At 35.1% G+C, this 117,727-nt stretch overlaps 1 protein-coding gene and 2 pseudogenes across 1 annotated transcript; all 3 read right to left on the minus strand.

Moving 5' to 3' along the window:
* Window positions 1-254: 254 nt before the first annotated feature.
* Window positions 255-31,754, minus strand: LOC133092199 (UDP-glucuronosyltransferase 2A2-like; annotated as a pseudogene).
* A 7,962-nt stretch (window positions 31,755-39,716) lies between these two features.
* Window positions 39,717-70,682, minus strand: LOC133092200 (UDP-glucuronosyltransferase 2C1-like). The gene is made up of 6 exons (XM_061191433.1): window positions 69,962-70,682; window positions 63,405-63,553; window positions 56,299-56,430; window positions 47,934-48,021; window positions 46,353-46,572; window positions 39,717-39,996 (listed from the first exon to the last, which is right to left on the minus strand). The coding sequence occupies exons 1-6, from the start codon at window positions 70,680-70,682 to the stop codon at window positions 39,717-39,719; spliced, it is 1,590 nt and encodes a 529-aa protein (XP_061047416.1).
* A 19,004-nt stretch (window positions 70,683-89,686) lies between these two features.
* Window positions 89,687-100,856, minus strand: LOC133091808 (zinc finger protein 532-like; annotated as a pseudogene).
* Window positions 100,857-117,727: the final 16,871 nt, after the last annotated feature.

Here is a 117,727-nt window from a genome sequence, read left to right on the forward strand (position 1 = left end):
AAATAAAGCACTGAGACTTTAATGGTAGTAACTTCCATGTGTTTTGTTTATATTCTCTTTTAAAGAACAGATTATTTTAAACCTTAATTCTGAATCATGTGGCTTATTTTTGGGGTGAGTCTTTGATCTGTGACTTGATAAGCTGAGGAATGGACAAGAGCCTGGGGAAGCAGGAGAGGAATCTATTCTAATCAGTGGCTGGGTTAATTCAGATGGATCCTACCAAAGTTTCCAGCCGAACTGTTAAAAAAAAACTACTTTCTCTTTTTCTTCTTTGCAGTTTTACCAAACTTCCAGCAACAAAACAGGCAACATTTAGTGATCAGGAATATAAAAGTTGCCACGCATGCTAGGAGGAACCCAATCACATCCAAAGAATTGTACTGGTACTAGGTGAGGTTGTGGATGGTTGGCCGAAGGTGTTTGGCTCCTTTATGGCGCATCATAAACTCAATCCAGAAGACTGCTCATTCCAGAGGTTTCATAGGCTGATCATGGTGAATTCTTGATAACTTCATAGCATTCTCTTTATAGCTAAAATTGAATATACAGATAGCAACTTGAAAAATTTGTTAAGGACATGATATACCTAAAACTGTTCTATATTATTAAAAGTATATTACATAATTATATAATAAGTTGTGTCATAAATGATATCACCAAGAGTCAGAATGCATATGAAAGTTTGTTTCCTCTTGAGATATTTCTAGATATGGTGGCCTATCAGCTGGAATTTGTTGGATGTTACATAGTCTCAGTAATGATTGGAGGCAGGGGGGAAAAGAATTTCTAACTGGAAATAGCATTTTGAAAGTTCAGAAATAGGAATGTAGAATATGTAGGTTGAGAATAAAGAATTTGGTCTCATTTGCTGAGTGTGGTATTGGGAACATGATAGTGACAAGAAGCAGCAATGAGGGGCAAGTTTATGAAAAAGGAATCCTTCCCCCCACCACTCCACCCTTCCCCAGGTTCTGTCTGGAGTGTTAGTGTTAACAAGGGGCTAGTCTTCAATAGTAATGGGAAATGGTTTCAGTCTGTGATCTTCATGGCCCTGACATTCCAGATGAAACCAATAAGCTTCATGTGACCCTCTGGGCAAGAAGTGGGCCTGAAAGTGAGTAGATGCTGGAATCTTTGCTTCAAGCTACAGAGGGATGCAAGTGCCAGTGTTGAGGTAGAACAATGGCAATAGCTAGAACACTACCCCTGCTAACTTCTGTCAAGGAACAAAAACCAGACCAAGGTGTGGTTTAAGGTTTTGAATGGCTGACTTAGAAAAAGGATTTCCTTGTATCTGTGAAGGAGTTGAAGGAGGAAGGTTATTCTCCTACACTGAAGTGCAGTCATCATTGATGGAGAATATAGAATATTAAATTATAGAAGATAGTGGAAGAGCATGTAGAAAGTTCTGAGGAAGGGAACAGTAAATCAGAAAAAAATCAAATCCTTGTTGCTCTTTGGTTTAAAAAAAAATAGGCCTTTCTTAATACCAAGAATTTAAGGAATAAGTACTTCTGAATATATCTCAAGGAAACAAGGAAATAGCAACAAGAAACCCTCCAAGACACAAAAACAAAATATCTGTCAGATAAAAAATTAATGAAAAAGAAAATCCTCCAGGAATAGAGAGACTGCAATAAACAGAAAGTGCATCATTAAATCCATATAAATACAAAACTAAGGCTAAATGTTATTTGAAATTTTGGTCATGGACAAAATGTGTACGTTGTAAGTTTTGAACATGTTATAATGATAATGCAGCAAACAAAAATCAAGATGTGATGTTTAAGTGACATGAATGGGAAGTTTAAAAGTGACTTCATAGTGAAAAGTCATTCTATATTGACCAAAATTGGAAATATTTAAAAAGTAATTATTCTAAACTCTAATGTAAATATTTGTACATAGAATTATAGGAAAATTTTAGTAAGAATTTATCTAATATTAAAAAACATCTATCCAACCGTGGCAATTCTTTTAATTTTAATATAGCTTATTTTTTCCCAAGAATATATTTGATTTATTTGAAATACACTAAAATGATAAATATAATCACTTGCTGTTGAGAATATTTTTATTTATTTATAATCACAGCTAATCACCATGCACGACAAATATCCCTATAACTTATTCACTTCAAACTAAAAGTTTGTACCCTTTGACCAGCATCTCTTCACTTCCCAAACCCCTAGACTCTAGTTACCACCAATCTGCTTTCAGTTTCTATGAATTTGACTTTTTAGATTACACATATAAGTGATATCATACAGTATTTGACTTTCTCTGCCTGACATTTCACTTAGCAAAATGCCATGTTGCACAAATGGCAAGATTTCCTTCTTTCTTTTTGCTGAATAATATCCCTTTACATACATATACCACATCTTCTTTATCCATTTATCCATTGATGGATACTTAGGTTGTTTTTATATCTTAGTTGTTATGAATAACGCTACAATGAACATAGAAATGCAGGTATCTCTTCCATATTCTGTTGTAATTTCCTTTAGATGTATACCCCAAAGTGGCATTGCTGAATGATGTAGTAGTTCTATTTTAAATTTTTGAAGGAACCTCCATCCTATTTTCCATAGTGGTTACAGCAATTTACATTCCTATCAACACCCTTCTTCACTTCCTCACCAACATTTGTTATACCTTTTCTTTCGATCATGGCCATTCTAATAGATGTGAGGTGATATCTCATTGTGGTTTTGATTTGTATTTCCTGATGCTTACTGATGTCAAGTCCCCTTTCATGTATCTGTTGGCCATTTGTACATCTTCTTTGGAAAAATGTCTATTCAGTAACTCTACTAATTTTTAAATTTTTCTTTACTTGAGTTATATGAGTTTTTATATATTTTGTATTTTAACCTTATCAGATATCTAATTCACAAATATTTTCTCCCATTTTGTACATTTTATTTCATTTTGTAGATCATTTCTTTTGCTGTGCAGGAGCTTTTCAATTTGATGTAGCCCACTTGATTTTTGTATTTGTTCCTTGTGCTGTCGTTGGCATATCCAAAAAATTGTTACAAAGACCCTTGTCAAGGAGCTTTTTTCCTCTATGTTTTCTTCCAGTAGTTGTATGGTTTCAGGTCTTATGTTTAAGTTTTTAATCCATTTCTAGTTAATTTTTGTAAGTGATGTAAGATAGGGGTCCAATTTCATTCTCCTATATGAGATCATCTAGGTTCCCCAGAACCATTTATTGAAGACACTACTGTTTTCTTATTGAGTATTCTTGGCTCTTTTGTCAAATATTTTTTTACCTTATATGTGAGAGTTTACTTTTGGACACTCAATCCTGTCCATTGGTCTATGTGTCTGTTTTTATGCCAGTACCATACTTTTAAAAGAACTGTAGCTTTGTAGTAGCTACAATTTAGGATTTGTGTTTCTATTTCTGTGCCCCAAAAGGCTTTAGAACCTGGTCACTTGACTCACCCTTTCCTGTTGAGAAACTCTTTCTAGCTGGGAAGTTCTCTCTTGGTGTTGAGTAATGCTGGCTTGGAAATGGGATGATACAGGTAGAATGAAACTGTCTTCATTCTGTTTTTTGTGTGATTATTCTCAGGATTTTTTAGTTCCACAGTGTTGCTAAAATTCCTTAAGTGGACTTTAGAGCTCTCCCAGAGATGTTTTTGTTTATGGGTACTGTCATGTCTAATTGTTGATCTTTGTCAAGGGACAGGGAGGCTGGGGTCTTCTATGTCTCCATTTGGATCTCACTGTCTCACACTCTTTACTTCACTGTCTTTCTCTTGTTTTCAATTAAAATATACCAATATAGGATGTTTTTAATTAACAAGTAGAATGATCCTATTTTTATAAAAGTATTTCTATCTTTTTTTTCTAGTTATAAATTAGCACGAGGAAATACCTAAAGTAATATTTCTATACTGATGGTTATAGCTGTATGTGGAGAGTTAAGTGATTTTTCATTTTTATTTCTCTATGCTTTTGTTATATTGTCTAAATTCTTTATAGTGTTAACATCTGCATTTTTAAGAGATAAGCAATAAATATTATTAATAAAAATATTTGTGTCTCTTTAGCAACAGCTTAGTTTCTTTAAATAAATTTAGTATTTCTTTGAGGTTGGAATCTATTACCCAGTAACAGTAGGTGAATCTAAATACTTTCATAGAATTTGAGAAGTGTAAGACAATCATATTTGCTGTTAGTTATGTCCTGGTGATTATGTAAAAGTAATCAATTTAACTGAATGAAACAATTTACTCCTTTTAAAATACCGACGCTTCTCAGAAAAGAATATAGTCTATACTCACGAAGGGTTGTTAATAACTGTGTTCAAAGTGTAAAGGAGATTGGAACTCGTAATTGTGTGCAAGTTTAATTCAACAGCTGCCCCTTTGGCTTTTATACAAGCAATATTATCATGCTGATCACCAAACAGGGGAATTCCCACCATAGGGACCCTGTGGTAAATGCTTCATAGATCCCATTGGTTCCACAGTGAGTAATAAAAGCTCTGGTTTTGGGATGACCTAAAAATAAAATATATATCATTAGTAAGAGTTTCAGATACAGAAAATCATGACACCTTTATAAATCATTAATTCAATTAGGTAGCATCTTCTGCATAATTCTGTGCCATGAGGCCATATATAAATTCCTATAGGCTCTAAAGAAAGCAGCAATTAATTATTCCAGGCTAAGGAGCAATTAGTAATTCCAGCAATTAAGTCATTCCACACCTGTGAAACGTTTGTGCAGAGTTAACCGATGGAGAGTACTTGACATTGGACAAGTTGCTGGGGTGAGAATACTTTAATAGAAAGGAATGGAGGGATTTAAGAAAACAAACGCTTGCTTTAATAGGGAAAGGGAGTTGAGATGTGCAGGGTTTCAATGTGAGAATGTTGGCATAACAGGCTAGAAAGATCGACCTGGGCAAGTTCATGTAGTACTCTGTTTTAAAAATTGGGTTTTGAATTGATTGTAAGTAATTTGGACCATTTATAATACTGTAGATGGTGAAATGGCTTATCAGATTGTTTTTTCAAATAGCTACTGTGGGAAAAGTGAAGAGAGGAGGAAGATAATGGATACACAAAGCCAGGAGGGTGCTGCAATATTCTATACAAAAGATAATGGGAGCCTGATGTAAAGGTACTTTCTTTGGCTCTGATTCTGAGGAGGGAGAGATTGTATCATAAACGGAAGAATTATAGATACCATATTTATGTTAGTGCTTGACAAAGATTCCAGTTTTGACCAAACTCTAGTCAGGCTCCTCTGAACTCTCTTTTCAAATAGACCTTGATTTGGGGGCTTTTTGTTTATCTCTGCATTGCCCAATTTTAGCAACCATCCTTCTAAGTCAGTTTAGCTAGATTCTCCCAGTACTGATACCTGATCACTCTTTTTAGCTGTTGCTTCCTCTTTCACCATCCGCCAAGTGATGGCTGATCACCCTGGCCTGCCGTCAACAAGAATCAGATTAGGTTAGTTTTGCCAGCATCCTCCCTTGACCCTGATGTTTCCTCTTAGTAATTTTCCATCCACTGACCTCCCTCTCTGCACTTTGGTTATAAATTTCCCACTTTTCTTTCTGCATTCAGAGTTTAGTCCAATCTCTCTGTCTTACTGAAAAGTCCATTGCAGTAGTAACTGTACTTATCATGGTGGTCTTGACTAAAGTGTGCCTTACAGTCTTTAACAAGTGTCATGAATAAGTTTTTCTTTAACGAGCTCCAGAAGAAATGTGAAGAAGAAATTACGTTTTTTTTTCTTATTCTGAATACAAATTATCTGTTATTGAGTAATTATTCAGATTATTCCTCATTCATAATTAAGCAAAATTATTTAATTTTGCTTCTCTTTGGTCTTATCAAGACGATCATTCTGTGGAATCCATCCAGATAGCCGGGTATTTGCTCCTAGTGTTTCTGGTTTCTTTTCCTGTGTTATCTCCACAGAACCTGCTAAGACAAGTGCATTTACTCTATTCGAAGATTTTTAGAATCACATCCCATCAGAAGGAGGCAGTTAACTTAGAATTAATCAGGTTTGATGACTCCAGGTAATACACAAGCAAACTGAGGTCCTAGGTGATTAAGTAATGAATGTTTTTAAACCATTGACACCACAACAGTGTTTTCAAATGCTTGCAATAATCCTAGTCGATAGGCTATCATCATCAGGTTAATTCTAACTTGTAGATGAAGATAAAAGACAATCTGTATCTGAAACAAGTGTATATTGGTATTACTAGGCCATTTTGGTAAAGTGGATTTTTGAAATAAAGTTTTCAGAGGCAAAGGGAAGGAATGTCATTTACCTCACTAAGAAATTGTTAGGGCTTTGATCTTTGTTACATACTTGGTAGTAACTTAGAATCAAGTATTGCCTTTTTTTTTTTTTAATTAATTTATTTATTTATGGCTGTGTTGGGTCTTCGTTTCTGTGCGAGGGCTTTCTCTAGTTGTGGCAAGCGGGGGCCACTCTTCACCGCGGTGCGCGGGCCTCTCACGTATCACGGCCTCTCTTGTTGCGGAGCACAGGCTCCAGACGCGCAGGCTCAGTAATTGTGGCTCACGGGCCCAGTTGCTCCGCGGCATGTGGGATCTTCCCAGACCAGGGCTCGAACCCATGTCCCCTGCATTGGCAGGCAGACTCTCAATCACTGCGCCACCAGGGAAGCCCCTGCCTTTTTTATTATAGTAAAATATACATAATGATGTCTATCATTTTAAAGTATTGTAAGTATAGAATTTGGTGGCACTAAATACATCCACAATGATGTGTAACCATAAGCACTATCTATACCCCAACTGTTTTCATCTTCCCTACATAAACTCTGTATCATTAAGCAATAACTCCCTATTCCCCCTTCTCCCTAGCCCCTGGTACCTCTATTCTACTTTCTGTCCCCATGAATTTGTGTAATCTAGGTATCTGATATAAGTGGAATCATACAGTATTTGTCTTCTGACAACATTATTTCACTTAGCATTATGTCTTCAAGGTTCATGTATGTTGTAACATATCAGAATTTCCTTTCTTTTTAAGGCTGAATAATATTCCATTTTGTGTGTATATCACATTTTCTTTATCCATTCATTTTGGTATTGTGAATAATGTTGCTGTGACCATTGTTGTACAAATATCTGTTTGAGTCCCTGATTTCAATTCCTCTTCATAAATAGGATTAGAATTACCGGGTCATATAACAGCTCTATGTTTAACTTAGTGAGGAACAACAAAAATGTTTTTCAGAGCAGATGCATCATTTTGCACTCTTATGAGTATAATAGAGAAGAACAAATTTTACTTTAATCTTTCTGTTCTGTTTCCTGTGTTGGTCATGCTGGCTCTGCACCTTTTGTAAAATAATGTTGCTTACAGACTGAAATGTACAGGATAGCCTATTCTCAAGGCTCTGACCTTTAAGAGTCCATTAATATAGAGATAAAAGTTGCAGAACAGAAAATAATATTTGTCTTGTCGGAGGTTTACAGGAACATCGTGACCTGACCTACTTGGAGAGTGGCAAGAACAAAGTACAGTCCTACACCAAGAAGTTTGCAACAACTAACCACACACCTCTCTTACCTTGCCTTTAAAAGTGCTTTGTTGAAACCCTTTGGAGAGTTCAGGGTTTTCTGGGCACAAGCCACCCACCTCCTTCGTGGACTTGCAGTAAACCTTTCTCTGCTCCAAACTCCTATGTTTTGGTTTGTCTGGACTCACTGTGAATCAGGTATACAAACTTGCATTTGGTAACAGAAGTGTAACACACAAGGTCCTATTTCTCCACATTCTCACCAACCCTTGCTGTTTTCCTTTTATTTATTTTTTATAATAGCTATCTTAATGTGTGAAGTGGTTCTTCGATTTGCATTTCCTTAATGATTGATTTTGAGCATCTTTGCATGTACTTTTTGACCATTTGTGTAGCTTCTTTTGAGAAATATCTATTCAAGTACTTTCCCATTTTTCAATTGGTTTTTTGTTGTTGTTGAGTTATAGGAGTTCTTTATATATTGTGCACATTAGTTCCTTATCAGATACGTGATTTGCAAAGATTGTCTCCCAATCTGTATATTGTATTTCACTTTCTTGATAGTATCTTTTGATGCACAAAAGTTCTGCATTTGATGAAGTCCAATTTATTTACTTTTTCTTTTATTGTTTGTGCTTTTGGTGTCATACCTATGAAACCATAGCAAAATACAGTGTGATGAAGTTTTCCCTTCGGATTTTCTTGTAAAAGTATTATATTTTTACTTCTAGAGTTTGTCTCTGATCCATTTTGAGTTCATTTTTTTAAGGTAAGTGTCCAACTTTATTCCTTTGCATGTGGATATAAAGATTTTACAAGCACTATTTGTTGAGAAGACTGTCCTTTCCCCACTGAATGGTCTTGCATCCTTGTTGAAAATCAATTGCCCATACGTGTGAGGGTTAATTTCTACTTTGTCTTCTATTCCATTGGTTTATATGTCTGCCCTTTTCCCATTACCACACTGTTAATTTACTGTAGGTTTATAGTAAATTTCTAACTTCAGTGTTTGAAAGTGTCAGTCCTTTAACTTTGTTGTTTTTCAGGATTGTTTCGTCTATTTGTGGTTCTTGTAGTTCCATATGAGGTTGAGGATTGGATTTTTTATTTCTACAAAAAGACTGTTAGAGTTTTGATAGGCATTGCATTAAATCTGTAGATTGTTTTGGATAGTGTTGACATCTTAACCATGTTAAGTATTCCTATCATGAACATACATAGGATGAGTTTCCATGTATTTAGGTATTCTTTAATTTCTTGCAGCAATAATGTTTTGTGGGGAATTCCCTGGCGGTCCAGTGGTTAGGGCCCTGAGCTTCCACTGCAGGGGGCACAGGTTCGATCCCTGGTTGGGGAACTAAGATCCTGCATGCCACGCAGCACAGTAATAATAATAATAATAATAATAATGTTTTGTGGTTCTCATCATGCAAATGTTTTACCTCCTTGGTTAGATTTATTCTTAAGTATTTAATTTGTTTTGTTGCTCTAGTAAATGGAATTTTAAAAATTTCACGTTCAGAGTGTTCACTGACCCTGTGTGTATGAACAAAACTGATTTTTGCTGTTAATCTTGTATTATGCACCTTAGTTAAGTTTGATTATTATCCCTAGTAGCTTTTTGTGAATTCTTTGAGATTTTCTATGTATAGTATCATGTCATCTGCAAATACACATTGCTTTACCTCTCTCATTCCAATGTGGATGTATTTTTATTTCTTTTTCCTGTGTCATTCCTATGCTAGAACTTCTGGTATAAGGTTAAATAGCAGCAGTGAAACAATACAACCTTGTATTTTTCCTGATCTTAGGAAGAAAGCTTTCAGTTTACACCACTGAGTGTGATATAAGCTGTGGGTTTTTCAAAAGTACCCTGTATCATATTGAGGACTTCTCCCTCTATTCCTAAGTTTCTTGAGAGTTTTCATCAAAAGAATGTTGGATTTTCTCAACTTCCTTTTCTGTGTAAGTTAAAATGATCATTTGTTTGTTTGTTTGTTTTTCCCTTCATTATATTCATATGCTGTATTACATGGATTGATTTACATTTGCTGAACCACCTTTGCACAAATAGAATAAGTATCATTTTACTATGGTGAATACTCCTTTCAATATTCTAGTGGATTTGATCTGCAAATATTTTCTTGAGTATTTTAATATCCATATTTAGAAATGATCATGGTCCGTAATTTTATTCTTTTGTGGTGTCTTTATCTGGCTGTTGGGAAAACTAGTAAAGTAGTCTTGTTTAGGCTTCAGAGGCAAAAGAAGGCCTCTGACCGACTTGTGACCCTGCCTGGACTGCATGCCTGCTTGCACACCTAACAATTGTTACTAACAAGTCAAGCAGCAAGTACAATAAGAAAGGGAGTGGGTCTTGGAATTTCTTGAGCCCTGGGGACCTGGCTAGTCCCCTGGGGTCTAGAAAATCCTGTGACTCTTATGGTGAAATCAACAGCATTGTTACAGTTGAACCAGAGCTGCATTTTTGCATGCAAACTGATGACATCAGTTTGTGGCCTGGAATTATAAACGGAAGCCCCCAGAACTACAATTTGAAGTTTCACCCCTGAGGTGGACGCACCGCCTGGGACCCTTCCCAGCTGGGACTCCAGATTGCTGTTACTTGGGATTTCCCAGCTGCTGTTTGAATCTGGATGAAGGTGTCGGCCCAATCTGGTGATGTATACTCTGTTATGTCTTTCTAATACTTTTATTCATCCCCTTCTAATGACTGTATATTGAAATTAAGTTAAATCATCTTCTATTAAAGAAATTAATTAAATCTGTTCAGTTGTGTGAGACGAGTGGTTATTTTGCCGGTGAGCCCAACGAACCTTGAAACTGAAAGCAGGTTTCCGCAATACACACGCTTTCATATCAGGTAAATCTAGCCTCACAGCCTTATTTAATGTTTCCTTCTTTTCCCTTTTTTGGAATATTTGAAAAGGATTACTTAATTATTTAATTATATAAATGTTTGATAGAATTTGCCAGTGATGCTATCTCTCCAGGACTTTTCCTTTTTGGTAGGTTTTGATTACTATTTCAGTCTCTTAATTTGATATAGGTCTGTTGAAATACTCTACTTCTTGTTTAGTCAGTGTAAGTAAATTGAGTTTTTCAAGGTATTTATCCACGTCTTCCAGGTTGTTTAATTTTTGATAATATCCTCTTTTTTTTCTTCCAGTTTTGTTGATATATAATTGACATACCGCACTAAGTTTAAGTTATATAGCATTATAATTTTACTTATATACATTATGAAATGATTATCACAATAAGTGATAAGTGAATAAGTGAATATCCATCATCTTATGTAGGTACAAAATTAAAGAAATAGAAAAAAAATTTCTTGACATGAGAACTCAAGATTTACTCTCAACAATTTTCATATATAACATACAGCAGTGTTTATTTATGATGTATATTGCATTCCTAGTACTCATTTATCGTATAACTGGAAGTTTGAAACTTTTAACCACCTTCCTCCAATTGTCCCTTCCCAATCCCCTGCCTCTGGTAACCACAAATCTGATCTGTTTTGCCATGAGGTTGTTTTTTCTTTTCTGTTTTGAAGTATAACTAACCTACAACACTATGTTAGTTCCTGTTACACAATACAGCTATTTGGTAATTCTATACCTCTCAAAATGATCATCACGATAAGTCTAGTTACAACATGTAAAGCTATTGCATAGTTATTGTCTTATTCCCCACACTGTATTTAGCAAAATACATACATATATACGTGAAAATACATGATTATTTTAAGTTGCTGATCTCTTAAGTTCAAGTGCATTTTAACAACCTTGCATTTTTACTTCCCTCACCACACTTACTATTTTTGACATCATACTTTAAACCTTTTAGTTTCATGTATCTCTTAACTACTTATTATGAGTATACATGATTGTATTACTTTTGTGTTTTAACCTTCCTTCTAGCTTTATACCTGGCTGATTTACTAACTTTACTATATATTTGCCTTTACCAATTTTTCCTTTTGTGATTTTCATGTTTCTAGTTGTGACCTTTTCTCTCTCACTTAGAAAAGTCCCCTTAACATTTCTTGTACACCTGGTTTGGTGGTGCTGAACTCTTTAACTTTTGCTTGCTTGTAAAACTTTTGATCTCTCCATCAAACATAAATGAGAGCCTTGCTGGTGAGAGTATTCCTGGTAGTAGGTTTTCCCCTTTCATCATTTTAAATATTATATATTGTGCCACTCCCTTCAGGTCTGCAGTGTTTCTGCTGAAAAGTTAGCCAATAGGCTTATGGGAGTTTCCTTGTAAGTAACTTGTTCCTTTTCCCTTGCTGCTTTTAAAATTTTCTCTTAATTTTTGCCATTTTAATTGCAATGTGTCTTGGTGTGGTCTTCTTTGGGTTGATCCTGTTTGGGATTGTCTCTGCTTCCTACAACTAGATGACTGTTTCCTTTCCCAAGTTAGGGAATTATAGCTATTATGTCTTCAAATGTGTCCTCTGCCCCTTTCTGCCTCTCTTCTCCTTCTGGGAGACCTATAATGCAAATGTTAATGTGCTTGATGTTGTCACAGAAGTCTCTTAAACTGTCTTCCTTTCTTTTTATTCTTTTTTCTGTTCAACTTCAATGATTTCCACTACTTTATCTTTCAGCTCGCTGATCGATGTCTCTGTATCATCTAATCTACTGTTGATTCTTTCTGGTGTATTTATCATTTCAGTTATTGTATTGTTCATCTTTGTTTTGTTCTTATTTATATTTTCTAATTTTTTGCTAAAAACTTCTACCTTCTCACTCTGTTTATTTAATCTTCTCCCCAGTTTTTCTGAACATCTTTACAATCATTACCTTGAACTCTCTATGGGGTAGATTGCTTATGTCCACTTCACTTAGTTCTTTTTCTGGGGTTTTATGTTGTTGCTTCATTTGCAACATATTCCTCTGTTGCCTTATTTCACCCAACTTGCTGTTTTTATTTTTATGTATCTGAAGGTTGGTTACATTTCCTGACCTTGGAAAAGTGGCCTTTTGTATTAGACATCCTATCCATCCAAGCAGTGCACCCTCATCCGGTCACCAGACTTAGATGCTCTAGGGGTACCTGTATTTGGGCTACCTGTGTCCTCTTGTTGTGGCAGATTGATTACTATGAGCCCTTAGCTCTTCTGAAAGTACTCTCCACTGGCCTTTAAGGCCATTGTTTTGGGGGCATGGTTTCCTGGTGCCAGAGCCCTGGTCTGGGGAGCCTAATGTTTGTTGGGCTTGAACTATGCACTCCTTGGGGACAACCTTGGCTAATTTGCTCACTTGGTGGTATGATTCTTGACTATACCACTTCTTCATCCCCCCTATCTGTCTCACTGTGGGAAGAGGTAAGCTGGGGTATTCTTACTCTCCCATCTTGACTACACCTCCTTCATATCCTCTTATAAAATTTTTATCTTTGAAAAGCCATTAGTAATCTCCCTAGATTCATTTCTCATTTTAAAATTATTTGCATCTACTTTTTTTTCTCTCTGGCAGTTTAGCTAAAAGTTTGATAATTTTGCTGACCTTTCCAAAGAACCAGGTTTAGGTATTATTGATTTTCTCTGGGTTTTTTTTTTGTTCATTTTGTTTATCTCTGCTCTAACTCCATTATTTTTTTCCTTCTGTTATCTTTTGGTTTAGTTTGCCTTCTTTTTATAGTTCTTTAAAGTATAATATTAGTTTGTTGATTTTTAGATCTTTCTTCTTATTTAATGTAGGCACTTGCACCTATAAATTCCTCTCTGAGTCCTGCTTCTCCACATCTATTGATTTGGACTGTTGTGTTTTCATTCATTAAAAAAATATTTTCCAATTACTATTTTTTTTCAGATTTTTTTTAAGTTTATGTTTTAGAAGACATTTACATTTACAGAAAAATTGCAGAATTTCCATAAACCCCACACCCAATTTCTGCTATTACTAGCATCTAACATTAGTATGGTACACTTGTTTTCTTTTTTTAAGGTTTTTACTTATTCTTGAATTTTATTTTATTAATTTTTTTATACAGCAGGTTCTTATTAGTTATCTATTTTATACATATTAGTGTATATATGTCAATCCTAATCTCCCAATTCATCCCACCACCCCTTGCCCCCATGTCCATATGTTTGTTCTCTACATCTGTGTCTCTATTTATGCCTTGCAAACCAGATCATCTGTACCATTTTTCTAGATGCACATATATGCGTTAATATATGATATTTGTTTTTCTCTTTCTGACTTACTTCACTTTGTATGACAGTCTCGAGGTCCATCCACGTACCTACATATGACCCAATTTCATTCCTATTTATGGCTGAGTAATATTCCACTGTATATATGTACCACATCTTCTTTATCCATTCGTCTGTCAGTGGGCATTTAGGTTGCTTCCATGACCTGGCTATTGTAAATAGTGCTGCAATGAACATTGGGGTGCATGCGTTTATTTGAATTATGGTTTTCTCTGGGTATATGCCCAGTAGTGGGATTGCTGGGTCGTATGGTACTTCTATTTTTAGTTTTTTAAGGAACCTCCATACTGTTCTCCATAGTGGCTGAATCAATTTACATTCCCACCAACAGTGCAAGAGGGTTCCCTTTTCTCCACACACTCTCCAGCATTTGTTGTTTGTAGATTTTCTGATGATGCCCATTCTAACTGGTGTGAGGTGATACCTCATTGTAGTTTTGATTTGCATTTCTCTAATAATTAGTGATGTTGAGCAGGTTTTCATGTGCCTCTTGGCCATCTGTATGTCTTCTTTGGAGAAATGTCTATTTAGGTCTTCTGCCCATTTTTGGACTGGGTTGTTTGTTTTTTTAATATTGAGCTGCATGAGCTGTTTATATATTTTGGAGATTAATCCTTTGTCCGTTGATTCATTTGCAAATATTTTCTCCCATTCTGAGTGTTGTCTTTTCAGCTTGTTCATAGTTTCCTTTGCTGTGCAAAAGCTTTTAAGTTTCATTAGGTCCAAATGAATTGTTTCATTTATTTATTTTTGTTTTTATTTCCATTACTTTAGGAGGTGTGTCAAAAAAGATCTTGCTGTGATTTATGTCAAGGAACATTCTTCCTATGTTTTCCTTTAAGAGTTTTATAGTGTCCAGTCTTACATTTAGGTCTTTAATCCATTTTGAGTTTATTTTTGTGTATGCTGTTAGGGAGTGTTCTAATTTCATTCTTTTACAAGTACCTGTCTGGTTTTCCCAGCACTGCTTATTGAAGAGACTGTCTTATATACATTGTATATCCTTGCCTCTTTTGTCATAGATTAGTTGACCATAGGTGCATGGGTTTATCTCTAGGCTTTCTATCCTGTTCTATTGATCTATATTTCTGTTTTTGTGCCAGCAACATACTGTCTTGATTACTATAGCTTTGTGGTATAGTCTGAAGTCAGGGAGTCTGATTCCTCCAGCTCCAGTTTTTCCCTCAAGATTGTTTTGGCTATTCAGGGTCTTATGGGTCTCCATACAAATTTTCAGATTTTTGATCTAGTTCTGTAAAAAATGCCATTGGTAATTTGTTAGGGATTGCATTGACTCTGTAGATTGCTTTGAGTAGCATAGTCATTTTCACAATATTGATTCTTCCAATCCGATAACATGGTATATCTCTCTATTTGTTTGTGTTATCTTTGATTTCTTTCAACAGTGTCTTATAGTTTTCTGAGTACAAGTTTTTACCTCCTTAGGTAGATTTATTCCTAGGTATTTTATTCTTTTTGTTGCAATGGTGAATGGGATTGTTTCCCTAATTTCTCTTTCTGATCTTTCATTGTTAGTGTATAGGAATGCAAGAGATTTCTGTGCATTAATTTTGTATCCTGCTACTTTACCAAATTCATTGATTAGCTCTAGTAGTTTTCTGGTGGCATCTTTAGGATTTTCTATGTATATTATCATGTCATCTGCAAACAGTGACAGTTTTACTTCTTCTTTTCCAATTTGGATTCCTTTTATTTCTTTTTCTTCTCTGACTGACATGGCTAGGACTTCCAAAACTATGTTGAAAAGTAGTGGCTAGAGTGGACATCCTTGTCTTGCTCCTGATCTTAGAGGAAATGCTTTCATTTTTTCACCATTGAAAATGATGTTTGCTGTGGGTTTGTCGTATATGGCCTTTATTATGTTGAGGTAGGTTCCCTCTAGGCCCACTTTCTGGAGAGTTTTTGTCATAAATGGGTGTTGAATTTTGTCAGAAGTTTCTTCTGCATCTATTGAGATGATCATAAGGTTTTTATTCTTCAATTTGTTAATATGGTGTATCACATTGATTGATTTGCATATATTAAAGAATCCTTGCATTCCTGGGATAAATCCCACTTGATCATAGTGTATGATCCTTTTAATGTGTTGTGGGATTCTGTTTGCTAGTATTTTGTTGAGGATTTTTGCATCTATATTTATCAGTGATATTAGTTTTTAATTTCTTTTTTTGTAGCATCTTTGTCTGGTTTTGGTATCAGGGTGATGGTGACCTCATAGAATGAGTTTGGGAGTGTTCCTTCCTCTGAAGTTTTTTGGAAGAGCTTGAGAAGGATAGGTGTTAGCTCTTCTCTAAATGTTTGATAGTATTCACCTGTGAGTCCATCTGGTCCTGGACTTTTGTTTGTTGGAAGATTTTTAATCACAGTTTCAATTTCATTACTTGTGATAGGTCTGTTCATATTTTCTATTTCTTCCTGGTTCAGCCTTGGAAGTTTACACCTTTCTAAGAATTTGTCCATTTCTTCCAAGGTTTCCCTTTTATTGACATAGAGCTCCTTGTAGTAGTCTCTTATTATGCTTTCTATTTCTGTGGTGTCCATTGGACTTCTCCTTTTTCATTTCTAATTTTATTGATTTGAGTCCTCTCCCTCTTTTTCTTGATGAGTCTGGTTAAAGGTTTAGCAATTTTGTTTATCTTCTCAAAGAACCAGCTTTTAGTTTTATTGATCTTTGCTATTGTTTCCTTTGTTTCTATTTCATTTATTTCTGATCTGAACTTTATGATTTCTTTCCTTCTACTAGCTTTGGATTTTGTTTGTTCTTCTTTCTCTAGTTCTTTTAGGTGTAAGGTTAGATTGTTTGAGGTTTTTCTTGTTTCTTGAGGTAGGATTGTTTTGCTATAAACTTCCCTCTTAAAACTGCTTTTGCTGCATACCATAGGTTTTGGATAATTGTGTTTTCAATGTCATTTGTCTCTAGGTATTTTTTGATTTCCTCTTTGATTTCTTCAGTGATCTCTTGGTTATTTAGTAACATATTGTTTAGCCACCATGTGTTTGTTTTTTTACATTTTTTCCCTGTAATTTATTTCTAATCTCATTGCATTGTGGTCAGAAAAGATGCTTGATGATTTCAATTTTCTTAAATTTACCGAGGCTTGATTTGTGACCTATGATGTCATCTGTCCTGGAGAAAGTTCCGTGTGCACTTGAGAAGAAAGTGTAATATGCGGTTTTTGGATGGAATGTCTTATAAATATCAGTTTAATCCAACTGGTCTTTTGTGTCATTTAAAGCTTTTGTTTCCTTATTAATTTTCTGTCTGGATGATCTGTCCATTGGTTTAAGTGAGGTGTTAAAGTCCCCCACTATTATTGTGTTACTGTCGATTTCCTCTTTTATAGCTGTTAGCATTTGCCTTATGTATTGAGGTGCTCCTATTTTGGGTGCATATATATTTGTAATTGCTATATCTTCTTCTTGGATTGATCCTTTGATCATTATGTAGTGCCCTTCCTTATCTCTTGTAACATTCTTTATTTTAAAGTCTATTTTATCTGATGTGAGAATTACTACTCCAGCTTTCTTTTGATTTTCATTTGCATGGAATATCTTTTTCCATTCCCTCACTTTCAGTCAGTATGTGTCCCTAGGTCTGAAGTGGGTCTCTTGTAGACAGCATATATATGGGTCTTGTTTCTGTATCCATTCAGCGAGCCTGTGTCTTTTGGTTGGAACATTTAATCCATTCACGTTTAAGGTAATTATCGATATGTATGTTTTTATGACCATTTTCTTAATTGTTTTGGGTTTGTTTTTGTAGGTCCTTTTCTTCTCTTGTGTTTCCCACTTAGAGAAGTTCCTTTAGCATTTGTTGTAGAGCTGGTTTGGTGGTCCTGAATTCTCTTAGCTTTTTCTTGTCTGTAAAGCTTTTGATTTCTCTATCGAATGTGAATGAGATCCTTGCCGTGTAGAGTAATCTTGGTTGTAGGTTCTTCCCTTTCATTGTTTTAAATATATCATGCCACTCCCTTCTGGCTTGCCGAGTTTCTGGTGAGAAATCAGCATTAACCTTATGGGAGTTCCCTTGTATGGTATTTGTCATTTTTCCCTTGTTGCTTTTAATAATTTTTGTCAATTTGATTACTATGTGTCTCGGTGTGTTTCTCCTTGGGTTTATCCTGTCTGGGACTCTCTGTGCTTCCTGGACTTTGGTGGCTATTTCCTTTCCCAAGTTAGGGAAGTTTTTGAGTATAAACTTTTCAAATATTTTCCTGGGTGTTTTGTTTCTCTCTTCTCCTTCTGGAACTCCTATAATGCGAATGTTGGTGCATTTAATGTTGTCCCAGAGGTCTCTTAGGCTGTCTTAATTTTTTTTCATTCTTTTTTCTTTATTCTGTTCCATGGCAGTGATTTGTACAATTCTGACTTCAAGGTCACTTATCCGTTCTTCTGCCTCAGTTATTCTGCTATTGATTCCTTTTAGTGTAGTTTTCATTTTAGTTATTGCATTGTTCATCTCTGTTTGCTTCTTCTTTAATTCTTCTAAATGTTTGTTAAACATTTCTTGCATCTTCTTGATATTTGCTTCCATTCTTTTTCCGAGGTCCTGGATCATCTTCACTATCATTATTCTGAATTCTTTTTCTGGAAGGTTGCCTATCCCTGCTTCATTTAGTTTTTCTTCTGGGGTTTTATCTTGTTCCTTCATCTGGTGTATAGTCTTCTGCATTTTCATTTTGTCTGTCTTTCTGTGAATGTGGTTTTCATTCCACAGGTTACAGGACTGTAGTTCTTCTTGTTTCTGCTGTCTGCTTCTGATGGATGAGGCTGTCTAAGTGGTTTGTGCAAACTTCCTGATGGGAGGGACTGGTGGTGGGTAGAGCTGGGTGTTGCTCTGGTGAGCAGAGCTCAGTAAAACTTTAATCCATTTGTCTCCTGATGCATGGGGCTGAGTTCCCTCCCTGTTAGTTGTTTGGCCTGAGGCCTCTGAGGACTGGATCCTACAGGCTCTTTCGTGGGGCTAATGGCAGACTCTGGCAGGGCTCACGCCAAAGAGTACTTCCCAGAACTTCTGCTGCCAGTTTCCTTGTCCCTGTGGTGAACCACTGCCACCTCCCACCTCTGCAGAATACCCTCCAACACTAGCAGTTAGGTCTGCTTCTGTCTCCTATGGGATCACTGCTCCTTCCCCCTGGGTCCTGATGTGCACACTACTTTGTGTGTGTCCTCCAAGAGTGGAGTCTCTGTTTCCCCCAGTCCTATCAAAGTCCTGTAATCAAATCCCAGTAGCCTTCAAAGTCTGATTCTCTGGGAATTCCTCCTCCCATTGCTGGACCCCCAGGTTGGGAAGCCTGACATGGGGATCTGTACCTTCACTCCAGTGGGTGGACTTCTGTGGTGTAATTGTTCTCCATGTATCTTTTTTGGTGAATTCCAGTGTCTTCCTGTCGATGATTGCTAGTTGTGATTCCGGTGCTCTTGCAAGAGGGAGTGAGCACACATCCTTCTACTCTGCCATCTTGAACAAATCTCTCTCCAATTACTCTTGTGACTTATTCTTTGACCAATTGTTTGTTAACTTCAATAGCAAGAAAAAAGCTGTGCTCTTATATAGACCCATCTATCTCTTTCTTTATTGATGTGATAAATTACATATTTATACATTGTGCTCCTAATTACATAAATTAATAATTGCTTTTTATGAATTTTTATTTTAAATCATTGAGAAATTTTTTAAAAAATTGGGGTTACAACAGTACTGGCTTTTTTAAATTGCCTTTACTGCAATTTTACCTTACTGCTGACCTTTATGTCTTCAAATGGTTTTACCTTACTGTCTAGCAGTGTTTTATTTCCATTAAAAAGACTCCATTTTGCATTTTTACAGGGAAAGTCTACTGTTAATTCTGTCCCTCAGCTTTTGTTTATCTGGGAATATTTTAATTTCTACTTCATTTTTGAAGGAAATTTTGCCTGATATAGCATTCTTGGTTAACAATTTGTCTTTGAGGACTTTGAATTTATCAATCTACTGCCTTTTGGCCTCCAAGGTTTCTGATGAGAAATTGGCTAGTCAGCTTAGTCAAGATACCTTTTAGGTGATGAATTCCTTCTCTCTTGCTGCTTTCAAGATTCACTCATTATCTTCGGCTTTTAACAACCTGGTTATAATATGTCCTGGTTTAGGTCTCTTTGAGTTTATCCTACTTGGTGTTCACTAAACTTCTTGGATTTGTAGATTTATGTGTTTCATTAAATTGGGCTATTTTAGGCCATTATTTCTTTAAATATCCTTTCTGCCTATTTCTCTCTTTCTGGGGCTTCCACAATGTGTATGCTCATTCACTGGATGATGTCCCAGAAGTTTGTTAAGCTTTGTTCATTTTTCTTCATTCGTTTTTCTTTCTGTTCCCCCAACTTGATAAATATCAATTATCCTTTCCTCAAGTTTATTTATAATTTTGCCTGTTCATTTCTGGTTTTGAACTCCTGAGGTGAGCTTTTTATTTCAGTTATTGTAATTTTCATCTCCAGGATTTCTTTTTGGCTCTTTCTTTAGTAATTTCTTTTTCATTATCAATATTTCATTTTGTTCCTACATCATTTTTTTCTCTTTATCATTGTCTCCCTTTAGTTATTAGTGCATCTTTAAGGCAGTGGTTTTAAAGGCTTTTTCTAGCAGCCACAGAATCCAGACTTCCTCAGGAATGGTTTCTCTCAATTTATGTCTTTCCTATGATTGAGCCATATTTTTGTCTATCTTCTTATGCCTTGTGATATTTGTTGAGAACTGTACATTTGATTTATATAATGCTCTAACTCCAGAAATCAGAATTGCCCCTTTGTTAGAGTTTGAATTTTTTTCTTTTTTGATTGTTGAAGTATTTCTCTTTACCAGGAACCAGGCTGAGTTTAAAGTTTTAGGTCTTCTCAGTTCTTTTATGAGCCAGTATCTTTCCCTGGACATGCACATAGCTTTCCAAATTCCACTATGCGAGGTTGTTTTTAATGGCCTAATTCAATGTCTTGCTCCATAATGGACAAAAAAGGAAAAAAAGAAAAAAATAATGCTGATCCTTTAAAACTCCTGGATATTGCTTCTGCTTATGAAGGTTGAAACAACTCTGGCCAACTTCTGTGACTACACCTCAAGGATCAAAGACAGTAATCAGCAAACAGAATGCAGAATCCCAATATCTGGAAAATAAGGTCTTTTTTGCCCACAGTGGCTCCACCAATTTACACCAGAAATGTAGGCATTTTGCCTGACATGGGGCTGAGTGATGGAGGCTTTGAAGTTGCTCTTAGTCTAAAGGGGTGAAATTGACTAAATTAACCACAATTCCCAGTCAAGCTGTCCCCTGTGAGTTGTAAGTGCTCAGATAGACCCCAGAGTTCCAATATAGTTACTTCCTACAGCTTTGGCTAGTACAATTATTTTTTTGGTAGAGAGACAAACAAAATTTGTGCTTCTTATTCTACCCTGATTTCATCCATAAGCATTGTACTTTAATCCAATTGAAAACTCAATAATTTTCAATATTTTTATGAAGATGCTTTTTGGATTAAATACTTAAATGGGTACTACTTACACAAAAATAATTTTAAAGTAACTTCATTATGAATACAAAAATTATTATTATCATTTGTAACTTAAAATTACATTTAATTTTCTATTTTAACTAAAGGTAAGGAGAAAAGGGTGTCCCTGGCAGTTTAAAAGCAACATCACTCAGTTATAATGTAGAATGGTATCACTAAAAAATTGAAATTTATAGGAACATCATAGAGTGAACTGCATAAATCTTTTACTGTATTATTATAGTTTTTAACTGTTTAAATAGAAGAATCACTATTTAGAAGTATTTCAGGAATCTAAGTTGTCAGTTCTGGGCTCAAACAGGGCCTGGTCCACATCCATTTATCATAAGGAAATAGAGTCCCAAGGCATTCTGTAAATCAAAGCTATATTTTTGAATATCTATTCCCTTATTCTCAGTCATGGTAGTTGTAATTTGTGTGTATGCCTCAGATTAAAAAAAAACAATAAATACAACAAAACAAGGTTAGATTACATGGAAGCCTTAAAACCCATATACAAAGCCGACTGAAAATTTGACAGTAGTGAATGATTGTTTTAGCTTATTATTTAAAGAAAATTTTGCAATATGTTTTCCTGTTAGTAACGCCAGGTTTAAAGCAAGACAGCAATCAAATATACTGTTTTAACGGTTAGTACCTTTTTTTTTACAGTTCAGTTAAATTGACACTAACAATACCAATCACATTTCTGACATTTTTAAGCACGCTTTTAAGGAGATATCCATGGAATTTAAAATAGCTGTCCCTGAAAAAATAAGATTATCTGACCTTCTGAGGAATTTGCACAAGGGCTGATGCAATCACATTAGACTTTTCTTCTGTGAGGTTTTTTATCATTGACCCCAGAGTAAACACCACAACTCCATCTTTTTTTTTTTAAACATCTTTATTGGAGTATAATTGCTTTACAATGGTGTGATAGTTTGTGTTGATAACAAAGTGAATCAGTTATACATATACATATGTCCCCATATCTCTTCCCTCTTGCATCTGCCTCCCTCCCACCCTCCCTATCCCACCCCTCTAGGTGGTCACAAAGCACCGAGCTGATCTCCCTGTGCTATGTGGCTGCTTCCCACTAGCTATCTATTTTACGTTTGGTAGTGTATATATATGTCCATGCCACTGTCTCACTTTGTCACAGCTTACCCTTCCCCCTCCCCATATCCTCAAGTCCATTCTCTAGTAAGTCAGTGTCTTTATTCCCGTCTTGCCACTAGGTTCTTCATGACCTTTTTTTTTTTTTCTCTTAGATTCCATATATATGTGTTAGCATACTGTATTTGTTTTTCTCTTTCTGACTTACTTCACTCTGTATGACAGACTCTAACTCCATCCACCTCACTACAAATAACTCAATTTCATTTCTTTTTATGGCTAAGTAATATTCCATTGTATATATTTGCCACATCTTCTTTATCCATTCATATGATGATGGACACTTAGGTTGATTCCATGTCCTGGCTATTGTAAATAGAGCTGCAATGAACATTTTGGTACATGACTCTTTTTGAATTATGGTTTTCTCAGGGTATATGCCCAGTAGTGGGATTGCTGGTTCGTATGGTAGTTCTATTTTTAGTTTTTTAAGGAACCTCCATACTGTTCTCCATAGTGGCTGTATCAATTTACATTCCCACCAACAGTGCAAGAGTGTTCCCTTTTCTCCACACCCTCTCCAGCATTTATTGTTTGTAGATTTTTTGATGATGGCCATTCTGACCGGTGTGAGATCATATCTCATTGTAGTTTTGATTTGCATTTCTCTAATGATTAATGATGTTGAGCATTCTTTCATGTGTTTGTTGGCAATCTGTATATCTTCTTTGGAGAAATGTCTATTTAGGTCTTCTGCCCTTTTTTGGATGGGATTGTTTGTTTTTTTGTTATTGATCTGCATGAGCTGCTTGTAAATATTGGAGATTAATCCTTTGTCAGTTGCTTCATTTGCAAATATTTACTCCCATTCTGAGGGTTGTCTTTTGGTCTTGTTTATGGTTTCCTTTGCTGTGCAAAAGCTTTTAAGTTTCATTAGGTCCTGTTTGTTTATTTGTGTTTTTATTTCCATTTCTCTAGGAGCTGGGTCAAAAAGGATCTTGCTGTGATTTATGTCATAGAGTGTTCGGCCTATGTTTTCCTCTAAGAGTTTGATAGCGTCTGGCCTTCCATTTAGGTCTTTAATCCATTTTGAGTTTATTTTTGTGTATGGTGTTAGGGAGTGTTCTAATTTCATTCTTTTACATATAGCTGTCCAGTTTTCCCAGCACCACTTATTGAAGAGGCTGTCTTTTCTCCACTGTATATTCTTGCCTCCTTTATCAAAGATAAGGTGACCATATGTGCGTGGGCTTATCTCTGGGCTTTCTATCCTGTTCCATTGATCTATATTTCTGTTTTTGTGCCAGTACCATACTGTCTTGATTACTGTAGCTTTGTAGTATAATCTGAAGTCAGGGAGCCTGATTCCTCCAGCTCCGTTTTTCTTTCTCAAGATTGCTTTTGCTATTCGGGGTCTTTTGTGTTTCCAAACAAATTGTGAAATTTTTTGTTCTAGTTCTGTGAAAAATGCCAGTGGTAGTTTGATAGGGATTGCATTGAATCTGTAGATTGCTTTGGGTAGTATAGTCATTTTCACAATGTTGATTCTTCCAATCCAACAACATGGTATATTTCTCCATCTGTTTGTATCATCTTTAATTTCTTTCATCAGTGTCTTATAATTTTCTGCATACAGGTCTTTCGTCTCCTTAGGTAGGTTTATTCCTAGATATTTTATTCTTTTTGTTGCAATGGTAAATGGGAGTGTTTTCTTAATTGCACTTTCAGATTTTTCATCAGTGTATAGCAATGCAAGAGATTTCTGTGCATTAATTTCGTATCCTGCTACTTTACCAAATTCATTGATTAGCTCTAGTAGTTTTCTGTAGCATCTTTAGGATTCTCTATGTGAAAGTATCATGTCATCTGCAAACAGTGACATCTTTACTTCTTCTTTTCTGATTTGGATTCCTTTTATTTCTTTTTCTTCTCTGATTGCTGTGGCTAAAACTTCCAAAACTATGAACAACTCCAGTTTTTCAGAGCTTTGCACAAACTCTTCTAACTCCTGTGAGGGAAACAGTCTTTGTTATATGAAAGTTGATAGTTCCAAGAATAAGTCATACACTTTTCTCAAGGTGTCTGAATTATTAGAACACTTCTGTTTTTTCATATGTTAACCATTTCAGTGTACAAAATATGACCTGAAATCACTGGTTATTAGACAAATTAAAAATGACTTAAATTGGATATTCCCTTCAGCATGATAGAGCAGTGTGTGTGTGTGTGTGTGTGTTTACAAATTATTGACTACATGTTATCTTCTGCCATGTGCAGAGCTCTTTACATGTATCATTTAACTTAGATATATGGGAATCCTAAGAGATATTTATACATTTGCAAATGAGAAAGCTGTCTCAGTAAGGTTAAGTAATTTGTCCAAGTCTACACAGCAGTATCTGGCAGAGCCAAATTTCTAAGTTAAGCTTGTTGATTGTAAAGCCAATGACTATATTCAGTACTCTCTATTGCCTTCCAAAACCCTCTCCACAATGTTCCAAATGAAGAACACTTGATTCCTGCTTTAAGTTAAATAGTTCTGGTGCTTCACTTTATATTTAGTTTTGGATGCTAATAAGATTATCATTCATTTTTCTTCTGAATCACAGTCAGTATAATGACATAATTTTGGTATATTTACTTTATTCTGTTTTCTAAATTTCAGTTTTCTTTTATTTTGGTTACATTTTCTCTTTGTATAAGCTTCCATAAACACATTTAGAAATAAGGTAGCCATATTAATTCCTGACCAGATAAGACATGCAGAAAGAACTATAATGAATACTCTGAGGCTGACAGTAATATAATAGAAATATATGGCTTTCCATTAAAAATAAAAATATCATATTTAATCATTGCTGAAGTAAAAAATGATCTTTTCATCCTATGTTTAACTACTAACAAAACTAAAACTAAGTCAACTAAATAAGAGAAGGAAAAAAATGTGTGAGTCTTGAAAGGGAAAGACAGGGAAGAGATTTATATTAAGGAATTGACTCACATGATTATGGAGTTTGGAAAGTTTAATCTGCAGAATAGGCCATGAGGCTGGAGACTCAGAGAAGAGCCATTGCTCTAGTTCAAGTCTGAAGGCTGTCTACTGGCAGAATTCTTTTTTGCTTGGGAGCATTCAGTCTTTTGTTCTATTCAGGTCTTCAACTAATTGGGTGAGGCTCACCCACATAATGGAGAGCAATTTGTTTACTCAAGGTCCACATATTTAAATGTTAATGTCATCCAAAAATACCCTCACAGAAACTTCCAGAATGATGTTTGGCTAAATAGCTGGGTGCCTGGCCCAGGCAAGTTGACACATAAAATTAAACATCACACTATATTTTACATGGATTGACTTAATATGTAAAGCTATCAATCTCTTTAAATTTCTTTTCATTTATGGCATTTTTCTTGACAAATTGGCAAATATATTAAAATTTATATAAAAATTACATTTTCATGAATAATGAATGAACTTTGAAAAAGAAAAGGAAATACTGGAGACTACTTCATCAGATAATAATGCAGAATACAAAATGAAGGCTAATGAATTGCTAACAGACTAAGTGAACCATAGAATAAGGTAGTTAGGATAGAAAGAGAGCCATGAGTATGTGAAAGCCCCATTTATGCTAAAAATGGTATCACAATTACTGGGACAATCAGTGAGAAAAATTCATACTGAGTGGATTGTTTATCAGGTAGTGGTATAACAATATATTCATTATTCAGACAAAGCAGGGAGGTGAATATTTACCTCCTAGCATGTATTAATAAAAAAATCTGAATGCATTAAATATATCATGTTAAACTATAATATTATACATTTAAAAATAAAATATAAGAGAATGTCTCTTTAACCTCAGAAAAGATACAAATATTTTAAATGAGACTTTGAAAAGTACAAATCATAAGGTATTAAAGGATGGATTTGATTACATCAAATTTGGCAGTTTATGTTTAAAAAGGAAATTAGAGGTAATATTAACAAATATATGAAGTCATAGGAGAAGATATTTGCAATGGCTAGATCAAGGATTAATACCTAGATATTCTATGCTATGGAAAGAATTTGTATTTCTTGCAAAAAAGTTAGAATATCCAAAATAATGTACTAAGTATATGAGTTTCAAAGAGGGAAAATAAGAATAAGTTTCTGAAAAGATGTTCAGCTTTGCTATTACAGAGAATACAAATAAAATTCAGCAATGTAATATCACTTTACCTCTTTGAAACTGACAAATAGAATAGTATCAAGGTGTAGATAAAATGTGGAAGATGTGACCACCTATGCACTCCTGATGAAACAACACATTTGTACAGATATTCAGTGAAATTAAATGTACAACACAATAAAATATGCCAATAACCCATGATACTACAATTTAATCCCACTATTGGATATAAATCTCAAATATATGCCTAACTTTGCAATTTTTCCTCCTAATATTCTTTGTTGTAGGATGGAGATGGGGACACCTAATTACCCTTTGTGAGGAATAAATAAAGTGTGATAAATACATAAACCAAAACTCTGCAACTCTCACAATGAATGAAATGGATTTACAAATAGAAACTTGGATATATTTGAAAAAAATCATAGAGTAATAAGGAAAAGAAAATGTGAATTATAGTATAAAACAATTTACATAATTATAAAACTCAAATCAATACTATATATAGTTTGAAGATCCACAGTATCTGTGTAAATTGAAATGAGATGATAAATATTAAATGCATTTGACTGGGTGCCTACTGGTTACGGGGTAATGAAAAAAAAGAAGATAAAGAAAAAAAATGTAAGAAAATAAATCAAAAGCGATGTCAGCTATGGGCTGATTATCGTATGGCATGAATTGAGAGAATGATTAATACATTCTGAGGCTCTGAAATTAAAAAAAGAAAACCCCAAATTCCATAATTCCACAAACTTACGTTTTGGCGTTCAAAATCAAATTGACATCTTTTTCATGTTGTAGTGGAATCTGAATACATGTATCATATTGAAAATTCTATAATAGATCATGTGACAAATAGTGCTACTGGCATTATTGAGTAATAATCTATTTTGAAGTGATAATTTTAAGGTTTAGATTGTGATTCAATGTCAGTTTGAGATAAGTATTTCTTGTCCTGTGTGAATAAATATTATTGCTGGAATTAGGCTGGTGATAAAAGCATATGCGATGGTTGTTTTACATAGGATGGATATATATTACTTTTGTAAATGCTGGAGTTTATAATTGTAAATGTTATTATAATTGGAATTGTTAATATGAATAGTGTGACTAGTGTGAAGGAGGTAAATAAGTTTATTACTTTTATTTGGAGGGAAATTTTTCACTCCTCTCTCCAACCTTTTCCTACATCTTCCTTACAGGGAAAAGATGAAAGTCTGAGTCTTACTGCAGATTCCTAGTTGGGTCACATTCCTTAGAGGACTGTGCTGAGTGTTATAGGAACACACATACATGATTAACTGTGACTCTCCCTCTACTTCTTCAGTAGATGGGGCTAAAAGTTTAAGAAGAAAAGACCCTGTTCCAAAGATGGGTCTTCAATACTGCTTTTTCCTTTTAATGTTTACATTGATCTCATTAATTTGACATAGCTGCCTGACATTGATAAGATTTTAGCTCAAGGGAAGAAGCAGCTGTGTACACTTTGAGTTTAACCAAATGATCCAGGCTAATTTACCAGAGAGCTCTGCAGAGGGATTAAGGCACAAATGTAGTTAACAAAGGGCTCGCACTTGTATATCATCTGTCATTGTACATACTCTAACTCAGAAACAGAACACAAATGTGGTTATTGTTTGTGGAAAGGTTCAAGTTTTACACTTTCTCCCATCATATTCCTTTCTATTAGAGCCTCAAACCTCACGATTACTTTACTTGTCACTCTATGTGTTACTTTGCACATTCACATCGACTCGTATTTGTATGTAAATGTAGATACAGTGTACTCTAGTATCTGCTTTTTTAAAAAAGATTTATTTATTTAATTTTATTTTTGGTTGCATTAGGTCTTAGTGGCAGCACGCGGGATCTTCATTGAGGCATGCAGGATCTTTCCTTGCGGTGCGCGGGCTCTTCGTAAGGGCATGCGGGCTTCTCTCTAGTTATGGTGTGCGGGTTTTCTCTCTCTAGTTGTGGCACGTGGGCTGCAGAGTGCGTGGGCTCTGTAGTTTGCGGCACGGCAGGCTCTCTAGTTGAGGCACACGAGCTCAGTAGTTGTGGTGCGCAGGTTTAGTTGCCCTGCCGCATGTGGGATCTTAGTTCCCTGACCAGGATCAAACCCGCGTCCCCTGAACCGTTAAGGCGGATTCTTTACTACTGGACCACGAGGGAGGTCCCTAGTATCTGCTTTTTATAGTTAGGGATATTATTGAAAATCTTCTGGAAATATTCTAATACCAAAATTAATCATGTGAATTATTCAAACAATTAAATGTTATGAAAATGCTTGTATATTAAAGAACCCCCTTACAGGTGTCATAAACTTAGGAATCTTTTTTTTTTCATGAGTGTGAGAGCATGTCATTATTGGGCTGCAGAGATGTGATTGTGTTTTTGTAGTGTCCCCAGGGTCCTAGTGTCCTCTGATGGGTGGAGACAGGGGAAATAAGATCCATTGGAAATACTTCAAAGCTCTTACACTTTCTGGACATCCTTAAAATTCATACAAAAAAAAAATCAGTTAGATCCTTGGTGACATATAGTTGGTAAAATAAATAAATGCACAAATTCACACAAACACACATTATATATACATGTATGTGTGTTACTGGGTCAATAATAAGGCAATAGGAGAATTCTGAATATTTTGAATTATTAAATATAGCAAATATACTTATAAGTAAGTCTCACACTATCCCAACAGGGCATAGACCTTTTATCAAAAATTATGAAATAAAATAAAAAAGGCTCAGAATATTTAAGTGATTGCTTTCTGAGCAGAAACAATGGCTTAGAACAATGTAGAATGGATATCCAATATCATTTAACTTGTCAAAATATTAATGTACATATTCATATAACAGGATAAAGTAAAAATTTCTGTTACATGATTTAAAAATTCCCCCAAATTCTCAACCTCTTCAATGAGTATTCCATATATTTCCTGACCTTACCTGAAACTCAGGTCTTGCCCTATAATCCTTTAAAAGTATACTCAATCATTCTACCCTACCTACATCAAACAGGGTCCAGACAGAGTCTTAATGTGTGTCCTGCTTTCTTCTGACTGCCATTTCCAACCGTTTCATTTTCTCTGCTTTTAAAAAATATCCTTATATTTATGTCTTTACTCTATACTGTCAACTACTCATGCTCTCTAATGCCAACTGTCAGGCTGTCAGGAGCAAAACCTGTTCACAAAAGCCTTAGACATTTGGATTATAGTCTCCTGTTCCACCCCAATTTCTTTTTTAATGTTTACAATAAACAGCCAATACAAAGTCATGTCTTCTTATACCTTGACATCCCTAATTTAAAACCACTTCTTATGGAAAAGGCAAAACTATGGAGGAAGTAAAAATAGTGATTTCTAAAGATTTAGGGGCAGGGAAGGATGAAGAAGTGGAGCACAGAGGATTTTTAGGAGAGCGGAGATTCTGTATGAGAGTATAAGGGTAGATAACATGTCATTATACATTTATCAAAAGATGAAATGTACAACACACAGAGTAAACCTTACTGTAAACCATGGACATTTGTTGATATTCATGTGGATGTTGGTTCATAAAGTGTAACAAATGTGCTGCAGGAGTGTGGGATATTGATGGTGAGGGAAGCTGTGCATGGGAGGGGGCTAGAAATAGGTGGGGACCCTCTGTATTTTGTGCTCAGCTTTGCTGTGAATATAAATGCCTCTAAAAATAGTCAATTAATTAAAAAACCCCCACAAATACTGCATAGACCTGTCCTCTGAGATTGAAACAATGTATTTTATAGCTGCTTGCTAGACACTGCATTGTATCTTATTCAGCATGCCCATATATGAAACGATCATTTTCCCTCACAACTGCTCCCATTTACTTCACCTTAGTAAATGACAATATTCACTACTAAATTGCCCATACAAAAAAATAAATAAATAAATAAAGGGCTGACATATACAAAGAAACAAAAGCCAAGGATTAATTCTGGCACTCTCTCCTTTAAACTCCACCTTCCGCCTATCAGACAATCCTATTGACTTTCTTTGTAAATACTTCCTAAATCTCTCCATTTATATTCAAAATTGCTATCATATTGAAGTTTGGATCTTTATAATGACTTTCAGGAACTATTGCAACTGTATCTCAGCCCATTTCCCTGCTTTAAATCTTGCTCCATTCCAAACAATTCAATAGTCAAAATTTACGAAAGGGAACGCTATATCACATTACTGCTTAAAAATTATACGTTGATCCTCATTGACCTCAAATTTGAAGTGACGAATACTTAGCATTGCCCCTTTGTTTTTTCATAACCTATCCTCCGATCATGTCTCCAGTCTAATTTCTCTCCTCTATTCAAATCAAACAGGTCATCATTACTGAATTTCTGCCAGAATTTTACTGGGCCATCTCATTTCTATTGGATCTTTTCTCAGAGTATTACAATTTCCCCACTATTGTCCATGTCTTAGACAAGATTATGCTAAATAACATGCAACTCCAAAATCTCAGTGGTTTAAAACAACAGCTTATTTCTTTCTCATGCCATATGTCCACCTAGTGAGCTGCAACTGCTACATATATTCTTTAACCAGGACTCAGGTTGACAGAGTAGCCACTCTGGAACACAGCCCATTGACATCACAGAAAAGAGAACTCTGGAGTAAGTGCTCCTGACAGTTAAGTGTTGGACCTGGAAGTGATACATGACACTTCAGCTCATACTCATTGCCTGGAGAGTATTGGACAATTGCACTAAACTCAGGGGCTAGGGATTTTATTGTTGTCAAATATCTGGCATATTTGGTGAACATCATTAATGATTACCATGATAATGTTATTAATACTATGGTATTATAATACTCCAAGTGGATAATTCCCATTAATTCCTATGTCCAAATTTTCAGATTGAAGATCAAATACTAAAAATAATAAACTAGAAATCATTCCAAGAGGTAAACATTCAAAGAGGCAATAATAAGTACATTTAATTACCTTTAGCAGGGGCTTTGCAGGCTTGCAGTGCAGTCCTCCAACAAATTCAAAATTAGGTAATAAGGGTGAAGAAATTCAAAATCTCAGTAAGTTCGAATCAACCACCTTTCAGCTTTCCCCATAATCTCACATAATGTGGTAGGTTTTCCTGAATAAAAATAAAGAATGATAGAGGGAAAACAAACTGATATATGAGATGGGAAATGTTTTACCATCAAATTTTCTAAGAAAAATCTTTAAAGAACCAGTATTGGTCCCATGTAACTCCTGCCTTTTCCCCACAAGAGTACACAATAGTGAGATTATGAAGAATCAAACACAGATTTAAGTATGGAACAAAGTCAAAAGCCTGCTGCTTTCTCTCTGCCAACAGACTCTTTCTGCTTGAGCTAAGCCTGAGCCCCACTCCAAGCTCAGAATCAGCACGTGCTCCGAGCAATGAACAAGAAACTCAGCCAGTGATCCCAGCCTACTATGGTAGAGTCTCCTCCTCTTCTGGAATTCCAATTTATCTCACCCTCATTGCTCCAAAAGAATTTGATATCTTTAAAAATCAGCTTTTGTAATTGATCCATCTTTTTTTTTCTTTCTGGTGTTTGGGAGTGTGCCGCCACAACTAACTGTATCCTATCAGGAACTGAAATCTTTTAATAAATATTTAAAAGTGATTATCTCCTTTGCTATCCATAATTATAGTTCTTATTTTAATGTTAAAAAAAAAAAAGAAGTGGAGCCTAGGGACTTCCCTGGTGGTCCAGTGGTAAAGAATCCGCCTTCCAATGCAGGGGACATGGGTTCATTTCCTGGTCGGGGAACTAAGATCCCACATGCCGCGGAGCAATTAAGTCTGTGCGCCACAACTACTGAGCTTGCGCACCTCAGTGAGAGAGCTTGTGTGCCGCAAACTACAGAGCCCATACCACAACTAGAGAAAAGAAAACCCGACCTTCATAACTAGAGAGAAGCCAACGTGCTACAACTAAGACCCGAAGCAGCCAAAAAAAAAAAAAAAAAAGAAGTGGAGCCTAAAGATGTGACTGAATTGCTGCAATCTCATGATAGAACTAATGGGTGAGGAGTTGCTTCTTATGGATTAGTAAAGAAAGTGACTTCTTGAGATGGAAAGTAGTGCTGGTGCAGATGCTATGAAGATTGTTGGAATGAAAACAGATGATTTAGAATATTGCATAAACTTAGTTGATAAAGGGACAGCAAGGTTTGAGAGGATTGACTCCAATCTTGAATGAAGTTCTATTGAGCACAAAATGTTTTCAAATAGCATTGTATGTTACAGAGAAACGAAAGAAAGAGTCAATTGCTGTGCAGACTTCATTGTTGTCTTATTTTAAGAAATTGCCACAGCCACCCTTGTCTTAAGCAACCACCACCCTGATTCATTAACAGTCATCAAAAAGGCAAGACCTCCACCAGCAAAAAGATTATGACCCACTGAAGGTTCAGATGATGATTAACATTGATTAGCAATAAAATATTTTTTAATTAAGGAAGGTACTTTTTTTACACACTTAATAGATTACATTATAGTGTAAACATAACTTTTACATCCACTGAGAAACAAATAAATTTGTGACTCACTTCACTGTGTTTTTTGCTTTGTTGTGGTGGTCTGGAATCCAACCTGCTATACCTCTGATGTATGCCTGTAATTAAGTTAAAGATATCGAGGTAAGTTCATACTGGATTTAAGATGGGCTCTAAATCCAATGACAGATATTCTTATGACAAGAAGGATGGAAGGGGTTTATAGACACACAAAGGAAAAGGTGACGTGAAGAGAGAGACAGCAATTTGAGAGAAACCACAGCCAAGGAACAGCATGCATTGTCAGAAGCCAACAGAATCTTGTAGAGAGCCATGGAATGGATTTTTCAAGAAATCTCAAAAAGTAATGGACCATAACACCCCCTTGATTTCGGACTTCTGGCTTCCATAACTGCGAAAGAATAAATTTCAGTTGTTATAAACTATGAAGTTTGTGATAATTTGTTATAGCAGCCCTAGGAATCTAGTACAGAGTGCTTCTACCCGACCTTTCCCACTATTACACCTTTTATCCCACATGTCAGGGATACGGTTTGGATTTGTGCCACTGACAAAGTATTTCTATCCAACTATATATATGAGGGACTGAAAAAATCATCAGCTGTCCCAGGATGCTGTCATCCTCTTGGGAAAGAATTGAGGAAATTATTAGCATGTACACTTACTGTGATGCTACAGCGTTCTTCCTCTAAAGGACCCAGTCTCTTCATTAGTCAATGGATCAGGTCTAAAAACTCTCAGGTCTAAAAGCTTGGCAAGTGATTATGATTTGAGAGAAGCGATGGTCCTCATCCTTCGGATACTGATCCTCGAGCTCTTCTGGTAGAATAGACAGGACAATGCCCTTTTTGGTGGCCTGTTTATCTCTATCACCATACTGATAGCTTTTCGTGGGTTAAGACTGCCTGGCTGCCACTCTAACCTCACTGTTCACCGTGACCATTGTGACTGCTTGACTTCTGATGATTGAGTACCATCACTAGTCTCTCTTATCTTTGGATTTGATTACAATTAACATCATTGAGCTCAGTTTTGTTACTGCCAACCACCTGGCCCTCAGAATATGGCCACACTGAACAATTTATAACTTCAGTAAACAATCATGTGGTAGATTTTCCAGACTTACAAGCATATAAATCTTAATATACCCACTCTTCTAAGCCTTTGGATTCCTTCTTTCACTGTTTATCATGGCACTTCCAGCGTATCAGTTTTACTTCCTATGGGCCATCACTTTTTCTAAGTTTCTACAGGCATCTTAGTACTCTGTTACCACCATCTCCTGGAGTCTGAACCCAGGTATTAAATCCTATGTCCTGAGAGAGTACTCCAAAATTTTAAATGATGCTTCTTTATACAACTTTATGTTTTACTTTCCTTAATCCTATTCTTCAGCATACAGCTCCATATATAATCTCTCAGTTCCTGCTGGTAAATATTGGATAGGTCCTCCAGTTCTTTTGGGTTATACTATGTTTCCTCCCTTGGTTGATCCTCCTTATACCTGGCTTTATACAGTGTGACTTAACCCTAGTCATTGGCCTGTGGCCAAGAGGGGAGATAAGAGCAGATACTGAGAGGGACGTAAGATGTTCTGTAGGGTAGAGGACCCTATATCATCCTCAAACAATGGAGAAGTGCTACCCCTTCACAGAGAGGGGTGGGCTCAGGGGAATCTAGGAATTCAAGATTTTCACATACATTAACTATTTCTCTGATGTCTTGGCATTCTTTTCTTTCTCAACCAGGGTCCTGCTCTTCAAAAAAGTTCAAACTAGGTTGGGAATTTAAGTAGAACTGGAAATGTTTTATTTTAAAATAAAACTGATTTTTCTTTCTATTTTTTGCCTTCTGCAAGAGATGAGAATCGCTTTATATTCTGACAAGGAGGCTCCTCTGGCTTTCTCACTTAGTCTTAATACGATGGTCTAAAGTTCTCATTCTATCATATTTTCCAAAGCACTAATTCTGCAGAAACAAACATGTACCTTCATTTTCCTCATAATTTCTGCTTTTTCCATATTTATCAAATACATGATGTATCACAAACACTGCTACCTTCTATTGGGTTTTAAAACGGATCATGAGGCAGGACCAAATTCAAGGCTGGAGAAGTAGCTTCACCTCTTGATGGGAGGAGTTACAAAGCAAACGTAACCATTTATATTATACTGCAGTAAGAAACTTCATTAAAATATAAATAAAGTCATGTGGAAGTACATCTTTCAAACATGGTTTTAGTAAAAAATCTACTTTAAACATAAGAAAGTATGACTACTTTATGTAAACTTTATGTTTGTTTGCCTTACAAATCAAACATTTCTATGGGCTCACACCTGATGTTCCTGCAGCTTTCAGAATGATATCTCTGATATCTCTTCTCCAAATTCAAATTTTTCTATTATTGTATCTGTGCTATTTCTCTATTAGGAAGGAAAATTGCTTAGTTATGGATGAGTTGTCTCTGGGCATTATCTGTTATTACTCCTTCCTTCTCAATGGATTAAAATTCATTTGCTAAGGAAAACTAAAACTTTGGGGATTAACATTAGGATTATTATTATCAAGTATCTATTTTCTGATTCTACGATTACTGCCAATAGGCTTTTACAACCAAGTCAGTTCTCCAGCCTAACTTTCCAGATTTTTTATGTCATTCCTTGAACAGGCACCCATCACAGCATTGTTGATTTAGTCTATGGATAGAAACTGACAAAGGAGATATTTTGACCAAGCTATAATATATAAAAGTGCTAATTTTTATCTTTTTAGCTGTTGAATCTCCCTTTTACCCATTCCTGCTTGCTTAGTAATATTTTTCAGTTTTTTTAATACTTATATTTTTTCTTGAAACCAGAGACACAAATTTAGATATGGGAAAACATTTGATAGATTAAATCATGCTATACTTCTTCATGGACTTGTTCTTTCCAGGCAGTTATCAAGCAACCTTTTATTTATATTAAATTGCAATAATCAATACATTTCAGGAAGTTCCAACTTACCTAGGAAGAAAAATATAAATGACATGGAGATGGAGGTGAAAGACATCATTTCATTTAGTGCATCTCATTCATCACTCACCTTACTGATCATGGATTAACCAGGAGTTTAGTCCTGCAATAACCTTTATTCTATAAAATATACATAGAAGGATGAGTCTTTTCTCTATGGAAGGGAAGACTTGTTGATTCCTGGTGAGATCTGCATCATTAGGGAGGGCTCTTAAGCCACTGGGGTTTCTCTGCTTGCCTTTCTTTACAACCCAAAAGGAAATTCACCTTCCTATGTGTAACCTGTTTATTCTCTGGTGGCTGACTAGGTGCAACTGGAGACCAAACTGAGACACATGTGAATGATGCAAATTCTTTATGCTGCACTTCCATACTTAGCATGGAAGAATTTATAATCTTTAGAAATCAATTTCTCATTTAACCATTTATATCGACCTTGGGGCATTTCTTCATTCTCAGTGAGCATGATGAAATAGCAGTGTTATATCAATAAAGGAAGAAAGGTCTAATTTGTTCCAAACTCTCCATGAGTTTTAGGATCATCACTATCGCTACCTGCATGATGAGATTTTATGTCTAGGAGTCCTGGAAAGGAGACAGGATCTAAAATGAAGCATGTTAACCAGGGTAAATGATCTAAGATGTGGGGAGGTTTCCCTCTGTAGAAAAATCATGATTTTACCACCTGACAAATGTTTTAAGGGTGAAAAATAGGTGCCTGCATTTCATGGTATAATGTTGACTTCTGATATCATATAAGAGTGGTTTACATCTGAAGATATAAAAAGGTCATCTCTGTGGGAAATTAATGGAGGAATTGAGAGTGAGACATTAGAGCCAGAATCTAGAACCATGGTAGAATTGGAGTGGGATTCAGAAGCAAAGAACCTGCAGAGGAAATGAAATTGAGAAGCCAAGGGTAGGTAGCGATTCAATGTGCATTGTGGAACTGATGGTTCCTTGTTCCATAGGCAGCAGACTCTTCGAAGTCCCAACTGTATTGCCATTTAAAATATCACCGTTGATATTCCCATAAATTTGGGGAGTATGGTAGATCTGAGACTGTAGGTTAATCATTATTTTTGGTAAAATATGTAGAACATTACAGTAACAAACACTTCCCTCATCAGAAAAGGGAAGCAAGTTTGACAATCACAACATACAACTATATGAATCACTTTTTATTTATAACAGATAGAGCTTGACTTTGTGTTCACACATATGTGCATGTGCACATGTACAAAATACCTGCATATACCTATTATCATTTTCAAATAAGTCATGACACAGAAGATATTTGAGCAAGATTTCCTAACATAGCCACATATAGATAATATGTAGTTTACAAATAGAGTATTTTAAATCATATTGTTTTAACTGACTAGGAAAGCCAGAGGTCATCAAACTCCAGAAAAAAGTCTTCTTATTGAAACTTAAACTGGAAATATATAACATATTAGAAAGGTTTAACCTCTGCATACCTAAAATTATTACCAGATTGTTAATATAGTTAATATAATGATGCATAGATGATATAAATAGGTAAATATTTGTGTTTAAGAAAAGCTTTGGTCTCTATAAATAGAATATATTCATTTATTTGTTGGAGTAGTTCTTTTGAATAAACAGAAATTGCTAACAAGGTATCCAAATCTTGAGTTTAAACTCCTTTATAACAAATCATTTTATAAGAATGAAAAAGTGAAGAAATATCTTGACATTAAGATTAAACTATGATTTTAAAGATTATTATTGGAAAGGACATTATCTTATTGCCAGAATAAATGATTTAGAAGTATGGTAAGTTATTGATTTGATTACATGAATTAGATCTTAAAACAAACAGCATTAGTGCTTACATTTTTTAAACTTTATACCTTAAAGTATAATAATTATTTAATTATTTCAAATCTCATAAAATTAAGAAAGTACGTTTTTTCTGCTATATTTCTTTATAGTTAATTTGTCATTTAAGAATAAATTTGTATTTACATTGTACTTATTTGTGTCACTATTCCTGTTTAAAAAGCAGATAAATGCCCAAATAATTTTCATGTGTCCTAAGATAATTTTATATTATTTTCTAAAATAATTTTATATTTGATAGACTTATGTTTGTTCTATGATAGTAACGTTCAGTCTATTTTGCTTGGGTTAAATATCAAAGTCTATAGTAAATTATTACTGAACTTGGTTGATATGTATTATATTGAATAATTTTTTGACCTCATGGGCAAATTATTGGCAAGCATACTGAAGATAAGCTTTTTGGAAAAGAAAGAAAGATACTTTTTTTTTAAAATGGAGAATTTGGTAGAATTTCAAAATAAAATCATTGTCAGAACTCCCCCAAATTGACCCTGTATGGTTAGAGAAGAAGGAGAGGGAATACTCTTTTTTTTGAGACATCTTTCTGTTAAAATTCAACATGTTGTCTTCATGTTTACTGCAGATTTCAGGCTGACACTAGTTAATAAGAAGCCGAAGTACTTGTGCTTGGTATAGTGATCACAATACAGTTTATGAGAAGACCAGGGGAAGTTACGGAGTAAAAGAAAAGGAAGAAATGAGAAAACTCACCGAGTTTCTGATTATATGTAGAAATCATCCTCATAGCAGATAGTATTTCAGAGAAATGCATTTTTCCCCCAAAGAATCTGCAGTGTAGTCTAAGAAGTTTGCTTATTTCCAAATGTGTTTATTGTAAGTAAAATTAACGTAGGAAAGAATTTTTTAAAAAATTAAGTTACTTTTAAAAAGTGGGTGTTAAATCCCAATCATTAACTTTTGCTCCATCATACTATTAACCATGCTAACATATGATAATTAGCTAGTTCTCCGAAGCCACGAAGTGTTACAATACAAATGAAGTACTATCATTATTAATATCCAAATAAAAGACAATCTTCAAATCAAAGACAAAAAATAGTGTTTTGTATTCTAAGAGGGACAAAGTCCAGTGTGTCATATGAAAGGAAAGTGATGGTGTAAAACGTGCTTAATAGCATAGTTGAAACCTAACAGTCTCCTGACCTTCCTGATTGGAAGGGAAGCTCTGACTAGAGAGAGTATGCTCTACACTACTTCTTGTCTAGTTCCTTTAGATAATATGAAATAATTCTTACATACTGGACCCAAAATGATGTTAGATATTTAGGAAATATTCAGTATGATCAGTACTGAAAATAGAATTAATCATTATGTTCCTAAGGCCTCAAACAGCATCTCAATTTGTTGAGCTGAAAGCAATGAATGAAGTAAAGCACTAAGTCTTTAATGGTAGCAACTTCCATGTGTTTATTTGTTTATCCTCTCTTTTTAAAGAATAGATTAGTTTAAACCTTAATTCTAAATCATGTGGCACATTTTTGGTGTGAGTCTTTGATCTGTGACTTGATAAGCTGAGGAATGGATAAGAACCCAGGAGAGTAGGAGAGGAATCTGTTCAAATCAGTGGCTGTGTTAATTCAGATGGACCTTATCAAGGTTTCCAGCCCAACTGTTAAAAAAACAAAAAAACAAAAAAAACTACTCTTTCTTTTTCTTCTTTGCAGTTTTACCAAACTTCCAGTAACAAAACAGGCAACATTTAGTGACCAGGAATATAAAAGTTGCCACGCATGCTAGCAGGAACCCAATCACATCCAAAGAATTGTACTGGTACCAGGTGAGGTTATGGATGGCTGGCCGAAGGTGTTTGGCTCCTTTGTGGCGCATGATAAACTCAATCCAGAAGACTGCTCGGTCCAGGGGCTTCATAGGCTGATCGTGGTGAATTCTTGATAACTTCATAGCATTCTCTTTATAGCTAAGGATTGAATAAATATATAGATACTCACTTGAAAAATTTGTTAAGGACATGAAATACCTAAAATTGTTATATATTATTAAAGGTATATTACATAATTATTAATACATTATTTCATAAATATATCACTAAGGGCACAGAATGCACATGAAAGTTTGTTTCCTCTTGAGATATTTCTAGATAAGGTGGTCTATCAGCTGGAATTCATTGGATGTTTCATAGTCTTAGTAATGATTGGAGGTAGGGGAGAAAATAATTTCTAATTGGAAGTAGAATTTTTCTTTTTTTAAAAATAAATTTATTTATTTATTTATTTTATTTTCGGCTGTGTTGGGTCCTCGTTCCTCTGCGAGGGCTTTCTCTAGTTGCGGCGAGTGGGGGCCACTTTTCATCGCGGTGCGCAGGCCTCTCACTATCGCGGCCTCTCTTGTTGCGGAGCACAGGCTCCAGACGCGCAGGCTCAGCAGTTGTGGCTCACGGGCCCAGTTGCTCCGCGGCACTTGGGACCCTCCCAGACCAGGGCTCGAACCCGTGTCCTCCGCACCTGCAGGCAGACTCTCAACCACTGCGCCACCAGGGAAGCCCGGAAGTAGAATTTTAAAAGTTCAGAAATAGGAATGTAGAATATGTACGTTGAGAATATAGAATTTGATCTCATTTGTTGAGTGTGGTATTGGGAACATGATAGTGACAGGAAGCAGCATTGAGAGGTAGGTCTATGAGAAAGGAACCCCTTCCCCTTCCCCCCCAAGCTTCCCCAGGTTCTGTCTGGAGTGTTAGTGTTAACAAGAAGCTAGTCTTCAACAGTAGCCAGAAAGATTTCAGTCTGTGATCTTCATGGCCCTGACATTTCAGTTGAAAACAAAAAGCTTAATGTGACCCTATGGGCAAGAAGTAGGGCCTGAGATTGAGTAGATGCTGGAAACTTTGCTTCAAACAACAGAGGGGTGCAAGTGCAGTGGTGAGAGGGAAAAATGGCAATAACTAGAACACTAACCCTTCTAATTTTAGTCAAGGAACAGAAGACCAGTCCCTGGTTTTGATTTAAGTTTTTGAACGGCTGACTTAGAAAAAGGATTTCCTTGGGTTTGTGAAGGAGATGAAGAAGGGAGGTTATTCTCCCACACTGAAGTGCAGTCGCCATTGATGGAGAATACAGAACATTAAATTATAGAAAATAGTGGAACAGCATGTAGAAAGTTCTGAGGAAGAGAACTGTGGCCAAAAAAAAAAAAAAACATTATACCAAGTCCTGTTGCTCTTTGTTTAAAAAAAAAAAAACACACACTACAGGCCTTTCTTAATACACAAGAATTTAAGGAGTAAATACCTCTGGATATATCTCAGGAAAACAAGGAAACAACAACAACAAAAGCTCCAAGACACAGAAACAAAATATTTGTCAGATAAAAAATAATAAAAACAAAATTGTTCAGGAATAGAAATACTGTAATAAAGCACGAATTACATCAAGTCCATATAAACACCAAACTAATGCTAAACAATGTTGGAAATGTGGTCATGGACAAGATGTGTATGTTGTAAGCTTTGATAATGTTGTAATGATAATACAGCTAACAGAAATTAACATGTGATGTTTAAGAGACATGGGCTGGAAGTTGAGAATTGACTTCAAGTAAAAGTCATTCTATACTGACCAAAATTGGAAACATTTACAAAATAATTATTCTAATCTCTAATGTCAAAATTTGTTCATAGATTTATATGAAATTTTTAGTAAGAATTTATCTGATATTAAAGAAATATTTATCCAAAGCCTGGCAATACTTTTTTTAATTTTAATGTTTTTTCTCACAGAATATATTTATTTGATTTTTATGAGAAAGAATAACATAATAAATATAATCATTCATCATTAGGAATTTATTTATTTATTTATGATCACAGCTAATCTTCATGTTGTACAAAGTTCCCCACAATTTATTCACTGAAGTAAGTTTCAATTTATGAAGATATGTCTTCCATATTCTGTTTTTATTCCCTTTAGATACATACCCAGAAGTAGGATTACTGGATAGTGTAGTAGTTCTATTTTTAATCTTTTGAGGAGCCTCCGTACTTTTTTTATAGTCACTGCACCATTTGCATTCCCACCAAGAGTGCACTAGAGTTCCCCTTTCTTCATATCCTCACCAACACTTGTTATAACTTGTCTTTTTTTTTTTTAAATAGATCTTTATTGGAGTATAATTGCTTCATAATACTGTGTTAGTTTCTGTTGTACAACAAAGTGAATCAGCCATATGCATACATATATCCCCATATCCCCTTCCTCTTGAGCCTCCCTCCTACCCTCCCTATTCCACTCCTCTAGGTCATCGCAAAGCACCAAGCTGATCTCCCTGTGCTGCTGCTGCTTCCTACTAGCTAACTATTTTACATTTCGTAGTGTATATATGTCGCTGCTGCTCTAATTTCACCCCAGCTTTCCCCTCCCCCGCCGTGTCCTCAAGTTCATTCTCTATGTCTACATCTTTATTCCTGCCCTGCCACTAGGTTCATCAGTACCATTTTTTTTTTAATTCCATATATATGCGTTAGCATACAGTATTTGTTTTTCTCTTTCTGACTTATTTCACTCTGTATGACAGATTCTAGGTCCATCCACCTCACTACAAATAACTCAATTTTGTTTCTTTTTATGGCTGAGTAATATCCCATTGTATATATGTGCCATATCTTCTTTATCCATTCATCTGTCAATGGGCATTTAGGTTGCTTCCATGTCCTGGCTATTGTAAATAGTGCTGCAATGAACATTGTGGTACATGTCTCTTTTTGAATTATGGTTTTCTCAGGGTATAGGCCCAGGAGTGGGATTGCTGGGTCATATAGTAGTTCTATTTTTAGTTTTTAAAGGCACCTCCATACTGTTCTCCATAGTGGTTGTATCAATTTACATTCCCACCAACAGTGCAAGAGGGTTCCCTTTTCACCACACCCTTTCCAGCATTTATTGTTTCTAGATTTTTTGATAATGGCCATTCTGACCAGTGTGAGGTGATACCTCATTGTAGTTTTGATTTGCATTTCTCTAATAATTAGTGATGTTGAGCATCTTTTCATGTGCCTCTTGGCCATCTGTATGTCTTCTTTGGTGAAATGTCTATTTAGGTCTTCCGCCCATTTTTTAATTGGATTGTTTTTTTTCTTTTGATATTGAGCTCCATGAGCTGTTTGTATATTTTGGAGATTAATCCTTTGTCCATTGCTTCGTTTGCAAATATTTTCTCCCATTCTGAGGGTTGTCTTTATGATCATACACCATGATCAAGTGGGATTTACCCCAGGGATGCAAGGATTCTTCAGTATATGCAAATCAATCAATGTGATACACCATATTAACAAATTAAGGAATAAAAGCCATATGATCATCTCCATAGATGCAGAAAAAGCTTTTGTTCAATACCCATTTATGATAAAAACTCTCCAGAAAATGGGCATAGAGGGAACCTACTCAACATAATAAAGGCCATATATGACAAACCCACAGCAAACATCACACTCAATGGTGAAAAACTGAAAGCATTTCCTCTAAGATCAGGAACAAGACAAGGATGTCCACTCTCACCACTCTTATTCAGCATAGTTTTGGAGGTCCTAGCCACAGAAATCAGAGAAGAAAAAGACATAAGAGGAATACAAATTGGAAAAGAAGAAGTAAAACTGTCACTGTTTGCAGATGACATGATACTATATATAGAAAATCCTAAAGATGCCACCAGAAAACTACTAGAACTAATCAATGAGTTTGGTAAGGTTGCAGGATACAAAATTAATGCACAGAAACCTCTGGCATTCCTATACTCTAACAACAAAAAATCAGAAAGAGAAATTAAGGAAACAATCCCATTTACCACTGCAACAAAAAGAATAAAATACCTAGGAATAAACCTACCTAAGGAGGTGAAAGACTTGTACTCAGAAAACTATAAAACTTTGATGAAAGAAATCAAAGATGACATAAACAGATGGAGAAATATACCATGTTCTTGGATTGGAAGAATCAATATTGTGAAAATGACTATACTACCCAAAGCAATCTACAGATTCAATGCAATCCTTATCAAACTAACGGCATTCTTCACAGAATTAGAACAAAAATTTTTACAATTTGTATGGAAACACAAAAGACCCTGAATAGCCAAAGCAATTTTCAGAAAGAAAAACGGAGCTGGAGGAATCAGACTCCCAGACTTCAAACTATACTACAAAGCTACAGTAATCAAGACAGTATGGTACTGGCACAAAAACAGAAATATAGATCAATGGTACAGGATAGAAAGCCCAGAGATAGACCCGCACACATATGGTCACCTAATTTACGACAAAGGAGGCAAGAACATACAACAGAGAAAAGACAGTCTCTTCAATAAGTGGTGCTAGGAAAACTGGACAACTACATGTAAAAGAATGAAATTAGAACACTACCTAACACCATACACAAAAATAAACTTCAAATGGATTAAAGACCTAAATGTAAGACCAGACACTATAAAACTCTTAGAGGAAAGCGTAGGAACTCCTTGACATAAACCGCAGCAAGATCTTTTTTGACCCACCTCCTAGAGTAATGAAAATAGAAACAAAAATAAACAAATGGGACCTAATGAAACTTAAAAGCTTCTGCACAGCAAATGAAACAATAAACAAGACGAAAAGACAATATACTTTGTCTTTTAATGGTGGCCATTCTAACAGGTGTGAGGTGATACATTATTAAGGTTTGGATTTGCATTTCCTGATGCTTAGTGACATCAAACCCCTTTTCATGTACGTGTTAGCCATTTGTGTGTCTTCTTTGGACAAATATCTATTCAGTAACTCTGCTTTATAAGAATCCTTTATATGTTTTGTATATTAACCTCTTATCAGATATGTACTTTGCAAATATTTTCTTCCATTTTGTAGGTTGCCTTTCATTTTGTGGATCATTTATTTTGCTGTGCAGAAGCTTTTAATTTTGATGTAGTCCCACTTGTTGATTTTTGCATTTGTTCCTTGTGTTGCAGGTGTCATACCAAAAATATTGTTGGCAAAATCCTTGTCAAGGAATTTTTCCCGTTTGTTTTCTTCTGGGAGTTTCATGGTTTCAGGTTATGTTTTAGTATTTAATCCATTTCTAGTCAATGATTCTAAGTGATGGAACATAGGGGTCCAAATTTCATTCTCCTGCATATGATTATCAATTTACCCCAGTAACATTTAATGAAGAGACAATCATTTTCCTATTGATTATTCTTCGCTCTTTTTTCAAATATTATTCAACTTTGTATATGAAGGTTTGTTTCAGTGCTCTCAATCCTGTCCATTGGTCTATGTGTCTATTTTTATGCCAGTACCATACTTTTAAATTTACTATAGCTTTGCAGTATAGTTTGAAGTAGGAAGTGGGATGCCTTCAACTTCATTCTTCTTTCTCAGGACTTCTTTGGCTATTTGAGATATTTTGTGGCTTCATACAAATTTAGGATTGTTTTTTCTATTTCTGTGCCCCAAAAGGCTTTAGAAGCTGGTCACTCAGTTCACTCTTCCTTTCCTGGTGAGGAACTCTTTCTAGCTGGGAAGTTCTCTGTTGGTGCTGAGCAATGCTGGCCTGGGGATGGGATGATGCAGGCATAAATAAGCTGTCTCCACTGTTCTTGTGTGATTATTCTCAGAGTTTTTTTGTTCCACATTGTTGCTAAAATTTCTTAAGTGAACTTTAGAGCTCTCCCAGAGATGTTTTTATTCATGGATAGTGTCTAATTGTTGATCTTTGTCAGGGGACAGGAAGGCTGGGGTCTTCTATGTCTCCATTTGGAGCTCTCAATTTTACTTCATTGACTTTCTCTTGAAATATTTTTAATGAAAAAGTAGCATGATCCCATTTTTATAAGATTATTTTTCTTTTCTATTTATAAATTAACACAAGGAAATAGCTGAGGTAATATTTCTACTGGTAATTGGTTACAGCTACATGAAGAGAGTTAAGTGGGTTTTCATTTTTATTTCCTTATGTTTTTGTCATATTGCCTAAATTCTTTATAATGGTAATATCTGCAATTTTAAAGAAATATACAATAAATACTATTAATAAAAATAATAATATTTAGTAATAGCTTAGTTTATTTAAATAAATTTAGTATTTCTTTGAGATTGTAATTTGTTGCCCAGTAATCTATCGCCCAGGTGAATCTAAATGCATTCATAAAATTTGAAAGGTATAAGACAATCATAATTAATGTTAGCCAGGCCCTGGTGATTATGTAAAAGTAATCAATTTAGTAGAATAAAACAATTTACTCCTTTTAAAATACTGATGATTCTCAGAAAAGAATATATTCTATACTCACGAAGGGTTGTTAATAACTGCTTTCAAAGTGTTAAGCAGATCAGAACTTGTCATTCTTTGCAAGTCTACTTCAACAGCTGCCCCTTTGGCTTTTATACGAGCAATATTATCATGCTGATCACCAAACAGGGGAATTCCCACCATAGGGACCCCATGGTAAATAGCTTCATAGATCCCATTGGTTCCACAGTGAGTAATAAAAGCTCTGGTTTTGGGATGACCTAAAAAGAAAAAAATATATATCATTATTCTATGTTGTAAGAGTTTCAGAAACAGAAAATCATGACACCTGTATAAATAATTAATTCAATTATGGAGCATCTTCTATATAATTCTGTGCCATGAGGCCATATGTAAATTCCTATAAACTCTAAAGAAAGCAGCAATTGATTATTCTATGCTAAGCAGCAACTAGTGATTCCAGCAATTAAGTGATCCCATAAGCCTCTGAAAGGTTTGCACAGAGTTAAATGATGAAGAATACTTGCCTTTGGACAAGTTTTTGGGGTGAGAATACTTCAGTAAACAGGACTGAGGGATTTAAGAAAAAAATGCTTCTGTCGATGGGGAAGGGGGGTAATATGTGCAGGGTTTCAATGTGAGAATGGCTAGAAAGATAGATGAGGGCAAGGTCATGAGGTTTCTGTTCAGGAAAATGGGAATTTGCCCTTTATTTTGAGTAATGTGGAACCATTTATAACATTATAGTTGGTGAAATGGTTTATCAGATTTTTTTCAAATAGTTATAGTGAGTAAAAGAGAAGAGAGGTGGGAGAAAATGGATACAGAAAGTCAGGAGGATGCTGCAATATTGTATACAAAAGTCAATGAAAGCCTGATCTAAAGGTACTTTCCTTGACTCTGATTCTGAGGAGGGAGAGATTGTATCATAAACGGAAGAATTATAAATACCATATTTATGTTAGTGCTTGACAAAGATTCCAGTTTTGACCAAACTCTAGTCAGGCTCCTCCGAACTCTCTTTTCAAGTAGACCCTGATTTGGGGGCTTTTTGTTTATCTCCGCATTGCCCAATTTTAGCAACCATCCTTCTAAGTCAGTTTAGCTAGATTCTCCCAGTACTGATACCTGATCACTCTTTTTAGCTGTTGCTTCCTCTTTCACCATCCGCCAAGTGATGGCTGATCACCCTGGCCTGCCGTCAACAAGAATCAGATTAGGTTAGTTTTGCCAGTGTCCTCCCTTGACCCTGATGTTTCCTCTTAGTAATTTTCCATCCACTGACCTCCCTCTCTGCACTTTGGTTATAAATTTCCCACTTTTCTTTCTGCATTCAGAGTTTAGTCCAATCTCTCTGTCTTACTGTAAAAGTCCATTGCAGTAGTAACTCTACTTATCATGGTGGTCTTGACTAAAGTGTGCCTTACAGTCTTTAACAAGTGTCATGAATAAGTTTTTCTTTAACAAGCTCCAGAAGAAATGTGAAGACATCAAGGTTTTTTTGTTGTTGTTGTTTATTCCTTATTTTGAATAGAAATTTGTTGGATATATTTGTTGTTGAGTAATCATTCAGATTATCCCTCATTCACTTCCATTTAATTTTGCTTCTCTTTGGTCTTACCAAGAAGATCATTCTGTGGAATCCACTCATATAGTCGGGTATTGGCTCCTAAAGTTTCTGGTTTCTTTCCTGTGTATCTCCATAGGACCTGTTAAGATAAATGCCTTTACTCTAGAAAATTTTTAGAATCACATCCTATCAGAAGGAAGCAACTGACTTAGAATTAATCTGGTTCGGTGCCTCCAGGTAATACACAAGCAAACTGAGGCCTGAAGTGATTAAGTAATGAATGTTTTTAAACCATTGACGCTATAACCATCATAGCTATCATCAGGTTAATTCTCACTTAGGAGATGAAGAAAAAAGATAACCTGTACCTGAAACAATTACATAGTGGTGTTACTAAGCCATTCTGGTAAAGGGGATTTTTGAAACAGTTTTCAGAGGCAAAGGGGAGAGATGTTATTTACCTCACTAAGAAACTGTTAGTGCTTTGACCTTTGTTTTATATATATATGTATGTGTGTGTATATATATATATATATATATATATATATATATACACACAGACACAGTAATATAGAATCAAGCATTGCCTTTTTTAATTATAGTAAAATATACATAATGATATTTATCATTTTAAAGTATTGTAAGTATAGAATTTGGTGGCATTAAATACATCTATAATGTTTGTAACCATAAGCACTATCTATACCCCAGATATTTTCATCTTCCCTAACATAGACTCTGTACCATTAAGCAATAACTCCCTATTTCCTCCACTCTCTAGCCCCTGGTAAAGTACATTCTACTTCCTGTCTCTTTGAATTTGACTACTCTAGACATCTGATATAAGTGGAGTCATACAGTATTTGCCCTTTTCCCACTTAGCATTATTTCACTTAGCATTGTCTTCCAGGTTCATGCACGTTGTACCATGCCAGAATTTCCTTTCTTTTTAAGGCTGAATAATATTCTGTTTTGTGTGTATATCACATTTTCTTTATCCACTCATTTACTATTGTGAATAATGTTGCTGTGAACATTGGTGTGCAAGTATTTGTTTGAGCCCCTGATTTCAATTCTTTTGGTTATATAGCCAGGATTAGAATTATTGGGTTATATGATAGCTCCGTGTTTAATTTTCTGAGGAACCATAAAAATGTTTTCCAGAGAAGATGCATGATTTTGCTCTCCTACTAGCAATGCAGGAGGTCTCATTTCTCCATTAACACTTGTATTTTCTTTTCTTTTTTTTAAATAATAACTGTCCTATGTGAAGTGGTATCTCTTTGTTCTTTGATTTGCATTTCCCTAATGATTAACGATGTTGAGCATCTTTTCATATACTTTTTGACCACTTGTATCTCTTCTTTGGAGAAATGTCTATTCAAGTACTTTCCCCTTTTTCAATTGGGTTTTTGTTGCTGTTGTTGAGTTGTAGGAGTTCTTTATGTATTGTGCATGTTAATTCCTTGTCAGCGATATGATTTGCAAAGATTTTCTCCCAATCTGTACATTGTATTTTACTTTCTTGATAGTATCTTTTGATGCACAAAAGTTCTGCATTTGATGTAGTCCAATTTGATGTAGTCCAATTTATTTATTTATTTTTTAATTTTTTTGCTTGTGCTTTGGTGTTATATCTATGAAATCCTGACATAATCCAATGTGATAAAGTTTTCCCTGAGAATTTTCTTGGGAAAGTGTTACAGTTTTACTTCTAAAGTTTGTCTCTGATCCATTTTCAGTTAATTTTTGCATATGGTGTAGGGTAAGGATCCAACTTCAGTCTTTTGCATGTGGATATCAAGATTTTATCAGCATTATTTGTTGAGAAGAGACTGTCCTTTCCCCTATTGAATGGTCTTGCACTCTTGTTGAAAATCAATTGACCATATATGTGAGGATTAATTTCTGCCTTTTCTTCTGTTCCATTGGGTTATATGCCTGCCCTTCTTCCAGTACAACAGTGTTAATTTACTGTAGGTATTATAGCATATTTCTAATTTCAATGTTTGAAAATGTGACTCCTTTAACTTTGTTGTTTTTCAAGATTTTTTTGTCTGCTTGTAGTTCTTATAGTTCCATATGAGGTTGAGGATTGGATTACTCATTTCTATAAAAAAGGCTGTTAGAGTTTTGATAGGCATTGCATTAATCTGTAGATTGCTTTGGATAGTGTTGACTTCTTAACCATGTTAAGCGTTCCTATCTATGAACATGGGATGACTTTCCAAGTATTTAGGTATTCTTTAATTTCTTGCAGCAATAATGATTTGTGGTTTTCAGCAGCAAATATTTTACTTCCTTGATTAGGTTCATTCTTAAGTATTTGTTTTGTTGTTCTTGTAAATGGAATTTAAAAATTTTCATGTTCAGAGTGTTCATTGACGTTTATATAAACAAAACTGATTTTTGTGTGTTAATCTTGTATTCTGCACTTTTGTTAAGTTTGGTAATTAGTTCTAGTAGCTTTTTGTGAATTCTTGAGATTTTCTATGCATAGGATCATGTCATCTGCAAATACACATTGTTTTACCTCTCTCTTTCCAATTTGGATGTCTTTCATTTCTTTTTCCTGTATAATCCCCATGCTAAAACTTCTAGTATAAGGTTATATAACAGCAGTGAAACAATACATCCTTGTATTGTTCCTGATCTTAGTTTCCACCATTGAGTATGATATTAGCTGTGGGTTTTTCAGAAATACCCTGTATCATATTGAGGGCTTTTCCCTCTATTCCTAGTTTCTTGAGAGTTTTTATCAGGAGAGAATGTTGGATTTTCTCAACTTCCTTTTCTGTGTAAGTTGAAATGATCATTTGATAGTGGTTTTTTTTCCCCCTTCATTATAATCATGTAATGTATTACATTGATTGATTTACTTTTGGTAAATCAATCAATGTAATACTTATTTACTTTGCATAAATAGCATAAATACTATTTTACTATGGCAAATACTCTTTCAACATTCTAGTGGATCTGATCTGCAAATATTTTCTTGAGTATTTTAATATCTATATTTAGAAATGATCATGGTCCGTAATTTTATTCTTGTGTGATGTCTTTATCTGGCTTTTAAAAAATTTTTTTTTAAAGGAACTCCTTTATTTATTTATTTATGGCTGTGTTGGGTCTTCGTTTCTGTGCAAGGGCTTTCTCTAGTTGTGGCAAGTGGGGGCCACTCTTCATCGCGGTGCGCGGGCCTCTCACTATCGCGGCCTCTCTTGTTGCGGAGCACAGGCTCCAGATGCGCAGGCTCAGTAGTTGTGACTCACGGACCTAGTTGCTCCGTGGCATGTGGGATCTTCCCAGACCAGGGCTCGAACCCGTATGCCCTGCATTAGCAGGCAGATTCTCACCCACTGCGCCACCAGGGAAGCCCTATCTGGTTTTTGTATCAGGGAACATCTGGCCTCATAGAATAATTTATTGTTTCCTTCTTTCCACATTTTTGGAATATTTGAAAAGGATTACCTTAATTATTCAATTCCTTAAACATTTGGTAGAATTTACCATTGATGTTATCTGACCCTGATTTTTCCTTTTTGGCAGGTCTTTGATTACTAATTCAGTCTCTTAATTTGATATAGGTCTGTTGAAGTAATCTGTTTCTTTTTTAGTCAGTGTAAGTAAATAGAGTTTTTCAAGGCATTTATCCACTTCTTCTAGATTGTCTAATTTTTGTTGTGCAACTTTCCATAATATCCTCTTTTATCTTCCAGTTTTATGAGATATAATTGACATACAGCACTGTGTAAGTTTAATGTGTACAGCATTATGATTCTACTCACATACATTATGAAATGATTCTCACAGTAGGTACAACATTAAAGAAATTTAAAAAAAAGTTTTCTTGACATGAAAACTCTTAGGATTTACTCTCTTAACAATTTTCACATATAAAGGACAGCAGTGTTACCTAAATTTATGATGTATATTGCATCCCTAGTATGTATTTATCTTATAACTGGAAGTTTGAACCTTTTAACCACCTTCTTCCAATTGTCCCTTCCCCAATCCCCTGACTCTGGTAACCACAAATCTGATCTGTTTTTCTGTGAGTTTGTTTGTTTCTTTTTTGTTTTTGAAGTAAAATTGACCTACAACACTATGATAGTATCTGTTATACAACATAGTGATTTGGTATTTCTATATGTCTCAAAATGATTATCACGATAAGTCTAGTTACAACATGTGAAGATATTACATAGCTATTGTCCATATTCCTCACACTGTACTTAGCAAAATACATACATATATATGTAAAATACATGATTAAGTTGCTGATCTTTTAAGATCAAATGCATTTTAAACAACCTTGCCTTTTTACTTTCCTCACCACACTTACTGTTTTTGACATCATATTTTAAATCTTTTTGTTTTGTGTATCCCTTAACTAGTTATTGTGAGTATACATGATTGTATAATTTTGTCTTTTAGCCTTCCTTCTAGCTTAATACATGGCTGATTTACTGACTTTGCAGCATATTTGCCTTTATCAATGAGATTTTTCCTTTTGTAATTTTTATGTTTCTAGTTGTGGGCTTTTCTTTCTCACTTAGAGAAGTCCCCTTAACATTTCTTGTAAACCTAGTTTGGTGGTGCTGAACTCTCTTAGCTTTTGGTTGCTTGTAAAACTTTTGATCTCTCCATCAAATCTGAATGAGAGCCTTACTGGGTAGAGTATTCTTGGTTGTAAGTGTTCCCCTTTCATTATTTTAAATATATCCTGCCACTCCCTTCGGGCCTGCAGTGTTTCTGCTGACTAGTCAGCTTTTAGCCTTATGGGAGTTTCCTTGTACTTAACTTGTTCCTTTTTTCTTGGGCTTTTAAAATTCTCTCTTTATGTTTTATTTTTGCTATTTCATTACAAGGTGTCTTGGTGTGGTCTTCTTTGGGTTCATTCTATTTGGGACTGTCTCTGCTTCCTACAATTGGAAGACCATTTCCTTTCCCAAGTTAGGGAAGTTTTCAGCTATTATGACTTCAAATATGTTCTCTGCCCTTTTCTCTCTCTCTTCTCCTTCTGGAACCCCTATAATGTTAATGTTAGTATGCTTGATGTTGTCACAGAGGTCTCTTAAACTGTCCTCATTACTTTTTTTTTTTTAAGAGTTCACATATTCACAGGTTTAATGTTTTAATATAACTCCCTCACCAATTCTCTTTGTATCAAAATTTCAACTTGGGGTCTACAAGTTATGGATGTTTAATTTTCCAGTTCACAGTAATGCTAAAGATTTCTTTTTTTTTTTTTTATCTTTATTGGAGTATAATTGCTTTACAATGGTGTGTTAGTTCCTGCCTTATAACAAAGTGAATTAGCTATACAAATACATATATCCCCATATCTCCTCCCTCTTGTGTCTCCCTCCCACCCTCCCTATCCCATCCCTCTAGGTGGTCACAAAGCACCGAGCTGATCTCCCTGTGCTATGTGGCTGCTTCCCACTAGCTAACTATTTTACATTTGGTAGTGTATATATGTCCATGCCATTCTCTCACTTCGTCCCAGCTTACCCTTCCTCCTCCCCATGTCCTCAAGTCCATTCTCTACGTCTGCGTCTTTATTCCTGTCCTGCCCTTAGGTTCTTCAAAACCATTTTTATTTTTTTAGATTCCATATATATGTTAGCATATGGTATTTGTTTTTCTCCTTCTGTCTTACTTCACTCTATTTGACAGACTCTAGGTCCATCCAACTCACTACAAATAACTCAATTTCAATTTTGTCTTTCAGCACTTTGAATTTATCAATCCACTGCCTTTTGGCCTCCAGTGTTTCTGATGAGAAATTGGCTAATCACTTTATTGAAGATATCTTTTAGGTGATGAATTCTTTCTCTTTCTTTCAATAGTCATTCATTATCTTTGGTTTTCAACAACTTGAACATAATGTGTCTTGGTGTAGGTGTCTTTGAGTTTATCCAACTTGAAGTTCACTAAGCTTCTTGGATTTGTAAATTTATGTATTTTATTAAATTGGGGCTATGTTAAGCCATTATTTCTTTAAATATTCTTTCTGCCCATTCTGCCCATTTCTCTCTTTCTGAGACTCCCACAATGTGTATGCTCATTCACACGATGGTGTCCCACAAGTCCCTTAGGCTTTGTTCATTTTTCTTCATTCGTTTTTCTTCCTCGAACTCGATAATTTCAAATATTCTTTCTTCAAGTTTGCTGATGCTTTTGCCTGCTCATGTCTGATTTTGAACCCGAAGTGAACTTTTCATTACAGTTATTGTAATTTTTACCTCTGGAATTTCTTTTTGATTCTTTTTAAAAATAATTTCTTTCTCATTATCAATATGTCCTTTTGTCCCTCCATCATTTTCTTCTCTTTATCATTGTCTTCCTTTAGTTCTTTGTACATCTTTAAAAATGTGGTTTTAAAGGCTTTTTCTAGTAATTCCAAAATCCAGGCTCCCTCAGGAATGGTTTCTCTCAGTTTATTTTGTTCCTTTGATTGGGCCATACTTTCATCTATCTTTGTATGCCTTGTGATATTTTTCGAGTATTGTACATTATAAAATGTTCTGTCTTCAGAAATCAGATTTGCCCCTTTGTTAGAGTTTGATTTTGTTGTTGCTGTTGTTGAAGTGTTTCTCTTTGTTAGAAATCAGGCTGAGGTTAAAGCTTTAGGTCTTCTCAGGTATTTTATGAGCCAGTGTTTTTCCCTGGACATGCACATAGTTTTCTAAATTCCACTGTTTGTGAGGTTGTATTTTTAATGGTCTAATTCTTTAACGCCTGGCTCCCAAATGGAGAAAAAAGGAAAAAGAAAAAAAAAAAAAAGCTTATCCTTTAAAACCCCTGGAAGTTGCTTCTTCTAATGAATGTTGAAACAACTGTGCCCAGTTTCTGTGCATATACCTCAATGATCATGGGCAATAATCAGCAATTAGAATGCAGAACCACAGTATTTGGAGGATAAGGTCTTTATTGTCTACCAGTTCCACCAAATTACACCAGGAATGCAGGCATGTTGGCTGCCATGGGACAGAGTGATGAAGACTTTAAAGCTGCTGCTATTCTAAAGGGATGACATTGACTAAAATTAACCACAGTTCCCACTCAGTTCTTCCACTGTGAGTTGCAAGTGCTCAGTTAGAGTCCAGAGTTCCAATATAGTTACTTCAGACAGTTTTTGCTAGTACAATTTTGTTTAGGTAGAGAGACAGGTCTTGGTGCTTCCTAGTCTACCCTGGTTTCACCCCTAAACATTGTATTTTAATGCAATTGAAAGTTTAATATTTTTATGAAGATGGAATTTAGATTAAATATTTAAATGGGTGCTGCTTCCACGAAACAATTATTGAAAGTAATTTGGTTATGAATACAATAATTATTGTGAGCATTTGTAACTTAAAGTTACATACAATTTTCTATTTTAACTAAATGTAGGGGTAAAAAGTGCTCATGGTAGTTTAAAAACAATGCCACTCAGTTATAACCTAGAATGGTATAAATAAAAAATTATAATTTTGGGGGAACTTCAAGGAGTGAACTGCATAAATCTTGTACTGTAATTTTAAAGATTTTAACTGTTTAAAATGAAGAGTATCTATTTACGAGTATTCCAGGAATGTAAGTTGTCAGTTCCAGGCTCAACCATGGCCTGGTACAAATCCATTAATTATAAGGAAATATAGTCCCAAGGCATCCAGTGAATTAAGGCTGTATTTTTGAATATCTATTCCTTTATTCTCTATCAAGGTAGTTGTAACTTGTGTATATGCCTCAGATTAAAAAACGAACAAACAGGGCTTCCCTGGTGGCGCAGTGGTTGAGAATCTGCCTACCAATGCAGGGGACACGGGTTCGAGCCCTGGTTTGGGAAGATTCCACATGCCACGGAGCAGCTGGGCCTGTGAGCCACAACTACTGAGCCTGCGCGTCTGGAGCCTGTGCTCCACAACAAGAGAGGCCGCGATAGTGAGAGGCCCGTGCACCGCGATGAAGAGTGGCCCCCGCTTGCCGCAACTAGAGGAAGCCCTCACACAGAAACGAAGACCCAACACAGCCAAAAAAAATTAATTAATTAATTAATTAATTAAAAAAAAAAAAGAACAAAAACAAACCAAAAAAACCCCAATAAACACCAAAAAACAATGTTAGATTACCTGGAAGCCTTAAAACCTAGACACAAAGTTGACTGATTGTTTGACAGTAGTGAATGATTAAGTTTTAGGTCATTATTTAAAGAAAATTCTGCAATATGTTTTCCTGTTAGTAATGCCAGGTTTAAAGCAAGATAAGAATCAAATATCCTGCTTTACCATTTAATATTTTTTCTTTACAGTTCAGTTAAATTGACACTAACAATACCAATAACTTTTCCTACTTTTTTAAGCACACTTTTAAGGATATCTTCATGGAATTTAAAGTAGCTGTCCCTGAAAAAATAAGATTATCTGACCTTCTGCGGAATCTGGGCAAGGGCTGATGCAATCACATTCGACTTTTCTTCTGTGAGGTTTTTGATCATTGACCCCATAGTAAACACCACAACTCCATCTTTTCCAGAGCTTTGAACAAACTCTTCTAACTCCTGTGAGGGAAATAGTCTTTGCTATATGAAAGTTGATAGTTACAAGAATAAGTCACACACTTTTCTCAATATGTCTGAATTCTTATAGCACTTCTGTTTTTTCATATGTTAACCATTTCAGTATACAAAATATGACCTGAAGTCACTGGTTATTAAGCAAATTAAAAATGATTTAAGTTGGAGGTTCCCTTCAGCATGATAGAGGGGAGTGTGTGTGTGTGTTTACAAATTATTGACTACATGTTATCTTCTCCCAATTACAGAGCTCTTTACATGTATGATTTAACTTAGATATATGGGAATCTTAAGAGTTATGTATACATTTACAGATGAGAAAGCTATCTCAGTAAGGTTAAGTAATTTGTCCAAGTCTACACAGCAGTAGTTGGCAGAGCCAAATTTCTAGTTTAAGTTAAATAGTTCTGGTGCTTCACTTTATAGTTAACCTTGGATGTTAATAAGATTATCATTCATTTTTCTGCTGAATCACAGTCAGTATAATGACATACTTTTCGTATATTTACTTTTTTCTGTTTTCTAAATTTAAATTTTCTTTTATTTTGGTTATATTTTCTCTTCGTATAAGCTTCCACAAACACATTTAGAAATGAGGTAGCCATATAAATTCCTGACCAGATAAGACATGCAGAAAGAACTATAATGAATACTCTGAGTTTAACAGTAATATAATAGAAATATGTTACTTTCCATTAAAAATAATATCATATCTAATTATGATGAAGTAAAAAGAAATCTTTTCATCCTATGTTGAACTAGTAACAAAACTAATTCAACCAAATAAGAGAAGATAAAAATGTGTAAGACTTAAAGTGGAAAGACAAGGAAGAAATTTATATTAAGGAATTAACTCACATGATTATGGAGTTTAGAAAGTTTAATCTGCAGAATAGGTCATCATGCTGGAGACTCAGAGAAGAGCCATTGCTCTAGTTCAAGTCTGAAGGCTGTCTACTGGCAGAATTCTTTTTTTCCTTGGGAGAGTTCAGTCTTTTGTTATATTCAGGTCTTCAACTAATTGGATGAGCCTCAGCCACATAATGGAGGGCAATTTGTTTACTCAAGGTCCACATATTTAAATGTTAATGTCATCCAAAAATACCCTCACAGAAACTTCCAGAGTGATGTTTGGCTAAATACCTGGGTACCTGGCCCAGGTAAATTGATGCATAAAATTAACTATTACATTGTATTTATAGATGGATTGACATAATATGTAAAGCTATCAATCACTTTAAATTTATTTTCAATTATATCATCATATTCTTCAGATACTAGGAAATATTTTAAAAATTATATAAAAATACATTTTCATAAATAATGAGTGAATTTTGAAAAAGAAAAAGGAGTACTGGAGACTATTTCAATCCGATAATAATACACAATACAAAATGAAATCTATTGACCTGCTAACAAAGTGAACAATAGAATAAAGTAGTGAGGCCAGAAAGAGAGCCATGAGTATGTGAAAGCCTCCTGTATGGTAAGATGATATTACAATCCACTGGGATAATCAGTGAGAAAATATCACACTGGGTGGATGGTTTATTAAGTGGTGGTACAATAATATGTTCATTATTCAGACAAAAAAAGGGAGGTGAATATTTACCTCCTACCAGGTATTAATTTTAAAAATCTGAATGGATTAAATGTATCATGTTAAAATATAATATTGTACATTTAAAAATAAAATATAGGAGAATGTCTTTTTAACCTTAGTAAAGAGAAAAATATTTTAAATGAGATTTTTAAAAGTACAAATCATAATGTATAAAAAGATGGATTTGATTACATCAAATTTGGTGCTTTATGTTTAAAAAAGGTAATTAGAGAAAATATTAACAAATATATGGAGTCATAGGAGAAGATATTTGCAATGGCTAGATCAAGGATTAATACCTAGATATTCTAAATTACGGAAAGAATTGATATTACTTGAAAAAAAAGATTATCCAAAAAATATACTAAATATATGAGTTTCACAAAGGGAAAATAAGAATAACTGATAAGTTTCTGAAACAATGTTCAACTTTGCTATAAATGGAGATTACAAATAAAATTCATCAGTGTGATATCACTCTACCTCTATGAAACTGACCCATATTAGAAAATAGAATAATAATCAAGGTCTAAATAAGATGTGGAAGATGTAACCCCCTAAGCATTCCTGATGAAACAATACATTTTTATAGATATTCAGTGAAGTTAAATGCAGAAAAAAATTAAGTATGCCTGTGACCCATGACACTATCATCCAACTATTGGATATAATTCTCAAATATATGCATAGGTTTGCAATTTTTCCTCCCAATATTCTTTGTTGTATGATAGATATGGGGACACAAATTGTCCTTTGTGGGGAATAAATACATATACCAATATTCTCTGCTACATTCAGAATGAATGAAATGGATTTACAAATAGAAACTTGGATACATATGAAAAAAATTATATACACTAATAAGAATGAGAAAATGTGAATTATAACATAACATCATTTATATAATTAAAAAACTCAAATCATTTCTACATATAGTTTGAGGATCCACAGTTATCTGTTTAAATTGAAATAAGATGATAAATATTAAATGCATTTGACTGGGTGCCCACTGGTTGTGGGGTAATGGAAGAGAAGAAGATAAAGAAAAAATATAAGAAAAATCAACCAAAAGAGATGTTTGCCATGGGCTGATTATGGAGTGGAATGAACTGAGAGTATGACTAATACATTCTGTTGCCCCGAGATGCACGAAAAACAAAGAAACAAATTCTGTAATTCCACAAACTTACGTTGTGGCATTCAAAATCAAACTGACATTTTTATCATGTTGTAGTGTGAGGGAAATTTTTCACTCCTCTCCCCAACATTTTCCTATGTCTTCCTTACAAGGAAGAGATGAAAGTCTGAGTCTTACTGCAGATCCCTAGTTGGGTCACATTCACTAGAGGATTGTTGTGCTGAGAGTTATAAGAACACACATACATGATTAACTGTGATTCTCCCTCTAGTTCTTCAGTAGATGGGGCTAAATTTTAAAAAGAAAAGACCCTGTTCCAAAGATACTGGCACAGAAACAGAAATGTAGATCAATGGAACAAGATATAAAGCCCAGAGATAAACCTACGCACCTATGGTCAACTAATCTATGACATAGGAGGCAAGAATATACAATGGAGAAAAGACAGCCTCTTCAATAAGTGATGCTGGGTAAACTGGACAGCTACATGTAAAAGAATGAAATTAGAACACTCCTTAACACCATACACAAAAATAAACTCAAAATGGATTAAAGACCTAAATGTAAGACCGGACAATATAAAACTCTTAGAGGAAAACATAGGCAGAACACTCTTTGACATAAATCACAGCAAGATCTTTTTGACCCACCTTCTAGAGTAATGGAAATAAAAACAAAAATAAACAAATGGGACCTAATAAAACTTAAAAGCTTTTGCACAGCAAGGGAAACCATAAACAAGACAAAAAGACAACCCTCAGAATGGAAGAAAATATTTGCAAATGAATCAACAGACAAAGGATTAATCTCCAAAATATACAAACAGCTCATGCAGCTCAGTATCAAAAAAACAAACAACCCAATCCAAAAATGGGCAGAAGACCTAAATAGACATTTCTCCAGAGAAGACATACAGATGGCCAAAAAACACATGAAAAGATGCTCAACATCATTAATTATTAGAGAAATGCAAATCAAAACTTCAATGACGTATTACCTCAGACCAGTCAGAATGGCCATCATCAAAAAATCTACAAACAATAAATGCTGCAGAGGGTGTGGAGAAAAGGGAACCCTCTTACACTGTTGGTGGGAATGTAAATTGATACTGCCACTATGGAGAACAGTATGGAGGGTCCTTAAAAAGCTAAAAATAGAATTACCATATGATCCAGCAATCCCACTACTGGGCATAAACCCAGAGAAAACCAAAATTCAAAAAGACACATGTATCCCAGTGTTCTTTGTGACACCATTTACAATAGGCAGGTAATGGAAGCAACCTAAATGCCCATCGACAGATGAATGGATAAAGAAGATGTGGTATATATAAACAATGGAATATTACTCAGCCATAAAAAGGAACGAAACTGGGTCATTTGTAGAAATGTGGATGGACCTAGAGACTGTCATACAGAGTGAAGTTAAGTCAGAAAGAGAAAAACAAATATCATATATTAACACATATATGTGTAATCTAGAAAAATGGTACAGTTGAACCTGTTTGCAAGGCAGAAATAGAACGCAGATGTAGAGAACAAATGTATGGACACCAAAGGAGGAAAGGGGGGGTGGGATGAATTGGGAGATTGGGATTGACATATATACACTAATATGTAAAAAAATAGATAACTAGTGAGAACTTGCTGTATAGCACAGGGAACTCTACTTCACTGTACAGTAGAAACTAACACAACATTGTAAAGCAAGTATACCCTAGTAAAAAAAATAAAAATAATAAAATAAAATATTTTTTATAAGTTCAACTTTTTAAAAAAGTATCCTTGTCTTTATGTCTGTATTCTATACTGTCATCTATTGCTCTAATGTCAACGGTCAGGTTTTCAGGAATAACCCCTCTTCACAGAAGCCTTAGACATCTAGTTCATAGTATTTTGATCCACCTCAAGTTCTGTTTTTCACTCTGGGTGATGTAATGCTCACGAAAAGCAGCCAGTAAAAAGTCATGAGTTCTTATTCCTTGACTACTAATGTGAGACTACTGCTTATGGAAAAGGCAAATCTATGGAGAAAGTAAAAAAAAAATAGTGATTTCCAGAGATTTAGGGGCAGGGAAGGATGAAGAAGTGGAGCACAGGGAATTTTTAGGACAGTGGAGAGTCTGTATGAGAGTATAAGGGTAGATACATGTCATTATATATTTATCAAAATATAGAATGTACAACACAAAGAGTTAACATTTTTGTATGCAGTGGACATTGGTTGAGATTAATGTGAATGTTGGTTTATAAAATGTAACAGATGTGCTGCAGGAGTGTGGGATATTGATGGTTGGGGAAGCTGTGCATGGGAGGGGGCAAGAGATAGGTGGAACTCTCTGTACTTTGCACTGAATTTTGCTGTGAACGTGTCTCTAAAAATAGTCTATTAATTAAAAAAAACACAAATACTACATAAATCTGTTCCCTGAGATTAAACCAATGTATTTGATAGATGCTTGCTAGACACTGCATTGTACCGCATTCAGCATAAGCAAATATGAACAAATCATTTTCCCTCACAACTGCTCCCCTTTCCTTCTTCTCCTCATAAATGATAATATTCTGTACTAAATTGCCTGTACGAAAAATAAATAAATAAATGTAAAGAAATGACATGTACAAAGAAACAAAAAGCCAAGGATTAATTCTGGAACTCTCTCCCTTGATCTCCAGCCTATCAGAAAATCCTATTGACTTTCTTTGTAAATACTTCCTAAACCTCTCCATTTCTACTCAAAATTGCTATCATATTGTAGTTTGGATCTCTATAACGGCTTGCAGGAACTATTGCACCTCTATCTCAGCTCATTTCCCGTCTTTAAATCTTGCTACATTCCAAACAATTCAATAGATAATATTTATGAAAGGGTAAGTTGTATCACGTTACTGCTTAAAAATTATACATTGATCATTCATTGACCTTAAATTTGAAGTAAAGAATACTTAGTATTGCCCATTTGTTTATTTATAACCTATCCTGCGATCATCTCTCCAGGCTAATTTCTCTCCTCTATTCAAACCAAACAGGTCACCATTACTGAACTTATGCCAGGATTTTGGGTGGGCCATCCATCTCTATTAGATCGTTTCTCAAACTACTATAATTTCCCTACTATGTCCATTTTTTAGACTATGTTATGCAAAATAACTTTCAGCTCCAAAATCTCAGTGGCCTAAAACAACACCTTATTGTTACCAAGTCCAAGCTCGCTTTGCTCGCTGCAGGACTGGCCAATGAACTGAAGACGAGGTGTTGAGGCAAGGAATACGACTTTATTCAGAAAGCCGGCAAACTGAGAAGATGGCAGACTAAAGTCTCAAAATAACCATCTTATCGGGGTTTGGATGCCAGTTTCTTTTATAGCACAGAGAGTTGGGGGGAGATGAGGAAGTAAAGTAAAAAGGCCATAAGTTTTGCAAATATCCCCTGGAATGGCCAGCCTCAGGGAGGGGATGTGTTAATTTCTTCTTTCTTGTAGCCATCCACAGGTGGACAGGGTCTGGATGTTTGCCTGAACAAAGGCACTTTGGTTTAACATTCAGGCAGAGGGGTAGGGTTCCCCAAGGCAAGCCACTATGTATAGACAGTATCCTTTTAGTGAACAAAAGCAGCGGAAAGCAAAGGTTAAAGTAAAAGAAACGGATCCAACATGTAGTCAAGATCTGGCTCTTCCCTGTTACATTATTTCTTTCCCATGCCATATGTCCATCTATTGAGCTGCAACTGTTATATATATTCTTTAACCAGGACTCAGATTGGCAGAGTAGCTACTCTGGAACACAGCCCCCAAAGACATCACAAAAGAAAAGAGAACTCTGGAGTAAGTGCACCTGACAATTAAGTGTTGGACCTGGAAGTGATACCTGTCATTTCAGTTCATTCTCATTGCCCTGAGAGTATTGGACAATTCCACTAAACTCAGGGGCTAGGGACATTATTGTTGTCAAATGTCTGGCATATTTGATACGCATCACTAATGATTACCACAATAATGCAGTAAATACTTAATGGTAAGTATTAAGTACTTACCATTCTAAGGTGGATAATTCCCATTAATTATCTAAGGTGGATAATTCTAAGTCTAAGGTGGATAATTCCCATTAATTCCTGTGTCCAGGTTTTCAGTTTGAGGATCAAATACTAAAAAAATAATAAACTAGAAATGATTCCAGGAGGTAAATACTCAGAGAAGCAAAAAGGAGCACCTTTAATTACCTTAGGTAGGGGCTTTGCAGGCTTGCAGTGCAGTCCTCCAACAAATTCAACGTTAGGTAAGTAAGGGAATGGAAATTCAAAATCCCAGTATGTTCGAATCAACCACATTTCAGCTTTCCCCATAATTTCACATAATGTGGTACGTTTTCCTGAACAAAAATGAAAGACGAGAGAGGGACAACAATCTGATATGTTAAGTGAGACATGTTTTACCATAGAATTTTCTAAGAAAAATCTTTAAAGAAGCAATATTAGTTCTATGCAACCCATGAGAAATCAATAGGCCTTTGTCCCCCAAGAGTACACAATACTGAGATTATGAATACCCAAACAGAGATTTAAGTATGGAACAAGGCAAAAGCCTGCTGCTTTCTCTCTGCCAACAGACTCTTTCTGCTTGAGCTAAGCCTGAGCCCCACTCCAAGCTCAGAATCAGCACGTGATCTGAGCAATGAACAAGAAATTCAGCCAGTGATCCCAGCCTACTATGGTAGAGTCTCCTCCTCTTCTGGAATTCCAATTTATCTCATCCTCATTGCTCCAAAAGCCTCTGATATCTTTTAAAAACAGCTTTTGAAATTTATCCATCTTTTCTTCTGGTGTTTGGGACTGTGCTTCCATAACTAATTATATCCTATCAGGAATGGAAATCTTTTCATAAAAATTTAAAAGTGATTATTCCTTTGCTGTACATAATTATAGCTCCTGTTTTACAAGACTTTGTCCTCTTTGGTGAAGAGAGAGCACTGCATAATAATTTGGTGATGAAATATTTGCTATTTTGACATATTTAGCTGATAAACAGTACAAAAGGGATACCTTTGAACTGAAGTGGAAATCAAGTGAACATTAACAGAATAAAAACTCAAATTAGTGACTCTGAATTAAATCATTTTACTTAGTTGGGAACCAGAGCTTCATTTCTGAATTCTATTCAATTACTGTGGTATAAGGAACCTTACCCAGAGTTTTGGTGTCCTTTTGAAATACATACTCCATATCACTGATAGGAGGAAACCATAGCTATCTGGTTTCTCACCGCATGGCTTTTTGAATATTCTCCTTGATGTTCTAAGTGTGCTAAAGTTTTGATCAGAAAATATAAGGGTTTTGATCTGACCAGGACAATCTATCTATGTAAGAGATCACAAGCAAATCTCAGTAATTTAGGGGTTTTATTCTGGTAATGACAAAAGTATTCAAAATCCAGTTTCAGACCCAGTACAGACCCCATATTGGAGCCTTATTTGTATCAGCCATGGGTATAAATTTATTCTCTTTGTGTGATGCTTTACTCCCATGCTTTTTTAATGACAGTTTTATTGAGGTATAATTTATATACCATACAATTCTTCTTTTTAAATAAACTATTGAGTAGTTTTTAGTACATTTATAACATTGTGAAACCACCACCATTATTAAATTTAAAAAAATGTTATTACTTGCAAAAGAAATCCTGTATCCATTGGCAGTCATTCTTCATTTCTCCCTCTTCCCAGCCCGTGACAACCACTAATCTACTTTTTCCTTCATTTGCCTATTCCAGAAAAACCTTCTTTAACTTATTATAAATGAAATCATACACTATGTGGTCTTTTTTGCTGCTTCCTTTCATTTAGCATAATGTTTTTCAAGGGTCATCCACGTGGTAGTATGTATCGTATTTCATTACTTTTTGCTGCTGAATGATATTTTTGTAGGGATATACATTATTTTGTTTATTCATTCATTAGTTGGTGAACTTTTGGGTTGTTTTCACATTTGTCTACTATGAATAATGCTGTTATGAGCATTCATGTATATGTTTTCTGTGGACATATGTGTTCATTTTTCTTGCTTATAAACCTAAGAGTAGAATTGCAGGGTCATATGTTTGGTTCACTTTCTTTCATATCAAGATGACATCTTTTTCCTGTTACTTATCCACTACTGATTTAGTAATCTGGTGTGCTTAATGCATCTTATTGAAATGAAGATAATATTGTAGGAGAAATAAAAAAATAATTGATCTGAATAAGGAGATTGTGAGAAAATATCTCAGATTTGGAAAAGCTTTTCCAAATTTCCAAAAGCAATGCCACATTTGATATAATGCTAGGGCATTTGTTGAATGATTAAAGTATTATTTACATCTTCAGGAAAGTGTGCCTACATTTTATTTTGTTATTTATTATTGATTTATTGTGGACTTTTTTGTTCAGGCACTGTGAAGTTAAAAAGTTGGCATGTATATTTCTGTCTGGTAGAAAAGATCACCCCCTAAATTATGATTTTATTGCCCTATTAGACATTGACCATTTTTGTGTCTAACCCAATAGTATTATCCTAACATTCCTTTGTCTCCCAAAATGTTATATTAATATTTCCTCAAAATATGGTTTGAACCAGATACCTTCTTACTTGTTTCCTCCTCAATTATTTGAACATATCTGACATGATTCAATTTATAATTGTGTAAGTTATGAGTTATAGTTTTAAAATTTGAAAAATATACTTGGAATGCATTTTATAAGGAAGATACTAAATTGATACTGAATGACAATCTATATCTAATAGCATTTTAAAATTTATGAGAGTAAAAGAAATTTTTTCTTCTATTTACCAAGGCTTTATTATTCTTTCTCAGATTATTGATACATTCCCCAAAAGAATGTTCTAAGGTGCCAAGAGCTAGCAAGGAATCAGAGACAGAGTTATGTCCTATAACTTATGCCTCACTATAAAAGAGCTTCCAAAACTGAGTACAAAATTGCTGGAACCAGAGGTAAACAAATAACTTCAATACACCTGTAGATCAGTCACTGCTTGATCCATGGCTCAGAAAATGTCACTAGGATGAGATTTTAAGTTATCTTTTTTCGGTTTTGCCTTTTGCAGCTTGGGCTGTGACTTTGGGTAAGAGATGGGTACAGCAGTTTCTGTCCACATTTTTTTTTTTTTAGGGTCAAGTCTAGAGATATAAGCACCTGTTTCTGTCACAGAGTGCCCAGAAAAATCCTCAGTGCAACATGTCGACCTTGATTAGGTTATATGCCTTTTTTGAATATATGGTATATTCCTGGGCAGCATACTTCATTAGAAGCACTCATATTGTTTTTGAGTTGTTGAAGAAATAATTTCCCAGAGGAAATTTTGAACAGATATCCGAAAAAGAAAAAAGGAAGTGGCTACATAAAATAATAGATTGCAACTATAAGGGTAAATTTTAATTCTTTAGGAATAAAATTAATTTTTAGAAACGATAGGGTATTAGAGATACTTCTGTTAAAATTAGTAACAAAGAAAACACTTTTAAAATTCATATGGAAGTGCAAAAGACTCCAAATAGCCAAAGCAATTGTGATAAAGAAGAACAAACCTGGAGGCATCACACTTTCTGATTTCAAGCAATATTTTAAAGCTGTACTAATCAAAACAATATGGTACTGGCATGAAAATAAACCCATTGATCAGCCCAGAAATAAGCCCATGCATATAAGGTCAACTAATATTTCACAAGGCAGCCAGAAATACTTAATGGAGGAAGACAGTCTTTTTATTTTGTATCTTTTTTTTTAATTTAATTTAATTTATTTATTTATTATTTATGGCTGTGTTGGGTCTTTCGTTTCTGTGAGAGGGCTTTCTCTAGTTGTGGCAAGCGGGGGCCACTCTTCATCACGGTGCGCGGGCCTCTCACTATCGCGGCCTCTCTTGTTGCGGAGCACGGGCTCCAGACGCGCAGGCTCAGCAGTTGTGGCTCACGGGCTTAGTTGCTCCGCGGCATGTGGGATCTTCCCAGACCAGGGCTCGAACCCGTGTCCCCTGCATTGGCAGGCAGATTCTCAACCACTGCGCCACCAGGGAAGCCCCGGAAGACAGTCTTTTAAATAATTTTTGCTGAAAAAATTGGATATTCACATGCAAAAGAATGAAACTAGACCCCCATTTTACTCTGCTACAAAAGTTAACTTGCAAAGGATTAAAAACATAAATATAAGACCTGAAAAACCATAAAATTCCTAGAAGGAAACATAGGGGAAAAGCTCCTTGACATGGGTCTTGGCAATGGTTTTTTAAATATGACACCAAAAGCATAAGCAATAAAATTAAAAATAAAAAAATGAAGACTACTTCAGATTTAAAAGATTCTGAATGGCAAAAGAAATGATCAACAAAATGAAAAAGCAACCTATGAAATGAGAGAAGATATTTGCAAACCACGTATCTGATTTGTCATTACCACCCAAAATGTCTAAGGAACTCATAGAATTCGACAGCAAAAAAACAAACAAACAAAAATGCAAATAATTCAATTAAAAAAATGAGCAAAGGACCTGAGTAGACATCTTTCCAAAGAAGATATTCAAATAGCCAACAAATACATAAAAAGGTGCTCAACATCACTAATCATCAGAGAAAGGCAAATCAAAATCACAGTGAGGAATCACCTCACACCTATTAGGATAGCTATCATCGAAAAGACAAGAGATAACAAATATTGGTGAGGATGTGCAGAAAAGGGAACACTTGTGCACTGTTGGTGGGAATGTAAATTGGTGCAGGTACTTTGGAAAATAGTATGGATGTTCCTCAAAAAAGTCAAAATAAAATTCTTACTGCACTCTCATGTCCATTGCATCATTATTTACAATAGCCATAATATGGAAACAATCTGTTTTCCAATGGATGATGGATAAAGAAAGCATGGTTATATAAACAATGGAGTAATATTAAGTCATGAGAGGAAGGGACAACCTGCCATTTGCATAAACAAGAATGGAACTTGAGGAAATTGTGGTAAATGAAGTAAGTCAGACTGAGAAAGACAAATACTGTTTGATATCATTTAGATGTGGAACCTCAAAAGAAAACAAAACAAAAAAGGAAAAAAACGTTTCAGAGAACAGATTGGTTGTTGCAAGATCCTATGGTTGGAGGGTGGGCACAATAGGTAGGTAAAGGTAGACAAAAGTTATAAACTTCCAGTTCTAAAATAAGTAAGTCCTGGGGATGTAATGTACAGTATGGTGACTATAGTTAATAATACTGTATTGAATATTTGAAATGTGCTAAGAGAATAGATCTAAAGTTCTCATCTCAAGATAAAAAAGACTTTTAACTATGTGTGGTGATGAATGTTAACTAGAGTTATTGTGGCGATCATTTCACTATATATACAAATATAAAATCATTATGTTGTCTACCTGTGATGAAACAAAATGATTTTAAGGCAGGACAAGAAAAATTTAATGCAAAATTTTCTCTGCCATTTGAGCTACCACCCTGTTCCCCTTTAGTGTACATTTTGCATCTGCGTTGTACATTAACAAGATCTCCTTAGAAGACACAGGAATGTCTGCTCACAAACAAAACAAAAATGAAACAAACAAAAAAGCCAATTTCCTCCTGGTGCCAGCAAGGTAACTCCTTACGATACAACATTCTTTCCTTAATCCCCTAAAGGGTCACAGTAACTCATTACTCGCTTTGTTGGCCTATGTAAACCATCAGTACATTACTCTGATGTATAACCCTTTGATGTAAAACCCTTTGTGTCAAAAACATATAACTGTGCTTTTACTTCTAATGGGTGAAACATTCCTCAGAGCTTTCTGAAAGACTGTCTCCTGGGTTATAATCCCCATTGGCTCAAATAAAGTTTTCCATTTCTTAGATTGATTATTGATTAACTTTTTCATCCACACCTGAAACTAATACAATGTTATATATTAATTATATCACAAAAAATCTAACTAAATAATATAAATAGGATACTGCTTCCTCTAAGATAACTAATATACTATGGAAAATCATCCTTAACACAATTAAATAAAAGCTTCTTTAATAAAAAAAAAAATCAATTATGCAAAAGGAAAATTAAAGTGGTTACAGACTTGCTTAAATTGAGAAAAGCTTTGCGCTCAGGGTCAAAGCTCTCTAGTTGACCTTTAATGCAATTATGAATAGAACAGTAACAACAAGATAACAATGAGATAAGTTTAAAAGTCTAGAAACATGGTCCTTTAGAGAAAAATCTTCCTTGTTTCTCCTTTGGAAGACAAGAGCAGATGAAATCAAGATATATTTATTTATTTTCCAGTTTCATGCTTACCACTTTCCAAGCCCAGGAATCAGTCAATCAAGCCCTGATAGGATGCAAACAGAAAGCCTGAGAAACAGCAGGTTAATCAGAAAGAAAACAAGTGTATAAAAGGAGAAGTAAACAAGAGAGAAGTAGTCCAAGGTTATGGAACTTAAGCACACGTCAGATTTGGGTTTTCCAGATACTCTGAAAAACAATTAGTAGCATCAAACAGAATTTATGGAGAAATATAGAGAATATTCCTTCTCTGATATATTTGCAGTACTCAATGATCTAAAAAAAAACAAAAAAGAAAAAGTTTAAAAAAAAGAAAGAAAAAGAGTTGTTTTTATTGTTTTCACTCAAAACAGTTAAGCAACAGGAGCTTGGGTCCTCACTTTAAAAAGCCTTTTGTAAGTTTTCCTACAGTCAGATAAATATTCACATTTTACATATGAAATAAGAATCATTATTATATGCAAATTTCTCTTACCTAAAATCTTGCTGTAATACTCATCCCATTCTGCAAATGCATAGTATGAAGACATCATATCACTCATTGTATACAATAACCAGTTCTCCAGTCTCTGTATAAAAGTCATGTTGTCTGTCAGTCTTGATGTGATGCCAGGAACATATGAAGAAGGCATAGGAAGCCTAGCACACAATCTCTCAATGACATTCCCATAGGAAAACCGAAAAGAGTATATAAATGGAATATTGAGGAGTTCAGCCACCAATTCCCCACAAAAGCTTAAAGGGTCAGCAATACAGATATCAAATTTAGCTGCCTGTAGCCTGCTGAGTAAATCCTTGTCTGTGACAGCACTGTCACATACTCTTTTGGCTGATGCGAAAAAATTTTTTATAACTTCTGTCAGTTTCACTTGCCTGTCCCACCATGAAAGTTTCGGCAGTTCAAAAGAAAGTGTATAGAGATCAGCACTGAACTCTTCCATGAAACTTTCTTTACTTATTGAAAGTTGAAGTATCTCCACATTAAAGGGAATCTTGGTATGATCAAGCAGAGAACTTGTTGAAGGTACCAGGATGGTTATCTCATGCCCATGAAGGTGGAGTTCTTCCAGAATAACTTTTAGATTAATCCAATGACTAAAATCTATGGGCCATACAAGTACTTTCCCAGTCCTTCCAGAGTCAAAGAACCATAGATGCAGCATAAAAAGGACACAGAAGCCTTTCACAGTCTTCATGATATTAAGTTCGCTCAAACTAAATCTGAGCTTATACCAAGTGCATGAAACTCACAATCCAAAGATTTGTCCTTGACCCTCCCAATCAATTTATAGTAGGTTGGGCTGAACTTTGAGTTGTGTACTTTGTATTGAAGAGTAAAATGAAACGCAAGTGCCTTGATGGAAAAAAAAAAATGTCAATAAAGTCAATAAAATAAGTTAGGAAAAAGAAACAAACCTCAGAATGACAGTTACCAAACTTCTTTTAGAGGATATCAAAAAAAGGGGGTGTGAAGTTAAACACAAATCCATAATAATTTCTAAATAATGTTAAGAAAATCCATCACCATCTGATGCATATTCAAATAAGACTAGATTTTTTGGATCTTTTTCTCTGCTTTTATTTGAATGTTCTTTTGAACAAAATGGTCTCTGTAGTGTTTCTCATGCTGATAATTCTGCTAAATATTGCAGATAAGAGTGAGGCCATCACTTACTGCCAGAAGGAGAGAATATGCACACTTTGAGATGTTGAGGCAGGGAGATTTAGATCCAAATGTTCTGAAGCTAAATTCAGTGCCTTTCCTGCTAAATCACATCTATCTTTAAGAGAAAAAGAAAAAGAAATCTTTTTACTGTTATTGAAGATAGGAGTTCAAGTTCTTGTTCTCATCAGATTAATGTTATATTGAGAAGAGATATCTTAGAATGGAGAAGTCATGAAGAACATAACTTGATAAGCTTATCCTTCCTTCCAGCACATCCAATTCTATTTTCTTTGCCTTCCTGTTCTAAGATACTTTTTATAATGTAAATTCTATTTTTTGCTTGGATCTTCACAACTGGAAGACACTACCCCATGTAGAAATGGATTCAATGATATTTAGGACAATAACTTCATCTATAATCCTTTTGCTTAAAAAGTTGATTTTCCTCAAACAATTAATCAATAAGAATATATGATGATAATAACATTATCATGAGAATAACTGGTCCTTAATAAAAATATAATTGTGTAATTATTCAATTGCTTACTATTTCTATACATTCTACTCACAAATTATAAATCAACCTATTTTCTTTTTGTTTTTTAAACTTTTTTTTTTTTTGGAGTTAAGCCAGCATTTTATTTCTTTATTTCTTTATTTATTTTTGGCTGTGTTGGGTCTTCGTTTCTGTGCGAGGGCTTTCTCCAGTTGCGGCAAGTGGCGCCACTCTTCATCGCGGTGCGCGGGCCTTTCACCGTCACGGCCTCTCTTGTTGCGGGGCACAGGTTCCAGATGCGCAGGCTCAGTAGTTGTGGCTCATGGGCCTAGTTGCTCCGTGGCATGTGGGATCTTCCCAGACCAGGGCGCGAACCCGCGTCCCCTGCATTGGCAGGCAGACTCTCAACTACTGCGTCACCAGGGAAGCCCCAACCTATTTTCATTTGCAGTCTTCACTGCATCTATCTGACTCTAGTCATTTTTATAACTAACTTTGACTTACTGCAGTACCCTTCCGATATCACTGCTTCAACTTCTGCATACCTGCAACTCACTCTCCATAAAAAACTCTTCTGATTTTCAAAAAAAAATCTGTTTTAGAAATTATCATACTTGAGTAAAATGCTTTAATAACTTTCTCTCATCTATATATTAAAATCTATACTCTCTGAAATGGCCCAAAAGATCCTGACTTGTTTTCTAATCTTATGTTCTTCCACCTCCATTGATATCAACTTCCTTTGAGGTTTTCATGGTAAGAATTTCTTTTCTGTAGTGACATCAGCAGGACTGCAGAATAGGATATCTCTACTGTCATCCCCACAGAACAATGATTTTGGCAGTCCCCCACGGGTGAGCATAACTTTCTGGGAATCAGAAAGTCCAGTGAAGAAGTTTTGTCCCACCACTGGAGCAAATAATTCCAAGAACGTGTGCATTGAAGAGGGTAAGATGAATAGTTTCACTTTTCTGTGTCACTCCTTTCCCAATTATTGTGGCTTAGTGCCAGGAAAGATCCATGTGAAATATAATGTCTCCCACAGGGGAAAGTGAAATTGTATGAGTGAGTGTCTGGTTTCCCCAGCAATAAGGAATGTCCACTTTTTCCTCACCTTACCGAGATTACTGAGGTGATCTGAAAAGCTTAGGGGCTACGAGAGGCTGGGATCACTGCCAGGCCTTAGAACTCATCAAAGCAATGCTACTAACCACTTTGTGATTCTTCCTGCTAAACAATTTGTGGACTCCATCAGGATTCCCACCATCTCCTTGGGCACCTCATCTGCAGACCCCTCTGAGTGGCCACAGGTTTCTCCAATGCTTCGTGTACCTCACCCACACCAGTCTGCTCCTCCTCCCTGACCCACAGAAATGTATCCCTCTGTGCACTGCCATGGAAAGCAGGAATTAGCAAGTGCAGAAATCGGACCCATATCTGTTGGATTGGAAGAATACTCACAAACTAACATTTCAGGACTTGGTACTAGGGAAAATGAACGGGAGACTCTCAACATGTGGCTTGCATTGTGGGATCAAAAGGAGACATACAATAGAAAGAAATCCCCCTCAAGAGGGAAGAAGCAATGTGGAACAGACCTATCCATAGAAATGTTCTGAGAAAGTCTAAAAAACACCTCATATCATACAAGGAAATCCCCATTGGAATATTATTGGATTTCTCAGTAGAAACTTCGCAGGCCAGGACAGAGTTGGTTCGTATATTCAAAGTTCTGAAAGACAAAATCTGTGACCGAAAATATTTTACCTGAAAATGATGTCCTTCAAAAATAGAGAGAAATACTTTCCCAGAAAAACAAAATCTGAGTGAGTAAAAAATTACAGACCAATATCTTTGACGAATATAGATGTAAAATTTTTCAATAGGACATTAGCAAACCAAATTAAACAGTGCAAAAAAAGGGACCATACACTATGATCAAATGGGATTTATCCCTGGGATTCAAGGATGGGTCAACATAAGTAAATCAATAATGTGATACACAACATTAAGAGAATGAAAAATAAAAATTATGTGATCATCTCAATAGATGCAAAAATTTTGAAAAAACATAATATCTTTTCATGATAAAAACACTTAAACTGGGTATAAAAAGAACATGACTCAACATAATAAAGTCAATCCATGACAAACCCACAGATAACATAATAGAAAATAATAAAACATTGAAAACTTTCCCTCTGAAATTTCACCAGGAATAACACATACGCTCTATTCAACAGAGTACTAGATGTCATGGCCAGAGCAATCAGCCAAAAATAAATAAATAAATAGATAAATAAATAAATAAAATAAAAGACATCCAAATTTGAAAGGAAAAAGTAAAATTGTGTTTCTTTGAAGATGACATGATCTTATATATAGGAAATTCTAAAGACTCCACCAAAAACTGTTAGAAATAATCAGTGGATTCAGTATATTTTCAGGATAAAAATAAACATAAAAGAAATGATTTGTGTTTCTATACACTATTAACAAAACACCTAAAAAAGGGACAAAGAAAACAATCCCATTCAAAATAGCATAACAAATAATAAAATGCTTAGGAATAAATTTACCTAGGAGGTGAAAGGAGAGTTCTGCACACAGGAAACTATGACATTTTTGAAATAAATGGAAGAAGACAAAAAGTTATAATGATATACAAAGTCATGGATGAGTAGAATATTGTTAAAATGTCCATACTAACCAAAGCGTTCTCTATTTAATTCAGTTAATATAAAAATTCCAATGCATCTTCACAAAAATAGGAAAAAACAATCCTAATATTTGTATGGAGCCACAAAACACCCTGAATTGCCAAAGCAATCCCAAGAAAGAAGGACAGAGCTGGAGGCATCACACTTCCTGATTCAAATTATATTACAAAGGAATAATAATAATCAAAACGGTATGGCACTGGCATAAAATATGCACATAGACCAATGGAACAGAATTGAGAGTTCAAAAAAAAACTGTCATAAGTAAGGTCAACTAATATTTGACACAAAATCCAATAACACTAAGTGGGGAATGGATAATCTCTTCAGTAAATGGGGTAGGAAAACCAGATCACCACATGTAGAAGAATGAAACTGAACCTCTATACAGCACCACTCACAAAATTAGGATGAAATGGATAAAGAATTAAATATAACAAAAACTGAAAACATTCCTAGAGAAACAGACAGGAGAAATGCTCCTTGACATTGGTCTTGGCAATGATTTTTTGGATTGACACAAAAAGCACAGCAACAAGAGCAAAAATAAACAAGTGGGACCTTATCAAACTAATAAGTTCTGCACAGAAAAAGGAAAAATCAACAAAAGAGAAGGTAACTGACAGAATGGGAGAAGATGTTAGCAAATCATATATCTGATAAGACATTAATATCCAAAATATAAAAAGAATTCATATGTCAAACCCAATCTCCCAATTTGCTTTGTTGTACAGCAGAAACTAATACAACATTGTAAATCAACTATATTCCACTAAAAATTAATTAAGAAAAAAACTCATACATTTAACAGTAAAAAAAGTCTAATTTAAAAATGGGCAGACACATTGAATAATTTTTCCAAAGAATACGTATATGACCAACAACTACATTGAAATGTGCTCAACATTTCTAAAGATCACAGAAATGCAAATCAAAGCCACAGTGATATGTCACCTCACTCCTGTTAGAATGGTTATTATCAAAACACAAAGTATAAAAAGTGTTGGTTAGGATGTGGAGAAAAGAGAACTCTAGTATACTGTTTTGGGAAATGTAAATTAATATGGCTACTATGGAAAACACTATGTAGGTTTCTCAAAAGAAAAATGAAGCTACCACATGATTAAGCAATTCTGCTTCTGGGTATATATCCAATGGGAATGGAGACAGAATCTTGGAGAGATATCTGCACTTTCATGTTTATTTCAGCATTATTAACTACAGCCAAAATATGGAAACAACATGAGTGTCCATCAGTGGATAAAGTTGATGTGATACATTGCATACAATTGAAAATTCTTTAGCTATGAGAAAGAAGGAAGTCTTTCTTTTTGCCACAACATGGATGGACCTTGAGGTCATTATGTTAAGTTAAATAAGTCTGATAGAAAAAGATAAATACTGTATGATATCACTTATATATGGAATCTAAAAAAGCTAAACTTATAGAAATGGAGAATAGAATGATAGTTTCCAGGGGCTGAGGGTTAAGGTAAGGGGGGAGAAGATGGTCAAAGGGCACGAACTTCCAGTTATAGGATGAATAAGTTCTGTGCATTCAATGTACAGAATGGTGATTATTGTTAATAGTATTGTATTATGCTTGAAAGTTGTTAAGTGAATAGATTTTCAATTTTCTCACCACAAAAGAAAAGAATGATAATTATGTGATGTCATAGAGGTGTTAATTAATACCAGTATATGTTTGTAATATATAAGCATTTCAAATCACCTCAAAATTATACAATGTTATGTGTCAATTTTATCTCAATAAACTGGAAAAAAATTTTTAAATAATGCTTAGATGTCACTAAAAAATTCTCTGCATCAACACTTTTTCAGAATTATATTCGTCATGAACTACAGAAGAGCTAAAGAACTTTGACCCAGAGCCAACAAATTTATCCATTATCAACATTACTCTCTCAATATTATTAGGTGTTTCCTGGCGTGGATGTACTTTAGGAGGAATAAAAGGTGTTTACTTTGTTCTCCTAATCTTAGTAAGTTTGGAAAAACAAGAGGATGTGCTTTCTCTTACATATGAGTTCAGTGAGTTACTGAATTTCTACATTACAAAAATTCCCTTTTTGTTAGAAATCTTCCTCAGTTTCTGCTTCCATTTGTCTACTCAAAGACTATTCCAAGTTGGTTAAACTGCTTAGTAATTAAGTCATTTAAGGTATTGACTCCATTTCTGGCCATGATAGTGTTAACAGGGACCAGACTAACCCTCTGCCATGAACAAATAGAAAACTGGACAAATTATATGTAACACTGTTTTCAGTTATGAATATCAGGCATCACAGAAACATGATAACTAAGAGAAGGGAAGCTAATGAGGTGAACCCTAAGATCACTATAGCTTTCTGACTGTAGCCACTTTTGAGATTACATTGCCCCAAATAGAATCAACAGCAGAAACTGGGGGTATCAATGATTAAAGAAAAAGAAATTAGAATTTGAGGAGAATTGACATCTGGAATAGGAACAGCATAATTTGGAAATTCAAAATGTCCCACACTGTTTTCTACCAAATAAGTAAGCTACTCATTTGGTAAGTAAGATTTTGTGTTCACATGCTGAAGTCAATTTTCACCCATGACCTTAAAATATCTTGATTTTTTACCATTTTTATATCTTTCAGTGTTATGAACTGTTAAAATTGCTAAAATTCCTGGTTAATGGAATGTGACCTTTTTGCAGAGTTCATGCAGATAATAAGATAAAGTAATTCCTAGTATATGTGACTATTCCTGTCAGGGTAAATAGCCAGTGTGGAAGAGATCCAAGTTAGGAAATTGGCCCCCAGTATCCAGTTGGTCTACTCATACAACAGTGCCTTATCAGGAACTCAGTGTTTAATTAGATTCCTAGCAGATGTGATCATCTTGATACTCAGTTAGGGAGTAGTTACATAAGCCTTGGTAAACAGGAGCCCATACATTGGAGCCCATGCATAGCTCCACTCGCTGTCACCATAACCACTTTGTTAATTTGTTCTAGGGACAGGCACTGGGGTGGATGATAATAAAGGCTGTCTGATGTGACCTGGCTGGGTAATTTTGCCTACTTTATTGCTTAATCCCTATTCTATGATGGATAATCTCTGGTAGGAAATAACATTCTGTTCTATGGTTGAATGTTCCATCTCTAACAGGGTCCCATAGCATGCCAGGAGTTGTTTTTCCAAACACATGTAATTCTTCAGTCCAGATGACTTTGTATTGCTATGTTGTGATTCTGCCATTAACCTTGGCAGAGATTCTACACAGTGTCTTTTCTCACTATTGATGTATTTAATACTATAAGGTCTACCTAATATTATAGCCCATCACAGGCTACACCAACTGCAGAATTCTGTTCTGCTATGGGCCCACTCAAAACTGTTTTGTGTTACCTGGCATATGAGTCACAGGATGGAATACATATGTTTTCCCCAATTCCTGGAAAGGCCTACAAATAACTACTGTTTTTTTCTCTTTGTAGAAAGAAAGGCAAATACAAAAATCTATTCTCTTTTGGAAATCATGACCTCAAATACCCCTGATCACTGGATTCCAATTAATGTCACTGATGTGGCAGATCACACTTGAATATTCATAGGGTTTATCTCCCACTTTCTAAGGTGCATGTGTCTTACACAGGTGTCCAACATACTATTCACTTCTTGTTCGTCCTGTTTGATTAGCTCAATGTTATATCAACATAGTCAGTTCATACAATTTTCTGAAGGATATCCAGATAATTCATATCTCATTGGCCTATATTATGAGGGAAGAGAAAAAAGTTTATTTTATATAGTCCTCAGTAAAAATTGTAAATGTCTGCTGTTTCTGTTCCAAGTGAATGAGCACTCTGTCTGATCTTCTCAGATAGAGATGGCAGAGAACACAATCACCAAAGAAATGACCTCCTACTATGTACCTGAAGATGCGTTAATAGGCTCTAGCAGAGATATCCCATCTTAAAGAAAGGCTGAGAGTAGAGTGAATTCTTGGATGAGTTTGCAGGAGGCCAGTACCATTTTCCAGGATCTTTTGGTTTTGCAGGGCCCAGATATGATGGAGCTAATCATCTTGCATTCTTTAACTTTTTAAGATCGTTAATTTGTACCATCCATAGAAATGTGATCTTATCTTCTGTTTGTGCTTTGGTTTGGGTCAGTGGTGGTGAGAGGTTTGGTGGTTTGCTGGTGGTGAGAGGAAGATGTTTCAAGGCTATAGTGGGTTGAATAGTGGATATCCCAAAATACGTCCATGTTGTAACTATCAAACTGATCTTATATAGAGAAAGGGTGCTGGAAATGTACAGTCATACCTTGTTTTGTTGTGTTTTGCTTTATTGTGCATCACACATGTTGGCTTTTGACAAAGTGAAAGTTTGTGGTAACCTTGAGTGAATTAGGTCAATCCGTGCCATTTACCAACAGCCTTTGCTCACTTCATATGTTTGTGTTACGTTTGGGTGATCTTGAAATATTTCAAATTTTTTCATTATTATTATATTTTCTATGGTGATCTGTAATCAGTGATCTTTGATGTTACTATTTTAAGTTGTGGGGTTGCACCAGAACACCTCACTCATATAAGATGGTGAACTTAATCAATAAGTATATGTGTTCTAACTGCTCCATCAACTGGCTATTCCCCTGTCTCTCTTCCATTCCTCAGATCTCCCCCTTCCCTGAGGCATAACAATATTGATATTAGGCCATTAATAACACTGCAATGGCCTCTAAGTATCTAGTAAAAGGAAGAGTTGAATGTACTTCATTTTAAATCAAAAGCTAGAAATAATAAAGTTTAGTTATGAAGGCAGGTGGAAAGCTAAGGTAGGCCAAAAACTAGGCCTCCTGCACAAAATCAAGGAATATTTTTGCAAATGAAAAGTTCTAGAAGGAAATGAAAAGTGCTACTTCAGCGAGCACCCAAATGATAAGAAAGTGAAATAGTCTTATAACTGATATGGAGAAAATTTCTGTGGTCTAGATAGGAGATCAAATCAGCCACAACATTCTCTTAAGCCAAAGCCTAATCCAGAGCAAGGCCCTAACTCTCTTCAGTTCTGAGAAGGCTGAGAGTGGTGAGGATGCTGCAGAAGAAACGTTGGAACTAGCAGAGTTTGAATCATTTAGTTGAAGGAAAGAAGCCATCTTCATAACATAAAAGTGCAAGGTGAAGCAGCAAGTGCTGATGTAGAAGCTACAGCAAGTTATCCAGAAGATCTAGCTAAGATCATTCATAAAAGTGGCTACCCTAAACAACAGACATTCAATGTTGACAAAAGATCCTTATATTGGAAGATGATGCAATTTAGGACTTTCATAGCTAGAGAAGAGAAGTCAATGCCTGACTTTAAAGTTTCAGAGGACAAGCTGACTCTCGTGTTAGGGGCCAAAGCAGCTAGTGACTTGAAGTTGAAGCCAGTGTTCTTTTACCATTCCAAAAGTCCTATGGCCCTTAAGAATTATGCTAAATCTACTCTGCCTGTGCTTTATAAGTGGAACAACAAAACACAGATGACAGCACATCTCCTCTTTACAACATGGATTACTGAATATTTTCAGCCCAGTGTTGAGTCCTCTGCTCAGAAAGAAAAGGTTCCTTTCAAATATACTGCTCATTGACAAAACACCTGGTCACCCAAGAGCTCTGATGGAGATGTGTAATGAGATTACTGTAGTTTTCATGCCTGCTAACACAACAACCATTCTGCATCCCACAGATCAAAGAGTAATTGCAACATTCAACTCTTATTATTTAAGGAATACATTTTTTAAGGCTATGGCTGCCTCAGATAGTGATCCCCTCTGATGGAGCTAGGCAAAGTCTGTTGAAAATTTTCTGGGAAGGATTCACCATTCTAGACACCATTAAGAACATTTGTGATTCATGGGAAGAAGTAAAAATCTCAACATTAACAGGGATTTGAAAGAAGTTGATTTTAGCTCTCATGGATGATTTTGAGAGGTTCAAGATTTCAGTGGGGGAAGGAACTGCAGATGTGGTGGAAATAGAAAGAGAACTTGAATTAGATGTGGACCCTGAAGGTCTGAATTCACTGCAGCAATCTCCTGATAGAACTAACTGGTGAGAAGTTGCTTCTTATGGAAGAGCAAAGAAAGTGATTTCCTGAAATGGAAAGTACAGCTGGTACAGATGCTGTGAAAATTGTTGAAATGAAAATAAAGGATTTAGAATATTACATAAACTTAGTTGATAAAGAGGCAGCAGGCTTTGAGCAGATAGACTCCAATTTTCAATGAAGTTCTACTGAGAGTAAACTTCTATCGAACAACATTGCATGCTACAGAGAAATTATTCATGAAAGGAAGAGTCAGTTGATGTGCAGACTTCAGTGTTTTCTTATTTTAAGAAATTGTCACAGTCAACCTAGTCTTAAGCAGCCACCACCCTGATCTGTTAACAGTCTTTAACAAGGCAAGACCTCCACCAGCAAAAAGATTATGACCCACTGAACGTTCAGATTTATTAGCAATAGAGCACTTTTTAATCAAGGAAGGTACATTTTTATACACTTAATAGACTACATTGTAGTGTAAACATAACTTTTATATACACTGAGAAACCAAAAAATTTGTGATTCATTTTATTGTGATTTTTGCTTTGTTATGGTGGTCTGAAACCCAAACTGCAATACCTCTGAAATATGCCTGTAATTAAGTTAAGGATATCAAGATAAGTTCCTACTGGATTTAGGATGGGCTCTAAATCCAATGACAGATATTCTTATGGCAAGAAGGATGGAAGAGGTTTATAGACACACAAAGGAAGAGGTGATGTGAAGAGAGACAGCAACTGGAGAGAAACCACAGCCAAGGAACAGCATGCATTGTCAGAAGCCAACAGAATCTTGTAGTGAGCCATGGAATGGATTTTTCAAGAAATCTCAAAAAGTAATGGACCATAACACCACCTTGATTTCAGACTTCTGGCTTCCATAACTGTGAAAGAATAAATTTCAGTTGTTATAAACTATGAAGTTTGTGATAATTTGTTATAGCAGCCCTAGGAATCTAATACAGAGTGCTTCTACCTGACCTTTCCCAATATTACACCTTTTATCCCACATGTCAAGGATACAGTTTGGATTTGTGCCACTGACAAAGGATTTCTACCCAATTTTATATTTGAGGGACTGAAAAAATCATCAGTTGTCCCAGGATGCTCTCGTTCTCTTGGGAAAGAGTTGAGGAAATTATTAGCGTGTACACTTACTGTGATGCTACAGCGTTCTTCCTCTAAAGGACCCAGTCTCTTCATTAGTCAATGGATCAGGTCTAAAAACTCTCAGGTCTAAAAGCTTGGCAAGTGATTATGATTTGAGAGAAGCGATGGTCCTCATCCTTCGGATACTGATCCTCGAGCTCTTCTGGTAGAATAGACAGGACAATGCCCTTTTTGGTGGCCTGTTTATCTCTATCGCCATATTGATAGCTTTTCATGGGTTAAGACTGCCTGGCTGCCACTCTAACCTCACTGTTCACCGTGACCATTGTGACTGCTTGACTTCTGATGACTGAGTGTCATTACCTAGTCTGTATTATTTTTGGATTTGATTACAATTAACATCATTGAGCTCAGTTTTGTTACTGCCAACAGCCTGGTCCTCACAGTATGGCCACAATGAACATTTTATAACTTCAGTAAACAATCATGTGGTAGATTTTCCAGACTTACAAGCATATAAATCTTAATATATCCACTACTCTAAGTCTTTGGATTCCTTCTTTCACTGTTTATCATGGCACTTTCAGCATATCAGTTTTACTTCCTATAGGCCATCACTTTTTCCAAGTTTCTCCTGGAGTCTAAACCCAGGTATTAAATCCTATGTCCTGAGAGGGTGTTCCAAAATTTAAAAAGATGCTTCCTTATACAACTTTATCTTCTACTTTCCTTAATCCTTTCCTCAGCATAAAGTTCCACATATAATCTCTCAGTTCCTGTTGGTAAATATTGGATAGGTCCTCCAGTTCTTTTGAGTTATACTATGTTTCCTTCCTTAGTAGATCCATCTTATACCTGGCTTTATACACATGATTAACCCTAGTTATTGGCCTGTGGCCAAGAAGGGAGATAAGAGCAGATACTGACAGGGATGGAAGATGTTCTGAAGGGTAGAGGACAGCATATCATCCTCAAACAATGGAGAAGTGCTACCCCTTCACAGAGAGGAGTGGGCTCAGGGGAATCTAGGAATTCAAGATTTTCACAGACATTAACTATTTCTCGGGCATTCTGCTCTTTCTCAACTAGGGTCTTGATCTTCGAAAAATTTAAAACTAGGTTGGGAATTTAAGTAGAACTGGAAATGTTTTATTTTAAAATGATACTGATTTTTTTTCCTTCTGCAAGAGATGAGACTTTCTTTATATTAGGAGCTGCTAAGGACACTCCTCTGGCTTTCTCACTTAGCCTTAATATGATGGTTTAGAGTCCTCATTCTGTCATTATATTTGCCACAGAAAATATAATGCAGAAACAAACATGTACCTTCATTTACTCATAATTTCTGTTTTTCTCATATTTATCCAGTACCTGATATATCACAACCACTAGTAACTATTCTTCCAAAAGTATATGGTCCCAATTCACCATGACCAAAAGGAGTAAAATAGTCACAGTTACCACAGTCCTGGGATTATCTGTGTACAGTGGAGTATTAGGTAAGTCCCTTTTTTACTTATTACATTTTCCCTCTAGTATTTGAAAAGAAACCTTATTTTCTTTGTGTTTGTTAGAATTCATACACACACATATATATGTATAATATATAAATTTCAAATTAAAAAGATATATTTTGTTAAGAGTAGTGAGGAAATGGAAATATGATAGTTTCTCAATGAAAGTTTATCAACACTGATAGAGTTTGTATGAGTAACCTAGAAGTCTTTGACATTCTGGACTTTGTTGCAATTTGACACTGATCCACTATATTAATATTCTTTGGGCTTGTTTATTTAAAGAGCTACATATGTACTGTGTTTTTGATAAATCATAATATCTCTGTTATATATTGCTATATAACCAACCATTTTTTTTAACATCTTTATTGAAGTATAATTGTTTTACAGTGGTGTGTTAGTTTCTGCTTTATAACAAAGTGAATCGGCTATACTTATACATATATCCCCATATCTCCTCCCTCTTGCGTCTCCCTCCCACCTTCCCTATTCCACCCCTCTAGGTGGTCACAAAGCACCGAGCTGATCTCCCTGTGCTATGTGGCTGCTTCCCACTAGCTATCTATTTTACATTTGGTAGTGTATATATGTCCATGCCACTCTCTCACTTCATCCCAGCTTACCCTGCCCCCTCCTCGTGTCATCAAGTCCATTCTCTATGGCTGCTTCTTTATTCCTGTCCTGCCTCTAGGTACTTCAGAACCATATGTATATATATATTTAGATTCCATATATATGTATTAGCATATGGTATTTGTTTTTCTCTTTCTGACTTACTTCACTCTGTGTGACAGACTCTAGGTCTATCCACCTCATTACAAATAACTCAATTTCATTTCTTTATATGGCTGAGTAATATTCCATTGTCTATATGTGCCACATCTTCTTTATCCATTCATCTGTTGATGGACACTTAGGTTGCTTCCATGTCCTAGCTATTGTAAATAGGGCTTCAGTGAACATTGTGGTACATGACTCTTTTTGAATTATGGTTTTCTCAGGGTATACGCCCAGTAGTGAGACTGCTGGGTCATATGGTAGTTCTATTTTTAGTTTTTAAGGAACCTCCATACTGTTTCCCATACTGCCTGTATCAATTTACATTCCCACCAACAGTGCAAGAGTGTTCCCTTTTCTCCACACCCTCTCCAGCGTTTATTGTTTGTAGATTTTTTGATGATGGCCATTCTGACTGGTGTGAGATGATATCTCATCGTAGTTTTGATATGCATTTCTCTAATGATTAAGGATGTTGAGCATTCTTTAATGTGTTTGTTGGCAATCTGTATATCTTCTTTGGAGAAATGTCTATTTAGGTCTTCTGCCCATTTTTGGATTGGATTGTTTGTTTTTTTGATATTGAGCTGCATGAGCTGCTTGTATATTTTGGTGATTAATCCTTTGTCAGTTGGTTTGTTTGCAAATATTTTCTCTCTTTCTGAGGGTTGTCTTTTTGTCTTGTTTATGGTTTCCTTTGCTGTGCAAAAGCTTTTAAGTTTCATTAGGTCCCATTTGTTTATTTTTGTTTTTATTTCCATTTCTCTAGGAGGTAGGTCAAAAAGGATCTTACTGTGATTTATGTCATAGAGGTTTCGGCCTATGTTTTCCTCTAAAAGTTTTATCGTGTCTGTTCTTACATTTAGGTCTATAATCCATTTTGAGTTTATTTTTGTGTATGGTGTTAGGGAGTGTTCTAATTTAGATCAATGGAACAAGGTAGAAAGCCCAGAGATAAACCCACGTGCATATAGTCAACTTATCTGTGATAAAGGAGGCAAGAATATACAATGGAGAAAAGACAGCCTCTTCAATAAGTGGTGCTGAGAAAACTGGACAGCGACATGTAAAAGAATGAAATTAGAACACTCCCTTACACTATACACAAAAACAACCAACCATTCTTAAACTTAGGGTTAAAAGAACACCATATTATTTGCTCATGACCCTCTGGACCAGCAATTTGGTCTGGGGTCAGGGAAGTGTTATCTTTGGAGCTTCCCTGAGCTTACTCTTTAGAATAGAGTTAGCCATCAGCTTAGCTGGGGCAGAATGATCCAAGAAGGCATCAGTCACATAGCTGGAGTTTGGCAGATTAGTAGGAAGCTTTAATTTTCACTTTCTTGTGGCCTCTCCAACAGACAAGCTTGAACTTTTTGAGATGAGAGCAGAATTCTATAACAGCTTGCATGAAAGTTTTAGGCCTAGGTTTAGAACTCACACAATGTCACTTCTGCTTCTCCAATTGAGTTTTAGAACAAGTCACGAGTCAAGTCCATATTCAAAGAGTGGAGAAGTAGCTTCCACCTCTTGATAGGAGGAGATACAAAGCAAACATAGTCATTTTTAATGCACTACAGTAAGAAACTCATTAAATACAAAATCACCAAAGCTAGGTTCGTTTGATTTATTACAGGAAGGGTGTAGAGTACTTTGACTGGGCTTTTTTACTGCTTCAGAGCAGGGAAGTCAGGGGAAGATAGTTAGGGTGTTCGGGCCTGGTTGGTGATATCAAGGAAGACTTTGTAAAGAGCAGGTTGTGACTTGACAGGGTTTATGACATAACTTTGGATTGCTGGACATGGTGAGGTGAAGTCTTGAATCTATGTTATTAATATTATTATTATTATTTTCATTATTGTTATTTGGCCAAATATCCTATATTTATTCACATATGAGCTGTGTTTAATATAGTCATGATGGATATAGTACATAACATCTGACCGCAGCAAGACCTTTTGAGGAACTGAATGTCAACTACATTATATCATGCAAATATCTATACACACAGAACATTTCTTTTTTAAAGTACATAACATTATTAAAATGTAAAATAAAATATATAAACACAAAAAAAGACAAGAACAAATATAATTCTTCCAGAGAACTACAAATGGAAGAGCCAGTAGAGTACCTCTGCTGCACTTCAATAAAGTGGAACTACCAACAATAAACGTGCTTATTGAAATTACTGAACTAAACCCAGGTAGCTCAGTGCTTAATCTAACAGCCATTTGCAATACTCAGACTGCTGCATTGTCAAAGCAGTTGTTGAAGTCATGCACACCAACTCAAAGTACCAGGATGTTTGGCAGTGGCATCCAGAACAGGAAATGCAAACTCTTCCAACAGGAAAGGATTAAGTCAGTTGTGATATTTTTACTGTCAAGGGTCAAGAGAAATACTTGATACTGCTGATTATTTCTCTAATATCGAATAAATTACATGACAAAACTTGCCTCTATAACTTTGATTTAACTACATATTTGTAACTTTTACAGTAGTCCAGCCCTTTTATAACTTTATCCCCTGTGCTCTTTAAACCAGCCTTGCAAATTGGCCCAGAAAACAAGTCCACATTTTTCTTATATAATACCATTCTTCCCCATTCCTCAAGATTACGTTAAGAAAATCTGCATTCCTTACTGGATTATTAGTCTAAGTTTTTCTCCACCACTGGGAAAAAAAAAACTACTTGTAAGGCTGCTTTAAAAACTGTTTAGTGTGTGGATTAAAGATCTAATTGGAAGGCCAGACACTATAAAACTCATAGAGGAAAACATAGGCAGAACACACTTTGACATAAATCACAGCAAGATCTTTTTTGACCCACGTCCTAGAGTAATGAAAATTAAAACAAAAATAAACAAATGGGACTGAATGACACTTCAAAGCTTTTCACAGCAAAGGAAACCATAAACAAGACAAAAAGACAACCCTCAGAATGGGAGAAAATATTTGCAAATGAAACAACTGACAAAGGATTAATCTCCAAAATATACAAGCAGCTCATACAGCTCAATATCCAAGAAACAAACAACCTAATCAAAAAATGGGTGGAAGATCTAAATAGACATTTCTCCAAAGAAGACATACAGATGGCCAACAAACACATGAAAAGATGCTCAATATCACTAGTTATTAGAGAAATGCAAAATGAAACTACAGTGAGGTATCACCTCACACCAGTCAGAATGGCCATCATCAAAAAATCTACAAACAATACATGCTGCAGACGGTGTGGAGAAAAGGGAACCCTCTTGCACTGTTGGTGGGAATGTAAATTGGTGCAGCCACTATGGAGAACAGTATGGAGGTTCCTTAAAAAACTAAAAATAGAACTACCATATGACCCAACAATCCCACTACTGGGCATATACCCTGAGAAAACCATTCCAAAAAACACATGCAGCCCAATGTTCATTGAGCACTATTTACACTAGCCAGGACATGGAAGCAACCTAAATGTCCATCTACAGATTAATGGATAAAGAAGATGTGGTACATATATACAATGGAATATTACTCAGCCATAAAAAGGAATGAAATTGGGTCATTTGTAGAGACGTGGGTGGACCTAGAGAGCGTCATACGGAGTGAAGTAAGTCAGAAAGAGAAAAGCAAGTATCATATAAAAATGCATATATGTGGAATCTAGAAAAATCGTACAGATGAACCAGTTTGCAAAGCAGAAATAGAGACACAGGCATAGAGAACAAATGTATGGATACCAAGGGGGAAAGGGGTGTGGTGGGAGGAATTGGGAGATTGAGACTGACACATATACATTATCGATACTATGTATAAGATAGATAACTGATGGGAACTTACTGTATAGCACAGGGTACTCTACCTAATGCACTGTGGTAACCTAAATGGAGGGAAGTCCAAAAGAGAAGGGATATATGCATGTGTATGGCTGATTCATTTTGTTGTGCATTGGAGGCTAACATAACATTGTAAAGCAACCATTCTTCAATAAAAATTAATGAAAAAAATAAAAATAAAATAAAAACTGTTTGGTGTGGCCTAAAAAAAACTGTGAGCAGAAACGAACACAGCATTGTAAAGCAACTATACTCCAATAAAAAATATAAAATTAAATTAAATAAAAAAAAAAGTTGTGAGGAACCTATCTCTGCAGCTGTGTTTCAAATGTGCACTTTTATACTTAGAGTAGGCACACTGAGGATAATGTTAAGGTAATGAAGCTTTCTTAATGTTATTGAGACCCATAATCACCTATAATTTATGTAGTAAATTTAAAAGTTAAAAAACACATTCTAAATTAATTTCTAATTAATTCTAAAATTGCTCTAATTTAATTCTAAAAACTAAAAAGGCAATATCTTAACCTGTAATTAGTTAACAAACTAATATTTTTAATATTTGCAACATCCAAAATGGTTTATTTGAATTTAGGAACTTCTTCTGTTATGAAGAACTCTGTTTTAAAGAAATAGTAAAAGAGGAAATTAACCCTAAAAAACTCAAAACATTTTCCACCAGATACTAATATAAACATGTAACAAAGATTTTAAAATGTTATTCATTTAAATATATACAAACTCTTTTAAACTCAAATATGTTTTAACCTCATCAAGTACATACATAAGATGAAGAAGGAACATTGAAAGAGAATATACTGCAACAGCCTAGACCATACTGTTAACTCGACTAAGCTGCAATTTTTTTTAAATAAATAAATAAATTTATTAAATATATATATATATATCTAAACAGACACCTCACCAAAGAAGATATACAGATGCAAATAAGCATATGAAAAAAAAAAAGATGTACATACTATCCTTATTGTGTAATTGCTGTTATCTTCACTACAATAGACCATATGTTTCTGTATCCTCCTACACTTCCTCAGTGCCTAGCACAAAGTACATTTACAATAAATGAATGAATTGATGAATAAAAGATGATTTTTATACTGAGCTACCATATTTATCAATAACCGGCAAACAAGTTAAGGTCAACTAACATTTATGTATTACATTCTACGTGCTATGTCTGATGGTAGAAAGTGAAGCAGGTTAGTGTATAAGAAAGAATCTATTTGGAAGATCAGATTAAGGCCAGTTGAAACCTCAACTTGGCCATTTATTGATGTGATTTTTGAAAGTTAATGAACCACTTCATTTACCTTCATCTTACTGTTTTTGTTTTTGGTCTTCTTTACTTCTTTCCTATTCTCCTCCCTTCCTTCACCCCCTATTTCTTCTTTCCTTCCTTAACCAATAAGGGTCTATCCACTATATCATACTGTTAACTCGACTAAGCTGCAATTTTTTTTGCAACAAAAATGCCTTGACTTTTTCAATCCAGCATGGACAGAGATTTTCCTTATAGGCATGTGAAAATTAATAAAGAGCAACCTCATTTAAAATGGAGTCAGAGGCCAGAAGGGAGAGCTCTCACACAGTGCCACTTGGTCAATAACAGGAAGGACTCTCAATTACAGACCCCAACAAGAAGAGTCATCAAGAGGAAAGAACTGTCAGTTACAAGTCTCAACAGGAAAGATGTACATTGCATCTCCTTCAGAAAATTGAACACCCCAGCAACTAAGCCAGTGAGAACATTTTCACTCTGAATTCTCACTTTTGTCCAATGGATTTTCCTTCAAAACAATCCCTCCTAACTTCTTCCTTTTTCTCTATAAAATAACATTCCTCTCCTTTATTTGTTGGACTTGCCTATGGCTTTTCCTATAGCCTGCTTGTTCTGAATTGCAATTCTTTGCTGTTCCCAGATAAACCCATTTTGCTGGTTAAATTCCTGGCTGTTTTATTTTTTAGGGTAACAGACATCTGTAGCTATTTCTCAGTTGAACTCATTTATTTGGATTTAATAAAGATCATGTCATGTGTCCACATGTGAGTATTTAAGGCAGCGTCAGCTGCAAAATGTTTTGCACACACTTCGCTTTATCTTTCTGACACTACACCATCAGATGATTTATCCTTGTGCCTAGGTTTGTTCTCCTGTGGTTTATCTTCCCCACACCCATTCTATTTGGACACTGGCTGAGGTTACTTCAATTTGTTCACTATGAAGAGCTGCCTGGACAGAGAGACTTGGGACATATAACAGAGGCCACATTTGGGCACTGGTAAGAAGAATCACTCAATTTGTGTTACAGGTTGTTGTCATAGAACTGCAGGAGATTTTTCATTATGAAACTGCACACAGAACATTTGTGAACCTTAAAAACATTTCTCTTTAGCTTTTCCAGTGATTGGGTAATAGTTCCTTTGGGAGATATAAAGTCTAAAACTGATTCTGAAACCAAGCAGGACCTTGGGGGGCTTTCCCCAGGACAGAGAACCCTGTGACCCCTGCCTCTTGTTTGTAGAAAAACTTTAGCCTCCTAGGCCTTCCTTGAGTTCCAAAGAAATTCAGTCAGAGAAGTGAGAAAATGCAGAAACAAAGGAAAAGAGTCAAGTGGGAAAAAACAATAATAGTTTAGATATAAAACAAATTCAAGGACTTTTAGTTCCTCCTCAAGGCTGTAGATCATATCCTGAGACATATCCTTGAGTTGTTTTGCAAATATTAAAACCCTCACTGGGTGGAAAAAATTAACTGCATGTTGACCACCAGCACAAAGACTCCCCCAGACCAGTTGAAACCAGAAGTTTGATGAATGAGATTCCCAAAACATCACCCTGTTACCACACCAACAACTGATAAGAGAATTGTGCATGAGCTGATCACACACTCTGTAATCCTCTCCCTCATACTGTTTTTATTTTTTTTTAAATAAATTTATTTATTTATTTTTGGCTGCATTGAGTCTTTGTTGCTGCACGTGGGCTTTCTCTCGTTGCGGCGAGTGGGGGTTACTCTTCGTTGCGGTGTGTGGGCTTCTCATTGCAGTGGCTTCTCCTGTTGCGGAGCACAGCCTCTAGGCACATGGGCTTCAGTAGTTGTGGCACGTGGGCTCAGTACTTGTGGCTTGCAGGCTCTAGAGCGCAGGCTCAGTAGTTGTGGTGCACGGGCTTAGCTGCTCCGCGGCATGTGGGATCCTCCCAGACCAGGGCTCGAACATATGTCCCCTGCATTGTCAGGCAGATTCTTAACCACTGCACCACCAGGGAAGTCCCATACTTTTTTTAAAAACCCTTTTCTGAAAGTCATTAGGGAGTTCTAGTCTTTTGAGCATTAGCTGTCTCTTTTCCTTGTTTGATGCCTTGCAATAAATGCTGTAGTCCCCTTCACCACCACCTGGTGTCAGTAGATTGGCTTTTCTGCACATCAGGTGAATGAACCCAAGTTTTGTTCTGCAACAGTTCTTCCATTTTCTCCTTTGGACTGGGAAACTTGGCATCTTCTTTCGTTTCTGTTTTCTTCTCATTTGTCACTTCTGTTGGTTATTTTTTTTAGAGTCTCTTGTTACAACTTTTTAGAGTACTTATATGTAATTATGTATTAGAATGATAATTTGTTTATTTAAAAATCTTCAACAAGTATTTATAGATGTTATACACTGTGCTGTGCATTGTGATGACTGAGAGAGAGACATTTAAGAAAGAATCCCTGCCTTTTTAAGTTTATAGTCTAAAAAAGAAGATAGAAAAAGCAAACAGGCAAAAACCAAGGGAAAAATGATCATAAATGCTGTAAAAGAAACAAACAGGTTTGGAGAAGTGAGACCAATTTAGATAAAAATTGTTGAAGTGGAAGTTTAATATCTGTCACCTCCTCCCGTACATGACTTTAATTTCCATGAAAAGAGGTGTCAGTACCTAACAGACTGTCTATTCCACTGTAAGTGCATGGTAAACAAGTTGAATGAGAAAAATGAATGAATGGATGACTTACATTTATTAAATGTCTACCAATTTCACTGAACTGAGTTCGTTGTGTACATTATCTCATTTTATCCTTATAACGACCCTAAGCCATCCATATTTTATAGGTAATAACATCTTTATAGGTAATATATATCTTGTCCAAAATCAGAGAACTTGTTACATGCTGGGCCATGTGATTCCAAAACGGAGATGTGTGGCCAAGGTAACTAATCATTAGAGGTAATGGTTCTATAAAATTAGACTTATTCAACACATAATAATATTCTTACTTCAGTCCTGTTCCATTTATTCTGTGCATTGACATTTATTCACTTAAATTTTACATTTGAATGTAAGTAAATAATAGACTTTTATATGTATAATTTCTCCAGAATAAACATTTAAAAAACACTTTTTAAGTTCAGTCATCATCTCCATAAATATTCTGTTATTCAAAGGTTATAGTGTGAGTTAATCTCTAACAACTCGTATATGAAATAAAATGGGAAGGAGAGAGAAAAAGAAAATGGTTAGTATATACAAATAACACATACATGTAACAAGAAAAGAGAAAATATCAAAGACACTTTAGTCCTCATTTCTGTAAATTGGTTATTATGTCATAGTTGATATATGTGGCTTTCTTCTTTAGTGCCCATCTCATACTTCCTTGTCTTCAACCAGAAACTTTTCTGGGTTCTTTACCTGGAGGGGTGATCCAAATCTCCACTCCTACAAGGTGTGATTCTTTAACCGTCTTGCCTTTTTTTGGTTGCTGTTAGTGTTACATTAAGATTTGCAACTTGGTGTTGAAGCAAAAGAGGCATTCCAGAGAATCCCCTGAGTTCCAGACATAGTCCTATTTATCTCCATTTTGTCGCAGCAGCTAAACTTTCCCTTGATAATCAGAATGAATCACTCCATACAATAGATTAACTTTTCTTTTCTTTTCTTTTTTTTTGCCTTTTGGTTGAGAGGCATAAAAAGCCCAAAATGACTAGGTGGTAGTCTCATCTTCCAATTCAGTGGAACCATTATTGAGTCCCCTGGTGGAAATCAAATAAGAAGAACAAACCCGACTCCATATTGGACCCATTCCTTTAGCTCTAACCTTTGTGCTCTGTTGCCTGTGCTTAGTCATACTGGCTCTGCCCCTTTGTAAAAGAATGTTGCCTATAGCCTGGAATATACATAATAGCCCTTTCTCAAGGCTCTGCCTCCCAGGCTTGACCTTTAAAGGTATAAAATTTTTCATTCACATAGAGATAAAAAGTTACAAAACAGAGAATAACATTTGTCTTTTTGGAGGTTTATAGGAATATTGTGACTAGACCTATGTGAACAGGTGCAAGAGCAAAGGATTATCATCCCCTCTGGGTCTGGCCAGCACCAAGAAGTTTGCAACAACCAGCCACATCCCCTTCTCTTTCAGTATAAAAGAAACCTGAATTCTAGCTTGAGTAAGATGGTTCTTTGGGACACTAGTCCACCATCTCCTCAGTCCTTGCCCCAACACCTCGTCTTTCAATTTGTTGGCCTTTTGTGTGGTGAACAGTACAAGTCTGGACTTGGTCACAGAAAGGTTCCCCATTGAGAACTGAGGTCAGTCGATGGAATGGGAAGCAAAAATTCTGCAGGTATAAGAGTATAATCCCACTTCCACTTCTTGATTCTGGCACCCTTGTATGCTGACTATGGAGAGATATCACTATATAATAGTCTCTGAATCAAAGCATACACTGCCTCCTATAACACAAACAAAAAATCTTTTCAGGGTGTTGCCTTCCAAGTGTTGCTATAACTCATCAGTGAGCCATTCCATCTTTCAATTAGGCTAGCTACTTCTGGGTGATGGGGCATATGTTAAAATCCATTGTAAACTCCATTCACTCTGTGCCTTGTCTAGTCACTCTTTCCATGATGTCTTTAATGAGTAGAAGTTATTTGTTTTAATGTGCTTAAATTTATCATTTTTCTTTTTTTATGATTAGTGCTGTCATGGTCTCTAACATGTTCGCCATTGGGTCCACATACAGCAGAACTGTTACAGGTGCTTGTGTAGGTGTGGCTCTCTCCAGGTTCCTGGGAGGACTCCTACCGGGTCACTGAGTGGGTCCTTGGGCAGGCAGGACTAGCCCTGGACCACAGCTGAGTGAGTCTGGAACAGGGTCACAGAGCTGCTTTTAAGGTTCACAGCCAGGTCCAAGATCTGAAGGCCTGCTTCTGGAGGCATGAATAAGGGTGTGTCCTGCCAGATCTCTGGGCAGGCATGACTGTGACTAGGAGGGACTGGAGCTGAATCAAAGGGGTTGCAGGACCTGCAGTTAGGTTGAGGTCAGGGAACCTGCCTCCAGGGGCACAGATGGGCGTGACTCCCACTGGGTCCCTGGGCTTGCAGGAGTACATATAGACCACAGCTGCAGCTAAGGTTGGTTAGACGAGGGGCTGAAGCTAGGTTATAGGGCTGCTACAGGATCCTCATTAGGGACCAAGGTCTGCAGACCTGAAATACGGGCAGGTGCGGCTCTGAGCCCTTTGGTGAATGATGCTAGTAGCAAGACGAAGGCCAATCAGGGCTCTAACCAAATCCATAGGAACATGGGGCTGTTTCCAGATCTGTAACTAGGATCATAGTTGGCCAGCCTACCACCAGGGTGCAGACCTACCTTTTTAAAATGGCCCTCCACAGTCTTGGGCTCCATAGGGGTTTCACCATCTAGATCCCAAAACTCCCACAAAAGCACTCTTGTTTGTGGATGACTGCCAAATTATTGTTGCTGTGGGTGGATATGAGTGAGGGACATCCTATTCTGCCAACCTGTTGACATCCCTTGCCTAGCGGTGAGCATTCTGTTAACTGAAATTTGAACCAAGTCTCTAAGATAGGTCATTCCTAATACAGCATACAGTAGCCTATTCTATTCTGTATTGAGCAAACTATGCCTCTAATATCATGTTCACATTCTAAATTCTACAATCAAGATTTATGTTTAAAAACAGAATTCACTGTAGATCATAATTTTCTGCAGCAAAGAACAGCTAGAGTGAGAATTTATTACAGATGAAAAATACAGGTGAAGCTATATGGGACTTTTATGAGGAAAATAAGTGTTAGTGATTAAAGTTTGAAGCTTATCTACCATGAGGTGATGTTATAGAATACATTTAGAGAAAAGCTACCAAACAGCATAGGTATATTTTTTTCTCAAGCAATTTTTGTGGTATTTGTGGTTTGAAAAAAGAAGATTAATCTTGAAGTACATGATGACAATATTAGTTTCTGGGTAGGGAAAAATGGTTTGAAAACAGATTTCTGTTTAAGACCTGTCAGGGCAGACAATTTTATTATTTTATTTTTCTTTTGAAGAGCAAAATTATTACCACAATATAAATCCATTTATATCTCTGGACTTTAATGAATAAGGAATGTTTCAGATCCAGAAATGACCAACAATGTGAAACTAATTACGAAAACTGAGGTTTTCAGATCTTTCTCCTGTGGTTTGGTATTGATATAATGTAATACATTATATTATTATAATTACTTTAAAACACTTAAGTATAAATCTTCTGGAATTATGCATATTTAAGTGTATATGTGTGTGTGAGTATGTGTGTGTGTATTTCTTTTCATTGGTACCCTAACAGGTGCTACCTAACAAATGGCCTGCCCATGTTAGATTACAACCCAGAGGAAAATCCTGAAGTCACTTTAATTTTTCATTTGAAAAGCTCTTGCTCTAACTAAACCTAGGCTCAAACCAAACATAGGAAGCTCATAATCTAGAGTTATGATTAATGTATATTGTGCTTCAACCTCTCATCCATTTAATGGAGAACATGGCTGAACTTTGGATGGCCTGCCCTTACCAATGTTTGAAATTGAGCATGGCTGCTCTGACATGAAAAGTCAATAAAATTGAGCAACATAGCTCAAACTATCAAAAGCTTACTAAAAACTACATTTACAGGTTGGGAATTCAAGTGCTTAAAATTAAACACAAATCAAAGTAATTTCTAACTGAGTCTAAAAAAGTTCACCATTATGCCCTGTCTCTGAATAGAATGGTTTGGTTTCTTTTCTTCAGATTTATTTAAATATTTATTTGAGATTCCATGAACAATAAACTTTTGAGTAACTTTTTTTCTATGTATATACCTAAAGTTTAATAATTATGAAAGCACCTGGTTAGATTAGAAAAAGGAAATACAGTTTCTTATTCAAAACACAAGATCTCAGTTTTGTCTGGGTGCTAGACCTTACTAATAATTTTTTTTAAGTTATAGTGATTTAATTGTTTCATTTTGTTAATTGACTAATTCTATAACTTATTTTATCCCTTACAGATGTAAAGAAAGGGAAAGTGAACTCCCTGAAGATTTTTTAGGCTAGACAGTTCTTTCTGTCTCTCCATATTCTGCTGTTTTTAATTGGTTTCCAACTCCTTTTCTCACTCATGAATCTGTTCCTTCCTCTTTGCTCCAAAACATAGGTATAGTACCTTCAGGAAAATCAACATATACTGGTTATGATGGTCTTCCATTATTTATGCTTTCTTCAAGAGACTGTGATACTTATTAATAGCAGTACTGCTGTCTCTCAACTGGAAAGGTCAGGAATTTTTGTTAATGTCACATAGATTCTTTGGTAACTGTTATGCATACCAGTAGATAAACCTCAAAGTTAATTTTAAAATCTTATATGGACAAGACAAAGAATGGTAAAATTGGGAGTCACTGTTGCCCTCAGTTCTAAGAGTTATTTTTTTAAAAAAAGAAGAAGGAAGGGAAAAAAAAGAAGGAAAGAAATAGGGTTAATGAGAAGAAATATATCAGAACCGTTTGGAGATTTGTTGGTTGAAAGTGTTTTAGCACACCACCTGTCCTGAGAATTTTGCATTAAGAGAGTCTTACACAATTTTGGCAGCTCTGAGGTGTTCTGTGTTCTCAAAATATAGGGTTACCATCACTGTCTATTTTTTACCAAATGGAAACTTTAGATTTTCATTGGTAATTACAAATTATACAGATTTCCAAGTTTTATGAAACATTTGAATCTACCGTGAAAATGCCTATTTTTGGTTTTCTGCTCCCCAAATCTTATCAATACAGGTAACTAACTAGTAATTACCATATGATACAGACAAAGGCCTTTTCTTTTTTTCTATTTCAGTGAGGCCCTACATTTTTCATGATAACACAGTTTAAGGATATTTAGCTTATGGATTTGTTTTAAGAAACTAATCTGCAAGTGATAATTGTATATAATGTTATTTAGATTTATTTAAAACTCATTTAAGAGAAGGATGCCTGGATGTATAATTTTTATCAGAATATATGGAAAACATTGCAAAGAGATGAAAGTCAGTTATATTATCCCATCCATTAGAAATCACCAATATAACTAAACATAAAAATGAAAATTCCAGTTTAGAATACTTTAGGATAGATATCTTTCTTAAAGGCCCAAGAGAGTAATTTTGTGATATTTAAAAGGCTTAAATTTTAGGATGCAAGATAAATGGCCTTTTTAAACCAATTATTTTATATAGGAAAAGCATTTATTTTTCATTTTAAAGCTATCAAATAGGTATGATATCCATACTTCAGGAATGAGCAAAGATGTTTGCTGTGGTACTGGATATTACAGCTCCTGCAGTCATTCTTTCCATGTTTAAGGGTGTATTCTAACTGTGGAAGCATCTAGCATGTCAGTGATTGTACTAATTCAGAAAAAAACCATTAATATTAGTTTTCATTTTTTTGAATTTTAAGTTTTTGAGAAAAGGGTACAGTTGGAGGTTATCACCCACATATATATTTAAATGGGTATTTCTTACTTTGAATTTAAAGTAATCTTATTAATTTATATTTTAAATAAATAGTTATATATTTAGTTACATTGCCAGTTTTTAAAGTTCTCAATTTCAGTGAGACAAAGTATACTAAAATGTTTAAATAACTACATTCATTCTTACATTTTAACATCTCAGCAACCATTCTGGCTTACAGAACTTGCATTCTGGTTCCATGTTATGACACATGCCCCTTGGTTTTAAAAACCAAAAAAAACCTTCTATTTTGTTAAACTATTTTACCAAGTGGAATGAACTAGCCAGCACATCTAGTGTACTTATCTACTTATCATTGGTAACTCTGTTACCTTCTAACTACAGAACCAGTCTCTCCTGATGTGTAAATGATTCCCTGGGAGCCTTTGGAAGCTGTATTAACTCTTTCAGTCTTTTATTTTATCTCTTATTATTTTTTTTCTCATTCTTAATCTAAATAGAAGACAGTTATCTAGTTTAGTGGCTTTTATTTTGAAGATTCTCAGATCATGTTTTAGTTTCTTTTAGCTTTGTAGCCCCTGAGAAATACATTACTTTATAACGTAATGACAATTTGTACTAGTATACCACACAGAGAGAATTATTCTTATTATTTGATGAATGAACAATCCTAAAATTATAATATTGTAACTGAAAGGACTTTGAGATTTAAGGAATTGATGAAAAGAATTAGAAACTTTTGTGTAGTACTTACTCTATTTTCACTCATCTGCAAAATGTGAAGTTATAGCTTTGGAATATAGATCCAAGTGAGGGAGAATAGTTTTCTAGTTATTAATATCAATTGGGAGGGAAAAAACTGGTAAAATTCACGTCTGGAAAGTACCCAAAGTTGCTAAAAGGTAGTAAATGTGGTTTTCAGTGTAAGTTATTGACATAAGATGATTTATTTATAATATATTTAGATTTTGAAAGTTACTGAGAGAAACATACATACAAACTAGATTTTCTTTTCTGAATCAGTAGAACAGAATTGGGGGGGGGGAGCTTTATTACAGTGACCATGTCTATGAGGAATATTTACAGCTAAGCCTACTCCTATAGGCTTTAACCTTAAATCATCAAAATTTAAATTAGGTTATTCCTTATTTTGCCTATATCCATTTTTCTCTTTCAGTGTCATTTTTGCTTGACAAAATGTTGACATAGTGTATTTTTATTTGGTAGGCCCTTAGCAAGAATAATTTGCCAAAAGCAATAATGGCTCAGATTAACAATGAAGTGGAATTGAACCAATTTCCAGGTTCAACTAAGGAGCAGACATTCTATGGGTATTTCTTTTTTAGATTATAAATATGTTGAGATTTATTAATGGGGAGTTAAGCCTATGTCAGATTATGGGAGGAAGACTGTTAGTGACATCATAGTTGTACTCTTTTTTTCTAACTTCATACTCAACTAATACAGTTAGATATTTCTACTACATCATAGTGATTATATTTTTATGATAAAAAGTAATAGTTCCATATCTTTACAAATTGTCTCTGCAGAGATGTCAGGCGATGATGTTATTGGCATCTCGATTTGGCAGTATCCGAAAAATGAGACTGCCTTAAAGTATATGTGCTACTTCGGTTACGTATCTCCCTCTGCCTAGGGGCCAGGCCAGTTCCAACGAATACCAAGATTCTTGTACATAATAGTTTATAAAGAATTTAAGGGTTCAGACAGTTGGTTGAAAACAGAAAACTTAAAAAAATTTTTTTTAAACTAAAATTTTTAAATTTCAGTTTGAAGTGCCTGGTTTATAAAATCAGATTCTTTGATTATTACCTTTCTCTTTTAAACTGACTAATTTTGCTGATTAAACTTAAAGTCCTAGGCTCAATTGTGATGATTTATTGGTAGAATTGCTTCTTGATGGTTTGAGGTCCTACAGTGTCATGACGTTTATTAAATTGTCCTTGTTTTCCCAAATACTGGTCTAACCATATCCAGATGTCATTATTCAATTAAACAAGTTAAGAAATCATCCTGTAAATGAATGTTTAGGTTACTAAATTATATCATCTGCTGAGGAAGTATCACTCTTCCCTACATTAAGAGGTGCCGTCATCTCCTCAAAACACATGCTGTTTCTTTGGTATTAGCAGAGACTGTGTTCATTTAAAGATGGGAAGCCTGTCATGCAGTTCCTAGAAACACTTACTTTTTCTAGAAAGAAACTTTTCTATGATTAGTTTATAATTGTGTTTTCTCTAAGTGCTTTCTTTTATTTCAGTTATCAATTTAATTTTCAAGATGACAAATGCTATGTAAAGTCTCTCATACTGAGATTGGTCCATTAAATTATTGAAAGTTGCACTGCTCTTCATCTTTCAGGTGTCTGAAGTGAATGCTGTCAGGTGTTTGGAAGGTGTAAGATCATAAACTTTATTCATTTTCCTTATACAAAGTGATGGCTTCTAATGCTTATATTTCAAGATTTTTTTTTTAAGGACAACAACCCCTAATAGAGTAAAATTTGATTTCAGTCCAGGTCCCAATAATGTATTTGATTTTTCTGTTGTTGCTGGTGCTTCCTCTTGCATCAGATAGAGATTGTCTGCCTTTTTGTAGGGTACTCTTGTGACACCTTATGCCCAGTTGGAAAATACTATATGGCTTCTTTGTGCCTCTGCTATCTTTTCAAGAGCAATTTTACAAAAATCCTAGGTAGCTTATTTTAGTATTTAAATATATGTATACACGTGAGAGATACTTTTAGAACAGACTTTTTTTTACTTAAAAATTCTTGAATTTACATTTTTAAGATTAAATTTAAACTTTCCAGAATTTGAATTTGCCTTTCTCCACAGCAGTGCAATAGACCATAATTCAGCAATAGAAGAAATTGATGTCTGGTTAAAGGAAACAAATGTGAAGGGGAAAAAATTATTTTAATGTAACAGAAATGAATTTTTAAATAAAATTGTCTTGTTTCTGTAATTTTGTATTTGCTGCTACAGTAGCTCAATATTTTACAGAGCTAACATATAAATCTGGCTCCATTCAAAAACTGGAGTACTTTCTAGTACCACCAGCCTAGGAGGAAACTATGCACCAGTCTTCCAGATGGGTGACTGACGGCCTTGTTTAGCTGATGCATACTTTAGAATTCACCTATAGCCCAACATCAAGGAAGTTTGGGAGAAACTTTTATCTTGCTAGTTATAGAATTATGATTCTTTTTGGGCACTGGCATTTTGTGAAACCTTTGGGGGAGGGAGGGTGAGGCTGGGGAAGAAATGTGAATTATGTAGAAGGGTGTTTTCATGTTTTCTACCCTCTCCTAGAACCAGTACAACTTTCTTACCTGTGTCAGGTCCTAGTTCACCAGCTTTGTATCCAGTGATCATCTCATACAAGTTTGACTTTACTTGGTGATAGTGCCCACAACTAAGTTATTTGACATATTTGACTTTCAACAGTAACAAAAATGGTTTTGGATTTTGTTTTATTTCCTAAAAATATATACAATGTCAGAACTTCACATTTTATATACTAGTATCTGGCTATTAGTATTTTACAGGAACCATAGTCCTTGGTGACTATATATATATATATATATATATATATATATATTGGGTGGGCCAGAAGATTTGTTCAGTTTTTTCTGTAAGATGGCTCCAGTAGCACTTAGTTGACTTTAACTTCATTCGAAACAATTTTGTTAGATTGCATGTGACAGCTGTCATATTAGCATGCATTTATAAAAAGACATCAAAATTGGTGAATTTTTGTGTAGCCATTGTAATATTGAAGAGGGAAGAAAAAAAGCAACACTTTCGGCATATTATGTTTATTATTTCAAGAAAAGTAAAAACTGAAACGTAAAAAAAGATTTGTGCAGCGTGTGGAGAAGGTGCTGTGACTGATCGAATGTGTCAAAAGTGGTTTGCGATGTTTCATGCTGGAGATTTCTCGCTGGACGATGCTCCGTGGTATGTAGACCAGTTGAAGTTGATACCGATCAAATTGAAACAATAATTGAGAAAAATCAACGTTATACCATGAGGGAGATAGCCAACATACTCAAAATATCCAAATCAAGCGTTGAAAATCATTTGCACCAGCTTGGTTATATGAATCACTTTCATGTTTGGGTTCCTCATAAGTTAAGGTAACAAAACATTCTTGACCATATTTCCTCATACGATTCTCTACTGAAATGTAATGAAAACGTTCCTTTTTTAAAGCAAATTGTGATGGGTAATGAAAAGTGGATACTGTACAAAAATGTGGAACAGAAGAGATCATGGAGCAAGAGAAATGAACCACCACCAACTACACCAAAGGCCAGTCTTCACCCAAAGAAGGTGATGTTGTGTATATGGTGGGATTGGAAGGGAGTCCCCTATCATGAGCTTCTTCTGGAAAGCCAAACGATTAATTACAACAAGTACTGCTCCTAATTAGACCAACTGAAAATGGCACTCAACGAAAAGTGTCCAGAATTAGTCAACAGAAAATGCATAATCTTCCATCAGGATAACTCAAGACTGTGTGTTTGTTTGATGACCAGGCAAAAAACTGTTACAGCTTGGCTGGGAAGTTCTGATTCATCTGCTGTATTCACCAGACATTGCACCTTCAGTTTTCCATTTATTTCATTCTTTACAAAATTCTCTTAATGGAAAAAATTTCAATTCCCCGGAAGACTGTAAAAGTCACCTGGAACTGTTCTTTGCTCAAAAAGATAAGGAGTTTTGAGAAGATGGAATTATGAAGTTGCCTGAAAAATGGCAGAAGGTAGTGGAATAAAAGGGTGGATACGTTGTTCAATAAAGTTCTTGGTGAAAATGAAAAATGTGTCTTTTATTTTTACTTAAAAAACCGAAGGCACTTTTTGGCCCACCCAATATATATACATACATATGTATATATATATGACTTTTTTTGTATACTAAGCGCTGTTTCAGTGTTACAATCATTCTTAGAGTTATTGTAATCAATGTGAATATCATGCTTTTTCAAATCTGAAAAAAAAGAATATTTATTTGAGTAGAATATTTTCTCTCACTGTTGTATTTTCTTAATATTGGGGTGATGATAGGTGTATACTTTGAGGAATCATACTCTAATTTACTACTGATGTTTTGGTCAAAATATAGAATTTATTTTGAAATTTTAAATGGTGTTTGTTATGGGCTGTATTGTGTCCCTCCAAAAAGTACTAAACCCAAGTGCCTCAGAATGTGAGTTTATTTGGAGATAGGACTTTGAAAGAGGAATTAAGGTAAAATAAGGTCATATAGGGCCCACCTTATATGGAGGACTTGTCAGAAGACCATGTGAAGACATCAGAGGAAGATGACCATATGTAAGCCAAGGAGAGAGATCTTAGATGAAACCAACCTTGCTGACACCTTGACTTTAGACTTCAAGCCTTCAGAATTGTGAGAAAATAAATTTTTATTGTTTAAGCCACCCAGCTTATACTACTTTGCAGTGTTGGCTCTAGCAAATTTGTACAGTGGTATATAGGAACAAATTTGAATTTTGAGGTTCATGTGTTATGAAATGAATTTTCAAAGTGTTGGGTTTGTATCAAGGCATGAAAGGAGGATTTTGCACCATTTGGAAGATGATACATATATAACAAGTCAGATATATTTATCAAACTCATCATTTGAGGAAAGACCTGTCATGCTCCGTGTTTATTTTCTGGGAAATCATTTGTATATTGAATAGTTGCATCTCAGATTTTTGTTTAGCTTTCATAAAGTTATAGTAGTAATAATCATTAACTTCAAGTTTATAAATATATTAGTTTTCTCAATAATAAGAACAAAACGTTGTACATTTGAGATTGTAGAGACTGGTGGTTAAGATTAGGATAATTTTTTTTACTAGAACAAATATCAGAGTTCAGAGTCGGTGAGTAATTAGGAGAGAATGCAGAAATATATAGAATTAAATAATTAAGGAATAAAAACAGGCTAGGTGGTATACACACCAACTTTAAAGAAGTGCTTATTTTTAAGTTTTAGTGGAATTTAAACTAGATAATATAGCAAGAGTATTTCCACTTTCTGTGTAACTATTTATTTATTTGACCCACATGCACTTTTGTTGGGAATGTAAATTGTTGTAGCCTCTATGGAAAATAGTATATAGTTTCCTCAAAAAATTAAGAATAGAGCTACCATACGATCCAACAATTCCACTTCTGGGTATTTATCCAAAGAAAATGAAAACTCTATTTCAGAAAGATATATGCACCCTTATTTTCATTGCAGCATTATTTTTAATAACCAAGGTATGAAAACAACCTAAATGCCTATCAACAGATGACTGGATAAGGAAGTGTGGTATTTGTGTGTGTATGTGTATATATGTGTGTGTGTGTGTATATATATATATATATATATATATATATATATATATATATACATTTACGTATATATACACAAACACAATGGAATATTAGTCATATAAAAGAAAGAATTCTTGCCATTTGTGACAACATGGATAGACCTAGACGGTATTATTCTTAGTGAAATAAGTCAGACAGAGAAAGACAAATATCATTTAATTCCCTTTTATGTGAAATCTAAAAATAAAACAAACAAACATAAGAAATCAGAAACAGACTCATAGATAGATATAGAAAACAAACAGGTGGTTTCCAGAGGGGAGAGGGCTGGGGGAATGAGTGAAATAAGTGAAGGAGGTTAAAAGGTACAAACTTCCAGTTATAAAATAAATAAGTCAAAGTGATGTAATGTACAGCATAGGGAATATAGTCAATAATATCATAGTATCTTTGTATGGTGACATGTGGTAACTAGACTTATACTAATGATCGTTTAGTAATGCATAAAAATGTTGAGTCATTTTGTTGTACACCTGAAACAAATATAATTTTGTAATTCATTTATACTTTAATAAAAGATATAATAAAACTTCTAGTCCATAAGAGCATAATAAAAAGCCAAAAAGAAAAATAATTTAAAAAAATCAGAGAAATTGAAATATATAAAATGATTATAAAAGTAAAATATGTCAGTTTCACTAGAATATATCACTGGATAAAAATTTCCAAGTGAAAGATGTAAAGCTTACATAGGTTATAAAAATTCAGTTATGCACTGGGTAAAAGAGGTATACCTAGATATTAGTATAGTGTGTAACTTTCAAATAAGTAGAAAAAAAATAAAAAAGGAAAGGCACAGCAAAACAAAAAGCATCCAATTCTAAAAACAAAAGAAAAATGGGAAAATATAATCTGAAATCCAGAAAACACATGAAAAGATAATGACAATGAAATATAGTAGTTTCCAAATAAATAAATGTAGATTAAAATTTTGTGTTTAGAAAATACTCATAAACAGTAGATTAAAAAATATCTAATTATATTTTAGATAAAAAGACAACATCTAAAACATTATAACATTTACACATTTAAAGTAAGTATATGAAAAATATATCACATATATACTTGACTAAAGAATGCAGATATTGTTATATTGATATTAGAAAATAATTTACTTTGACTAAAAAAGCATTATCAAAAACAAAATTCACTGAGAAAAAAATATTAAAATTTTCAGTTCACTGGGAAACTATAATAATTCTATGTGAGTGCAACTAATAACATCACCTTAACTATAAGGGAAACTTTGATAGAAGTACATGAAAAGTGTAAAATTAAGTGAAAAATTGAGGTGGATATTTTGATTATATCTACAGTGTTGTGATAAAGAAAATGTGGTATTGAAATCTTTTTTAGATTTACAATGCAGTTATACACACAAATTTGGGTAAATAATTGTGGTATATTGATGTAATGGGATATTACAATGGTGAAAATGAACAAGCTACAGTTATTGCAAAAAAATGTCTGTAAATCAGAAAACATATCAAGGAAGTTAAACATGGGATATTTTGTAATCAAACTGCTTTATTCACACAGTTGTACAGCCACACAGACTTTGCCTCATTAGCCAGAGATAACGAAAGGGTCACATCTCTGCTATTTTATTAATTCCAAATGAGTAATGCCAAAGCAAGATATAAAGATTTTCACTTCACATTCTCAGGTGTAGTGGTATTTGTCATTCTGTGGCCTGTGCAAGTACTTTGTTTGCTTTTCCAAAAAGCTAATGGGTAGGACCAGCAGTTATATACAAGGAAACAAACAGGACTGACAGCACTTAGGAAGCCGGACAATTGAAGCGTTAGTGAAAGAGTTTTAAAAAGGTAGTGTTAACTTCTAACAAAAGTCCTGAGGATTATCACTGAATTAGGTACGGGATTAGTTTTAGGGAAATGATGGGAAAGAGATAAGATTATATGAAAAGAACTTATTTTCTTTACTTTGATAAGTGTTTGGTCCTTATCACTGGAGATGGAAATCAAAAATAATTCTATTTTTTGCAGCCCCTACTCATTTACTATGAGTGGTGACTGCAATTGACACAAGCCTCTCCTACTACTACATGAGGATGGCGAAATATGGAGAAAGAGAAATGGGGCCTCAGATGGAGACAGGGGAGTATGAAGTGGTTCATAAAGCCTGGACACACTCCCAGTAGAACAGGTGCGGAGGTCACTGCCTAGAGCTGGCAAAGGACACAGAGTTCACCAGGAGTGCTGGAAGGTTTCTGAAGTGCTGCCAGCTGTAATTTGATGGTAGGTAAGATGAAGAGAGTGCTTCTCAGTATATGGAAGAACATAAGTAGTGCCTAGCTTGAGTTTAAAACACTTGAGTGCCTGTAGAACTTGAAGGAGATGTGAAAAAAACTTATACTCTACCTTTGAAATAGAAAATTAATACATCTAGACAGCATTTCCTAAAGGAAATGATTTTTAAAATTTAAATCAGTTTTACGAGAAAATATCCAAATATATTTTGTGTCTTTGTTTCAATGGCTCTAAAGGGAGCTGTTGCAAAAATTAGTTTATATAAGTATTTTGCAGTTTAGCCTATGATTCAAAGTTCAGCTCAGCTACATCTCAGATATAGCCATTGTATGGCAATGAGCTTGTTATTGAATTTTTTTTCATGTTCAAGTTCACATCAACGAAGGCACAAAATTCCTTGGTTTTATACCATGTATCAATTAGAATACTTAAATTATTTCACAATTGTTAATTCCTTTATTCTCGAATCATCCTCTCCTGGTTCCCTAACAACAGAACCCCCAGTTTTGCTCCTAATAACTAGCCACTCTTTCTTATTCTCACTTCATAGCTCCTGTTCCTCTGTCTCTGCTCTCAATGGTGACCCTGGAATGCTTTAATTATTCTTCATTTATCTCCCCAGATCTATTATCCTCAATTTTATTTTCTAATTTTGGATCTCAGGATGCTCAGCTTTGTGCACTATAAATTAAATTAAATTAAATTCCTCTGCTATGTGGCTTCTGGCTGGATTTAGACAATGGGAGAAGAGTAATTGTATTTCGTCACTGTTCTCTTCCTGGATTGGGACCGTGTCTTCAGTAATCGCTTTATCCTTCCATTACTACATTTTTTGCCATCTGTTTCTTCCTCCATGTTCCAATTCTCACTAATTTCTTGGAACGTTACTGCTTTCCTTTATGGTTTAGCCTAATGGGATATTAATGGCTTCCACTTTTGCTAGTCTTTGGGTGCCTCACCATTCCTTTCAGTTCCCTTCACATTGTCCAGATATTTGTTAAGTACTCTTTTCATTAAAGTATCCCAATTCGAAATATGAGGTGAATTATTTTATCTGCATGGAAACTCAGTGATTCTGGTTTGGTAATAGTCATGGGCTCAGGAAAGAGACTATATAGTTAGAATCTGAGGTTGTTATCATATTTGATTAATATATGGATACCTTCCTTGACAGAAGAAGCTAAAACATTGTAATGTTTTCATATAGTGGTGTATTAGTCTGCTCAGGTTGCCATAGCAAAATAGACAAGGTGGCTTGAACAACAGGAATTTTATTTCTTCACAGTTCTGAAAGCTGGGATACCGGAAATCAAGGTGCTGGCTGATTCTGTTTTTGGTGAGAGCTGAGGACTCTCTTTCTGGCTTGCAGACAGCTGCTTTTTTCTTGTGTCCTCGCATGGTGGAGAGAGAGAGAGAGAAAGAGAGAGAGAGCAAGCTCTATAGTCTCTTCCTAAAAGGAAACTAATCCATTGGATTAGGGCTCCACATTTATGACCTCACTTAACCTTAATTACATTCTTATAGGCCCTGTCTCTAAACACTGTCACATAGCTGGTTAAGGCTTCAACATATGAAATTTGGGGAGGGACACAATTCAGTCTATATAAAGTTGTATCATGACTCTTCAAATAATCTTGGTTTGAAATGTGTTATAATTTGAAATGTGTTGAAATGTTTATAGTGAGTAAGCTTTGTGAGTTCAAATTAGCTCACTGTGATTTTAATGGAAGTTTCAGATGGAGATGAGTGCTTCTGACTAAACTGAAAAACACAAAAACAGAAAAGATTAGGTTAAGACCTTGAACTCATAACTCATGGATGAAGAAACAAAATCCTGTATGGAAGTTGTAAAATAATACCTTATGTGATGTAGCTGAATTGAAATCATGACTATCAGTCCCCAAATCTAATAGTGGTGGTAAATTACAATGCTCATTGGATTAGGTTTCTAGGGCTGCCATAAAAAAGTACCACAGATTGTGTGGTTTAGACAGTAAATTTTTTTCCTGAGTTCTGAAGGCTAGAAGTCTGAAATCAAGGTGTTTCCAGAGTTGCTTTCTCTGGGATCTCTCTTCTTGGCATTTAGATGGCTATCTCTTTTTCACATAGTGTTCTTTCTCTTTATGTGTTTGTATTGACTATGTTTCCTTATTTTCTGTGTACTTGATGCTCTGGTATTTGGGACCTTGATCCTGGAGGGATCCTGGAGCTAGCTCCTCCCAGGTCTAGCTAATTCTTAGAGCCAGCAAATGAGTTCCCTGAATGATTATTTTTTTAAAAAACACTTAACTATATGCTGTCTACAAGAGACTCATTTCAGCTATATGGACACACAGACTGAAAGTGACGGGATGAAAAATGTTATTCCATGCAAATGGTACCAAAAGAGAACAGTCATTATAGTTTTATCTTTCATTTGAAAAGATACATGCACCCCAATGTCCATAGTAACACTATTTACAATAGCCAAGAAATGGAAGCAACCTGTGTCCATTGACAGATAAATGAATAAAGAAGATGCAGTACATATACACAATGGAATATTACTCAGCCATAAAAAGAATGAAATAATGCCATTTGCAACAACATGGATGGACCTAGAGATGATCATACTAAGTGAAGTAAATCAAACAAAGACAAGTATCATATATCACTTATATGTGCAATCTAAAAAAATGATACAGATGAACTTATTTATAAAACAGAAACAGACTCACAGACATAGAAAACAAATTTATAGTTATCAAAGGGGGAAGGGAGGGATAAATTAGGAGTTAGGGATTAAAATATACACACTAGTATATATATATATATATATATATATATATATATATATATATATATATATATAAAACAAGGACCTACTGTATAGTACAGGGAACTATATTCAGTATCTTATAATAACCTATAATGGAAAAGAATCTTAAAAAGAGTATATATATATATATATATATATATATATATATATATATACACGACTGACTCACTTTGCTGTACACCTGAAACTAACAATATTATAAATCAACTATATTTCAATAAATTTTTTTTAAAAGATCAAACACTAAAATAAAGAGAGCAGTTGTAATGACATTAGACAACCTAGACAAAATAGATTTTAAATCAAAAACTGCTGAAAAGACAAAGAAGGACACTAGATAATGATAAATGTCAATACACCAGGAAAATATAAAAATTATAAATATATACACACCCAGTATCAGAACACCCAAATATGTGAAGGAAACATTGACAGAATTGAAGAGAGAAATAGATAGCAATACAATAATAGTATTTAATATCCCACTATCAATAATAGATAGACATCTAGACAGAAGATCAATAAGGAAGTAGCATACTCAAATGAAACAATAGACCAAATGGACCTAGCAGACATATATAAAACATAGCACCCAACAGCAGTAGAATACATATTCTTCTTAAGAGCAACAGAATGTTCTTCACAATAGATCACATATTAGGTCAAACACAAGTCCTAACAAATTTAAGAAGATTGAAAATATACCAAGTATCCTTTTCTATTACAATGGAATGAAACTAGGAATTAATAGTAGAAGGAACACTGGAAAATATTCAAATATGTGGAAATGAAACAACACACTCTTGAAAAATCAATGGATCAAAGAAGAAATTAAAAGTGAAATTAGAAAATATCTTAAGATAAACAAGAGTGAAAATACAAGATACCAAAACTTGTGAGATGCAGCAAAAGCTGTTCCAAGAGGAAAGTTTTTAATGATAAACACCTACATTAAAAAAGAAGAAAGATCTCAAATAAAACCTAACTTTACACCTCAAGGAAGTAGAAAAAGAAGAACAAACTATGTCCAAAATTAGTAGAAAGAAGAAAATCATAAAAATTAGAGCAGAAATAAATGAACTAGAGAATAGAAAAACAGTATTAAAAATCAATAAAACTGAGTTGTTTTTGAAAAGATCAACAAAATTTTAGCTAGACTAAAATAAATAAAGAGAAAACTCAAAATCAGAAATGAAAAAGGAGACACTGAAAATTATGCCACAGAAATAAAAAGAATATTGAGACTATTATGAACAATTATATGACAACAAATTGGTGAACTTAAAAGAAATGAATAAATTTCTAGAAACATACAACTTAACAAGACTGAATCATGAAGAAATTGAAAATCTGAGCAGATCTATAAGTAGTAAGGGCATTGAATCAATAATCAAAAGTCTCCTAACAAAGCAAAGCCCAGGAACAGGTGACTTCACTGATGAATTCTACCAACATTTAAAGAAGAATTAATGTCAATCCTTCGCAACTCTTCCAAAAATTTGAAGAGAAGAAAACACTCCCAAATTCATTTCATGTGGCCAGCATTATCTTGATACCAAAGCCAGATAAGGACACTTAAAAGAAAACTATAGGCCAATATCTCTGATGAATATAGATGCAAAATCCTCAACAAAATACTATCAAAGAAGACTCAACAGCATGTTAAAAAAGATCACACACTCTTACCAAGTAGGCTCTATTCCTAGGATGTTTCGACATAAGAAAATCAATCAATATGATACACCACATTACAAAATGAAGGCTAAAAAAATCACATAATCATCTCAATATGCAGAAAAAGAATTGACAAATCCTACACCTTTTCGTGATTAAAACATTCAGCAAACTAGGAATAGAAGGAAATTACCCAACATAACAAAGGTCACATATGAAAAGCCCACAGCTAATGTCATACTCAATGGTGAAAAATTGAAAATTTTTCCTCTAAAGATCAGGAACAAGGCAACGATGCTCACTTTTACCACATATATTCAATACAGTACTGGATGTTCTAGCCAGAGCAATCAGGAAAGAAATAGATATAATATCCATTCAAATTGAAACGGAAGAAGTAAAATCTATTCACAGAAGGCATGATCTTCTATGTGGAAAACCCTGAAGATTCCACAAAAAACTATTAGAACAAATCAACTGATTCAGTAAGTTTGCAGATTACAAAATCAATATAAAAATTTTTCCCTGGACTTCCCTGGTGGCGCAGTGGTTAAGAATCCGCCTGCCATTGCAGGGGACACGGGAAGATCCCACACGCCACGGAGCAACTAAGCCCGCGCGCCACAGCTACTGAGCCTGCGCTCTAGAGCCCTTGAGCCACAACTGCTGAAGCCTGCACGCCTAGACCCCGTGCTCCGCAGCAAGGGAAGCCACCGCAGTGAGAAGGCTGTGCACCACAACAAAGAGTAGCCCCCGCTCGCCGCAACTAGAGAAAAGCCCACACGTAGCAACGAAGACCCAACGCAGCCAAAAATAAATAAATAAATTTATTTTAAAAAAATTGTTTCCTACACATTAACAATGAACTATCTGAAAAGGAAATTAAAAAAACAGTCCCATTTATAACAACATTAAAAGGAATATACTTAGCCAAATATACTTAGGCATAAACTTAGCTAAAGAGGTGAAAGACTTGGATAGTTAAGACTACAAAACATTGGTAAAGGAAATTAAAGAGGACACAAATAAGTGGAATGTCATCCTGTGCTCATGCATTGGAAGTACTGACATTATTAAATGTCCATACTACCCTAAACGATCTACAGATTCAATGAAATCCTTATCAAAATCCAAATGCAAATTTTTACAGAAATAGAAAAAAATTCTAAAATTGATTTGGAAGCACAAAAGGCCCCAAATATCCAAAACAATTTCAAGAAAGAATAACAAAGCTGGAGGCATCACACTACCTGATTTCAAACATATTGCAAATAGTATGGTTCTGACTTAAAGACAGACATATAGACCAATGAAACAGAATAAAGAGTCCAAAAATAAACCCACACATATATGGTCAACTGATTTTTGACAAGGCACCAAGAATACATGGTGGGAAAAGGATAGTGTCTTTAAAAAATAGTGTTGTGAAAACTGGATATCCACATGCAAAAAAATGAGATCGGACTCTTATCTTACATCATGCACAAAGATTAACTCAAAATGCATTAAAGACTTAAATGTAAGACCTGAAATTGCAAACCCCCAAGAGGAAAACAGAGGAAAAGTTTCATGGCATTGGTATTGACCATGATTTATTGGATACAACACCAAAAGCACAGGAAAAAAAAGGCAAAAATAGACAAGTAAGATTACATCTCACTAAAAACTTCTACAAAACAAAGGAAACCATTAGAAGATTTAAAAGGCAACTTAATGAAATGGAAAAAAGATTTGCAAATCACGTATCTGATAAGGGGTTAATATCCAAAATATATAAGGAACTCCTACAACTCAATAGCAAAAATCCCCACAAAACTTAATTGCAAAATAGGCAAAAGACATGAATAAACATTTCTGCAAAGATAATATACAAATGGTGAACATGTATGTGTATATGAAAAGATGTTCAACATCTCTAATAATTAGGAAAATGCAAAAAAAAACAGTTTGATATCACCTCATACCTGTTAGGATGGCAATTATAAAACAAACAAACAAAAAATAACAAGTATTGGCAGGGATCTGCAGAAGTTGGAATCTTTATGCACTGTTGGTGAGAAAGTAAAATGGTGTGTCCACTATTAGAAACAGTAAGGGGATTCCCCCAAACAGTAAAAATTGAATTACCATATGGTGCAGCAATTTCTCTTCTGGATATCTATCCAAAATAATTGAAATCACTATCTCAAAGAGATATCTGCACTTACATGTTCATTGCAGCATTATTCACAATAACTAAGATATAGAAGCAAACTAAATGTAAATGCACAGATGAATGGATAAGGAAAATGTGGTATATACATACAATGGAATATTATTCAGCATCAAAAATGAAGGAAATCCTGTCACATGCTACAACAGGGAAGAAACTTGAGGACATTACGCTAAGTGAAATAGGCCAGTCATAGACGAATAAAATGCTGCTTAATTTCGTTTATATGAGGTATCTTAAATAATCAAACTCATAGAAGCAGAAAGTAGAGTGGTGGATGCCAGCAGCTGGAGGGAAGGGACAATGGGAGTAGCTATTCAAGAAGTATGAGTTTCAGTTCTGCAAGATGCACAAGTTCTAGAGATCTGTCGTACAACACTGTGCATATAGCTAACAATACTGTATTGTACATGCAAAAATCTAAGAAGGTAGATATCATCTTTTTTTACCACAATTAAAAAAAAAAGAAAGAATATCTAAGTGTACCTGCTGTGCTTGTAGCAGATAGCAGATAGTTAAATGTTTGATAAGTGTCAGAAAAATAGAAGTCCTAGGATTCTGGAGCACTACTATGACCTATTTTCTGATGTCTCTTCTCCATTAGAAGACACAGTCCCTGGCTTGTTATTGAGCTCTGGTTGAGAATGGATACCTGATCATGGGTACCAAGTGCCTATGTTACTTATGATGACTATTATTTTGCAATAAAAAAAATATAACTGAACATTAGCAGCAACATTCTACAATTAAATAGATATAGTATATATGAGAACAGGCCAAAGCAGGTCCAGAAAAACAAGTAAATTGTCTCTGCAGGTGGCTTAGACTTTTGTGGAACCTACCAATGCTTTTAAAACCTCCTACAGTATTTCTGCCAGCATCACAAACCAGGGACATAGTCTTAATAAAAATCATGGTAATGATATCAACATTGTGTATGAGCAGGAAACATATTTACAGCTGAGGAAATTCCACAAAGTCTAATATCCATGGAATTTGCTGATTTTACCAGGTTCCCCATTAGGTAATGAAAGCTTTTCAGGGTTTTAGCTGGGGGCTAATACCCTGTATATTTTAGGTTCTGTCTTAAAGGAGGCAGTGTATGCTTTAAATTATGGCCTGATATACGATATATTCTGTATTTCAGTTTGAATACACGGGTTACGATATCAAGGGGTTGAAAGTGGGAATGGATCCTCTAACAAGTATGCTTCCCTATTTCCCTTAGACAAGTTTGTTTTTCATTACTACAACTTGGAGACAGGCAGTTTGGAGGTTGCATTTCTCAAGAGAGCAGTGATTCCACCCAGGCATATGGACATAATTTACTTAGATTGGAAGCATGCATACTTCTTAATTATTTTGAGCTCCTCTGCATCAGAATTCACTTAGAGAAGGGCTTACTCTCCTGGCTGTGGTAATTTATCCAAAATACCAAAGATAAACTAGGTTGCTGACACATGATAAGTGTAGGCAAAATTATGCCTAGTATCCATCTCAATACTCTGATGTCCAATAGTAAAAGTCAGTGGAAAGCTGTGGCAAACCAGTCAGACAAGACATATTTTCACATTGATTTGGAGTGGAGAAAGATTTGGCTCATCCTACCAGGTAAAGAACCCTGACCAGAGGATAAACGGCATGTGGAATGTTTATGAACAAAGCAAGTAAAAATATTAAGTTCAGTCTCTTGGTCATACCTAAGGTCTGAGAAAGTAAGATTTAGGTATAAGTACCCTGGCTGATGGGACTTGGTTTCTGCTTTATTATCCTAGAATGAACAGTTTTATGAATGACTGCTAAGGAAAGTCCATTCTTAACCTTTTTTTAAAAAAAAATCCAAATATATGCCGCAGTTATTCTAGCTAATGCAGTTGGTATCACCCAGGAATTTTTGCCAGATGACTTCTGATGATTCTCAGGCAAAGGAAGAAAGCTGTAGATGATCAGAGGGCAGAAAGGGAGAAATCAGGTGAGCAGAAGCTATAGAGCTGAAGTAAGTCAAACCAAATGGGTGCCTGCACTTGGGCAGTGTTCAGGGCCAGGGATGGCCAGCTCACCTCTCATTAGATCTTAGCTGTTTGCTACATTCTAATTACCAGAAATAAATTGAGCATAGAACAAACATAAACAACTCTTCTCCAAACATAATTGTAAAAGTCAAAACGTATCCGTATGAATCACTCTTTTAGAAAGACAACATTTAACAAACACATTTTCAGCCTTCACAAAAAAATTTGTAGAATTTATTTGCATTTTCAGTAATGTACATATTCAAGAGGAAATACCTGTATGTTCTGGTGATACAATTATTTTTAAATTGGAAGTAATTTTCGATATACCATATTGAAATAAATAAGAATTTCAAAAAGTTCAGTAAGCTGATAGATGTCATTTATTGCTTCAATTATATATCAAATACTGAAATTAAAACTTTAATTAGACATGTCATTAAGTTTATGATGGGTAAAGAAAGTAAAATCTTTAATCTATTTGTTAAATTAATGCAAAGCTGAATCCAATATGAACTTTCTCTTTAGTGCTTTGCATTGATGCATGTTTACTACAACATATCTTTGGTCAAACAGGTCTGCTAACATCTTATATCCTTGGCATAACAATCATTGATGAATTTAAATTTGTAGGCGATAGAGACTGAAACTAATATAATAATCGTATCTTTCAGGTAAATATTTGTTTTTGACAGAAAACTACACCTTTGATTATAAATAGCAATTGTAGATTATGAGCATTAATGATTTTTAAATATAATGAATTGACATTTAACTTTAAGATTATCAATTGTACTGTAAATTAAAATTTTCATAAAATTATTTTAAAATTTTCCTATATTTCTTGTTTTTTTTCTAAAAATTATCTGTTCCCCCTTAACATATTGCTTACATTCTCTGTCCCTGAGAAAAAAATCAATGATTCAATCGATCTCTTGTTTGAAGGCAGTGCTCAGTCTCTTGCACTAAAGGGCACACAAGAATACTTGCTGGAATATTAGGACAGACTTCCAAGTACATTTCCTCCAGAGTGATACCATAGTGACAATAGAAATACATGGATGGACAATTAGGTTTCTTTTTTTTTTTTAAGTTGTAGGAATTATTGTGTCTATTTTGGTCACTGGATTATAGCCTCCATGCACACACAGAACGTGTAGATATCAGGTTCCTGAAAATAACAGCCCTTGTTTTTCCCAGGGTGTCTGGAGACAGTTGTCAACCACAACACAATCAAGTCAACTAGATAGGGATTTTATGGATCTTTTAATTCTTACTTGAGTCACCTTTACAAAATTCCTCAAATATGGATGGAGAGGAAGTGCCCCTTTCCAAAGTAAGATGATTTTATTTGGTGCTTTAAAAAAATTGATGACATGTCCTTCAATACTTTCCTCTGTCTCTTTAAGAGTCCACTGAGAGGCAATGAAGCAGGACTGGATAAGCAGATACTTTTTGAACTAAACAAGATAGAGAACCTCCTGCTCTTGGGCCTGCTTCAGAGTGCTCCGGGCCACATATCTAGCCCAGAGAAACCCAGTGGAGCTTGAGCTTGTGGAGTATCTTTGTACACTTCATTTGAACTTGCCCTCTGGCCTGGTGCTGGAGAGTTTTTGGCACCAAGATTTATAAACTCCTACAGCACCATCAGCCATCTAGAAATTCTTCACTTTCTGCTGTTCTCTTCCTTCTGTTCTCAGTGCCCCATCTTGATCTAGGCCCTTAATTCCAGCCTGCAGTGAGCTTTTTGTTGTTAGAATTCTAACCAGTTAGAATACTACCTCTCATCTCTCCCCACAATTGTCCACACTGTGTATGGCACTCTGTTAATTCCTTCAAAAGCCACACAAATTAGATTGCCATGTGCTCAAAAAACATTCAATGGCCCCCATGATGGCTACAGAGAAAAAGTCCAAACTCCATAATTTTAAGGCCCTTCAGGATCTGGCCCTAAATTCCTCATCCAACTTTATCTGTCTCTTACAACTTAGTAATAAGAACCCTCTGTCTTGGTTATATTCATTTATTGTTTGTAACCCATTGCGGGTCCACATTATAAACATCAAAGCCAACAAAAATCATTATTTTTGTAATGTGAAACCTCAAGGGAAAAGGTTAAAGATAAAGACCATAGATGGAGCAAACTTGTTTAAAGATTTAACAGCTGTTATAACTCCACAGATATTTGGCCCATTCTTTCTTATACTGAACTCTTTGGTCACAATAGGTGGTTTAGACAGAGTGATGTGACTAAATCCATCCCACCTGGAAGCAAAAGTTCACACTGTATAGGAAGCTTCCTCTTCATATGAATCCTTCCTCCAACTTCCTTTCTCTGTTCTTTTCTTTTGAACTCTCCCCTTTGACATTTGTTATTAACAACGCCTGCCGTTCCATGTTCCTGAATATTTGCCATCCTCAGAACAGCTGGGTTTATTTTGATGGATGTTCCATTGTTCACTATGCAAACACAGCATCACTTTGGACATGATTCTCAATTGATGAATATTCTGAGGGTTTATCATGCGTGGGTGGTCTGGTCCATAACAGAAACCCCAGTCAATTTTGGAAACTTTCCACACTTACATGTTTATTACTCTAGAATTCACTTTGCTGACTAATTCTAACCCCTAGATTCCTTTCTTCTTAAGAATCTTGTGATCAAATCAATAATTTTGTAGTAAAATAGTACTTGGTTATGTATCCTAAATCTCCTCTTCTTTTGGTTTTACTTTTGGGGTATATTCTATGCTCCATATAATATACTAACACATTACTTCATTTCATTATTTGCAAAGAAATAAATGCATATACATCGACGATGAACACTCTTTTAATGAGCGGGGTGCATGATCAGATGATATT

The sequence above is a fragment of the Eubalaena glacialis genome, chromosome 5, assembly GCF_028564815.1.
Source record: "Eubalaena glacialis isolate mEubGla1 chromosome 5, mEubGla1.1.hap2.+ XY, whole genome shotgun sequence".
NCBI classification, from domain to species: domain Eukaryota; kingdom Metazoa; phylum Chordata; class Mammalia; order Artiodactyla; family Balaenidae; genus Eubalaena; species Eubalaena glacialis.

Excerpts from the sequence above, each read along its gene's own strand:
- LOC133092200 (XM_061191433.1), bottom strand. The coding sequence starts at position 70,682 with ATGAAGACTGTGAAAGGCTTCTGTGTCCTTTTTATGCTGCATCTATGG. Across the intron at positions 63,554-69,961 it reads GTATTACAGCAAGATTTTAG|GAAAACGTACCACATTATGT; the intron begins GTAAGAGAAATT and ends ATTTTTGTTCAG. Across the intron at positions 39,997-46,352 it reads GCAGTTATTAACAACCCTTC|CTATAAAGAGAATGCTATGA; the intron begins GTGAGTATAGAA and ends TTCAATCCTTAG.